This window comes from Emydura macquarii, unplaced genomic scaffold (genome assembly GCF_026122565.2).
Source record: "Emydura macquarii macquarii isolate MOO-44397 ecotype Brisbane River unplaced genomic scaffold, CSIRO-AGI_Emac_v2 contig_587, whole genome shotgun sequence".
Taxonomy (NCBI): Eukaryota; Metazoa; Chordata; order Testudines; family Chelidae; genus Emydura; species Emydura macquarii.
The window spans coordinates 4,839,956-4,984,134 of record NW_027130724.1 but is presented as its reverse complement, the minus strand read 5'-3'; the positions used below and the strand labels follow the sequence as shown (position 1 = coordinate 4,984,134).

The window sequence follows — 144,179 nt, the reverse complement described above, 5'->3', positions numbered from 1 at the left end:
GAAAAAGAACAAAAGAAAGTGAAATAGGAAGTCAGCCTTTATAACAGAGGTGAAAGGATTAATAACAAAACATAGCTACATTTGGACAAAATTAACTTTTTGGAGTTGGTGAAAGGATTATACAATATCAGTCACCACGGAATGAAAAAAGATTGATAAAGGAACTGTTGGATATGGGAGCTAACATATAAGCCACTGGTCACTGTGTCAGACTGCTTCACTGACTGTTCAAGCTTTTCATCTGTTCTAAAAAGATGCCCTTTGCAATGCAGCAGAGGAAAGACGATCTTTCAGTTAGAGCACTAATCTAAGACTCAGGAGAATTTGTGTGGCCTTGGTCAGGTTTGTCACTCTCTGTCTCAGCTGCCCATCTGTAAAATGGGAATAACACGTCCTTACCTCACAGGGGTGCTACATAGATAACATAGTAAAGATTGTGGTGCTCAGATATAATGAAGGGGTGGAGCATATAAATACCTAGATAGAGTCATGTCAGAAATACTTTATTTCATAAGGCATTAATTTCCTAGAGCTGCAACATGCAGGGGGACTCAGTTTTTAAGAGGAGCTCTCCGTTGAAGTTAATGAGGAACTCTACTTCCAAAATGACAGCCCAGTGTCAGACTGCAAATCCTTGTGGAGCAGGGGGACACACACCTCAATGGTCACAATGCCAGATGGGAGCTTCGCCACACAGGCCACCTGCGCACACTGGCCACAGCACCTGCCTTCTTCTCTGATGTAGCGGAAACCCTGGGGGCACAAATGCGTCACCATTTAGCCACAACACCTGTGGCTTGCCTATAAAGAGCATTCAGTCAAAATCCACATTGTCCTTAATGCAAAGGGGGAAAATATTTGATGGAGTCTAGTTATTCCGAACTTGATGCTTAAGTCCACGCAGTCATCATATCAACTTTTAATACTTTCCTAAGTAACAATCCTTTTGGCAGTGGCCTCATTTTGGAAAATCTGCTATTTCCTATCTTTATCTGAGCTGATATTCAAATCAGGTCTAAATAATTAGCTCACCACATGTTACTTGCTGGATCCAAAGATAGCACTATGTCTGGTACATTTCTTCACAGGTATGGTCACCATTTCAAATTTGTGGAGAAGACTAAAGGTCAGGTGTATTTACAACAGCTTTCACTTATTTATTCTGTGTGTACTCCAGTCCTCATCATCCAGTGAGGAGCTAGCAAGTTGAAGAATGTCTGGCCTTACATGAGCAGGGCTTGGGAAGCAGATCAAGCTTTTCTCTACTTGCATTCAAATGATATTGTAAAGATTTTAAATAGAGCTAGATTCAGCAATGCTCTTACAGAGAGATACAAGCTACCATTGCCAGTGGTACTTTGACCACTGAAGGAGTGAATCATCCCAGTGTTCTCACCATTACTGCCCTCCACAGAGGTTTTACCAGAGAGGTTTAAGATTTAGCAGCACACCGTAAGAACTCCACCAGCAGGTGCTGCCTCAGAAATCCATGGAATCAGCAAACTCAGCTGTTCTGGAATTAGCTCTTTGTCAACAACCAGCACCATCCACTTTTTGAGGAAAGTTGGCATCTTTTAAATACACCCTCTATGCTGTTAAAGTGGATTTGAAAACCCTTTTGAAAACCACCAAAACAAACTCTCCCACCATAGCTCACTAGGGCATCTAGCTCAAGGACTTTTAAAGGTCTTAACATACAATATGCCTAAAAACAACTAATCCATTTACTTTTAGAACATTTAGTTTCATCAGACCCTTTGTATTTGATCCAAATCAGATGATCTTTTCTAACATTTTTACCCTAGTGTGGATAGACACCACCAAGGCAGCCATTCAAACACCACCTTTCAATGACTTTATCTTCCTCATTGTGGGAGGAATTGTCATTTTATAGAAAACATTTTTCCTGTCCTATCTTTCTGGTGCAGTCCCCTTTAATTTCCCAGAGATAAACAGCGACAGCCCTAAAGAAGTCATTATGTAACTAGCAGCTTGCTGCAGCGTCCTCTCTTTAAGCAAGTTAAGTACCTGTTACATTTTGTCATTTTGATTGCTGATATGGCATATCACTCACCAGCCACTGCTCTTCACCTGGACACAAACCTAGTTGTAGTTTAGCAGAGAAAACTAGAGTAGAAGTTACTAACCAAAGTGACTTACCTGCTGACAATCAGTTGAGCATTTAATTGGAGTACACTGAATTTGGTTGGTATGTGTAACAGGGTCCTGCTTTTCAGTGCACAAGCAATCTTCACAAGATTTTTTAGGCACCACTGCGCCTTGCTGAAAACAAGGAAAGAAGACGAGAGAGTGAGAGTTCATTATCCTCTAAAACACATGCATTTCTTTGTAAAATAATAAAAAAAATTACTATACTTGGTTTTTATTTTTAGCATGAGTTTTTTACATGAACACCTTCAAATCTCTATTAGCATACCATCAATATCACAAAATTAACACTGTACTGAAATAACATTCCAACAGAATCAAATATGCTATATGTGGCTATTACTTCAACATCTCCCAGCTTCCCTATTCCATTTTCTTCTATAGTTCGGCCAATTAGCTATTCCTAAAACTTCCATTGATACTTAAAGTTTTGTATTCAGCTATTGCATTCAGCAACACTTCTGACATCTTAGTCCTGAAATATAGGTGAATATCGCTTTTATGTTAGAAACTATTGCCCTAGAGATAACTATTAGGTAATTTCTCCCATAACACATAATACCTAACTTTTATGTAGCACATTTCCATCAGTAGCTCTCAAAGCATTTACAAAGGAGACCCTTTTATTATCCCCATTATTATTATTTATTATTTGTATTACTGTAGCACCTTGGAACCCCAGTCATAGACTAGGACCCAGTTGTGCTACATGCTGTACAAACACTGGGAGGTGAAGTGACTTGCCCAAGGTCACCCAGCAGACCAGTAACAAAGCCAGGACTAGAACCGAGGCCTTTGGAATCCCAATCCGCTACTCACTAGGCCACAATAGGAAACAATGGGTCATTTTAGTCTAGGCATTTATGTTCACTGAAATGAAATCTTTAAGTGAATTTTGACAGTTACAGGTTAATAAAATCTTAAAGGCATGACATGCCAGCACACTGAAAGAAATGGCAAGTCCTACCTGATATTCAGCTCCTTCAGAAACACATACACCTTTTGATACTGTAAGAAAAGTGAAACAAAAAGGATGCTCTAAGAATGATGTAATCAACTTATGTATTAGTTTCACATTTTGTGCTTGTCTGTTATACAAGTTGTAGAAAACAACTATGCAAATCTAGTAGCCTAATGCCCACACAGGAAGTACAGAATGGCTGAGATATGTTGCTAATTTCCATCTTTATACCCATATTTAGTGCATGAGGGGTAAAATTTCTCCTACCAGTATTTTCCATCTGGCAAACACTGGTTTTCCCCCTGTGTTTCTAATGACTTTTGAAATTAGCAGAGTTTCACTTCTTTCCTTTATTGTTTGGGAGAGCAACATCAGCACTGACCAAAGACTAAGTCGGGGTTTGGGTCATGCACATGATATTGTAGTTGTGTATTACAGTTTGGTGACTAAAAACAAGCAGATGGAGTACATAGCACAATTTTTGTGCAGGTCCTACCTAACCAAAACACTACAGGTAATATTTATTTATATTACATTCTGATAAGGCAATAGTTTGATTTAAATATTGAGAATCCATAGAACTTATCCCACCCTCATTAGAATGTAAAAGTTTTAAGGTAGCATAGGTTATATTTTGGGACTAAACTCCTAGATGAAGTCCCCTTCAAAATAATGAAAGCCAGCATATAGTAAGGAAATGGGATACTTACTACAGGAAAATATAGGACAACAACCATCCTCAGAAATAGCTGCCACTGGCTGGAAGCCTAAATCACATTGCCTTGTGATTAGAGAACAAGATTTAACATCACATTCTGTAAATAGAAGATGTAGACAAATTGAGTCAAAGCCCTTTTTCCATCCTAATTATCTCCTAATAATTTCCTCGTTGAGGCTGATGTACATATACACTGAAGTTCCTCCTCCATTTGTCTACAGAGCAAGTAGAGAAAGGGCATTAGCAGTGGAAGCTTCTCCTTAGTGCCCTGCAAATGTATTGCATTTCTAACCCTGAGGGGAACCACCTATAGGGATGCCATTCAGTTTCCAGACCTATTCTGTACTCTGCCTCTTGTCTGAGACTTGTATCCAACAATCATATCTATTAGTGGCAATGTGGCAGTGGTTTGTGATGGGGAATCTGCACAGAGCAGTGAAATGGCTTGCCAAAAGTCACACAAGAGGTCAGTGGTGGAGCCAGGAGTAGAATTCAGCTCTGTCTAGTGGCATATCCTCTGAATCATGTGGCCTCCAATTAAGATGAACAAATACAGTTAGCAGCAGAAGCAACTGGGTCATATGAAATGAAAGTCTGTAGAAAATCTGAAAACATCTGGAAAAAAAAAAGATTTTTCTTCACTCCCTTCCACAATACTATCCTCTTTTTCTTCAATCACTATTAAAAACCAGCTGCCTTTTTCTCCTGTGATTTCCATATCCCAGAATCCTTTGTGCTATTTCAGTAAAAACAGAAAAGCTGTAATACATAATTCATCATATATGGTCAAAAGCAGACATTTGCATTCTGTATGTGTAAATGTGATGGTTTCTTATTTTAAATATATATATATATATATATATATATATATATATATATATACACACCAAAAGTATATATATTCTTACTGACATCGTAATGAATTCCATGATGGCTACTGGTCCATAATCTCAAAACCTATTTCTGAGGCTGTTTAAATTCAGAAGACTATCTTCACAACCAAAAGAGCTATTAGCATCCCTGGCTTTTTTTAAATAAGAGCATAGATTAACAGATACAAATGTCTGTGTCTAAAGTAAGACACACAAATCCATAGTTTACCACCTACATTTAACAATAGTGATAATGCTAAATTCTCATAGTTAAAATTCATGAATCGAGATAGGTTTTCTTGAAAGGATATGGCCTAAGTATGAATTTAGGTGTCTGACTTTAGGCACATACATTTGAAAATTTTCACCTTATTCTGTGAAAAATTTGTCAGACTCAGAGAACAGTTTCATTGGCCTCTTTGGCACTATCATTCCAAGAATGAGAATCCCTGCTGTAGACAAGTCAATGTCACTGATCACTTACCACACACGGTCTCTGAGCAGCATGGATCTTCTGGATGTGGTCGTATTTTAGGAACAAATCCTTCTTTAGTGCAGTTAACTGGTGAAGACTTTGCACAAGAGTGGGGTGAACAAGAGATATTCAAGGTTGCCTCATTGCAGGTGCAGTACTGACAATCATGTTCCCATGTGTCTCCAGGCTGTGCAAATAAAAAAGTGATAATTCAATGAATGGAACCTAAAAGTAATACATTAATAAGAAATTAGTGTCTGCTAAAAGCCAAAGGATCTTATCCTAAAGTCTGGTATTGGCTTGTTTATATAAAACTCTAAAGACTCTTAATTCCAAAGGGAATTGAAAAGATCTGCAAGATAAAACATACTGTAGCCTCTTCCCCTCCTCTGTAAGTGTGTGAGTTGGGAGGAAAACCTAAAGGGTCTACAAGAAAACAGTGATTTTCACAAACTGCCAATTTTGCATCAGTATCCCAGATTTATAAAGCATAGTCAAAAGTCAAAAGGCCTATTGTTTTCCCCCACTATCTCTACCACACATTTAGTATTGAGTTCTGCATTAAAGGAATAAAAAAATCTTGCAATCATATTTACAATAGGTGAAGGCATCTGGCTATTGTGGAAACAGTTATTCTAAGAGCACTTCTTCTTAGATCCTATTCCTTACCTGTTTCACTAATCCATCAGGTCCAATACAGCCTATAAAATAGAACAATTGTAGAATTATGAAGGTCATTTCAAGAATACAATAGAGCTGAAGAGTGACAGAAGCAAAGAGAGGGAGAGAGAGACACATACATCAAAAACAGGGCCTGGGGCTGTGATAAGGGGACCTGAAAAGAATGAGCCATGGCTGAAAAACACAGGTCATTCATTGAAGATTTTCTGTTTATTACTTCTTGACTCAAAGCTTTGTCCTTCTGCATAAGAAGAGGGGGGCACATAAAAAATTCCCTTCAGAATTTATCTCCCTTCAGAATAATTTCTGAGCTGGCCAGAAAAGGCCATCCAAAAGCTACATTAAATACTTTCTTTCCTTTTCCACAGGACTAAGCATACTGTGTTTACAGTACACTCAGTCTTTATAATCCCTAGGTGCAAAGTACCAGGCTGGTGAATTGTATTATGGAACCCTAAAGTGGTAGTTATAAACTGGTGTTTCATCTTTTCCCACCTTTTACATTTTCTTACCACAGACAGAAACACAAATGCCATCAAGATGATTCAGCAGGATCTTTCCATCGGGGCAGTGGCATCCTTCAACAAGCACTGGATCCTTATCTCTCAAGGGGACGGCATTGTTGGTGGTTTTCCTGCATGATTATATAATACGGAGGGAAGGATGAATGACACTGCACTATTTTCATCTACTTTTACAGGATGATGTAATACAGACCTTGGAGGAGAAATTTGGCCTAGGGGAATTAGACACCCAAATCCCATTGGAATTCTGACTCCCCTCAACTCTTTTGAAAATATCAGCCTTTGCCCTGGCTGCTTAGTATATATGACCCACCTGCTGAAGCAAGTTCTTTTTTCTGTTCCCCCGCAAGGCTTGTAGATCTGGTCCTGAGAACATTTGGCTTCTGTGGAACATTTACAATATGCAGATTAGAGTGCCAGCTCTATCTAATACTCTTGGATATAAATTATAATGTATTGAATAAAATATCCCACCCAGATGAAAACACAAAGGAGATCATTTCCACTTAGGGGTTCTGCTGCAGTTGCAATCATGTAGGCTATTTATTATTATCTAGAATAAATGGTTCTGATAAGAACAGGCAAAACAAGCAGAGAAAAACTAAATGTATTAAGCAGTATTGCCATCTAGTGATTAAACTGTAGTTAACATTTTAACAAGCTAAAACCATGAACACTGAACATGAACCATGAACACTGAAATATAGCCCAAGTTCTGATCTTTCTTTCCATGATAAATCCTTGATTAAAGGTATTATGACTGTGCCTAAACTAGAACGTGGCAAATGATGGGGCTGAATTATTAAGTCAAATTCTTCTCAGTTATACTCTGTAAATTCGGAGTAACTCCACTTAAAGCAGTGGGTTTACTTGTGATTTACACTAAGGTAACAAAGCAGAATCTGGCCTGCAGGCTTTTTTAATGTAGTGGATTGTTTGGCACTCCAGAGCTGCTCCTCTAACTGGAGAGAGAGTGGGAGGGAGGTTGAAGACCTGCCTGGGGTGAGTGCTGAATAGGGCGGGTCAACATTTTTCTGTTGAAACTTTGTCAGAATCTCTTTTTCTTTTACAAACAAACAAACAAAAAATCACAGAAGACATCTGATTTTTTTTTGTCAGAAATCCAACTATCTGAAAACTAAAAAATGTTTCTGTTTTTGGCAGTTTTCAGTTTTTTGAAAAAAAGTTAAATTTTCAGGGGAACAAACATTTTTCAACCAACCCTCGTGCTGAACCATTCAGAAGACTCCATGGGCCTGTGTCCTCCCCTTATTTACATTAGTCTCCAGCACATGTGAGAGAAGGCACAAGCCCCATTTATCTTCTAGAATGGGAATATACACATTTAAACAGAAAGAGGAATAGAAGAAAATAGCTTCCACGCCAACAGTCTTCCCCCACTCACCACATTGTCCATTAGTTTTGCTCCTCCAGTCAACACAGATCCCATGGAATCCACACAATGCCGCATAGGTCTGAAGGCTTTGGCATTCAGTCTTCTGATGCAGTGCTGAGCATCCATCCACAACACAAGCCTCATAGTAAAGTCGAGGGGGAATGGCATTGTGACAGCCTGTCAAATCCCTTATTAAAGAAAGACAAGGGACTCGTTTTTCACAGTGCATATTGGCAATTTTGTAATAAGAATTCTACTCAGAAACAAGCATCCGTCAAGAGAAACTGTCAAGCTGAAGACCCAACTTTAAATTGTTCTGATAGGAAATGTTCCCTGGATACTAAATACCCAGCATAACTATCAATGGAAACAAATCATACTTTCATCTCAATTCATGATGAACTCAGTCTCCCATTATTTACAGCACCTTGTATTGCCAAGGTATGTCTACACTGCAGCTGGTAGCGAGCCTTCCAGCCCACATAGACTGCCTTGTGCTAGCTCTGATTAAGGTGGTGTGCTAAAAATAGCAGCAGTGTAGATATTGCAGCTCGAGTGTGAGCTCAGGCTCTCAAGCCCACCCAACTCTGTGGGTCTGAGCTGGGGTGGCTAGTCCAAGTTGCCGCGAGAGCCACAGCATCCATTTTTAGCACACTAGCTTTAGCAAAGCTAGTGCAAGTCTCTCTACTTGGGCTAGGAGGCTCACTCTCAGCTGCAGTGTATAGATGCCCCCAGTGAGCTATCTGATAATAGATTGAAATGTGACATTAAAGATCCCTGCAGCTGTAGTGCTGTAATTCTAAGTGTAGCTATTTTTGCATGGGTGTGGTGTTTCATTTTGGTAATCTTATTTTTAGGAACAACATTATTTTAAAAAGTAAACTATTTGAACATACTTAATAGTGTCCATTTTAATTCACAGTACTCAGGCAAATAATCAAGATCCCCCATAATCTCAGCCTAAATTTTCCAAAAGGTGACTAGTTGTATTGGATGCCAAACATTAGACGCCCTAAATCCCTTTATCAGAAATCAGCTGTGGAGTATCCAGTCTCTGAAAATCACTAGCCACTGTTTAAAATGTAGGCCCTCGATGCCTGGCTAAATTTACCATTCTTTAATTTACTTTATATTTTATGGGCAGTTCACCCAGTGAGCTTGTGAAGCACAGAGCTGCCTTTTTGTAGAACTGAGTATGTACATAACACACATGGGAGTGTGTCTTACCAGATGAGTTTACAAAGAGGAGTGGGAGCACAAGCCTTCACTTTGGATAATGAGGTCTCTGTTTGAGCTGGTGCCAGGGTACTTAATTCACAATTTCTGTTGGTAGGATCAGGCACTTTCCAATCTAAAGCCATCTCCCTGAAGGAGTCTGCAATCTCACCATTCCTCTTCAGAGCATCATCAGACTTTTGATTGGTGCACGTACCTGACAGCAATATAAAGGCAAGTTGTGTAATGGCTAAAGAACACAGAGTGCGCCTATAAGAGAGAAAAGTGGTACCCACACAAAGGAACATGGAAAGTTTTAACCTGTGGAAAGATATGAGACAGAGGACCTTGCTTGAGTTCATAGGAAGAAAGTGCCTGGAGGAAGAGAAGGCAAAAATAAACACCAAGCTTAATAGTGTGACAAGTACAATTAAAGTGTTAATTAATTAATTCTTCCAGGTGGCTTAAGTGATTGAGATAGTCCTTTCTAACACAGGGCTCCCCAGCTCTCCTAAAATTAACTTCATGAACATTCTTGAGCCGATATGATCAGGAGATGGAGCAAAGAGTGAAGGAACACACACACACACACACACACACACATTTTCAAACTCCTCCACCCACCACCAAATGGGGAAGAGGTAAAAGGAAGTGACTTGAGACTCTTACCACCCTGATCCCACTGACTAGGGAGAAACACGTTAAACTGGAGGGCCCAATAATCTTATCTCAAGTAACAGAACTTTGATACAAATAAGGGAGGAACATTTGGTATATCCATTAATTAAAACTGAATGTAACACTTACCACATTGCCCTTGGGTATTGTTATAAAAGACGCTGAAAGGAAGTTTTATGTAAAACACAAGTCGTCCATAGAAGACATACAGCTCTAGTTCAGGTATTTCAACCACAACGTAGAGGCCAGAACTGGTTATCCTGATACCATTCTTGGAAACATTTGGTACAACCTTCTTATTGTTAAACAGAACCTGAAAGGGCAAGTCAAAATCCCTCCATGAACATCCTTATTAAGTTGCTTAATGTATAAATTTTATATTTCTTGAATGCATAGGGTAAATTCTGCTCTGAGAGAATTCTGCAGTTTCTCCAGGGCTAGACTGCTGGTTCTTTGTTGCCTTTCAAGCATTAATATTTGTGTTCCTGACTTCAGGGAAAATATTAGCAGCAAAAAAAGACATGGTGATGATTTGCAACAAGTGTGATCAATTTTCATCAGACTTTTACTCTGGATCACTCACTGTTTCATTTATGATCATTTCCTTGTGATCAGACATAGACTAGATAATAACAAAGGAAACTGAATTACAGCATGCAGCTTATATCATCAAGGGGCTATTGCTTTCAGACAAGAAAGTAAAGACTGATCCAAAGCTGAAGTCCCATTGGAAAGAATCCCACTGACTTCAGCATCTTTGGATCAGACTGTATAACTGCAAGGCCCAAATGGCATTATTTGTTATTGAAGGACATATACACACACCAGACACAAATATTCGGAGTAATACCAGGCTCTTGAAACAGGCTGTACAGTCAGCGCTTTAGACTGACATCCTTCAACAAGCCACTGAGCAATAAGGGCCTGTATTACAAAATTCCCTGTGTTGCTTTGCCAACACGCCTTAGCTCTAACCTCGAGGGACCACCTTTAGCTGTAAAAGAATAATGTAGCTTTCAGGCCCTTTCAAATTCTTGGCTTTTCTATTGAGACTTCCAATTTGCTACCAAAATGTCCCTGCTGTAAGAAACTGAGACAGATATTATAAAATACATTACCAGGTTGGTTTCTTTCCTATGTTTGACTGCTTGCGTCAGAATAACCATGGAATTCTTATAAAAAATGACAAGAGACTTTGAGCAAATTGCTCCATCAGTGGTACCACAGTAGTAGTTGTCCATGTGAATCCAGAAGCTCTGAGAGTCAGGCTGGATTGCCTTCACCAGGAGATAGGTGCAATTCCCCTGGAAATTATAATATGTCCCATCGAAAGTCACGTAATGTTCATTTCCCCACCCACTGCAAACACCTAGAAAGTAGAGACAGGCTTAAAGTTTGGTTTACTTTGGGCTTTCTGAAAGTCTGAATGGATGTTTTGTCAGTGACATTTGAACTCTCTGACATCTGATAGAGTTGCATCTTGTCACACAATGTTTTTTTGGCCAGTCTCATAGTATGACTTTTTCTTTGTGACATTTCATCTCCATTCGTATACTTATTTTAGTGGTCTAGTTTTGTAGTTCTACCAGGTTCCTCATGCTAGAACGAAGATGAAGTGTCCCCTAAGAAAGGGCCACAAGAAAAGTTGTATAATAAGATGTAACATGTTTCAGTCTCCTACACAAACACTTTGTATATCCTCTTCCTTTCATACGCACTGCCATACGGTCCTTATAATCTATATAGCCATAAAGCCCATTGCTATTCCCTTCCCTCACCATCCTCACTCCCATATCCCTTCCCCTTTAATCTCCATATCCAAACAAATTCAATGTATCTTGGCAAACCCTGCTCACCTACAGTCATTTCCCCACCTATACAGTCCTACCTCTCTTCCTCTCATCCCATTCTGGTACATCCCTGCTTCCTTCAACTTTCCCATCTCCACTACTTATTGTATTTACTCCCTTACAATTCCTTCCTAACATTCTCTTTATAATGCTACATAGTGCTAAAAATGACTGGTTTAAGAACTCAAACTAGTTTGCCTCTGTCTTAGTGATATGCCCTTAGTATATACATTTTATGTTTGGAGCAACCCTGCTCCATATGAGTATAATGCAGAGCACAGATTGAGCACATGGATGTACAACACTTGAAACTCAATTCAAACACCTGTTGAAATTCAGAATCTCATTGCAATCTTACTTACACTGACACTCAAATATTTCACAGCAGCCAGTTTCATCATAGTGTTTTGTGAGCGGGAAACCATTGACACAGAGGTTTAATTGTTGAGGAGGACAATTCACATTGAACAGTTGAATATCATTTCCATCTCCCAAGCAAGTGGCAATTTGACAGTTTCCGAAGTCCCATGATTCATTAAACTGGTGGCATTTTAAAAGAAAGAGGAGGGGAGGGATATGCATAAGAAATTAGTGCAATTTTCAGAGCTTTGGTACATGTAACCACTCAATTAAACAACTAGTATGTAGAATTTACTACTCATTCATTCTTTTACTCTGAGGTTCTTAAAACACATTATGTATAATAATCAATGAAGACTTCACACCTATTTCTATGCTATACAATGTTTTGAATAAGACCCAGTATTGATATCATGACCACTTCTGATCTTTAAAGATCAGTTTGAAGGAGTAGTTTCCTAGCCTAATTCCAACTCAGGTAATTCACATTCTACATATCTATATTCTCTTAGCAGTTTTAGCTGGATAGGGTATTCAACACTTCCTATCCTAAGTGTTGCCATATGGTATAAAATAGCTACTGCCTTCCAACTCAGAGACATCTGCATTTCACGGATGAGTGAAGGGAATGCTGTTTCTGCTACCTTCTTCAAAATGGTTTTCCTTGACTTCATTAATTCATTTTAAAGGGCTAGATCTTGGGGACTGGCAATACTGTGGCTAATACAGCTCTCGCAGAGTGGGCACAAATGTAATCCGTCTTTGCATTGCCCAGATTGCAGAGCAGCAGCCTGGTGCCAGGTGCAAGACAGAGCAGCCTCAGTGATCATGTTGCTGTGTCCCATCCATAGCTTGATAAGTTGGGTTTTTTTTTTCACTCACCTTTCTGGGAGGACTGAGATGTGTACAGTCTCTCACAGATTTTGCTTTGGGAGCAGATGTATTTGTTGTACTTGGAGGAGTGTTTTCACAATGTCCATTCTGTGAAGCTGAATCACAGTGGTCGCTGGGCTGCTCAGGAGTTGTGCCTGGTCTTGGGGTGATTACACAGTCTCCCTGGATTAATTCACTCTGGCATGATGCGTTACATATGGAGTAAAAACACTGACCCAAACCATCAGTTTTCTGAGATATGGTACTCCCTGTGAGACCAGAAGGTTAATTACTAGAATTGAATTGCCCATCAGTTTGAAGTACTTTTCCAGTAATGTTGTCATGAACTATCACTCCCCATGTGGCACAGTATCACTCTGAACAGGAAAAACCCTCTCTTCTCCCACATTGGCTATAAACTGAGCAGTACATTTTACTGATTTGGGCTGACAACCATAAACAGTTGTGATAGTCAGTCTGCAGTTCTCTGAATCCACTGACTGGACCATAGCTGGCCTATTCCCAATGGTAGGGACTGGGAGAGCCTCTCATTCATTTAACCTGCAACTCTCATGTTCATAGAAAAGTATGTTAGTGTGAGTTGCACATGCATATCAAAGAGAAGCATTTGGGCCTAAGATAATGTTTGCTAGTTCCATTGTGTGCAGTGTTCACAAAACAAAATCAAGTAGAGGATGGCTCAGGATGCTGGCAACAGAAATAGCAGAGCCTTTCCTCAACCATCTTTGGCAGAAAGTTTATATTCCATTGTGGATTTTGAGCCTTAAATTCCAGAGAGTTTGGATCCAGGATTTGTAATGCAGCCCACTGAAGACTGGATATGGAGGAAGGGATCAGATCCAGGTGCATTACAATGAAAAAATACAAGAATAGTATCAGGCTACAGTATTTTGAAAATTACAAGTGCAAGGATATTTTATCCCATTCAGAGATCTGACTGGCTGAAGAGCAATGACTGCTTTATAATGAGAGAACTGACAACTCCAGCATCAGGAAAGCATACTTGCTCAAAAGCAGGTATTGTACTGAACAGCCATACATTTATACCCTTACACAAAAGCAACAGAGACAAAAGCAAGATTAGACTGCTAACTCACCCTGAGATATCAGCTGTCCATTTACATTGCAATAGCATGGGGATGCCCTTGTTGATGCTGGTGCTGATGTTGTAGAAGGTGCTTCTGTAATGTTCCCTAATCCTACAATAATTAAAAGCAGGTGACATTCTAATCCCTGTATCATGCACCAAAAGGTGCTAAATTGGATCCCCCCAATCATTCTATACATTCTGCAACAAATGGAAAAAACTGAAAACTATAGAAAGAAGAAAAGTCAAATTCACTGGTCTTCCATTCCCTAGATTCCTCTTTTCTTTTTCTTAAACAAATCCTCTTTGCCCTTTCCAGTTCTCCAGGACCTCACCTGACCTCCGTGATTTTGGGAAAGTGATTTCCAATTCTTCATCTCCGCTTCCCTTGAGCACTCTAGACTTGGGCCCTGTTGATTTGGAGACATGCAGGTTATTCAGGTAATATTTAACCAGCCAATTTAATTTTGCTATGTGACTTCTCTCTTTTCTTAGCTATTATCCCATTACATGTCATCTTACTGCTATCTCTGTAATGAAGATGAAAGCAAAGGCCACTAAGCTCTTTGGGCTATCCCTTGTCATTTGTTCTCTTATCCAATTCAGTAGAAAAGCTATGATCTCTTTTTCCTTGTCCAAATTTATGTCTTTGCTCTTTGTGCAAGAAGCAGTACATTGGGTAATTTGGCTCTTTGATTTTCCTTCTTTTACTATATTCATGTATTGTAATTTCTCCTTCTTTCCATTTATTTATTTTTGGTAGATTCCCAGTTTCAATTTCAGGTCTTTAAAAAGCCCTTGTTGCAACCATATTGGTTTTTCATTCCCTCCCTGCCATGTTTCCTTGTAATGTAGTTTGTCTTAAATATGGGGTCTTCCAGAAACAACCAGATGGCTGGAGGTGCTTTTCTTTACAATAATGATCCATGAGGGTTGGCTGACTGTCAGCTGCAAGGCGGGTGTAGCAAGGACAGTGCTGTGAGGGATGGTATAGGGCCAGGAAAAAAGGTTTAGAATAAAAGGTTGCATTAGCACTACACAATATTGGTACTGTAGGCAGCTGGGTGCAAATTAGAGCAGACTTAATGCTGTTATAAAAGATGTACTGGGGATCTGCAAAAATGGCATAAAACCATATTTGCCCCCAGCTGTCTGGTCCCTCAGCTCAGCCAGACCAGAGAATGTGGCTCCATGTCCCGGAGATTTGTACAGTCTTGAATTATATGCAGCTCTTACATATACACTATATTATACATATGGGATTTTTCAAGGACTAGGAATCTTGGCACAATTGCAAACTTCAATATCAACTGAAATACACCAAAATGCATATAAACAAAATATAGTACCTGACTCGTCTATAGCAGGCACCATTGTGGGAGATGTTCCGCAAAGGATGAATGTTCTAATGATATTCCCATTAGGGCCACAGACAGCCTTCCAGCAGCTGATCCCATCTGTTTGATTGTATATATTTTCATTTAAGGTGTAAGTCTTTTCATGGTAGCAACAGAGGCAGTCTGAGGTGATGAGAGAATAAATGCAATGACAGGAGATAACATCACATCACAAACATACTCCTGGATGCAGCATTCATTCCATCTTTTGATGCAAAGATATGCTTTAGAATTTCAATTTCATTTTTTAGAAAGATAGATGATCCCACTTTTGCACCACTGGTTCCCAGAAAACTGACTTGACTGGCTCCCTAAGGAGTCCGCTGGTGTAAAGGGAAACATTGGATTGTGTAGAGTCATAAGTAGCATAGAACTGCTATTCTAAGCGAGCCTTGAGCATAACTATCATTCCCAGAAGAAAGGGGGATGGTTATGATGTTCTTATGCATTGGCAAATCCCTCTATGACACAGTGGCTTTCCCGAAAGCTATTGGATACCAACATCCATCAGCTAATGGGGCAGGTGACTACTATAAACAACTTTAAATACATGAAAGGCCTCTCAGATCGCCAGGGAATGTGTGCTGAAGGAACACAAGCAAAAGAAACACTTGCTAAAGTAGCATAAAGGTGATAAAGGGGAAGCTACATAGTCCAGTGAATAAAACATTAGACTGGGATTACAGAGAGCTGAGTTCCACTTCTAGCTCTACCGTCTACCTGCTGTGTGACTATGAGCAAGTCACTTTACCACTGTTTCCCCACCCACTCTTTGTTTGTCTTGTCTATCTAGATAGCAGGCTCTTCAGGGCATCACTGGTCTCTCACATTGTGTTATATACAATACCCAGCACAGTGGGCCCCATCTCTGTTGGGGCTTCTTTTTGCTACCAGAATACAAGTATTAATCATTCAGCTGACAGGAAGGTTACCCTTGGAGTCCTCTGTGCACAGTTTTTCTTTAGAGTTGCTGTGAACAAACAACAAATAAACATGATTAATGATTCATTGCCTCAAATCCTTACAGAGTGGCGAAATAAATTCACAACTATGTCCAATTAAAAAGAGGACCATTTTCTGTTAAGAAGCTGATGAGAGCCTGAACTGCAGGGATTCCCTACTAGTGGAGCCCATATAATGCCTGGCTAGCAGGTGAGCTCTTTCCAAAACCTCTTACCATCCCATTGACCTACCACGACATGCAGTCAAGCAGTGAGACGCACTCTCTTCGTTCCTCATCGTAATATGGCTTCTCAGTGCTGCATTCTGGGTAACAGCCTGGAAAGTGAACAAAGGGCATGGAGTCTTTTGTCTGAGTAGCAAAGACCCAGATGCAAACACACACACTGAAATAGCTGTAAAAGATGTCTGTTTGTCTTCGAGCTGGAGTTCTTCATGAACAGATCATCGGTCCTCACTTTTTCTCTTCCTATAATCAGCAACTATTAGTTGACTATAGATGACAAAAAATAACTCTCTTATAAACATAGCATTAGTGATGGTGTAACTTGGCAAAACTTTAAAGGCATCAGGCCAATTTTGCCCTGATTTACACCCCTTAAAGTCAATATAGTCACATGAGGAGGAAGAATTTGGCCAATGGTGCTCTGGGGCAGTTTGATTAGTCTTCCAAGGGAAGACAAAGTGACCCCATTGCTTAAAACATTCAAAACAAGACTGGACTAGTTTAGGCCCCTATAGTAAAGCACTTTAACACATGCGTAAATCCCATTGAAGGCAAACAAGAATTACCTTCTAAACTGTACAGCAGGTTACCACATTTTCCCTGTGGATTCCTACAGGTCTTTAGACAAGGGGCTCCACAATGCCTGTAGTACCATTCATGTTTGTCAGGTGAACTGTAATAATCGCAGAACACAGCTGGAAGAGAAAAAATGCCAAGTCTCAGATAATGGATAAGGTCTATTTTCTAATTCTTAAAAGTAAGAGAGCTCATTAGTCATGCACCTGAAGTTAGGATTTACCCTTCTTACCTCAAATATGCCTGGCAGTATGGACACTACTTCTTAATGTGCTTTTACATTGCAAGTACTTACGACAAATGCTAGGACTCCTCCAGTCAATACAGACACCAACTCTATTACAGCTCCTTGAATAAGCAGCTACTGAGGTACAGAAGCACTCACAGTCTCCCACGCTGTCACAGCCACAGAAGTCAGACACACAAGACTCATAATATGGTATTGGGTTGATCTAACAAAATAACAAAAACTCTTGTTATAACATATTCCTTTACAATATTGCCTTCAGAGGAGACAAGGGGCTCTGAAAAATCTGCCATTCAGTGTCAGTTTCTTTGGCAGAATTTGGATGAGTCTTTGAGGGAAGTTGATGTTTATATATTAAAGAGATCAGGCTATTTGATTAGCATTTTAAGCTGCCTTGTTTTCATTTTCTGGATTGTTTTGTACCGTATAAGTTTTGTTATTCAAATGTATACAATGATGAAACTTACACTGAAGGTACCTTTAGAAAATATATGCTCTGTAGGACAGGATTAGAGCTGTTTAGAACAACTAATAGGCAGGTGTCACTTCTATGCATTTAGGATGAAATTCTGGCTCCACTGAATTCAACAGGGCCAGGATTTCACTTGTGTCTTTGACAATCATGTGCTATATTAGCCCAAAGGTTTCCAACTAGTTCTTAAGTGTTCCCCTCTGCTAGCCAAGCATTATCTTTTAGGTCTTTGGTCACTTAAAACAAGTTTCACTTTATATTTCCTTGAGAAGGATACAATGGGATTTCGCTTGTGTAACAGTGAAAGTGTGCTCTGTGTAGCTCTTGTACTCTTGTGTATTTATGTAGCTCCCTTCAGTGGTAATAGGATTTGTGTATGCAAATCTGCTGCACAGAGATGACAGAAAATGCCTTTGAAGTGTCAAGAGTATTGGGATAATGAGAGAGATCACCTTACTGTGGCAGGCTCCAAAGACATCACTCTTGATAATACTGCAGTGTTTTTGCCCCAATACAGACTTGAAAGGCTGATCAGCGCATGGGTCAGTCATGTTTATGTTTGAACACCTGCTGGTGACTTTCCAACTGTTCCCAAACTCCTGCACACTCATCTCCACTGATTGCCCTCTGGTGGTAAAGTCATTCTTTGAACGGCCATCAAAATCACCACAAAGGCCACAGACTTTGCCCTGAAGAATTCATACAGATTATAATAAGTGTTTTTAAAACAAAATGAGGTCTGCTTTTGCACATAAAATGAACTAACAAACTGCTAGTAAAGGCCTAGTAAAAAATCTCTGAAAAATCCAAACAGTCCTGAGAACACACCAACCTACAGAACACTTCTTGGAAAGAACTGAGGTATAGGTAACAAGATGTAGCCATTAAAGGCCTATGTAGTCCTGTACTCTGTTCTGGCTTTATATCTAGCTTCAATAATTTGAATATTTCAAACTCATGTGATCATGTAATAATTTAACTATTGCAATAATTAGTGCCCTCTGATCCATTAGAATGAATTCTTTTTGATGCCATGATTTTTGAACAGGGGCTCCATTTTTGCAGGCATAATTTTGAGATGTGAAAAATAAACCCAAACCATGGCAATTCATTACTGAAAGAAAAATTGGGAGCGCCATTTATCATATAACTGGCCCTCTCAGAAATGGAGGCACAGTTTGAAAATCAGTTCTTCAGTTGCTGCACTTGTACCCACCTGGAAAGATGGTGCCAATTGAACAATTATTGTGGTCTTCTGATCCCACATGAAGGTCATTCCCTGGGAAGTTTCAATCACAATATAAACCCCCCTGAGATCCAACTTGTAATTCTTTTTAGCATGTGGCTCAGTGGTTATCTCCTGAATTTTTCCTTCCAGGAGTCTGATTTCAATGTTCTAGAATAAGGAATTAAATTACACTGAAGGAAACAAGATTGGAGTCACACCTGACTAGAAAACACAACATTACAGACAGACAAACTTTTATCCCATTTTGTGCAGGAGTCTCATTCAGATCACTACATCACACCCCATACTATTTCTTCTACCCTTGATCCTCTGAATCTTGGCCAAGGCCCCACTGGGACAACTTATACCATGCACCATCACCGAAGTCAACAGGGCAGAATTTGGTCTCATGACTTCGTAGTCACAGAATCTTTCAAGCTAGCTTCCTCAAAAAGCCTTTTCTCGGTCACAGAAATCCACTTCTGCTGGAAATTCATCTGCCATCTTGAGTTCTGCCCCAGCAGCTCCCTGGAGCACAGACACTCAGATGTGCTGGAATTCCCTTTATTATGCCAGCTTGTCTCTTCCTGTTCCCATCCCCTAAGTGGCCACTCTCCTTTCACACATTCATCTGTTGCTGTTTCCCCTGCTTCCCTCCCTCCCCTACTTAATGCCCAGTTTCCCCCTCTACTGATCTACCCTTCGTGCCCATCCCTTCCCACCCTCACCTACCACTGCTTTCTGGCCACATGGTTTCACTAGGGAAGTTTGTAGTATTAGCTGCATCACAGTCTTAGGGCATAGTAAATTTATTGCTCTCAACATTAAGACAGACATTCCATTTAATCAGCCACTCCCACACTTTCCAGAGTTAAGGCTGGACTCACCTCCAGAATCAATGTGATCTTCAAGGAACAGATGGACAGTGATTTCCCACACGCATTGTTTTGAATTACAATTCGGAAGGAGCCATCATTGGGGTTATTGGGGCAAAAGTCCTTATACAAATAAAGAAAAGTATATCAGATCTTTTTATCTGACTAGTGCATGTCTGAGAAATGCCCACAAGGGAACTGTAAATTAGCTACATTTCTAATATTTGACTCCACATTTCTTGTCTTCTTTTTGTTCAGAGAAAGTTACAGGTGGGATTTTCAGAAGTGCTCAGCGTTGTAACTTTGCTTATGTTAAAGTCAAGGGGAGTTTTAACAGGAAGAAGAGGCAGGATAGTGCTAAACACTTTATAAGACTACACCTTACATGTCCAAATATATACAGTAGAACTTTTCTGTAAAACATTTTGCACTCTGCACAGTCTCTTCACTATAAGCAAAACTGCAACTTTACATTGCAAAACACTGAAATAATAGGGACCTTGATGTCCACTTCCCTACAAAAAGAATTTCATTGCATCCAAGTTCACTACCTGCAGTTGACCTATACATGTTTCACTCACAAAAATGTGTTGTCACTTTAGGACTGTGCTGTAGAAATATTTGTTTTTTCAAGTGGACTCAGAATTAACATAATCTGCAAGGGATCGCTGTTACTGAAGTCAGTGGTGTTACACCAAGGATAAATATGACTCTCAATTATGTTAACCAATTAATAGCACACACTCAACAAACACACTAGAATCGGGCTGGTATTATTTGGATATGGGTTCGGAGGACTAAATTCAAAAGGGAATGTAAAGAAATCTAAACTTGTTAAATGTACAGATTATACTACTTTAAGGCCAGATCTTTTTATTGCTGAGTGGTCATATAGAAGCCATTGTTCTAACTCTGGGAGTAAGGCATTACCCAGAAAGGCAGAAATAAGAAAAGAGGTCATGTTTTAAAATGATAGCTAACACCAATACAGACAGGGTTTTACACCTTTAAACATGTTTGATGGTTGTAGTCAACCCTTAAGCTTTCTCTTATATTTTTCCAATCTAGATATGGTCCACGAGTATCAAAATCTGGCCTTTAGAATCTCCACCACTTTTCCAAGGATACATTGCAGTCAATTCACATCACCCCTGAACTGGGCCCTGGAGTCTAGCTGTGTTATAGAAGCCTAAGTTAATGTAAATTGGTGGAAGGAAGAAAGGTAGTTATCAGGAAAGTAATATGATGAGGTGGACTGGTGACACCAACTGTGCTACCTACATTCAATTCTGAACTTGGCCTCCACACCTTTCCCCTCAATATCGTGGGACAGAGAGTACCCCCAATTCCATTATTATCTCTTCTCAGATTTACTTTTTCAGTTAGCTGAGCAGAGAGGCCAGAGAGAGTGAGCCATGGTACTCAGCTGCCCGTCAGAACCTTCTCTTAGAGAGACTGATGCGTTATTTACCCAGTTCAAAATACTGTGCCCTGTTCCTAGCCCAACTATGCTGCAAACTCTCCCTGCCTCCTGCCCAGTTGTTCCTACTTCAACCCTGAGACTGAAGTAGAGTTTATAAATTTTAGTCCCAATTCTACGGGGGACAATGACTCGTGCATCTATACGGTATAGAGCAAAAACAACGAGAATCCTGTAGCACTTTAAAAACTAACAAATTTAATTTCTGCAGGCATAAGCTTTCGTGGGCTGTAACTCACTTTGTCAGATGCAAGAAAAACAAACAAACCCAACTCTCATTATTTTTGTTGTATACAGACTAACACGGCTACCCCTCTGGAACTTTTCTACATGGTATAGGATTCATCAGTCTTGCTCTACCCCTAAAATCTCTCTGTGTGATAACTTAGAGGGAGATACCAAGGCGATGGGTGCCCCATGTGTGGATTTTGACATCCTGATCACCCTGCCCCTTTGTGGTGGAACACCACCAGGTCTGATATAGTTTGGGATCTTCTACACCAATGGAGAGGTGGAGGGGCAGGATCTGTCCCTCAGTGCCTATTATTGTGTATGTGATAGCCATCTAGTTAGTCAAACAGCAACACATTTTGAGCCTGTGAAGAGCAACAGCTTTCAGACAGGTAATGATGCTTTGTTACCTGAGCTAGAATATAATCGCAGTCTCCCATGAAATCAAACTTTTCTTCATCGAAGCTCAGGTAATGTCCATTTCCATACACAGTGCATGTTCCCTGGCAAGGGTTGTCTGTACAGTTCCACTGTCTGTTCTTACATGTGCTAGGAGACGGAAGGCAAAAGGTTATGATCTTTACATCAAAGATGGTTTTACATAACTCTAGGTAGATACAGAATTATTGAAAATTTAAAATTAATCCCTTTTAGTGGTGCACAGAAAACTGTGGTCTCTTGTACTAGCTGCGTTGGACTGTAAGCAACTTTTAGATCTTGCTTTAATATTGGCTTAATAATCATAAAAAGAACATGAATGTTTAATTTTGGGCATCACAGATGGGAGCTTCATTGGTCCTAGCTAAACTGCTGCTAGGTGGAAATTGGACTGGGGCTGCTCTTATGAACCTTGTGGTCCTGGGTTCAAGGCCTGTGGGTCATGTCATTGAGACATATCTTTGACTGTTATATTGTGATTCTTTTGTTTGTTTAAATTGCATTAGAACAACTAATGAATTTTCCCAGTGTCACCCAGACACAAGTCTGAGATTTGAGAGTGGGGATTCTGGGGGGAGCTCACTTTGCAGAAAGCCATTTCAACACTAATGAAGCTTCATGGGACAAAGTCAGCTCTTAATTACATAGATGTGTATCCCATATAATTCCATTGCCTTCACTGGAATTACCTCAGATTCAGATCAGCATAACCAAGAGCAGAGTACTTAGCCTGTAAGCTTTTCAAGGCAGATACTGTAGTTTTTCCCTGTGTATATACAGAGCACTTAGCGCAATAGGGCATTTTTCCTATTGTGGCATCTAGGTGTGACTGTAACATAAATAATTAATAATAGTGGTTTGGCAGCACCCAGTAAAACATAATGATCAGACAAAACGGTGATCAACTGTCCATAGGCCAAACAGTCTTATGGCTTTTGGCTCTCCCTTAGTCTTTGTGCTCCCACTGAAATGCTTGTAAGTTGATGGATATGCCATTTTCTCCTAGATAGTGAAACATTTACTCTTCCTGTCAGATCTTCATGACCTTTATGGCAGAATCCTCCTTGTTGAGCAGGACCTTCAAAGATGTCAATCCAGCGTGCTCAGCCGTTAAATGCAGGCACTGCATAAACTATAGCAGCAACTGGAGAAATTCAACTATTTCCTAGAAGCTGCAAGTACAGGAAACAGTGATCTATAATGCAGAATTCTGGAAGATTTTCTCCAACTCCTCTCTGCTGGAATTTCACTCCTCATATAAGTGTCAACTGTGCCCAATAAGTATGGTCTTGAATTGAGGGCAGTGCTGAAAATCCTGGAGCCAAAAACCCTTACATTTTTTTGTGAACTTCCTTCCACAGCCAATCAGCTCTGCATAGCTATGGAGAGGCATGCAAAGTCCTGCTCCTCCCCACTCATTTTGGGATGCCTAGAACCCACATGGACTCTAGCAGAGAGTAGTTCATGCATACAGGTGAACACAAGGAAGCAATTACAGACCCATAGACTTTAAGGCCAGAAGGGACCATCTTGATCATCTAGTCTGACCTTCTGAACATTGCAGGCCACAAAACCTCATCCACTCACTCCTGTAATAGACCTATAACCTCTGGCTGAGTTACTGAAGTCCTCATATCATGATTTAAAGACTTCAATTTACAGAGAAATCCACCATTTACACTAGTTTGAACCTACCACTGACCCATGCTGCAGAGGAAGGTGAAAAACCCTCAGGGTCTCTGCCAATCTGACCCAGAGGAAAATTCCTTCCTGACCCCATATATGGCAATCAGTTAGACCCTGAGTATGTGGGCAAGACCCAGCAGCCAGACACCTGGGAAAGAATTCTCTGTAGTAACTCAGAAGCCTCCCCATCTAGTGTGCCATCAGCGGCTCTTGGATATAATTACAACTAGCAGTCACAGATCGGCTACATGCCATTCTAAGCAGTCTCATCATACCATCCCCTCCATAAACTTATCAAGCTCAATCTTCAAGCCAGTTAGGGTTTTTGCCCCTACTTGGGGCAGTTCTTGGAAAGCTGTTCCAGAACTCTACTCCTCTGATGGTTAGAAACCTTCATTTAATTTCAACTTAATTTGTTGATGGCCTAAACTTGTTGATGGCCAGTTTATATCCATTTGTTCTTGTGTTCACATTGGTGCTTAATTTAAATAGCTGCTCCACTCCCTGGTATTTATCCCTGTGATGTATTTATAGAGAGCGATCATATCTCCCCTCAGCCTTATTTTGGTTTAGCTAAACAAGCCAAGCTCTTTGAGTCTCCTCTCATAAGGTAGATATTCCATTCCTATGATCATCCTAGCAGCCCGTCTCTGCACCTGTTCCAGTTTGTATTAGTCTTTCTTAAACAAGACCAGATTGCACACAGCAATCTGAGGTCTCACCAGTGCCTTATATAATGGTACTAACACTTCCCTCTCTCTACTGGAAATACCTCACCTGATGCATCCTTAGGACTGCATTAGCTTTTTTCACAGCCACAGCACATTGGTGGCTCATACTCATCCTGTGATCAACCAATACACCAGGTCTTTCTCCTCCTCTGTTGCTACCAATTGATAAATCCCCAGTTTATAGCAAAAATTCTTTGCACTATTACATTTCATCCCATTTATATTACTCAGTTTTCAAGGTCCTCCAGATCTTGTATGATATTCTCGTCCTCCTCCGGATTGGCATACTGCCCAACTTTGTGTCATCCACAATTTTTATTAACACACTCCCACTTTTTGGGCCAAGGCCTTTAATAAGAAAATGTTAAATGATAGGTCCCAAGACCGATCCCTGAGAAACTTCATTAGTAACTTCCCTCCAGCCAGACAGTTCACCTTTCAGTATAACCTGTTGTAGTCTCCCCTTATCCACCTTTCAATTCTCATATTAATCCCCATCTTCTCCAATTTAACTAACAATTCCCCATGTGGGAATGCCTTACTGAAATCCAGGAAGATTAGATCTACTTCATTTCCTTTGTCTAAAAAATCAGTTATCTTCTCGAAGAAGGAGATCAGGTTGGTCTAGCACAAGTTACCTTTTGTAAAACCATGTTTTTTTAAAATCCTAATTACTGTTTACCTCTATGTCCTTAACTACTTTTTCATTCAAAATTTATCCCAAGACCTTGTATACAAATAAAGTCAAAGTAATAAGCCTGTAGTTTCCCAGATCACTTTTTTTCCCTTTCTGAAAAACATGCATTATCTTAGCAATTCTCCAGTCATAGGGTACAATCCCTGAGGTTACAGATTCATTAAAAATCCTCGTTATTGAGTTTGCAATTTCATGTACCAGTTCCTGTAATATTCTTGAATGGAGATTATCTAGGCCTCCCTCATTTGGTTCCATTGAGATATCTGAGTTTAACTTCCACCTCAGATGTGGTAATTTCTACTTCCATATCCTCATTTCCATTAACCATCTTGCCTCTACCCCTAAATTCCTCATTATCATGATTAAAAACTGAGGCAAAGTATTTGTTTTGGTGTTGAGCCATGCCTAGATTATCATTAATCTCCACGTCATCCTCAGATTTTAGTGGTCCCACTTCTTCTTGCCTTGTTTTCTTTTTATTGATATGGCTATAGAACCTTTTACTATTGGTTTTAATCTCCGTTGCAAGGTCCAGGTCTGCTTGGCTTTTGGCATTCGTCACTTTTCCCCTACACTTTCTGACCTCTAAGAGGTAGCTTTGCTTGCTGATCCATCCCATCTTCCATTCCTTGTAGGCTTTCAGCTTTCTCTGTTTGAGATGCTTGCACATCCAGTTTGGTCTGCAACCCTTCCCCACGAATATTTTCCCCTTGCTTGGGTTGCAGGCTTCAGATAGTTTCTGCAACTTTGCCTTAAAGTAGTTCCAAGCCTCTGCCACATTACGATTCTTGAGTTCTTCAGTCCAGTCCACTTCCCTAACTAACTCCTTTAATTTTTTTAAGTGGCTGGTCCCTGTGCAGAGGGATCGGTAAGGACAGAAGCACCTGGCACCCTCATTCCTTCATACCCATGTAATGTGCGGCCATAGTCTTGCTCTGAACCAGGCAGGGATTTTCATGTCTCATGCTTCAGATAGATCTGTGCATGACAATTTACAGAAGAGGGTCAAAAGTAATTTAAGGGGGAGATGGTACCTTTTGGCCCCATATATGCATATGAATTGGTGCAATGTGTTGCAGAGAGGAAAGAGTCATGGCTTTCTCCTTTTATTTCCAGTGGAAGTATGGGGTAATGAAATGAAACTTGCATAATGGATGGGAAGATCCTGCACAGCTCTCAAAATAAATCCTACTTCTGTGCATTAACTTTCCTTTTCTCCCCGGCCGGCATTTTAATAGTTACTGCCTTATGAAGAAACAAGTTATAAGATTTTGTGGAATATCATACCATGTGTTACAGCGGACTGTGATAGTTTCCCCAGGGTTATGGAAATTTCCTCCATGGACACATGGGCACTGGTCCTTAGTAATGCAGCCCTCTTTACCATCAGATACCAGCCCATTGGGGCACATGCAGCCAGAGACACATTCTGTGACATACTGTGAACATACAAATACAATGCAAAGTGATGTATTAATCATCCAGGAAGAAGAAAGAAAAAGTGAAGACAATAAGCTCTGGGTGCTAAATTGCAGCTGCCAAATCAAAAGCCAATCTGGGATCCTTCTAAGAATCAGGTCCATGCTATTCAGTTGGAACCCAGCTGTTTTACAGATCTATGGTTTTCTATGCATTCATTTATTCTATACCAGTGGGAAATAAGATTTTAAAAAAATCATCACATCAGATTGCTGCATAGCCATTCACATGAGCAACTACAGGCATGGTGGCAAAGTGGGTAGCTGTAGCTTCTCTACTGTTATCAGTGGAACAGATGGTTTGTGAGCAGTGCAATGCTAGCATTTGTTAAGCATGATCATACATGCAGAACAATAAGTAAGCCATGCATGTTCTCACTGAAATGAATTTAGTCCCTTACACACTGCATGTCCTGTGTCTTACAACTTTTCTGACACTCAGATCCAATTGCACCTGGACCGGCAGAGCTGCAGTCGAAGTAGTACATAGGAGCAGGACAATCTACAAGAGAGAAACACCATTACAGAAGGGTCAGTTGGTGAAATTGGAATGGATGACATCAAACAATTTGTGCCAACCTAGGCATTTCCCAAAATACATGATTGAGCATGTCAGCTAGGATTGGGAGAATTTCTTTCATAACATTTTGAGCTGTTGACTGAGATTCATAAGTGAAACTGACAGACATGTTTACAAAGAGCAAATACTTTTCTTTTTCTATAAAATGTAAGACTAAAACTCCACTGATTTTCCTTATGCTCCAGAGGCCTCAACGGCACCTTCTCAGATGTTTTTTTTTGTCAGAACAATTTTGCAACGAAATTTTTCACAGAAAAAAATTTAATTTGATTGACATTTTTAATTTTGAGGTAATATTAGAAACCAAAAATTGTTCAGAAAACTGTTTGGGTTTTGGTAACATTTTTCAGTTTTTGGTTTTTAAAACTGAACTTTTTATTAAAAATTGAAGTGAAAATGGTTTTGGAAAACCAAAAAAATTTTAAGTTTTCTGTTTAGTTATTTATTAAAAAACAAAAATCCAAATCAGATGAAGGGAGACAAACACAATGGAAATTCTCCTGCCCCTTCCCCCTCAAGGGAAAAAGCTTTCTAGTCTTATACTGGGATGTGTGTCGGATACAGCCTGGAAATCATGTGAAGCAACCATGCTGTAAGTTTCAATCCCACACTTGTAGTGTTGAGAGACCTCCATTTAGAATCATCCACCCTCTGTCATTGGTTATCCCCACATCTGTTCCCTCCCACTTTGGTACAGAAGGGGAGATGATGCTACCACAGCTGCCAGGCTTAGAGAGGAGCATGCTGCAGACAGCAGTCACTTCCCCCCACCTTCTGCACCAATGAAACTTGCTCCCATGTTATGTTTTGAATAGACTCAGGGGGACAGCGAAGCATGGATACTCCCATCCTTTCACACCTGCCAGTTTCCACTGGCTTTAGCTTCTCCGCCCAAACAGAACTGGAGGATGAAGTACCCAACCATTGATACATGAATCCTTTGAGTCAGGTGCTGGCTTAAACCAGAGAACCAGCTCTGTCAGGAGCAGAACCAGCATGAAGCAACTGATACCACTTGTACCTTGTATGACTGATTTTTTGTCAGCCTATTAGGGATCCAGGGAAGAAGCAAAAATATGTCTATCAGGGGACCAAATAGCTCAGCCTTTTGAAAGCAGAGCCAACACGTCACACTGATAGTCATCACTGGAAAAAAAAATCTATTGCCACACCTTTAGGATGCAAAAGACCAAGCTCCTAACTGAAAGGTCTTTTGAGAGATCAGTAACCAAGCAGTACTAAAAGGTCTTTATATTTTCAGCTATATCAGATCAAGGGCATAATATAGAATTGCTTGTGAGATAACTCATTTGTACATATTCATTTGTAGACATTTGTGCACAATCCTCTGTTTCTACTCTGTCAGAGAGTGGAATTATTTGTGATATTGGAATGACTGTCCCTTTTGGAAAAGAAGAAACAGAGGTGTTAGGCACATCACAAATTCTAGATTTGTGTACATTTGAGATGATGGTGTTCAAAAGGACAGAGAGTCCAAATGAACCATCTTTCCATCTTTGAAGGACTAATTATTAAGATGGCCTAAAGCATTTAGAAGTGAAAAGTACCCTTTTCTGATCCCATGAACTTTGCGAAAAAATACTTATTTTTTGAGAATTCAGCAAGTTTGATGATATTTTATTTAAAAAATTGTTATCAACAAGCCAATACTCATTTCTATAATTAACACATTTCTGGGAGAAGCAACACATGCATACAATACAGCTATCTGTTAAAGAATACGTTGTAAACCACCTTAAATTCTAAATTATGGCTCTGTGGTAGAATTTAGCAAAATCTCACCTTTTTTTATTATGGTTTCTCCGATGCAGTCTAATCTTCCTCGAATACATTTGCTAAAAATATTTCATAAAATGAGAAACACATCAGTTGTTCTCACATTTATACTAGAAAGCAAACATTATCCAAAAGCTCCTCCACTCAGATGAATATCAGTCACATCACAGTGAGTGGTTCGTATGATCACCCATAGTCCAAGATGGAATTATCACCTCAGAGAGAGAGGAGGACATGGGCACACAACTCTTTGGTTCTCTTCTCTGACTTGAAACGGACTTATAGTGTATCTTTAGGCAATTCATTATGTTCTCTGCATCTATTTCTCCATGTGACTTACCTACTTAAGTGGAGTGGTTGAGCTGCTAAATTAATTCATGTTTATAAAATACTTTGAGATCCTCCAGTGAAAGTTACTATATATGTGCACATTATTATAATTCAGTGGTTCTGTGTTATTTGGAGTAATATACTGAGCTGGTTGAAAAATGCCAGTTATTTTTCATGGAAAATGTAAATCCTTTTATTGTTTTAGTTTTTGTCAATTTCTCACAAATTTCTTGATTATTCAATGCTGAAAAAGTTCTGATTTCCTTTCTTGTTTTTAATTTAAAAAACAAGAAAATTTCAGTGAAATTTTCCCCCAAAAAAAGAATACAGACAAAAAGCCATTTTTATCAAACTTACATTTCTGAAAAAAGTAAAATTTCAATCATTCATAATACTGCATGAGCAGGACTCCTGAGGCCAGACCATTCCTGAAGCTGTGATAGTATCCCACATTTGTGTCTACCCCTACCATTCTCCTTTGTTTTTCTGCAGCTCATTATTCCTGCTCCCCTGCTAATGTCATTTCTACTTTGCTAACCCTTCTGCCCTCCCTTCTCCTGACTTCTAATCACTTCTCCATTTCCCTTACACTGCACTCACCCTTGCCCACTGCAGCTAATCTCTCTTCTTTCTCCTACCAATTATGTGTGGCTCCCACCTCCCATGTTATAGCAGCCTCTTGTTCACTGTTAGAGCAATTGAACTTTACCACTCTGGTATACATCCATTAAACCATGGTGGAACCCAACCCAATATTGTCAAATGGAAAATCTCATCATTCCTTGGAATGATATGAATTCATTTAGGGATTACTTCTTGCATGGACTACAGTGTGTTTAACCAGCAACCCATCTATCATACAAGCATCAGTTCATCTGAAACAACTTACCACATGAGTTTGCCCTCTTGGAATGATTTCCCAGCTTGAACTGACTTGCCTTTGAAGTAACATGGACAGTCTTCTGGAGGCACACATTCTTCATCAGCATTTAGGTAGGTCTCCTTGGGGCAACCACAGCCCTCAACAGGTGTGCTCTGGACATTACACAGCAGATCGGGCTCGCTCAGTGAGCGGCAGGTGTGGTTACAGAACTTCACATCATAGCTGAATACCATCGTTTCAGGACAGTCCTTTGAGACATCTTTGCAAGGCAAATACAACAGGGAATGAAATGGGCTTGTGACCTGCAGTGTTATATTGCTATATCTGCTCTTGATGTAGTTGATAACTACGTATACTTCCCCCACCTAACAATGAAGGCTCTTCTCCCTAGGAAAGTGTTGGAACCCTCCTTATCTAAGATATTTAGAATTAATTAATCAAAACTCTGAAATATAGAGTAGGGAAAATCCTGAACTGGGAGGGGATAAATTAGATGCTTGAATAGACTTGTCATCTCGAATATCTACAATGCTATCACATGTCAGGGCCCAAATAATGTGTACTTCTGACATGTCCTGTGGTTAAAAATAAATTCTGCATTGCTAAGGAGTGTCATATTTCATTGCAACTGCACCTGCATTTCCCCTCTGTGGTCCAGGAAGGGCATGCACGCTAGGCTCCTTAGCCATCACCTCTCTTGGGTAAAGACCCACATCTCTTTCTCTGCTGACTGGGGTTTTTCCAGGCTGCACAGTTCCCTGTGTTGTTCCCCAGGAGGGCAGACTGCCTAAGCAGGCCTGCTTTGTTTTCTCACTAGATGCTAGAAACAGCATAACTGCCCCCAATAAAGTTACCACACTGTTCTTTCTAAGCAAGAACATTTATTCTTAAGGTGAAAGAATTACAGAAAATGTATTAAAAACAATTAAAGAACCTACACACATGCTATTAAGCTTACCAGGGAGCACCCTCCCCTGCCTAACTCCAGCAAGAGCTCTCGTAAGAGTCAGTCCTTCTAACCCCACACAGTGGCTTCATTGTTTTACAAATTCATAACGCCTTTTGCTAAGAACAAGAACCCTCATTAATAGGTCAAGTCCTTCCAGTCTTTCCCAGGAAGGATTGGGGGCCTCCCTTGGATAGAAGGGCTTGTCTTTCGCAGGATCAGAAAGCAGGCCCCGAGTCACTTTAAACTCACACTATTTACCCAAAAGTCCTTTCTTTGTCTGACTGTTCATATCTAAAGAATCCAGTTTGAACCAATATATGCAAGCATGTCCAGGTGGTGGCATCTCTCTGGAGGTGTTACAACCTGAGAGAATTTGCCTAATCACAAACACATACACACACACACACACCCTGACACACACACACACACACACCCCTGACACACACACACACTGTTCTTTGCTCCCATGGTCACCCTCTCTCATGAAATTACATACAGTCCCAGGCCCTTGATGATACATTAAACCTAGCACAATAAAGATCTATCAAATCTAAAATCTACCAAAGATTTAATGAGACTCTCCAGTTAGGAGTAATTTGAAAAAATTAACATTTTTATTGTAAGTGTGAAGTTGAATGGGCAGCTGCCAGAGAACTTTCTGCTGCTGACATGCTGTTGCCAAAGAAACTGTGGGCAGGTTCTAGAAGCTCTCTGAAGGAGAACAGAAAGACTGAGTCATTCTTAGAGCATCGTTTGAGGAAAAACAGAAACAAAGTCTTTGGGCTTCTCTGAGTGGACTGAAAGGCTAAGTAGCAAGTCTAACAGGGCTCAATTATCCCTCTGAGCAAATGGAAGGCTGATCAAATAGCATGGGTTACTGAAGAGTGGCATGGCACCAAATATGTGGTAAAATAACCTTGGACTACAATGAGCAGTAAGTGGCTCCTGCCATTTCAGTTGGTGCTAGACTACAGGCAAGAACCAGGATGGTGGATGTAACAATAAGGACAGGCAGTGCAGTGGTCCCTGCAGCTATTGGTTAGTCCAAGGGCCTCTAACAGGCAGTGAGACTGAGTGGTGTTAGGCAGTGCTGGTCTAAATATGAAAGGCTAAGTAAATATGATGGATTGTTAGGCCAAAGCTTGGGGCCATCAGAGGGACAAACACAAGTCCATCATCCTGCCTTTGCTGCATAGTTAACTAGTTCAGGGATTAGAGCTCTTCTGATTGTGGCTATCTTTGGGGTTTTCTGAGAAGAGTTTCTTTCATTATACTGTTCCCTGTTAGAGATGTGTAATCTTGGAGATTTTAACTGCCTAGCACCTGGCTGCAGTCCTGTCCTTTTTTAATACCTCTGCAGTATCTAAAGGAGCCTTGGAAACCAAAGCAGTGTGAAACTCCAGTGAAAAGGAGAGCAATCTGACCTATTTTCTCATTCTCTCATGAATAATGCTACATAACAGATTTTATTCTTAGTATAGGTATGTTCCCAAAAGGGTACTTATTCTTCTTTAAAGAAGTCTGAAGGCTAAGAATTATTGTGATGGCTGAACAATCAGTGTTTTTCCCAGAGTTAGGGGGTAATTTGGGTATTGTTTGGAGCTGATATTACCGATTTCATAATGAGTGAATGCAGTTTTGTTTCTTAAACCAATGCTACAATGCTTCAACCCTCTCCTGCTTTTCATAATGTAGTTCCCTAACTTTTGGCACACACTAAAGTGCAACTTGTTCCACAATTCTTTACCTGTCAAGAAAGCTTTCAATAGACAGGCACTGTATATAATACAGACAACTGTATGTTTCTACTCTAATCAGCTGTAGAATACACTGTGTTCTTTTTGAACTACTGTACCAAAAGTTTGTTAAATTGCCCTTATTGTAATTTTAAATTCTTTCTACAAGTCACTATTCTAATCACATTGTTTATCTCATCTGGAAAATTCAAGCAATCTCAAAGACATATAGTTAACCAATAGATAGAAGAACTGTAGTAGATCGGAGGGGATTCTAAATTGCATAAATACCATTATCTTATTGCTTTATATTCAGATTGGTTTCCAGTCAAGAAATCATCCATAGGAAAGGTGAGAGATCTTCTAAAGCTGCTATCAGTTGTTAACTAGCAGCTATTCTCATACCAATCACTGGGTGATTGATGCAAACTAACCTCACTTATGATAGCAAGAGTTAACAAGATCAATCCATTTATCATCAGTGGAAGAATGGCAATACAGAAACAAAAATTAATGTAATGGAGACCTTAGTCCCAGGGTGTTGATCCTGATCCAATACCCAGTGGGGTCAGTGAAAAGTTTCCCATTAACTTCAAAGTCCTAAAGGAGTAACCCCATTTAGCAAAAAGAAGTCTGTGATGTAACATACACCCAATTATAAGCATTTATCCATATATATCCCAAAGTCAATCGGAACAGTCCATAGGAAACACAGATATCTAGTAGTAAGATCAGAACACTGAAAGCTAGGATTCTTATTTTATTCCTGACTAAGCTATCGACTTGCTATTTGGCCTTCTGAGAGTCACTTAATTGTTTAGTGGCACAGACTACCTATCTACACAGTGGAGATATTAGTACTTAAATTACAGGAGAGTTTGTGACCTGAATTAATTGATACTTATAAAGTATGTTATGATCCTCAGATGATGTGTGCATATACACTTTATGCAAGAAATTATTACTTTAATGTAACATGAAACAAATCAGTTTAATTAAAATGGTGCAAGTTTGTATATAGGCAAGAACTGGGGTGTAATGGCAGATGTGATTGACCAGAAAGTGAACAGAAAGGAATCTTATGGCAGTCAAGACTAAAATATAGTGGGAATCCATTGTATTCAGAGTTTGCCTAATTCCTGTCCGTGCTATGCCTTGATTTATCTACGGCAGTGGTTCTCAACCTTTCCAGATTACTGTACCCCTTTCAGGAATCTGATTTGTCTTGCATACCCATTTCACCTCACTTAAAAACTAGTTGTTTACAAAATCAGACATAAAAAGACACAAAAGTGCCACAGCGCACTATTACCGAAAGATTGCTTACTTTCTCATTTTGTCTGTAAGAATTTTTAGTTAGTACTGACTTCGCTGGTGCTTTTTATGTAGCCTGTTGTAAAACTAGGCAAATGTCTAGATGAGTTGATGTACCCCCTGGAAGACTTTTGCATACCTTCAGGGGTCCGAATACCCCTGGTTGAGAACCAGTGATCTACAGATATTAATCCTTCATTTTCATGAATGTTAAATTCTTCCATTATTTTAACAGAAAGAACACACAAGGTCAGATCCTCACCTGGTTTCAATCAGCATAGCTAGCTTGACTTCAATGGAGCTATATCAGTCTACACCAGCTGAGGATATGGCCCAGAATATATTTCTATCCTGTTTTTAAGATACTCATCACCTTGGCATGTGAGCACAGAACACAGCTATTTCAACAGCATAAAAGCTCCAAAAGTATTTTTCTGTGCACAAACATGTGTTCATATATTACACATACCACAGACTCCATGCCTCCAGCCTTTCAGGTGTACTCCTCTTGCAGCACAATCTCTGGCATATGTAGAGAGCACGCTACACAGGGCCTCTTCACTCTTCTCCGCATTACAAGTGTCATAAACACAGTTCTAGGCAATTCACAAGGAAATTGATATTATGATGAGAGCGTGAGCAGCGGGAACAATGAGTCATTTTAAATGTTTATATGATCAAACACTCATTGCCAGTGAGACTTAATATGCAATGTTTGAAAGCCAAAGAATTCCTTTTTTGGATTACAAAGGGAATAAATTCAGCTTTATTATGGGACAAAGTCTGTAGCTTTAAAGGTATACAGGTTATTGCCTCCTCACCGTAACAAACGTGTGGTTAGCTGAGACTGAAACCCTGATCCTCCCTCATGAAAAAGATGGGCCTCTAGTACCTGAGCCAAAGGAAGAGCTCTATTAGCTAGCGCCTACAGAAATCCCTTATGTTCCTTCTAAACTGCAGCCAGTAGAAAGCAACATGCTCATACAATTTGAGTTCTGTAGCACTTTAAAGACTAACAATTTTAATTTCAGTAGGCATAAGCTTTCATGAGCCTCAGCTCACTTCCTCAGATGCAGTTGGTAGAAATGATAAAGCAAAATAGGAAACATAGAAAATATGTAGAAGGCAACATTTATATATCCAAGAGCATAGATAACAATGGGGAAGCCGGGTACTTGAGGCTTGATGACAACCATTGAGTAGGAAGTGAGAATGGGTCATCAGAGCAAATTACTTCTTGTAATGAGATAGCTCACGAAAGCTTATGCATACTGAAATTAAAATTGTTAGTCTTTAAAGTGCTACAGAACTCAAGTTGTTTTTACTGTATACAGACTAACACGGCTACCCCTCTGGAACATGCTCATACAGTGTCCATGTCTGCCCCTGCTGACACTAATCGGAAAAGCTCCCATTGACATCATTGGAAGTATACAGGGCCAGTAACTCTCATTGAAATCAACAGAAGCAGAAAAAGTATCCACCACAAAATTCCTTGATGCTTTTGATTAATTGTAATCTATTTTAAATATAGGTGACGTGAATTTTCAATGAGATTTAATAATTTGGAACATTTGAAGGGTAATTTACAAACCATTTTTTAAATGGACTCAAAGGCACAATGGACGAGACAAAATTAAACAGGTGATTTCTAAGTGACTTGTATAAAAAAAAAGCACTGGATAATTTTTTTCAGAAACTTCTTTACCTTCAGAATAAACATAGCCATTTTCAGGCCATCCAGTTTTCCATATCATAATCACAGAGATGTAAAATTACAGTTTTCTAAGAACAGTTTGCTGCAATTTTAATAAGGAATGACTAATATCTCTCCATCACACAGAGCAGGATATAAAAGATGCTGATGTTGAATATATTCTTTTTTTAGATCTGAATTTTAAATAAAACTAAGTGTGAAGCCAAGACATTTCAGAAGCTGAACAGTGTTAAAACTGCTTTCCTGGAGAATTTCTTAAGTAACTTTTGTTTATATTTAGAAGATACTCTAAGTGAACTGAGAGCTAGAATCTTATCTCCATCTATTCAGTTTCTTTTATTCAGATCTAGAGGTCTTATTTCATAGTGAAAATGAGCTAGCACCATTTGTGGCAAGATATTACATTTGTTAATTTAAGTGCCTTGCTGGTTACTAAAGCCCAGTCTAGTAGAACACTTAGGCATATACTTATCTTTAAACATATGAGCAGCCCCATTGACAACATCAGGGCTCATCAACCTTTTTTTCACTGGAAACTTTTTGATGGAAAATGAGTCTTTGCTCAAAATAAAAATTATTGGAAAATTTTCATTTGGTTGAAATTTTTTGTTTTTATGAAGAAAAGAAAATAATGGAAACCAAAAAAATTTGACACAAATTTTCAATTTTCAGTAAAAGTATTTTAGGGTTTTTTTTTTTTTTTTTTTTTTTAAATGCTTTTCTGTACCAGGGCCTAACTGGCACCATTTAAAGAGTCACCTTTTAATGAGTTTAACTATAATTTTTATTTTTCATGGTTTAGCATTGAATCTTGAAAGCTTGACAATAACTTATCTTTCTCTACAAATTTTGTCCAGAGCAGCAAGGCTGACAATTAAGGTTGATATGTTTCTAATGTAATTCCGCTATGTTTCTCATGTAGCTTGGCAAAAACATGTTATTTCCATTTACTTCCTTGCTCATGCAACAGCATCTTCAATGATGCCAGCACAGAAACTCTGGGAAGAGGGTTTATTAATTAACATGTGCTATCCCAACTGGATTCACAGTAGAAAAGAATCACAACATTCTTAAACTCTTGTTTTGTTACTTCCTCATTGGCATCTGTGCATTTTATTTTAAAATATATAGTAGAATACAGCAAGTAATCCCCATCTGATCAGAATATATTTATGGTAGGTCAAGTTTCGGACTAAACTAAAACAATTCCTTACCTTGACATATGAGGAGGGATCTACAAAAGAATGACAGGCAGCAAATACACCACTTGTATTAGATAGAAGTTCACACCAATGCTGTGCAAATTTTTCTGAAAGAGAAAATAGGGATGTTAGAATGCATTTGTCTTATTTCAATCAATTTTTTCCAATCACTTCCAATGACACAAGCAAACAGTCACATTAACCATGTAACGAACTAGCCATGTGATTAGCAGCAAACTGTAGATTTCATAGTACATGGTGGCACTTACCAGACCAGATCTTGCACTGAAGTCAAACTGGGTGTTTTGGCTGTGCATGTGTACAGATTGTTCAGGAAGGACAGGCAGGGAAAAAAGGGAGAAAGTGTTGTCTTGTATATCAAAGATGTATACACTTGCACTGAGGTTGAGATAGCAATGAAAGGCAGCCCTGCTGAAAGTCTCCAGATAAGGAAAAAAGGAGTAAAAAACCAAGGGTGATGTCATAGTAGGGCCCTACTATAGATCAACCAGGAAGAAGATGAGGCTTTTTTGAAACAACTAATAAAATCATCCAAAGCACAGGAGTTGGTGGTGATGGGGAACTTCACACACTCACACATTTGTTGGGAAAATAATACGGCAGGGCACAGATTATCCAACAAGTTCTAGGAATCCATTGGAGACAACTTTTATTACAGAAGGTGGAGAAAGCAACTTGGAGAGATGCTGTTCTAGACTTGATTTTGACAAATGGGGAAGAACAGGTTGAGAATTTGAAGATGGAAAGGCAGATTGGGTGACAGTGATCATGAAATGATAGAGTTCATACTTCTAAGGAATAAAAGGAGGGAAAAGAGCAGAATAAAAGCAATGGACTGCAAGAAGGCAAACGTTAACTCAGAAAACTAACAGGTAAGATTCCATGCGGAGCAAGCCTAAGGGAAAAAGGAGTTCCAGAGAGCTGGCAGTTTTTTGAGGAGACATTACTAAGGGCACAAAAGCAAACTATCCCAATGAGTAGGAAAGATAGGAGTATGATAAGAAGCCACCCTGGCTTAACCAGGAGATCTTCAACAATCTGAAACTCAAAAAAGAGTCATACAAAAAGTGGTCAAATAATGAAGAATGAATATAAAAAATCCCACAAGCATGGAGGGATAAAATTAGAAAGGCCAAGGCACAAAATGAGATTAAACTGGCTAGGGACATAAACGGCAACAAAAAAACATTTTACAAGTACATTAAAAATAAGAGGAAGACCAAGGAAAGGGTAGGCCTATTACCCAATGACGAGAAGAGAAAGACAATAGAAAACAGAAAACGTAGCAATGGCCGAAGTGTTAAATGTCTCTTTTGTTTCACTTTTCACCAGAAAGGTTAGAAGTGATTGGATGACTAACATAGTAAACTTTGGTGTAAATGAGGTAGAATCTGAGGCCAAAATAGGGAAAGAACAAGTTAGGAATTACTTAAAGTTAGATGTCTTCAGGTTGGCAGGGCCTAACAAAATACATTCAAGAATACTTAAGGAACAGGCTGAACAGATCTCTGAGCCATTAGCAATCATCTTTGAGAACTTGTGGAGGACAGGAGAGATCCCAGAGGACTGGAAAATGGCAAATATAGTATCAATCTATAAAAAAGGGAATAAGGACAGCCCAGGGATTTATAAAGCAGTCAGCTTAACTTTGGTACCTGGAAAGATAATGGAGCAGATAATCAAGCAATCAGTTCATAAGCACCAAGAAGATAATAAGTTGATAAACAACAGTCAGCATGGATTTGTAAAGAACAAATCATGTCAACCAGCCTGACATCCCTCTTTGACAGGGTAACAAGCCTTTTGGATAGGGAGGAAGCAGTAGCTGTGATATATATCCTAACATTAGTAAAGCTTTTGATACTGTCTCACCTGACCATCTCATAAGAAAACTATGGAAATATAACCTAAATAAACCTAGTATATAAGTTGGATACATAACTGGTTGGAAAATCATAATCAGAGAGTAGTTACCAAAAGTTCCCAGTCAAGTTGGAATGTCATATTATATGGAGTGCTGCCTGGATCTTGACTGTGTCTGGTTCTATTCAGAGAGTACACTTATAAAGTTTGCAGATGATACCAAGCTGGGAGGGGTCTTCAGAGGACAGGATTAGAATTCAAAATGATCTTGGCAAAAGGTAGAAATGGTCTGAAATAAATAGGATGAAATTCAGTAAAAACAAATGAAGAGTTCTACACTTAGGAAGGAACAACCAATTGCAAAAATACAAAATGGGAAATGACTGCTTAGGAAGAAATACTGCAGAAAAGGATCTGGGGGTTACAGTGAATCACAAACTAAATATGAGTCAACAATATAATACTGTTGCAAACAAAGCAATCATTCTGGGATGTATTAGCAGGAGTGTGATAAGCAAGACATGAGAAGTAATTCTTACACTCTACTCAGCACTGATAAGGCCTCAACTGGATAATGTGTGCAGTCCTGGGCACCACACTTTGGGAAAGATGTGAACAAATTGGAGAAAGTCCAGAGGAAAGCAACAGAAATTATTAAAAGTCTAGAAAACATGACCTCTGAGGAAAGATTGAAAAAAATGGGTTTGTTTAGTCTGCAGAAGAGAAGACTGAGTGGGGACTGATAATAGCCTTTAAGTACTTAAAAGGTTGTTATAAAGAGGTGAATGATAAATTGTTTTCCTTACCCACTGAGGACAGGACAAGAAATAATGGGCTTAAATTGCAGCAAGGGAAATTTAGGTTAGACATTAGGGAAAACTTCCTAACTGTCAGGTAGTTAAGCACTGAAGCCAATTACCTAGGGAGTTTGTGTAATGTCCGTCACTAGAGGTTTTTAAGAACAAGTTAGATAAAAACCTGTCAGGGTTGGTCTAGATAATACTTAGAATTGCCACAGTGCAGCAGACTGGACTAGATGACTTATTGAGGTCCCTTTCAGTCCTACATTTCTATGTTTCTGTGATTTTATGGAACGCAGGATGAGGCTTATCAGGCTAGATCCTCAACTCGTGTAATATGGTGTAGTTTCACTGATTTCAGTGGAGCTATACCAATTTATGTCATCTGAAGATATGGACCATAATGTTAATAACAATATATTTTAGTTTTTAAAATCCTGTATTCTAATACATCTTCTTTGGGCTTTCAAATTAATCAGTGATCAAATCAAATGAAAAGTGCCACATCTTCCTGCCTTAGTATGTATCTCCTGTTTTAAAAACAAAACTATCACCTTTGAACATGGAAGCACAATTGTGTTAGGTTAAATCCATTTCCAGAAGAAACCATTTTGTTCTTTCTTCTAATAGCATTAGAAGACAGACAGCTTTTGCTACCATAAACTCCCTGGTTAAAGGATTTCTAAAGTATTATAGGCTACCTGAAATGCAAAAGGTATTTAGCTCTGGAACATAAGTGAGGATAAGTACCTTTGTCAACACTGTTTGCACAAGGATCCCCAAAGTTGTCTTCAACATCAGGACAGCTGGCCCTAGTCTTCCATGAGTTACCAAAGGCTGAAGCTGAATCCTCCACAACTCCGCTAATTGTTCGAAAGTCATCAGTCTGAATGTTGTTAAAATTACCACAAAGACCTGGGTGGGGGATAAATCATAATCAAAGGGTATAAATACGGTTTTGAGATCTAGAGGGATGAGCTTGGCTTTATGATGCCCTAGGGTTTTATCCAGGAAGTAGGAGACAAAAATAAACCTCTTATCTTGCAGGGTATATTTAATATCCACACACAGCAGACAGGGTCTTTTTTTAAGATATAATTTTTATTATCTATATTACAATAGTACCAAGGAGCCACAACACAGACTGGTGCTGTACACATACATAGTAAGAGACCATCCCTTCCTCAAAGATCTTATAATCTAAAGAAATGGCCAAAAAAAAAAAAAATTTGGAGACACAAATATTACCCCCATTTTACAGTCAGGAAACAAAGGCACAGAGGGATTAAGTGACTTGCCCAGGGTGTAAAGGAAAGTCTGTGGAAAAGCTTGGAATCTAATCCACATCCCCTGATCTTGGCCCAGTATCTTAACCAGCCTTCCTTTACAGTGTAATAATCCAAAAGATTCAAACATTCCACATAACGTGAAACTCAATTTATCTACCTCAGCCAAGTGGAAGGATTTAGTCAATCCTAGCTAGACTTTAAGTTTTTGTTCCATGGATGCAAAGTATTTCAATAAGGCTCTAAACTCACTAAGGTCAAAATGGAATCAAGTAATTAGGGCAGGAAGGGTGGTAGATGTACCATTTTAACATGGGTGGATAGCAAGAGCATAGTATACTGTACCCGACGTATGATTTTGGTAAGATTCATCCACTCTTATGAAGAGCTGCATAATGGGTTTTATTTGCACTTGAATCTGTACTCCGAATGAGGTCCAGATGTTGATGTAGAATGTAGATGGTCTGAAGATAGAGATGCCATCTAAAGAAAAAAAAATCTTTACCAGGAAAGTATGCACAAACCTGCATATATATGCAGAGATGACTACACCAAATGTGCCCCTCCATTTACTGGTTCACTGAATAGGAACATAGGAATTGCAGTATTGCATCAGATCCCCGGTCCATCTAGTTCAGTATCTTGTCTTAGACAGTGCCAGAAACAGATACTTCAGAGGAAGGTGTAAGAATCCTGCAGCAGGCAGGTGTGGGATAACCTGGCGCAGATTTGAACACTGAAGAAGAAACACTGACCTCTAGTAATTGGCAGCGTCGCAATGAAATTATTGATATAGACATTTCCACAGGAACAGAGTCTTATATTCTGCAAATGGAAAATGAAATATACCACAATGACAATCAAATATCAAAGAAGGGGATAAAATTGATGCCACATTCTGACATGCTTTAGCTTTGGAAACTTGTTTACAGAAGGGAGGGACTTTAATAAATCAATCCCATTTAGGACACCTCTGACCCCTAACACATTTTGATATCTTGTAAGTGGTGTTGTCCAGGGATCTGTGCAGCAACCCTGAAAAATGCTGAGAGTTGAACTGGAAAAGAAAACTCATGCCCTAATGACTCATGTCAATTAATTTAACGTTTTGAGGACAATACTTAGCATACAGCACTTAGAGGAAATGTACATCTTTTGAGCACTGCAAACATCAGGCCTGATTCTATTCCCACTGGAGTCAATTGAAATTTTGCCATAGGCTTCAGTGGAGCAGGATCAGGCCAGTGGGAGTAGAATCCGGCCTTCCATCTGTGCTGTTCTGGTCACTCTACTCCACAAAGGAGGTTAAAGAGGATACAGCAGGGGGTAACAAAGTACTATCAGGTCTCAAGAATCTTAATTATAAGAAAAGTGTAAGGGACTTGGGCTTCATTTTATTTCTTGGAAAAGAGGAGATTTTTTGAAGTAGAAATTCTCAGAATTATGAAAAGGATTGAGAAAGCTGATAAAGATACTTTTTGAACCTCTTACCACTGTGAAAAATGCAAGAGGCAGAATCACAAAAGTTAGGAAACTAGGAGAAAATAGAGGATTTATGTAGAATTAAGCTGGTAAACATATGGACCAGATCCTTAACTGGTGAAAAACGGTGTAGCATCATGAATTTCAATGGCGTTATGCTGATTTATATTACCAGAGGAGACCCATAAGACCAAATTCAAGCCCTTTCCCCTCAAAACAGGCAAGGAAGGATGCTGCAAAGGTGGTGGTACTTTACCTCCATTTTTGGTGGCTCCTCACCTCTTTCCCAACCCCATATATGTATATAAAAGGATGCCTGAATTATGTTGGAGGAAGTCTCCAGGAAATACAATGGAAGCAAAAAGTACAAATGAATTCAAGAATTCCCCAATGATGTGTTCCTGGAGTAAGAGAGTATGTAGATGATCAAAAAGCATGCAGGTTAGAGAAAGAATGGTCTTGTGATCAAGGCACCCAACAGGCACTCACAAGACCTATGTTTGGTTCTTGGCTCTGCCATAGACTGGCTGTGTGGCTTTGGGTAACTCAGTTTCCATGTTCCACAGTTATATCCATTGGGGATAATAATATTTCCCTTCTCCCACCCTTCATCAGTCTAGTCTGTTTAGATTGTAAGATCTTTGGGACAAAGACTGTCTCTTCTTATGTGTTAATCAGAGCCTAGCACAATGAAGCTCTGATCTCGTAGGGGAATATTACAAGCATTTAACCAAAAAAGTGCAGGCATGGTGGGCCAGATGATCTTTCCTGGGCCTTATATTTCTTTTTAATCTAAGTAGTTACCAGTGACTTACCAGAGCTCCAAATGTGACTAATACATTCTTCAAGCAAGTCATAGTATTTGAAATCCCACACTGAATGATCTCTCCAACAATGACAAAGCTCCTGCCAATGTCCTGAAAAGAAGCCAGGAAAAAAGGTAAGTAAACCATCTTCTAGCATATGAAAAAAAGCAAGCAGTGGGGAAAATAGATCTCTAAAACATTTACAGGGAAATAGGAAAGGATCCAGGCATGCTAACTACAATTGCAAAATGATACATTTCACTCTCACTAGCAAAATCATGCCCATTACCCTTTCCCTTATTGTCCATTCCATCAGCATCTGCTACTAGTCTATTTTTGAAGGGCTACTTGGAGGTTGGTCTTTGTAGAAGAAGGGGCCAGATCATCCACCTTCCTTTGCCAGGCAATATCCCACTGGGACAAAGTGAGGAGAGACCCTTAAATCTATGCTAATAGGCCCACTAAAAAGTAAATACATTTTTAAAACTGATTTTAAATATTGTGTTGATGCAGAAAGAACCCAATGATAAACACAGACCAGATGGGATCCATAGTTCTGAGCTAGCAAATATGACCACTTGTACTTAAAAATTAAGCACATGCTGAAGTGCTTTGCTAGAGGGGGGGCATCTGAGCAAATGAAGCAATAAAGCTCTAACATACCTCAACTTTTGGTTCTAAATAGATTGAGAAATTAAAGAAGCTATTTTTCATACCTTAGCTAAGACATAATGGCAATTGCCATGAAAAATGAATTCCTTGTTATCAAATGTAGTAATGTGGAATCCTCCCTCGACATTGCAATTTCCAGGAAGGGGTAGAGATACACAAACCCATTGGCCACCAGCACAGGTACTATAAAAACCAAAATGGAAGGGTTATAATAGGAATAGTCTTAGAGGAGCATGTGAGGATATATCATCTGTGTCCAAAATTTGAGGTGTTTGTTTAAATCAGTCACATCTTCTTCCTGTTATTAGTAAAGCTGGATGGATCTCAGAATTTCCATTTCATGGGAAATTTCAACATTTTGAAATTTGTTTTCATTCTGAACCAGAACAAAAACAAATATTTTATGCCAAACAGAAATTCCAAAGCATTTCAGTTTTGGAAAATTTTCATTTGGAATTCTGAAATTTTGTTTTGAATTTTATTTTATTTTCATTTTATAACATTCGTATTATTTTTATATTACTTCATAACATGCACTACTATGAAACTGACATGTCATAATGTGACATAATATAATAGTTGAAATATTCTATTACTTTTATTTGTATTTCATTTCATTTATGAAATTATCAAAGGTAGCTGCTACTTAGTATTGATTGATTATCTTCTTTTCTAGATCAAATTGTTTCCTGTTGATGTTGTAATGAAACACTCTGAATAAAATTTCAAAATTTCCTGAAGCAAAACTTTGCAATTTCCCAAACCAAAATTTCAGAAACAACATTTTTTAAAATTTAGAAATATTATTTTTCCACTGGAATGTCAGGGACTATTTTTTTTAAAAAAAGTCTCAGTTTCTACCCCAATGGCCCATTTAGTTGGAAAAACACTTCAATGCATAATTTCCAACCAGCTTTAGCTTTTATTTTATTACTCAGCTACCTAGTCAATGCAATGCTCCTCCCAAGGGCATGAGAGCTTTGCATTATTGGACCCTGAAAGTATAAAAGCTTACTGAAGTTAATTGAAAGAAATTCACGCTAGGGTATTTAAAGAACTAGCTGAAGCAACCTTGGAACCTTTAACTGTTATCCTCAAGAGCTCATTGGAGGATGAGTGAGATCCCAGAGGACTAGAGAAAAGCAAACATAGTACCTATCTTTTAAAAGGGGAACAAAGGTGACCTGAGAAATTATAGACTTGTCAACCTAACTTCGATACCTGGAAAGATATTGAAACAAATTATTAAATAATCAGTTTGTAAGCATCTGGAGGATAATAGGCTGATAAGTAATAGCTAACATGAATTTGTCAAAAACAAATCATGTCAGACCAACCTAATTTCCTCCTTTGACAGTGTTACTGGACTAATGCATAAAAAGGAAGCAGTAGATGTGATACATCTTGATTTTGACACAGTCTCTCATGACTGTTTTATAAGAAAACTAGGGAAATATAGCCTAGATGAACCTATTGTATAAGATGGGTGCACAACTGGTTGGAAAACGATACTAAGAGAGTAGTTATCAATGGTTCCCGGTCAAGGGAAAAGCATATTACATGGTGCCCTGCAGGAATCTGTCCTCTGGTTCTGTTCAATGTCTTCATAAATGATTTGGATAATAGCATAGAGAGTACACTTATAAAGTTTGCAGACAATACCAAGCTGGTAGGGGTAGCAACCGCTTTGGAGGACAGCATTAGAATTCAAAATGACCTTGACAAACTGGAGAATTGATCTGAAATCAACAAGACGAAACTCAATAACGACAAATGCAAAGTACTACATTTAGGATTAAAAATTTCAAATTCACAAATACAAAATGGAGAATAACTGGCTAGGCAGTAGTACTGCAGAAAAGGATCTGGGAGTTATAGTGGATCACAAATTGAATATGAGCCAACAATGTAATGCAGTTGTGGAAAAGGTTAATGTCATTCTGGAATGTATTAACAGTAGTGTTATATGTAAGACATGGGAGGTAATTGTTTTGCTCTACTAGGCACTGGTGAGGCCTCCTCTATGTCCAGTTCTGGGTACCACGATTTAAGAGAGATGTGGACACACTGGAGACAGTGGAGAGAAGAGCAACAAAAATGATAAAAGGTTTCAAAAACTTGACCTATGAGGAAAGGTTAAAAAAATGTGATACGTTTAGTTTTGAGAAAAGAAATCTGAGCAAGGACCTGATGACAGTCTTCAAATATGTTAAGCGCTGCTATAAAGAGGTCAGTGATCAATGATTCTCCATGTCAGCTGAAGTTAGGACAAGAAGTAGTCTGCTGCAAGGGAGATGTAAGTTAGATATTAGGAAAACCTTTGTAACTATAAAGATAGGTAAGTAATGGAATAGGTTACCAAGGGAGATTCTGGAATCCCTATCATTAGAGGTTTTTAAGAACAGGTTAGACAAACATCTGTCAGGGATACCTAGGTATACATGATCCTTCCTCTGTGTGCAGAGATGGACTAGATGACCTCTCGAGGTCCCTTCCAGCTCAACATTTCCATGATTCTTTTACTTTGGTGGGCTTTGACTCAGACCCTTGAAAGGGACATTGACTAGTTCAAAACCCAGGATGTTATAATTAGTTGAGAAATATCTTCCAGATTCTAAATTAATGTCTTTCTTTCCCTAGCATTTCAGAGAATGTAAATGAACCTCTGTATTCAGGGCCTGCACTATTTTGTGCTGCAGATGCAGCCGTTCAGCAGGTATGGACAACTCAAGCTAACAGGCAATTTTCATTTTTAAAGCTATGCATGTACAAGTAAAACAGCAGAACATGGCCATATTGCTTAGGCCTCACTAGTAACTAGTAATAAAGAGAAATTTTCAAACAGGAAAAGAGAAGACCATCAGGAAAAACAAGCATGTTTGGTGAGCTTCTCAATGGACACTAAAATGAAGAGTAAAAGAATAAAATGAAAACTGGCAAACAGCATACATGGCAGGTCTCGTCAGTGAAAACCTTCATAGGTGAACACTAGAGATGGGCTCATGCTGCAAAGTTTGGATCCAGATCCATACATTCTCAACTCTGAGGGGTTTTGTGATCCAGGCCTTTGAAACAGCCTATTATATCTATAGGAATGAGTTGTGAATGTAACCCACGTTAACAGAGTTATGTTTGTGCCCCCATAATGACTAGACAACATATAGAGATTCGAATCGGCTAATGCCGCCAAGCTAACAGACCTGATCCTTTATCTCAGACAGGGGAGATTCATGCTTTCAGCTTCTGAAGTGTCAGGTTCAGTATCTGCAAATGACGAGGGTCATAACTATATGAAGTTAAAATCTCACTCTGAACCTCCCTAAAGGTTGCTGGTGTTCAGACCCTAGGTTTTGTGTCAGTACTATCTTTAGTTACGACAAATATTAGGACCAGGGTGCAGAGATAATGAAATTTAACTCATCAATGCTTTCTAATAAATGCATCTGCTACATCAATATAATTAGGCTTGTAACAGTACCAGTTTTGAGAAGGAGTGGAGTAGGACCCTCCAGTTGCATAGACTTTGCCTTGAAACATGCATGGACAGCTGCCACTGGAGATGCATTTGTTGCCATTCATGTCATCAAGAATAGTCCCTGTTCAGAAATATTGGCTAATTAATATTTCTTAATGGAGGAAAGTTATTGAAGAAAATTCAGAAAAGAAGAAAATGGAGTACATCATATTTGGACATTTCTGCATGTCTGGCTAGGAGTGAATTATATGTTTTAAAGAAAAAATACATGTCTTTTTGCTCATTCCCTGCAGCATTCTGAAAGTTCATCTGTTAGCTGATAGGAGGCATTTCTCACCTTGGCTAAAGTCCAAATGGTTTTAATTTCAATTTGCATTTTCCATGCAGCTGTGTATTGTCATCTTGCTGAAAAGTGACATCATGTATGGCACTATTGTAAAGGGTCAAGTGCAAGATTATAAGCCAGTCTCCATCCATTTCTAATACTGGTTCAAAAACGGAACTTCAGTGCCTCAACCCAGCCTCCATTTATCTATGTGCAAATCTGCATCTGCACACACATTTTTTTGTATTTGACTTCAGGAAAAGCAGGATCAAGCTCCTTGTGATTTGGATACATGTCCTGATCTTAACTGAAACCATGGAGGTACCTAGCTACCTATCCAGGCTCACACAACTTTTCTCTACCTATACTCTCCCCATCCAAACAGCTTCTCTTTCCCTGCTCCTTTACCAACCAAATGTGCCTTTTTTTCTGTTCCTAGATCTGTGACTGTCTTGACTTCCTTTCCAGTGTCATGATCCTGACCCTTTAGAAATCTGGCTTCAGCCAGGAGAAATAGATGTAATTCAGTCCTTATATTAATCAATTCTTATGCTATAAGAAACTGTTAATTGAGCCCAAGTCTTGGGTCAATACTGGATATTACATGACAGCCCTGGACAATCTATACAAACTTGTAGGACACAAATTATTATCTGTCTGCTTGCCAGTTTTCCACACATCTAAGAATGCAAAATTCTGTACAGTTTTATTTAAGTATGTTCATATTTTAATGAACAAGAATGCCTTTCACTGAACAACGAGATGTATCTCCCTATTAGCCCTTTGATGAGTTTGGCCTGTTATAAGAAGAAGGATGCTACCTTACCAGCAGGGCAGAAGCAACCATCAGTACATGGGGCTTTACAAAGCTTGCTTCTCTCTGGGTTGGCACATGTGTTGGCACAGGGGTTTCCACATTCCGTATATTCCAGATTGTTTGGGCACTCCTGGACTGCAAACGCAAATGAAGTAGTTGTAGAAGGTAACGTACTAAATCAAAGCTCTAAATGCAGTTTATCATTTTCCAAAGGAAACGAACAATCTTGGTTATAAAATATTCTATCCAGAGCATTAGTGCAATTTTATCCACTTTAGGAATCAGTTCAGGTTACAGTTACTTTGGTTTTATGAGACCACAACTCTCGCAGTCAGAGAAAGAACTTTTTAAACTAGTGGGCATTATAGATTGTAACACCGTTTACATTAACGGTTCACTGTTTACTTATTCTCACACTGAAGTAGTCACTGTTATACCATGCTCTGTCAGGCAGATAGGATCATCACACACAGTCAGAAGCTCGGACTAAATACCTGAATTATTAACCTTTATTTAACTAGTTCAATTCCTGGAATAATCATTCTAAACAGAGAATTTTATGAAAGCATGTAATTTCAGGAGCTCTTATAAAACATATTTAAAAGAAACACTGCAGTTACCTTCTCTGATAAATGCTGCTAAGGATATATAATTTAGTCTTAGATGCCAACTGAATAGGTTACTGAATTGAAACTCTATAGTTACTTACAGCAAAGCTCTTTAGTTCTCCATTTCCCAGGGACTCCCCCGTTCAGGACACAGTCTCGGGAATACTGGCTAAGGGTACTGCATATGCAGCTGGAAACCAAAGCAGAATCCAAAGAGGAATTCTTTGCACAGATGCACATGTCTTCAGTGCAGGTGGCTACATAGTCATCAAAAGCAACCACTTTGGGACAGTTCCCAAAATGGGACAGGAGTTTCCTGCATTTTGATTTCTGTAATGAAAGAAAAAGGAATAATCCTTATCTTATTTTGGGGCCTGACCCTCAGCCAATGTACATTGGCTTAGTTACATGAGCTTACGGAGTCAGAGCATTTAAGGCCAAAAGGGACCATCAGCTTATTTAGCTTCAATGGAGTTATCCTTATTTACGTCAGCTGAGGATCTGTCCCATGATCTAAGAGCTCACAGGAAAGGCCTACCAGACATTTGACATGATCATTTTTCCACTATAAGAGCAGATTCTTACAACTACAAGTTCATTTTGGGCATGGTTGGATTCCTGAAGAATTCTAATTCTTTGAACACTGTTTACATAATGTTTGCCTCAACATAACCTCTAGAATTGTACGCCATTGTATTTCTGGGAGGTTTATACTTACTGTGCCACTGGACACACACACTTACATATTTATTACATTTATTTTTTTGTTGATGAGAGCAATCTTTATGGTTTTTGGCATCTTTGTCTTCAGCTACATCAGGGCACTTTTCTGTAGGCTCCTCTACTTTGTGAAGGTTTCCAAACTGCCTCGGGAGTAGTTTATAACCTGGAAAATTCCCAAGTTCATCCTGAATACCAATCAGATGCAGAGCAAATCTTCAGCTCATTTTCTGTATTCTGAAGACACACTTAATTGTGGTGCTCTAGGGCAATATGTTCTGCACCCAAATTATTTAATATAACCCAGACACTTGAAATATAGTGACAGACACATTCACATAATTCCTATTGAGTTAGAATCCTGAAATCTGGAACACTTTTATTAGGAACTGCTTAGTCTCTTAACAAAAATCTGAACTTTGACCTTTCACTTAGAGGTCATCAGTCTTAAGGAGCTTCAGCTGTTTAAGTGCCTATTTGAGCTAGCAGGTAAAGTTCTCAAAAGTATCTAAATGACATAGGAGTCTAAGTCCCATTGACTTTCAATGAGACTTGGGGTACATTTTTCATAATGGCTCTAAATGACCGAGGAGCTTAAGTCCCGTTGAAATTTAATGGGATTTAGGTTCCTAAATCACTTAGGCCATTTTGAAAATTTTATCTTTAGATTCCTAAGTCAATTTTGAAAATAGGATTTAGGTGCTGTTGAAAGTTTTCCCCAGAATCCTGAAGTTCCCTACACCAGCCTATTAGGCCTATATAGGAATGGTAAAGAATACAAATACTGTTCCTTTCATTTCTCCCCTTTGCAGGGGCTGAGTCCAGTTCAAATCCTCACATTTCTCACATGCCCAGGAGCTATCAGCATCACAAGTTGTAACTGATCCAGGCTCTGAGCATCTCCAATGTTGTCAACTTGCAGTGAGGGTCCAGAATGGATTTTTAAAGCAATGTAGTTTGGACATGACCTTTTAATTCCTAATTGAAAATGGTTTGGAGGACAGCGCTATGACAGTGGGTATTTTGCTCAACCACTCTGGCTTGTGTGTCTAGGTAATAGTCAGTTTGAGCTCAGAGTTTACTTTGAATTCCTCCAGTGAGAGGGAGGAGACGTTCCCTTCCCGCGGAAGAGAATTGGGGTGTTCTATGCCCAAAACATGCAGACCCCTCAAGATCCAATAGATGCACAGTGTTACCCTAGAGACACCCCTTGCCTCTTCAGAGCTGTTCAGTCCCATGAGTAGTTGCAGGCCTCAGATAGCATGGCTCCCAGTCACTGAGTGGCCCTGGAACTACCACAGGGCATGAAGTTTAATTGATGAAGATTTTTTGCAGTAACTTGTGCTGGCTTCCCCCACAGACATTGGCAGGAAAAGAATCCACCTGGGAACTCCACCCAAACCTGAGGAACCTCCATGAGAGGAGTATGACGCAGGAGGACACTCCCCCTGCCCTGCTGCTCCCCTTCAGCATGAATCCAGGAGTGCAGGCTCCCCTCCATTTTCAGAAGCAGAGGGAGCATGGAGGCCAGAGTTAAAGGGTTGCATTGGCCTCTTTCCAGAGCAGTGGAATATCTGAAGCTGCCAATAGATTGCACTATAGTTGTTGTAAACATTATCCTGAGCTCACTGAAGTTTCCAGAAAACATGGATCACTGCTGATGCTTTTTAACAATATACAAATGCAAAATCACGCTGGTTACCTACCTGTAAGAGGATGAAAAGGTGAAGACTTGTCCAGGAGGGAACATCCACTCCACCCCTACTATGAGAGTGCAACTACCTTAGAATTTATTAATTTCAAAGGGAAAGATGGCCGTGGTACAATATGAGAACTCTGCAATTAACTTCGGTGGACTGCGGTTTGTGTGAATCTTTTCAGAGTCACAAATAATCCCTGAAAATCATGAATCAGCCCAGGTGTCTCAAACTTCACTTCAAAATGTATGTAACAAGGTAAAAATGGTTTTCAGGTTTTGTGTCATGCTTCATAAAGTTCTAGGGAATATATAATATCCAATTCCTACCATTCAAATGCAAATCATTGTTCTCATTGCCATCATAGTTCCCACACAGACCACATGTTTTCCCCTTGTATGTATCTTCCAAGTCCAGCTAAGAAATAAAAACAACAGGAAGACCACAGTTTTAAGTGGTTCAGTATGGAAAAGCACTAAGGTGTAAAATTTCTTCTGTCATGTGAAAACAGATTTGAATGAAAGCAAACTCTCTAAACAAACAGTTGAGCCATTTCCTTTAGTATTTGTCTATTAATTTCTTTGGAACATTGTTATTTAATGTGCATCATTTGCTGCAATATCTTTAAAGTAAGAAGATTCAGTTAAATACAAAATGCGACTTTTTCATTAGATACATTTGGTCTTAACAAATCCTTTTTCTTTATGCATTCTGTGGCCCAAACTCTGAGGCCTTTACCATAAGGGGAACATTCTGCTCTCAGTCACATGATGTAAATCTGGACTATCTATAGTTACTATAGATTTATACCAATGTGGCTGAAAGCTTTATTTGGACTTCAGCTTTCTTCAGGTACATTCCCATTGATTTCAATAGAGAGTTACCAGAATATAAAGCTGTATAAAGACTGTGGAATTGATCAATATACTTACAGCTTAATTAGAAAAAGGGATGGACAAATCCTAAGAATTACTGACCATAAACAATGCTGATGAAACACCTATTGAATGAAGACCAAGGAGCCAAGAAACTACATGGGAGTACATTACCCAAGCTCCTGCAATTGCAAACAGTTTTGATAAACTTAGCTACATCAAACAAAGGAGAAGGGGGGGAAATCATATTAAATGTATATGTAAACTTGAAAATACAAGTGAATGGATTACAAGATGTAAATAAATTATATGTTTGGCAAATTTGCAACATTACTGTTTAGTAGTAAACCTGTAATAGAATAGCAGACAGGTCAAACTCAAAGGGAAAAAGAGTTAACAATTGTTATTCCTACCAGATAAACAGCTAATTGCAATATATCACACAGCTAGATCAATAATACAAGCATCCTATGGTAAGACAACTTCTTCCCTCCCCATATAAGGCATCACAGCCCCCTCTAGACAGGTAGCTAAGTGTTCACAAGACAGCAGAACCCTGGTGAAAATGAGCTTCTGGTCACTTGATAATGACTCCTACTGGTTTATCCTCTTCACCACTGGCTTGAAAGGAAAATTTCATAGCACTTCTATGTCTTGCTGGGTGGGGCAAATAACAGACTAAATCAGAATCTGAACTACCATTTGACTGCAGGACCTTTTCCCATATGAATACCAAGCTGGCCTTCTATCAACATGATCAACTTTTCAATCTTTTTCTATTCTCTCTATTTCCTTCTTTAACTCTCTGAATTGTGATGCAGGGAATAAAAATCTCTGCCGCACCCATTAAATGGATAATTAGAGAATCACAGTCTCTGGGGCTGTCCACCCAACACCTTTCAGCAACACTCAAATTCACTAAAAGAAAACCAACTAACTGGATCTTCATACTAAGAGAGTGTCAGCCCAGTTCCACTTGAGAGTCAGGCCAAGCGTGGATGTGACTTGGAAGTAAGTACAGGTGTCTTCAATCAAAATGCTCTTCAAGCTGAAGGGAAGAGGAATCCTAAAAAAACAAATAAAAAGAAAGAAAGAAAACAAAGGAAAAAAATCAAACCATAAAATAGAGCCCAAATCAAATTCTCTCATCAGAGGCACTGAAAAATGATCAGAAGTCAAACTGAGGCAATGAAAGGTATAAGTATGTTCCTGTAGAAGTTAGGGTTGGTCTCCATTTATGCACAGTGCATGCTGTTGTCTTGTCCAATATGCTTTTTTGCCATTCCTAATCCACAAGGCAGTGTATTTAGATCATTATCATGTTGATACTGGGGCAGATCCTCCGCTGGTGTAAAGTGATTGACTCCATTGACCTCAGTGGTGCTATGCTGATTTATATTGGCTCAGGATCAGATCTATTAAGATAATAAGAGGAGCCAAATCATAGTACTGGGGGATTGTTTGTCTGCTCTGGGTGCTCCCCTACTTGAAGTATCACAAGTTTCTATTCTCTCCCCAACATCTTTAAAGATCATGGGAGATAGAGAGGTGGTTTGGCCTGCAGTGCCATCTATATTGCTTTTTCAACTAAGTCAGATGATAGTCTCTCACTCTGCCTGTGCCTGGCTGAGAACGCAATTTGGATAGCTAGCTAATGCTCAGCCTAGGTAAGACAAAGCAGGGGTTCCTCAATCTTTTCCATAGTGTGACTCTCTCTGTCATACCAGGACCATGCTAGGGTCCCATTCCATTTAGCAATATGTGAAGGGTAGGTTGTTTGGTTGGAGAAATAACTGGAGGAAAGAGCAGCTTTTTGCTCCTTTGATTAAGGAGACGCATCTGCCTTTTGTCACTAAGATTTGTAATCTAATGACTCTTTTCTAGGTTCATCTACTTCTAGATGTCTGAACAGAAACAATGACCAATAGTGCTTTTTCCATCTTTGCTTGGCAAGAACAGTTTGAGTCTCCCATGCTCTTGACACCTCTGTGCTGGAATATGGCAATGCACTTTATATGGGGGTTGCCCTTGAAAATTCACACACACAAAAATTCAGCTAGTTCTGCATGTGGCTGTCAATGCATTTAGCAGTGGTTCATGCATGGAGCATACTTACCCCATGATCCACAGTGTGCTACCAGTTCATTTCAGGTTACAATTCAAGGTGAAATTCCATATGTATAGTTAAGTAGTATCTCAATGTTGCACTATATTTGTATAATTTGAAGTAGGAGAAGATAGTTTCTTGTATTGACCTTTTAGTTGTGGAAATTTTTTTCAATTCTTATTTTGATCATCACATAATTGTGGGTCTGATCCTATGATGCATGGATCACTAGGTGGAAATGTGTATGTGTTACATAGAAAATCAAAATAGATTACCATAATGGTCCCTTTTCTCCTTACCATCTATGCATTCTGTGGAACACCTGCCAGGTGCTGAATGCCTCATCTCTTATCAGTGTCAGTGGCTTCTGAGATGCCCTCAAAGAAGTTGTTCAGTATCTCAAAGGATCAGTCCTTGTAAACTTGCTAAGAACTTTTAATTTCCAAAGGGCTTTAATGTGCACTAACTAGGATAAAAGCTACATATAAATGCTGTCAATCCTCATCCTTTGTGGCACAATCTGATCAACCAGCTGGGTGCAGGTTGAAACCTCTCTCACTGTAGCAGTGCACAATTTCGGGCATTATGAATGTCTAACTCCTTCCTTTGACAAATCTGCCAAGTCTAGAAGGACCATTAATGCATTGCTAATGTATAAAAATGTACTTAAAAGGGAGAACAAACAACATAGTCCGGAGAGGACTATAAATGTTTACTTACTCATTTCCATTCACTGTGATGCCTGACTCTTTCACCTCCAGAAGCACTCCATCAATGACTGCAGTGAAGCAGATTGGGAATCCATTCTTGTCACTGCGCCTGATCTGGATGTTGAAGTCCTGGTAGCTGTCATTGCAGTGCAAGGCGAAAACATAGTGGCAGATTCCAGGGAAATTGAATTTAACATGGTCAAATGTCTGAAAGTGGAAACTGCCCCACGTGGAACATTCACTCCTGGTGACTGCAGTGCGCTGGACTGTAGAAAGAATTAGGGTAACTTTATCCATGTGTATTGCATGCTTTTATTTACACAGTGCCTAGCACCTGCCATTGAAATGGCACTTTAAAGATTTAAGGGAGAGATTTTCAGACACCCATGGCATTTTGGCATCCAACTCTCATTGGCTTTCAGTTGGAGTTAGGTACCTAAGTCTTCTTTGTGCCTCTGTAAACCCCCCTTTAACTGTATTATAGCAGTCTGGAAACTGGTTTGCAGTCTCTTCTATTGGGCCCTCCTCCAGCAAGTGTCACAAAAAACATCACTTTTCAGCAAGATGGCTGCCTCCAGCAGTAGACTCAGAAATGCCAGTCGTAATTACAAACTTTTCTAAGCTACTCTACATTTCACAATTTACTCAAATTCAGAAGTGAGTCTAATATGGACACAGCAAACATTTCCCTTTTTTGAGAAGAATGCCAGAAAATGAACTTTTTCTGTTGCCCAAATGGACCTCCAACTTCTAGTACAACTCGGTCCCAACTCAAAAATTTTGGGACAGAACACTGGCCCCTCCTCAGACAATTTGTGATGCTTGTAGACACCTTTGTTTCATCCCCCACTCAGGACTGAACCCCTTGAGTTTTCAATTGCATATACTAAAGTTACACGTCAAAACTTTCTTTGACTGTGTATGAAAATACCTCTCAGAAACAACCTCAGACTGCTAAACTGAACAAAACTGGCATTGTTCTCCTTCAACGGAAATTACACTTTGCTGCAATATGCTTTAAGTTTCTCATTATGCGTACCTGACAGAATGGCAGAAGAAAATGGGAAGGTTTCCCTGATTTGCTGATGTGGTGGCCTTCAGTAATATTAACCTAGCAATATACATCGCAGATCAAATCAAAATCAACCGTTAACATTCTCTCTGAACTCTGAAATGGTATGAAATATTCATAACTAGGAATCAGCAGGGGTGGGATGAAAATATATTTTATTTAAGTAAGATGCAGCTATAAAATAAACTAAGGTGCCAGTCTGTCTTTACAGACTGTACTTTGTAATAGATGTTTGTAAAACTAGAGTACAGGAAAATAAAATAGCACCTTTCTGCATGAGAGGCAAGGGAAAATAGTCAGGTTCCTCATTTATTGTTGTGGAGTTGCTAAAAATAATAACCCTGCAGCAGCCATCACATGAATTCAAAATCAACTGTTTGTGTAATAAATAAACTCAGAAATCTATGAGATATTCAGAACCAGGAATCAGAAGGTAACTGTGCACTAGGGAAAAAAATAGTACTTCTACTACAATGCGGGTACCAGTCAATTAGCTCTAGCAGACATCATGCTGACAAATTTGCCCTAGAGACTATATTTAAATCAAATAATTAAAAAGGACGTCACCATTTTCTATATTACAAACTGTCCAGAAAATCTGTTTTTTAAATAACTAACCTTGGAGCAGTAGAATGGTTGATAAATTGCTTTTTAATGCAAAGACAAACAATTTATTGCTTAAATGAAGTTCATTTCTAGTGTACATACACAGAGCTAAGCTATTTACAGCATTCACATATATCTCAGAAATGTCAAATTGAAATATACTCCATTAGACTATTTGTTACTGAATGGAGGTAAATATCAAAGCAAACAACTTCAAAATTAGATAATTCTTACCTATCTGCACTGGTGTTTTGCCCTCACAATAACTCCAAATTAGGCAGAAGATCCATAGTGGCCCTCCCTTGTTTTTCCCCATCACACCTATGAAGAGGTAACTTGAAACTCCTTCCAGGGAAATGCTTTTTTCTTGGCTTATCAGCACAGTTTTATAGTCCAGGAATTTGGCGTGAGAACAAAACATTGATGGCCGGGTCCCTGAAAGGTGGAGCTTTACTGATTATTCCCTCACTGATTCAAGCTTAAAAGACTGAGCACTCACATTTCCTTCTGAAAAGAAAACCACATGTTTTTGTGGTACTTAATTTTTTGGGGGGATGACAAGATTCTCTGCAGCTTTTTCCCTTTTAAATACTTCAGAATGGTGTTTCTTTCTTCCCTTTCAGTTTTGTCTTTTCCTTAGTAACAAACATTTTCCTTTTTATGGTGACTTATTGGACACAAGCAATCATGGCCCTGATTCAGTCCCTTGCTCCTTCATTCATTCTCCAGTGGAATTGCTCTCCCTGAGGATTAGGTTTTTTTGGTTTTTTTTTGGTTATTATTACATGCTCCCTCTGCTGGCTGGATGGCTTCTTCTGAATACTAGAGGAAAAAAATATTATGGGGTCAGGCCATAATGAATGGCTTATTTAAAGAAAAAAATACTGACAATGGTGGACTTTAAAAAGTGAAATCAAAATGGCTCAAGAAAGGGGCCAGGTTAACTGCACTGGACACTGAAGTCGACTTTCCACAGAACAGGTGCAATGTTAGTACAGAGAATGCAAACTTCTTACCTCTACTATATAAACGTGGCTCAGCCATGCTTTGCAGGGATGAGAGGATAATTAGTCTTCATTCTCACAGATCTGGGATTCACTGGTTCATTGGAGTTGGTTTAAATTCTGTGGAGCTGAGATTTCAAAAGCCCAATTCACACAGTTCCACCAAAATTGCCCTTAGGTCTCAATTATGAGCTGATCGATGCACTTGTGCTGGGGGTTACTTAGAGACACAAACTAGGCTCTGCATTGCCATTCACCTTAAATGAAGGCCCATTACCGAGGTTGAAGAGTAGCTTCCTGAAGTCACTGGGACCACTCGTGGAATACAGAGCTTCTCAATGTGAGTCAGAGCATCGGAATCTGGCCCAAAAACATTAAGCCAAAGGAAGAGCCATTCTTGAACCCTGTATTTTTGTGACTATCTATGGCCAATGATTCCTCTTGCAACAGTTTTCCCTGCTGTTCCAGCATTGCTATGGTCTGAGACACTTTATTCTCAACGAACTCAAGACTGAGGGAGACACTTGACTCTATGTACAACTGAAGTGCTCATGTGCTAAAGAATAGAGCTGGATGAATTTGTTTGACAGAAACTTTTTTCAACAAAAAATGCAGGTTTGATTACACTGAAATATTTAGTGACTGAGTGCTGATTTCTCCAAATTGTTTCAGTCAAAAATAACCTAACAAAATTGTGAAAAAAAAATGAAACATTTAATGTCAACACTTTTGAAGAAAACACTTTGATTTTATGTTTGAAATGACATTTCATTTTGAAATTTCCTTTAATTTTATTTTAAAAATTTAAAACATTTAAAGCTCAAAATTAAAATGAAATGTTAGGGGTGGAACAAAGTGTTTTGTTCTCCCTACAATTAAATTTTTCAACTTTCGATTTGCTGAAAATTTTGAAAAATTTTGTTTTGGTTTCCATTATTTATCCAGCTTTACTAAGGAGTCTAATAGACTTTAAGGCCAGCAGGGACCATCATTATCATCTAGTCTGACCTCCTTCACATCGTAGGCCACAGAACCTCACCCAACCTCTCCTGGAATAGTCCCTTAACCTCTGACTGAGTTACTGAAGTCCTCAAACCATGACTTAAAGACTTCAAGTTACAGAGACTCCATCTTTTACTCTAGTTTAACCCAGCAAGTGAGCTGTGCCCCATGTGGCAGAATCTGCAGCAAATACCTTGTGGGAGCTCAAAATCTGAGATGCTCATCCCAAACATAAAAAAGGGTACAGTGGTTTTAAATTGGATTTTTTTTCCCAACATTCATTCTATTATTCACCATGCATAACTGGATGAAAAATTCATCTTTTATACTTCAACAATCTTTCCACTTTCACCCTTCACTGATTTTCCATAAACAGACTGCAACTTTATTATCACACTTGTTCGTCAGGCAAGGTTATTTCCTGTGAATAACTTTTGGACTTAATTTCTTGATGTTAGGACTGCTTTAGCCTGCTCTGCTGGTACAAAACTGCACTAAAAGCTGGCTTACTTGGTTCCTGGAGAATATTCTCAAGCACCATAAAGGCAACTGTGCTAGCTACCCACTCAATCGCAGCTGCTGAAATGGGGCTGCATGGAATAGGATCCCTTACAGCTGGCTGCTAGAATATCCTTCTGGGACTAGATTTGAGCCAAAATGACCCTGGGATCAGGGGACCACAAAAGTGGTTTAAAGCTCATTTTAACCTCATCTCCCATTTAATGCCCTTAGCCATAGCTGAAGATAGGTGCTCATTGACAACACTGAATGCACCTTCCCTTGTTCAGTGTGCAATGAACAAGTCCTTGTATACTATGTTATGGATGGTTTGCTTGCTGCTTTACCAGACTTTCTGGCATGTACAACATTAAGCATTCCAGAGCTGGCTCTTTGATTTCTTACTGCTGATCCCCTGAGAGGTTTATGGGAATTCAGTGAGTAACTCACAGAGGTGCAGGTGCAAGTCCCTGCCAGATGAAGATTTGCTGCTGCTGTTGCTTTTAAGGAAGTCCTGCACCAGTAAGTGAGCACATTGTGCAGGACATGATACATGGGTTCACGTTACCCCTTTCCCACTGCCTGTGCCCCATTAATTCCATTGTCTGCCAGTCACAATTAAACCAGGCCCTTTGCGAGGTAAACGCTGTTCTTGAACCTTTGCCATTTTGGCTGCTAGACAAAGCTGACATTAGACTTTATGGCACCAAGGATGGAACTGCTGGGTTTCTGCCCCTTTTCCTTTCAATCACAGCTCTTCTTCTACTCCATGCCCCCATGAGCACGTAGGATGTCAAACCACAGAATTCCTGACAACTAACTCAGAGTAAGGGAATATGCAGTAATGGATATTCAGAGGATGCTAATTCCCCTCTATTTGGTAGGATACTATTGTAATAATGTTCAGGCTCAGGCTTTGATCAAACAGTGCTCCGAGTGAGCCAGAATTTGGTATCCCCGTATGGATGAGGCTGCTAATGATGATGATGGGAGGTAGGGGTGCTTAAACCAAGGAGAGACTGTTCAAGAAACAGTAGCTCTCAGAGACTGGCATTTCATGGGAGGAATTATATCAAAAGGGAGTGTTTGGCCAAGGGTAAGGATGGGATGCTGAAGGCTGCTGCATCATCTCCAGTAAGGCCCAGTGGCAAAGCAGGTATTGTAGGCAGGTATTGAATCCATGGCTGCTGATCCGTCACATTGCAGAGGTGAGAGAAGGAAGAGGACGGCTCAAGGGGCCAGATTCTCAGCCCTGCTCCTTTCCCTTTACACCACTCAGGCAATGCAAAGGCAGCAGCAACCGCCTGCTAACTCCATGTGAGGATACCCCTAATGTGGAGGAGTCCCCAGCAAATTTAGAGGTAGCAGAAGTGATTACTGCACCTTCCTCCCTGTAGCCTCTGTACATGGTGTGTTTTGGAGACATGTCAGAGTAGGCAGAAGGAATGGATAGTGTGACTTGCTCCAGCAATCCCCATCTGGCAAATGATCCCTTGGGGGAATATTGCCAGCTGGCACAAGTTAATGTAACCCTGATGCTGGTTCTAGGGAACAGGGCTGGATAGAGAATCAGGAAGCTGAAAGCACTGCCACCCGCCTTTGCTGCATTCCGGGGAAAAAAAAAATTGGCTTAAGTTAGCAGGCATCCTTTCCTGGAAAAAGAGCAGAAGCAATTTGGAAGGTTTTTACTGCCCTAAAAAAAGGAGACCTTTCCCTCTCTTCTTCTCCTTTTTCTCTAGCGTGTCCATTTTCTTACCTGTGCTTGGGTCTTCTCTGTCTATTTTCTGGGAGCAACATTTGCTGCCAGTAACTGATCAGAATGAGCCGTTTCTGGCTTCTCTCCAGAAAAGCGTACTCATACATCAGGCAGTGATTTCAGGAATGCTGATATGATAGGGGTATTTTTAACAGGAATAAGTGGTTGAAGTAGCTTTTCGTAAGTGGTTTCATACCAATAAGGAGCACTGAACCAATGCCACTGCAGGCTTCCAGCATCACTTTTGCCTCTGTAACAATATTAAAATTAATAACTTTTCCCTTTATTGGGCCTCCTGGCCTAAGAGGCAGTTGATCTAAGATTCAGGCTTTCCACAGATGTGCTTGTAAAGGTACAATTTTTACAGCATATTTTATGGCTCATTTGCCACTAAGGAGTAATTGTTTTTAGTTAATACAGTAGGTAAATATTAACTCAGTTTTGTATCATATACAGAGGAAAAGCTTTTATGGGCCAGATTCACCCATTCACTGGCATAAAACTGGAGTAATGAATCACATCCCATGACCTTTTCTAGAAACTTGTTAATGACATGTTTATTCTGATACTTATTTAATAATTGAGGGAATTAATACCATCCCTCTCCAGATGTTTTGAACCACAGTACTTAAGTTCAGCACCTGCATTCATATCATTGAGTTGTGCTGAAAGGTAGTGCTATATGTGTTATGTAAGTGCTGCAGCAACCGAGATTGAAGTGGAAAAACATCTTGTAACTTGTGCCATTATGGAAATAGTTTGAATGCTGGTAGGATTCTCACGGAAACCTTCTGACATACCATTTAATCTCAGACTGGAGAACGTGAGGCTTTTTTAATGTAAATTTCACCATAACACACTGGGTTTATCTAGGTGAATAATGATGTTTAGCTAATTATTACATAGGTGAATAATGATGTTTAGCTAATTAACTGTGTAAGATTAGCCAAGATAATGTCAGATTTGCTCTTGGTCTCATGCCTATGAGTGTAAATCATACACATAAATTTGGCCAAATTGAATTAGCAATGTGTTTAGGGTAAATGGTTGTCATGTTAACTTTTTAAAGCTAGATGTGTTCTAGTTTACCAATAGGTCACACATACAAAATGGGTAGAATTAATCCCTGATATAACTCCAAAATGAATTCAGCAAATTTACACCAAATTTGGCTCACTAAATTTGAATATGATCATAGTCACATCATACATTTTGCTTTAAGGTGATATGCAAAACGGAAAAAAAGTGGGCTTGTGTCCTTGTTTGCTTCTTTGTGATGTATGAAGAAGGAAAGATTTTTGTTTTTGTTTGTTTGTTTGTTTTTTAAAGTTAAAGAGAAAAAAGGTTGGGCTTCTTGGTTATTTTTGTCATAGAACATCTGAAATGTAAAACTCTATCCACCCAGATTTTGCCATAGGTTTTGCTGAATCATAAGGATTGAGAAGCTTCATTAGTCCTTAGCTGGAGGGCTCACGTCAATGGCATCAGTTCCTCACTTCTATAAGGAACAAATTCACCCATTATTTAATTTTTTTTTAACATGTCTGCATATAGTAACAATTACATTGCTGGCTGGTGCTGGCATTTGCACAAACACACTGGCAGATCTCACTAGGTTGTAGCTAGAGCTGGGTGAATAATGGATTTTCAGTTCCATGGCAGTTCCAAAAAAATCATTACAAAATTTTCCTTTCAGAATTGTTTCAGAATTGTTTCAGAATTTTTGGTGCATCAAAAAAAAAAATCATAATTTTGGGGTGAACAACACATTTTTTTTGACCCGAAACAAAAGCTTTTAATTTAGATTTTAAGTGTGATATTTTTAATAAAATTAAAGGAAAAGTTTAAGTGAAAAGTTGAAACATTCAATTTCAAAAGTGTTAAAATGAAATGTTTTGACTTTTTCAACTTTTTTTAGGGTTGGGTTTTTTTTTGTTTTTTTTAAGCAAAAATTGATATGCAGGCACAAAATTTTTTGGTTGACTCAAATCAGCATTTTATGATGAAAGACGTTTCAGTCGAAAACTTTTTCCCAGCTCTAATTGTAGAACTTTCCCAAATGAGGCAAACTCCTGGCCCAGGAATCTGTTCTATGAGGAGGCTGGTGCCTTTTAAGTGTTTTTTTTAGCTAGAAGGTGCTATTTAAACAGCCTTTGTAAGAAAGACAGTGTGCACCACAGGGCTGAATTAAGAGAGATGGGCCCTACAGGTCTGTGCAGGAGTCACAAGCTGAAATCAGACTCTGTTTTTATTTTACAAAAAAAAATTTCATCCTCATGAACACAAAGAAAAGCTTAGTAGCGTGGCCTGTCTGCAACTGACACCTGAGCTGGCATACCACCTGAAACAACAGCTCCAACAATAGCAACCTATTCATCTTGACTGAAACCTGCTTAACACACCTGGTTAACAGTGTAGGGGCAGGCTCTGATTGCCTGTATTTTATGGTGCAATGTTGTTGTTGTAGCCATGTTGGTCCCAGGATACGAGAGAGACAAGGTAAGTAAGATAATATCGTTTATTGGATTGACTTCTATTGGCATAACAGTCAAGTTTTCGAGCTCCACAGAGCTTTTCTTCTTATATTTATGATGCCATGTGCCATACTGAGCTCTGAAGCTGAGCACAATGAGCTACCTCGTGTAGTTCTAACATAGGCAACATTGTCATTGGTTTAAGTGGGAGCTTTGTCAGGGAAATACTGTAGGACTTGGCCTAGGGAATCCATCAGTACAAGGCACTGAACTTGGGAACAGTGCACACTAGGCCAAAACAACCTTATAAGCCAGATGTATAAACATTGCACATAGATTCATAAACAACCACAACTGAGCAATTCACTTTCTTTGTAACGATCCCTCTCTTTTCTAGGTACTTCACTGTTAATTTATTTCTTACAGCTTTGCTTCAGCTGTTTTCAGTAACATACGGGGCTGAGCACTGGATCTTGGGAAAGTGCTAAGTAAAACAGAACAAACTGTTCACAGCTTGGACTTATTTTTACCAGTTTGTGAATTTCCCAAACAAAACACAGTATCCTCATTTGTGTTTATAATATGGAATAATTATTTGTGAATTTCTTCAGCAGATGTTTCTTACCCTATACATTATTCATGAGCAGAGTTCATCACAAATAACCACAATTCCATAATTCCATGCTGTGTTGGTTAGTTATGAAGATCACAAGGTATTGTTTTTTTCCTCTAATTGGACAATTTAAGCTATGTTACAAACCATGGGCTTGATCCAAAGGTCATTAAATTGGAGCCTTTCTATTGACGTTAGTGAGCATGAGATCAGTCCCAACACACCATGAATGGTGAATTTTGCCACTGAATAAATATACTCCATAATTCAAAATTTCAGTGCATATGCAAGCATTCTGTCAAAAGGTGTAGAAGTGCTTGAATACTTGCAGACAGCAAACAAAAAACGGGAGAACATGGCTGTATGTAAATTTTCTTTTGAATTCAAATGCATATTCACAGAAATAGCATTCCACTTTGTGTTCATGATAAAGATGTGTTCCTGAGAGCTCCAGTTCCCAGGCATTTAAAACAGGGAGGCAGGTTTACTGGGATTAACCTCAGATCCTAATTCAGGTCCCTGTTCCTCCCCGGATGGGTGCTACATTGGGGAGCAAAACCACAGTAAAAATTGCATGGAGCCCTCTGAAGTGAACACAGGAAGCGGCCATCCACATGCCTGCCTTCCCGCATGATTTCCCACACATGGCCAGCCTCTGCAGCCTTTTCCCAGGCCCCTGATAACAGCATGTAATGGGAGTGTGCATTGCCCAATGGCTGCACCTCAGTACAATCATGAGGCTTATGATTTCTCTCTTTCCATGTTTTTAAGCAACAGGGGAACATACGGTTCTGGCTAAGTAGCAATTGGTGATTAACAACCAGGAAGACTGTGAAACATTTTTATTTAGACAATGCCTCACCGTCAAATATCAGGATGGCAGACACTGCTTTAAACTGTTTCCCATTATGAGAAATGTGTGGCCCTGCATTTTAATCATTTCATTTCAATTGTGTTTCACTAGGCTTTCACTGAAATGAAAGATTTCCTCCACCTGCTGCATAAGTGGTTAAAAAAATAGTTCCTGGTACATTGCATGTAGTGTTTGCCCCTGTGTTTCTGAAGGCAAAGGGGGAGTTGACTCTGGCTCTGAAAGCTTTTTGTTTTGCAGACACAATCATTGTGTACCTAGATGTTGAATACTTAGAATAAATTGTAGATTCTGTCTGAAAGAAATGGAGTAAGAGGGCAAGGAGTGTGTGATAACTAATTTCTGCTGTACAGTACAGTAAGCTACAGAGCAGACAGCATTGGACCATTGAATCCAAGCCCCCAAGGAATCAAAGATATTTGGTACTAAAGTTCCAGTTTTATTCCATCTCTGGTTTAGGACTAATTTCTGCTCACCAGTAAATCAATCAATCTCTGGCTTTTCTCTACATTCCTGATTGTACTGGAGAGTTCCCTGTTTGGATACATTGACTGCAATAAGACTTCCTCTTCAGGGCATTCCTGGCTGTAACAGTAACCACCATCATCAGTGATTACTGAGCCCTATCGTGACGGGGTATTTGCTTTCAGAACCCTGTCTGGAGCTAGGAAATAGAAAACTGGTTCCTGCCAGCAGACCTGTGTGTCAGACCCTTATTAAAAATATGCCCAGGCGGTGGGTCTCAAACTTATTTTTTGATTGTCCCCCCCGTCTTTGTGTCTGCAGTTGTTTACATGCCGCCCTCCTGCTCCTGCCACATAAGTACATATAACACCACCCATCTCTGAAGGTAAAGTGGAGAGAGGAGGGCTGCTGGCAGGGCGTCCAGCTCTGACAGCAGTGTTGCCTTCAGAGCTGGGTGTCCCTCCAGTAGCTGCCACTCTCCGGCCGCCCAGCTCTGAAGGCAGAATGGCTTCTCAGGCCCGCCTCTCCCCCAAATACATTCCGTGTCTGCCGAAGGGGGCGCACTGTCTCATTTGAGATTCACTGCACCCAGGTGATAGAATTTCTGGTTGTACTTTAGAAGTGGGAGTTACTGGATGTAACTGGGCTTATCTTTTGAGGATGGAAATGGGTTCTGGTGTGTAATCAGGGGTCTTTTTTTGCAGAGTGTGAGACAGGCATTTTCTCTTTGGGGACTCTAGACTATTTGAAGTGCTTTTGCCTGTAATGGGGTTTGCTCTGTAGAGGACATGACTACGAAGGGGGTCCATTCTCAGAGAGAGGTTCCTGGCTGTAATAGGTTCCTCTTTTGGGGGGAGGGTCAGTCTGTAACTGGAATTTTTCTTTGGAGTTACGCTTGGCAGTAATGGGAATTTGGGGTTTCCTCCCAGAAATAAGGGTTCTTCTCTGGGGTAAGTGGAAATGACTAATGAGATTCCCTATATTTGGAATAAGAGGGACTCTTGGTTAATGATAGGGATTCCTGTTTGGGGGAGGACATTCCATTTAGAGAGAAGGGGAAGCTGGATTGTATCACAGCTTCTTCTTTGGAGGGAAAAGCTTGTCTAGTAGGAGTTTCTGTTCTTTGTGGGAAAGGTGGCTCTTAGCTATAATAAGGTTCTCTTGTTTGAGGTTCTCCTGTTTGAAATGAAGATTTCTCCCTGAGATCTAAAACTCAATATATTATGTTATTTAATGTCAATGAAAATGTAAGTTTAATTCACACTGCCAAGGTCACTGAGTGGGAAGCAGGTGGAGGAGGTTTGACTTGACCTGAAAGCAAGCTTCCAAAAACCCGTAACTCAAGAATTCTCTGTCAGAATATGCCTGACATCCCAACTCACAGGCAACAGTGACCTAGAAGCAGAAGAATCTGATAATCGAGAATGGCGGACTGCAAAGACCAACAAACTGGAGATCTGCATCTCCTATTTCCACGTGTTGCAGAACCTATTGTGGGGGGTTCATGGATATACAGATGAACATCAGGACTCATAGTGTCAAAAAATTAAACTCCATACTGAGTAAGGGATAAACTGCTTTCTGTACGATTGTCTATGTGGGCAGCTTGCTTTCTGTCCCTTAAATACCATTGCATTGTTGGCCGCAGAATTCCCTGTAATGATGAAGCCAATACCTGGCTTGCTATCGAAAGCATTTTTATAGACTGTCATTAAAGTGTGTCATGCAACTTTGCTATTTAGAAGTATTTTTGTGTGGGAAGTATATATATATATATATATATATATATATATATATATATATTTTGAGGCAAGAGGAAGAATCAGTGCAAATACAAGAGAGGATGGCAATGAGAAAAGATATTTAGGTCTCAAATATAAACAGTCAACGAAATTAATGAGTTATTGACTTGTGCAATGGCCACATTCTTTATAACAAATCCTGGGGTCATTATTCTTGTATTTACTCATATTTTTAGGACTAAGAGAATTTGCCAGAATAAGTTGCTGATGAAGGATTTCAGGATTCAGCATCTGACTTGAAAATTCTCTCTTATAATTTGTTGGTAATATTGAAGGTAATAGTTTCAACAGTGGGAATCTCTTGGACGTACGTAGCATTAAGCCAGAACAGGTTGTGTATTGTATTAATTCATGATGAGTAGGCTAGGCAGATGTTACACAAACATAGCTAGGAAATGATAGCCACTTCTGATGTTGCACAAGTAGGCGTTACTGCCTTTTTCTAAGTCCTTGCCCACAATTCAGTGCCAATTAAAGCAATGCAAAGATGCCTGCCAACTTTAGTGGGAGTTGGATTGATCCTTACAGGAGACTTTTTGTATGCAGTGTTGTTGTAGCTGTGTTGGCCCCAGAACGTTAGAGATTCAAGGTGTGTGAGGTAATAACATTTATCGGACCAACTTCTGTTGGTGTTGGTGAGACAAGCTTTCAAGCTACACTGAGCTTTTTTTCAGGTCTGGGAAAGGTACTCAGAGTGTCACAGTGGAACAGATTGTTTAGCATAAGTAGTTAATACATATTTCAAGGGACCATTCAAGGTGAAGTGGCCAATTTACATGTTGGCATATTGGCATTTCTATCATATCAGGGTTAATCACATGACTCCTGATACCCACTGAAGTGATCTTTTGTAAGCTATCAATGTTTCATTTGAACTTCTGGTCCTAAATGAATAATAAAGTAAAGCAGAGGCCTTTTTGCTTCATATATGGGTGCCTAAGTAGAAATGAAGTGGATAATGATATTTGGCCATCTGAAATCATATCAGGAATGGGATGAAGGTTACTATTGTCAGTCTAGATGCCAAACCTTTAATTGCATAAATTATTCAAATCATTTTACGTCTAAAACAGTGGAAAGAGATCACCAGCACTGTGTCTTGACATAACTTGAGGTGCCTCTTTTTATAATAGCTATGGCATAAAATGTCTGGTCTGGTGTAGACTGGTAAGAGAAAGCAATGTGGGTACGAATGGTGGATTTGCATTCTTACTCCATATAATACTTTGGATGTTGTGGCATGAGACCTAAGAAAGGGTTAATCTAACTCTCTATTGTTGACAGGTGCCAAGGGCCTGCTATAGAGTAGACTCTGTCAATGAAACTGTTCCGATGATATAAAGCTTCTGTCTTGTGTTTCACTTATTATACTGTATATTCTTGGTGATGAATGCCTGCTTAGATGACATTCATTTAACAGGCCAAGATGGGTGGAATGGATGATATACAATAGGGTAAAGATTATGGAAGCTACCTTTTTGCATAAAACATGCCATAACTAGAAAGTCTGACTTCTATGTCATTAACTCTTTTGCCTAATTTGATAGGGATGCATGTATTTAAACTATACCTGTGGCTGGTATGCGCATACAGATTTACTCAGTTGCTGGTTGGTAGACTACAATTTCCTCTTTCCAATGAGAGTACAAATATTGGTGCAGGTTTCTGCTAGATGCACTTTTCACACACACTGTAATTACATGGCCCTCAATTTTCAAATTCTGTGAATAAGTGCAGGTATTTTATTTGATGATGAGTGGTCTACTAGATCATCATTCACTGGAAGCAGCTCTTCAAGCATTTCTAGTGCATAGTGCAAAGTTAAAAACAGTGGGGCCCTGATGATGGGCTACAGTGAATATGTCTTAAAGTAACCCCAAATCTTCTCAAAATGGCTGCTTTCTAGTAAATTAAACATGATATTTCCCATGTTTTGTTTTAGCAGACAGCATCATAATGCTGGTGCAGAAGAATCTTGCCAGTTGGGACACAGAATATCTAGACTTCTATAGATTCTGCCATTCAGAGAGCCAAAAATATTTATTTAATGGACTTAGAAAATCTGGCACTTTCTGTTTAGGCTTGGGACAGATCTCCCTTCCCCTTAAACTCTGAAGGCTCAAGCACGCAGATAAATAAACACAAAGAGCTCTCACTTCTGAAATGTGTCTTTAACCATTGAAAGCAAAAGAAACTAATTTAAAACTAAACTAAAGAGGTATTGTGCCTTGAAAAAAATGTTTCTTTCTCTTTTTTGCACAAATAAATAGAGTACAGTTAAAATAATCAGAGAGAGCAAGCATTGAATTATTCTTGCAAGATGAGATTAGTGCATAGTGTTTTCTTGTACTTTTTTCTGTGCGCTGTTACTTTTCTCCCCTTCATCTCACTACTTTTCGAATGGCCCGCTTGACACGTTTGATGGAACTCTGTTCAGAACTTTCCTTTGACTCTTCTTTGCTCTGGGAATCTGATGAGGAGCTGGGTGCAGTGCACTCAGTGTTGAGACATTCACAACGATCCACGTGCAGGTACTTGTACATCACAGATTCCCCGCTGGGACATTGCAGTAGAACTTCCTTCTCGGTAGTTGCTGCCTCCCTGCAGCAGGAGCACTTGTGCTCCATGGAGTTGGCCTCAGCAGAATATCTGTTTGTTCATGTGGAAAAAGATACCATTACATTTTGCCATAAGTTGACATGCAACAGAGAGAGAAAGAGAGAAATGAGATATGATGAGAAATTCTGGTGAATAAGCTGCTGTAAGAATTTGGGAATAAGTAGTAAAAGGGCCTCTGTGATGGCGTAAGTTAGGGCAGCTGCTCCTTTAGCTCAGCTGGCAGAATGCTGGCACCCACATTCAAGTATAATGTAGTCTGCTGTCTTAAAAAGCAAGTAATCAAGGCCAGGATTTTGAAAGGGGCCTAAGGGAATTAGGCATCCAACTCCTATTGGAAGTCAGTGGGAGTTGGGTGCCCAATATCCTTAGGCCCCTTTGAAATGCCTGTCCCAAACCATTCAAGTTAGATACTTTCTATTCACAGCAGACCAGATGTGGTGTAGCCAGCTGCAATATAAACCTCCCTGCACCATTCTTCCAATGAACCCAGCCCTAACCATCCTGTAAGGATTAGCCTAATTTATACTGTACATTATTTTTTGTGCCAGGGCCCATCTTTTTGTTATGTTTATATTTAGTGGCTACCCCAATGGGATCCTGATTGGGGCCTGTAGGTCCTGCAGCAATACAAATAAATAATCCCCATGAGCAATTTATGATTCATTTTCCACATTGGCTAAAAATGGGTTTTCCTCCAGCTAAGGGCTGCCAATTGTACTTTGTGATAGGCTGCAAATGATCATTTCATTTGGAAATTAGGGTTATAGACTTAATTTGTCAAATGGTGTCCAGCAGCTGCATTCCAGGTTTCCTGCTAGGTTCTAGCAGCTGTATGTCTGATTTCTTCAAGGTTCTCTCATTCCAGAGCAATGATACTGACTCCATTATCTCAGAGTCACGGACTGCTCTTAAGCACACATTTTTTCAGTTCTTTACTACACAACAAGTGTCTCCTTCTGAAACCTTCTTAAGAGTATATTTAAATGAAGTCTCTCTTTCCCCTCCTCTCCTTATATGTTCATTGTTGGAAAGTAGCTTCTCTGCTCATGAATATCAGACATGGCTACCGTTAGGGTATGTCCTGTAATGGGAATGAACTCAATGCCACATATCCAAGCTGTTCTAACACAAATGACAAGTGAGCTGGCTCTCACTTTGTAAGCAATAAGAAATCTAGACAACTTTTTGGAAGCAAAGATGCAGCCCATGTGTCCCTTTGCTTCGGACTTCATTACTAAGGTGAATCAATTCTTCAGCCAGTTTCACCGAACCAGTTACAAATTCCAGTGCTCATGAGACTGGGAGTCAAGCCAGTTCTAGCACTTCTGCGATTCTTCAGCCTGGCTATGTATTGTCCCTTTTATAGAAACAGTCTATATGCCAATTAAATTCAGTGTTTCTTTGTCTGATTCAGTTTACTTACATTGAGAAGGTTTCACAAGATCCTTCACATTGAGTCAGGTAGACCTTATCCACAGAATGGCAGCCCTGGTGCCTGATATGGTCTACGATTTGGGTGACAGAACATGGTGATGGGCTTTCTCGAGGTATGCCTGTGGGAGAAAAGAGTGGTAAAGACCTTCAAATCAAATGGCTCCAAAAGTACCATGCTGCTTCATCACAGGCTGTGAGTCACTGATGCTTTGAAATAACTGTTTAAAACACAAAACTAGCCAGAAAAGTCAAAAAACCTTAGCGTTCAGCTATACCCCTTAAGCTTTAGCTCTCTATTGATTGCCTGGAGAACATACTATCTACTGAACATGCCCCATATTGGAACCACTGAATGGCCAAGAAATGATGAAACAATTCAGGAAGAGAGAGAATGACTCATTTATAGTATGTTATTTAGGATTATAGACATCAAATTGTAAGACTGTGTTTGGGAGTCTGTGGCGGGAAAAGTGAAGCTTATTAAATAAAAAAAAAATGATTTCAGAATGACTATTGTTTGTTGCTATCAATGTTACTAGTCTCCATACCCAGGCTAACATGCAAGTTTTGCCAAGCGATCTACAGTAGCCAGTTTTTAGAGCTGTTTCAAATAAACTGCTGGAAGGAATGGTAACATGCCAACATACAGGGCAGATTTTCAAACCCAAGGTCAAAAAGAAAACTCTTCTTATTTTTATCTAGGTAATTCTATTGCCTACTTCACTGTATTGGATACTCAGTTCAACAATTCAGAAGGGAAAATACAGAAAAAAACCCCAACCATATAAATAGATGAGCTATATTAGAAATGTTTTCCCACGCCAATGAAGTAGGTCCTTTCCTTCCTCTGCCTTTCCTGTCTCAAAAGGCACTTTTGCTGCAAAGCCCTCTCTACTGTGCCAATTTATTAATAACAACTAAATCTGCTATGTGGCCATATACTCGGCGAAGGTTTGGGTTTTTTTTAATTAATAATTTACTTTTCTCGGCGTAGACTGAAAGCTCCTCAGGGCAGAATCAGTGTCTGACTCTGTTCTGAATACACTGTATGTGCTTCACAAAACAACTATTATGAATGTACTTGCATTTATTTAATTAATAAATTAATAATTATTAGCAATAGCTTTTTGATAGGAAAAATCAGTCCTTTTGAAAACAATTGCATTTTGTTTTGTAGTGGATATATGAACGCTGGGTAGTTATACTCACATGTTTTACAGCAACCATTAGGCAGAAGCGTAACAGTGCCCTGAAAACAAATCAGAACAAAATGTATTATCTAGATTTTGAAATTTTCTGCATGCCCAGTGGAGAAGAATAATTTGTTCCATAGCAGGAATTACTGGTTGGAATTGTGTGGCCTATGTAATGTAGGTGGTCAGAGTAGATGATCATGATGATCCTTTCTGGCCTTGAGAGCTATGAATTTACCATAGAATCTGTTGCAATATGTAATTCTTTGAAGGAGAGGCTTCTGACATATAATGGTCACCATTTAAAAATTGCCATTTACCATCAATTCCATACTGTTTTATCTGAGATACTGCAGTATTTCCTGATATTTCCAATAGGAAATAAGTGTGGTATAACGATTATTTATTGCAACCACTGTGTCTACAGGACACTCATGAAAATATTCTGTCTCATGCAAAGAGGAACGTGCAGACTACAGTGTGTTAGGACATTATAGTCCACTACTGGTCAATTTTTAAGCCAGGGAATACTAATTGCCTACTATAAATCTCAGAACCCATCAGTAAATATGTAGTTTATGCACCATATGCCTCTTTTGTCGATGGAAGCGTACATCAAGTAAATGAGTACAAATAAAAAATTATAAATAATAAATAAAAATTGATGTTCCTCTATTCTGTAGCCTCTTTTGTTAGTAAGTGGCTGGATCAAATGAAAATGAGTTGTCAAAAGGGATGAGGGTAGTGTCCCAAATTTACTTACAGGTTTACAGTTTTCCTCATTGAACGATGGGCAGGTAATCTGTGAGGTGGAGGAGATGAGCTGACCTTTGATTTTCACACAGCTGTAAATGGTGCAGTTGTCTTTTGGATCATTTTGCATTTCATCAGGCTGTATACAAAAAGAAAATTCCGCATACACAGAGGAATTCAGAATGGACTCAGACAGATATCTTCCTATCCTCTGAAAAAGACTCTCCTCATTTCTCAGCATAAAAATACTAGACAAATAGCTGCTTTGGTTAGCAGGGTTGTGACTTCATTGTGGGTTCCCATAGTTGGAGGGGATCTCTGGAGCTCTATAAGGAATTACACTGGGAAAGAAAAATCGCTGTGTGGGACCAAGGGTATTCTGGAGTCAAGGAAAAATAACTGAGTGAGATTTTGATTAGGGATGGGCAAACTGATAGATATTCAGTAAGAGTAGCCCTTTACTCAAAAGGGGCAACACAATTGAATTATATTCAAGTTTTTCTGACACATTTCCACTTCTTGGCCAGTAAATTGCAAGAAAGTCTCTTCTCATGGGATTTCTGATTTGTCAAATACCAAAAAGAACATTCTGAGAAAACTTGATCTCCATAAAAATTTCCAACCTATATTCCAGACTAGAGAAATTCAGATAACTTTCTTTCAGATAATCAGCTGAACTTTCAAATGCAGATCTGAACTTAACCACTGAACCTTTCCTTTCCCCCACCACTAATTGCCATGACTTTCCACCTACTGAACACTTTGAGGAATACAATAGGAAGTGCTACAAGTTTGGCAGACTCCTAACAACAGCAGCGCACTTACACTTAAGATGAGGACAGTGTTGTCACCCTTATTTACAATACACCTGGTCTGCACGCATTTTTGACAGCATTCACCTTTCACATCTTTAAGTTCATAACCCTAGGAATTCAAAAAGCACTATGTTAAAAGTGTCCTTGAGAAACAAATGAAAATGTAATAAACTGAGCACCAGATTAAGGCTCTCTAAAAACTGAGCCAGACAGCAGCACTGATCATGGATAATTTTAAGGATAATCTAGATCTGGCACTTTTTGTGATGGACAGAGATCACTAGGTGAAGAGAAAAGGGATAATGAAAGCAGACAATAAATGGAGGCAACAAAAGCATTATAATAACTGCACAGTGCTCATATATTACTTTATCTTCAAAGCATTTTTTTTTAAATCATTAGTTCATCCCCACAACATGTCTATGATGCTCATAAGCATTATCACCATCTTTAAGATCATAGAATTGTAGGACTGGAAGGGACCTCAAGAGGTCATCTAGTCCAGTCCCCTGCACTCGTGGCAGGACTAAATATTATCTAGACCATTCTTGACAGTTGTTTGTCTCACCTGCTCTTACAAATCTCCAATGACGGAGATTCCACAACCTCCCTAGGTAATTTATTCCAGTGCTAAACTACCCTGACAGGAAGTTTTTCCTATTGTCCAACCCAAACCGCTTTTGCTGAAATTTAAACCCATTGTTTCTTGTCTTATCCTGAGAGGCTAATGAGAACTATTTATTTCCCTCCTCCTTGTAACGACTTTTTATGTACTTGAAAACTATTATGCCCCTTCTCACTCTTCTCTTCTCCAGACTAAACAAACCCAGTTTTTTCAATCTTCCTTCAGAGGTCGTGTTTTCTAGACTTTTAATCATTTTTGTTGCTATTTTCTGGACTTTCTCCAATTTGTCCACATGTTTCCTGAAATGTGGCACCCAGATATGACACAATACTCCAGCTGAGGCATAATAAGTGCGGAGTAGAGCGGAAGAATTATTTCTTGTGTCTTGCTTACAATACGCCTGCTAATACATCCCAGCATGATGTTTGCTTTGTTTGCACCAGTGTTACACTGTTGATTCATATATAGCTTGTGATCCACTATGACACCCAGAAAACTATTGCCCACGGTAAGCTAATGTCAGAGCTGGAATTAGGACCTAGGAGTTCCTGGCTCCCACTCCTTTGTTTAGAACACACCTATCTCAATGCATGGCTAGTTTTCAAGAAAATGTTCTTTTTTTTAAAAAAAAAAGTTTGTTACTTACTGGCTGGCACCTCGTATTGCATGGAATGTGCTGACATGAGATGATATTCATACCAGTACTGTTTGATTTCTCAGTGCAGACACAATCCTGGCACTTATCAGAAAAGACTGGGGAACCAGGCTAGATTTTTTTAAAAACAAGAGTTCTGGTATTAGCAAGGTGCAATGTGTATGACAGACTTATCTCTAATATCCGATACTTCCCCCCCTACAAACAAACATCCACTCAGGAAACACACACTAGACACATAGGGGACAAATGTTCACCTCATGAAGTACACATGGAGTGGGTAACTTAATATCTGTCTGTATCGAATAAATAAAATAACTACTGGAGCCAACAGAATTATAGGAGCTGTAGTTTGCAAAAAATGTGGTCCTGACCCATACCTTTTTATTTGTGACAGTGGGGCCTTAACTAGTGCAGTAAAGTGCTGGTGTTAAATGTGTACTGACTTTTTAGGGATATGTACACTGTATATTAAAAACAAATCTTTACATCCCTGATGCTGTTGCTTAGAAACAGCAGTTCATGCAGCAACTTTCTCTGACAAGTGTTAGGCTCTGTGTAACAGTCACCAGATAAATCCCTGACTGCAGTTAAGGGTCTCTAAAAATGGATCATGCCAAATGCAAACTGCCTCAAAGCACGTCAATTAAAGGATGCTCTTGGGACTCAAATGTTTTCATCCAAGAGTCCTTCCCATGAAGAAATGGGAACTTACCAAGTACTCAGCATTCTGAAGCACGCAAACCCCCTTGGGAACTGTGAAAAAAGGGAGAAATTGTGTGCCAAATGCTAGGAAAGTGCCAAATTTTATTATCTCAGTCATGCGAATTTCCTCCACAAATAATCACAACACAAATGTTCAAAAGTGTCACCCAGACTCCCTTTTTGCAAAGCAAATTGTGCAATACATGGACACAAATGTTGCAAGGTACAATTTGCACCCAGAAAAGAGGAAGGCTGTCTGGTTTGAAAATCTGGCTCAGTATCTATATTCCAGATTTTACACCCCAGGATGTCCACTAGACAATAGCAAAATGTTTCCTGCTATGGCTAGTTGGAATGATCCAGGACTGGTTCATCTGCCTTTCCTATTGCTAAAGTTCATAGGGACACTTTCTTGTGGGATCACAAGTGAGGACTAAAGTCCCAGTCAACAATCCCACTATTTTTACATAGGCATATAACCAGAAATATTTGACTTGAACAGGAGGAGCTATACCTCATCCACCTCCACCATTGTTTTCTCAGCTACTGCTTGGGTTTGGCCATGGTAGCAAACTAGCATTTAAGACTGTTTTTGTTGCCTTCTTAAAAAAGAAGCATCCAGCATTGGCTACCAACCTTAATGCTCAAGCACGCAAAGTGCAACATTGACTGTTCTCACATAGTTAAAAGGGACTTACCACACTCATATACAGGACAGCACTTGCCAGGGGCAATTTTGGAAACAAGTTTGTAACCCAGTCCACATTTAGGAGGCTTGGTTGTGCAGAAGCTAACATTGCATCCTGCAAAGGGAAAAAGCCAAGAGAAATGTAAAATAATTGCTACAGAGAGAAATATGCTGCTAAGCAGAGCTCAGTCCAAGCATTTAGCAGGCCTGGGCTTCACAGACTAATCTCAATTAATTTAGCACAAATGAATAATGCAACTGTTATTGCAAAAGAACATTTGAGGCACAGTAGAGTGCTGTAAATGAAGCAAAAGGGTGAACTTACGGCAGGAAGTTATGTTGCAGCAGATGTTGTCAGGGCTGACTTCAGTGACCTCGTAAAAACCTTCATCCTTGCAGCTTGGTTTATCCACTTGCTCTGCACATTTGTGGGGCTGACAGATAATGCCACTTCCACCCTCCAGGCAAATGCAGTCCTTACAATCAAACTCAAACTGTTCCCCAAACTATCATTAAAGAAAGAGAAGAAAGCAACTGAATGAATAGTTAGTGAATAGGAAATACATAAATCTGTTCTTTTCAATGGGTTTGTGTTGTGTGTTTAAGTGTAAGCACAGGTATGCGTATGTGCTGCAGAGTAGAATTATAAATTAATTATTTTGCAGTCTGGAAACTGATTATCAGGAGCAGTTTAAAGGCAATATCTCCCACTAATGGATAACTTAGGCTGAGAAAAATGTAAATCAAGGGTTTTCAAAATTCCACTCACCTACCAAATAAGTATATTGATGGAAACCTGGGAGTCTATACAAAACAGGGCAGATTTAGGTGGGAGAAAAAATACTTGCAATAGACAAGTAAACGTGTAACATACCTTTCTTGGTTTATTATCTGGTCCAACACACCCTGTAAAAAGAGCAAAATAAATCTCCATTACCACTGATATGATGCCAGGTAGGCAGACTCAGAACTATATTGTGTACATAACGGGGCAACAACAAAGAGGAAATGCACATGCATTTAAATATGGTAACACAACCTACCACAGATTTCTACACAGACATCCACACCTTCACCATAAAGTATTGTTCCATCAGGGCAGAAGCAGCCTTCCACTTGACTGGTTTGGTTTTGCATATCTTGACTAGACAAGACAAAAAATACAAAGATCACTATTATCATCAATGACAGACAGTGGAAGGATGGCCAAATATATTTTACCCAGAAAGGTATGTGCAAAAGAAACTGCATCTGTGAAATTCACTGATTGTAAATCATCCTGATTCTAATCTTACTTTATTCCATTTTACAGTGTTTGATTCAGCTGCATGAGAGGTGCAGCAACAGGATACCAGGGCAGATATAATGATAACCAGTTAAAGGCTGTCTCAGAGATTTCTATTTTAAATCAAGATTGTTAAATCTGATATTCTTCATTTCTCTGTGAATTATCTATCACCGGATAGTTGCATGAGACCTAACTGGCAGGAAAGTAACTATTTACCTTGACTTGCAGGTCACCTCTTCAATAGGACCGCATGCTTTGTATACTTTGTGTGATGGGCACTCCATAGCTTAAATGGAAGAGAAACAGAGAAAGAAATATTTCAGCAAGACCATCATAAGCAGACCCAGCAAGTGTATACCTTTGGCAATCTTTTAAAAATATGTTGGACTCATTCAATAACATTGAAGGTCTGACTGAGAACTATAAAAGCCAAGAAAATCAGACTTAATAGGGAAAAATCCAACCATGGCCCCACCGCCAAATACACAGGTATTGCAGGGTCTCTGGGTGATAGGTGATTTTACATAAAGTAACATCTGCAAAGCAACATCCCCTCCTGTTGTGACAGGGTAAGGACAGGATTTGACATTTTGAATACAAATACCTTTGGTTGCTAGCGTTTCTTAGGGCCACATTTTCAAAGATGGGAATGCCCCCACACTGCACTAGTAAAAAAAAAAGTTGGTCTCCCATTACATTTGTAGGTGCACCCATTGTGCCTGCAAAAGCCGCATACTGTGCGCATAGGCATTTGCTCAAACAGATATAGGGAATATAAGGCACAATGAGCACACGTGCATTGTTACAGGCTCATCTATTTCCCCCCGTCTTTGAAATCTGGCCTGTAAAATTATTTCAACAAAGCTTTTGGAAGTTTACTATAGGCATTAGAGACTTGGAGAGCTAAGTAATCCATTAAAAGAAGAGGAATTGAAATAGATCCTACAAGCTAATAGTTCAAGTTAAATGGCAGAAATTTTTTTCCACTTACAGCAGGTGCCATGGGTATGGCTTCTCCAATCAACACAGACACCCTGGTCAGCGCAGGTGGCAGCGTAGATTTGCAAACTCACACATTCCATTTTGGAGTTGGGAACAAAGCAGCTGTCGAAAAGGCAGGCTTCATAGTAGGACTTATAGCTGACAAAGGGATGGCACTTCTCGAACAGGCTAGAAGCAGAACCATGTATCATTATTAGTTCCTGAATGATCCGTGTTCAGTTTAATGTGCTGTATGCCATATTTTAGCGTGATGTTGTACAGGGAGATTTTGAACAGGACTCATCAATGATAGATAAACATTTCACTGAAGTGCAGCCTTCCAACACACTTAGACCTTAATCTTAAAACTATCCACCCTCTTCTCTCTCTCCAAAATACTGCTTTCCGTCTAGTAGCTGGAGGAATATTAATGAGTATATCCATGAATTAGAGTTGTGGATAAGACTAGGTTTGAAATTTCCCTGTTTTGAAGCCACGTCCTGAAACTCAAGCACGAGATTCCTTCGGGATCTTCAGAGGACCTGTGTCTGCTGCTGAGAGAGCATAGTAGAGGAGCAAAGTAGAAAGGGTTGGGGAAGGCCAAGGGAGCCCAGAAGAGTATGAGAGGGCCGAAGAATCATTAAAGAAGGCTAAAAGGCAGGGAGGAAGTTGCAGAGATTAAAGCAATACAGGAGGAAAGCTAGAGAGAATGGAAGAGAGAGAAGGAGCAGCTGCAAGAGATGAGAGAGCAACAGGGAATATTTGCATTTCAGATTGCCATTGAATTCCAAAATTAAAAGTCTGTACACGCTGCTGGTGTATTTACCTTCCTTTAATGAGCTCACAGAGATCAGATGGTTTACAGGGTGGTGCGGGTGAAAATGTGCTCGTAGGAGGTGTCACGACAGGAGGTAGAGATGGAGAGCAGTGTGGCTTGGTGGGATCATTAATCATCCAGTGATCTGCCATAGTTTCACAGTTAGCTATGATCTCTCCAGTGGGTAACATGCAGTCATCTGCTGTGTTGTTGGTGCAAGTGCCTAAAATTGACAAGAATAAAAAGAATTCACGCACAAATCTTCACTGTCAAACAATCATTGTATTTCCATCCATCACAGGCAATCAGCAACGTCTCTCTCTCACTGCTAGAGCTTTCATTTACATTTTTGTATTTCATGCTAAAAGTACAAAAATAGATCCTCACCGCACTGTCCTTGGGTATTGTTGCCAAAACGCTTGTAGGGCAATCTAATTGAGAATGACAAGCCATTGTAGGTTATGTTTGCAATGTCTTCAATTTCCACTCTGTAATTTATGCCTGACTGTTCGACTTTCATGCGATATTTTTTATAAGGCATAGCCACTTCCTGATCGTTTACGAACACCTGATGTGTAAAGGAAAAGGGAGAAGAGACATACATTTTGTATAAGGTTCATAAACATAATTTACTGATCATTTAGTTGCATTGGAGACACAACGTAAAGGAAAGTAATGTTGTGTTTATGTTTAAAAGCTTCCTTGCTTTCTATTTCTAATGAGCTGTATGCTTCTGTGTGTGTGACTGAAATGATGAACTCTCTCTGTAAGACCCAATGAAGGGGTACATCAACCTAGGGGTACATTTGCAGAATTTAGAGAAATTAGGATGGAATTTAGAGTGCAGCCCCTATTAAACGTAATAGGAGATGCATGCTAAATTTTCAGTGCACCTGAGCTGAAATTTTCCTTCTCTCCCCAAAATGTTCCAAAGAAAAGGAAGCCTTTGATCTACATTTGTACAGAAATGGAACTGAACAAAATATGGGGAGAAAAAAATTAATTTAATTTACTAGTTCAGAATGAGGTGGCGGGCCTAGTGTAGTGGTTCTCAAACTACGGGGCAGGCCTCCAAGGGAGGTGTGAAATGTGTCAAGGGAGGTACAAGCTGTGTGGTGGTTTTTTGTCTGTTTGTTTTTTAAGAGCTCTGGCTGTCAGCCCCCGGTGGCGGGAGCTTGTGCAGAAGGGCCATGAACACCTGGGAAACAAGTATAAAGGGGACAGCCAGAGCCCCACCACCCAGGCTTGGGCTCTGCCCCCCCATCAATCCCTTATTGGTAGGCAGCCCATGCTCAGGCTTTCCTTCCCCCCAGTCCCTCATATGGGGTGGTGGGGCTCCAGCTGTCAGCCCTCAGGTGACAATAGCAACGCAGAAGTAAGGGTGACAATGAGGTGCTAACTTTACTGTGAAAAGCGATGACAAATATCACTTTTCACATTGCCTCCATTTCTTCTGCCCTGCTGCACGCTTACTTCTAAGTCTGCTGTGAAAAGCGCTATTGACGAATATCACTTTTCACACTGCCACGCTCACTTCTGGGCTGCTGCTGGCACAGAGCTGCCTTCAGAGCTGGGTGCCTGGCTAAAAGTCGCTGTCCTCTGCCCAACCTTCAGAACTGGGTGGCAATATACGCACTTGGGGGGGAGACGTAAATGACTACAGACACAGAGATGAGATAGTGTTTGTATAAAACCTCTTCCAAGCAACTCATGGAGCAATTATTCCATTTTCCTAACATTGCCATGAAAGTTATCGGGTTTGAGTGCCATTAGCATATAAAGATGTGAATCTGATTAAGTGAGGGCATATGTAGCTGTTATCAGTATCAATCTGTGCATGTACTCTTGGTTTATTAGTCTCTTTCCATTACCTGTACTTGGATAGGAATTATTTTGACAGTCCTTATTCTCACTTCCTGGGTCTCATGTTTCACAATGAGTGTGCGGGGACAGGACACTCTGTCACGTGCATCACAGTGATAGTTGTCAAGGTAGATCCCAAAGTTGTCAATCTTTTTGTTAATCTCTTCCATCAAGACATATGTACAATTCCCTTGGTAGCTATAGTACAGTCCATCAAATGTTTGATAATGTGGGTCTCCCCAACCGGTGCAATAGCCTACCAAGAGATTCAGAGTTAGTTTAGCTTTGTATGGTAACATATAGAAGCAGAGTTAGATTATGAATAAGGTCTTTAGTAAATGGAAGACCAATTTACCCTGCTAGCATTGTAGTCAAATGGGAATGAGAGAACCTGGATGAAGTGAACTATAGATAAGTAAAGAGAACTTAAAACCTCATTTGGACCCAAACTGGAACTTTTTTCATATTTAAAGAAGCTGAACTGTTCTTTTTTGTTTATTTGTTTGTTTGTTATTATGTTTATAGTCTCCATTTCCTGTATCTCCAGATTTCAGACAGGACATCAAACAGACATGCCAAAAATTCTCTGAAAAAGGCTGTTCTTGTTCTATTTCCTACCAAGCTGAAACCAGTAAGCGCCATTAATCTCAGAAATAGGCCTGTGCTTGTGAGAGCTCCAGCCCAGTTTCTGGATCAAATAGTTCAAGATAATTTCAAGCAGCTGTTCGGGATCCAAATTTAGCAACTTGGGCCCATCTTTAATATAATCATAACAGGTCACATTCCACCACCCTCCTCCTGTCAAGTAGTATCTTACTATAAATGATTTCAATGGGACTACTTGCGTAGTGAACTACCAGTTGACATGAGTAACTAAGTGGTAGAATCAGGTCTGTATAGATTATATCAGACAGAAAAAAATTGCCAGAATCGAACAAAATGGGAATGCATTTTTTTCACTGTTAACCTTAATTTATGCTAAGGATTCACACATATTAATTTGTAATTGAATAATACAAATAATTTAATAGACTAAAAGGTCAAATGAAAGATTAAAGAATATAGCATTTCACAAAACATTGTTAAAAGCAAGTGCTGTGACAGAGCTAGATGGAGAAGGGAACCATGACTAAACTAGCAAGTGGTACTACACTTAAGACTGAATTGCATTGCTAGGGATAAGAAGGGCTAAATTTGCATAGCACCTGCCCTCATTACAAATATTGGTGTTCTTGTAACTATTATTGGTCCCTCATAGATAAAAATATCCCTCAAACTATATACTTACAGTCACACTCCCAGTGCCAACAGCATAGATCCTCATCCAGCACAGGGACAGGAGCAAGCCCATTGGTACAATTGGGCTTAGGAGGAGGCTTGCATATTATCGGTACCAGCTCCCATGTGTCGTTTTCAATGCATTTTAACTTGGTACAGTTACACAGATTAATGACTTCACCTGGCTGCATTTAAGATAGGGGAGGGAAAAGATGAGATCTACAATAAAGCAATCAGACTAATAAAAAAAAAGTTGACTTTTGGAGATTTTACACCGATTTATATTGTCAACATCTTGATTCCAAACAAATATTTGAAGGTGAGAATAAAGCATCACATTCTGCAATGTCACCAAGGTCTGTAAAATGAGACTGCTGCATTGATAATTATCAACTATAAATGATTTATTATGAGTACAATGCCAGTCACCAAGGTTTTATTCTGATTTCCCTTCACTGGGTCACAGTGTAAAACGGCAGCTGCATCAGAGGTACTGACTACTAATAGGCTTTTTTGAAACAGTGCCATCAGTCAGCCAATGGATGGATCCAAATTTATTTTGTATGTCACATTTCACAAGCAAAAATTAAAGAAGCATGTGAGTATGAAGTGCCTAGAAAAACTTTGTACACTGTGCTCCTAGGGGCAAATTCACCCCTTCAGAGGCCCTACCAAAATTTGTTTGATTTGAGCTCCTCCTTCTATTCCTGGCTGCAGAGGCTGCTGATCAGAGGAGTGGTCCCCATGCAATCTGATACATGCAAGGCAGAGCCCAGTGGCAAAAAGAAAATGGACTGGCAGTGCCAAGATCTTTCTTTGGCCCTATAAAAATTGCCTCAAGTTTCTTTCCACCTGTAAGTAACATTCCCCTTCCCAAGAAAAAAAAAGAGCCAAAATGGAGGGAAGATCTGATCATGTAAAATGGAATCACAGTGAGAAATAAAATAATTATGATGCAATGTCCTGAGATGGTCACATCCCATGCATCATGACAATATATGATGATGTTACATTGTCAGTATGCCATAGCATGGTTATTTTTGTCTCTCTGCAACTGCATTAAGTGATGAAGAGAATCTCCATCTCTATAAGACTGAGCATCACTATTTTAGAGTATGACTTTTTCAACTGTTTAGGAGAGAGCAGCCATATACCACAGATTGAGAAATTACTGGGCCAAATCCAGAGAAAGGCTGAGCTACTGACTTCAGTGGGAGTTCCAGGTTTTCAACACATTCTCTATGCTATTCAGGATATGGCCCATTAAATCTAATTAGGGACAAAGTTCATGACTGATTTGGGTTTCTAAATGACTTAATACCTTGGCATAATCGTTCTGACAAACCCTAGAAAGATAAAGAGGAAGGGATGGAAGGTTAAATTTGCTGCTAGTAAGGGACTTTTTGGTAACCCTTTCACCAAAACCTCTTTCACAGTATGACAAAGTGATATAATACCTTGAATAAATGCCACTTGACAGTTCAGATCAAAGAATGCTACCAGTGTCTAATCTACCATAATGAAAGAGTCATTGAGTGCCATGACAATAGCCAAGAACTTCATATGACATAGAATAATAAAGGATCATAGAATAATAAAGGATCACTATGTTAAGGAAAGAATTTAAATATCACGAGGTAGCATCCTATAATTTCCACAAACAGTAATATAATATGGGTCTCCTTTCATAGACATATAATAAAAATGTGAAATTTACTTACTGCAGTAATATTAGGATAAGTACATGGGAGTTTGGACGGAGGGGTAGTCATTGCTGTGGTGGTAGTGGTGGTAGGGGTAGTCGTTGGTGAGGTGGTGGTCTCTGGGGTAGTCGTTGGTGAGGTGGTGGTGGTGGTGGTTGTCTCTGGGGTAGTCGTTGGTGAGGTGGTGGTGGTAGGAGTCGCTGATGTAGTTGTTCCTGTAGTGGTAGTTGTCGTCTCTGGGGTAGTCGTTGTTGAGGGGGTTGTGGGGGTGGTTGGAAAAGGAATCAGTCAGATATGGTTATCAAATCTTTATAAAAACTACTACAAACCTTTCCATTAAAGTTCCATTATAAAGACTGTGCTTTCTCACAATTCCTTCTTTAATTTAATACTTTTCTCATGGTAAGAGCAGTTGGAACCGTGCCTTTTGCCATCCATTTATTTTTCAATTATGAATGCAGACATCTGGAGAACTGTACTTAACTATGGTTACTCAGCAAATGAGAATAACATTATTTACAAAGCTTGAAATCAAACCTGGATTACTCATCCTGTTTCAACAGCACTGTTGTGGGAAGAAGTGGGAATAGTGCCCAGTGGCTACAGTGTTTTGAGAGTCACTCACTAAACAGGAAATACAGTATTTCCCCATGTAAAAGACGCTCCCATGTATAAGACGCACAATTTTGGGGCAGTATTACGATACATCACCAGCAAAGCTTCGCAGGGGTGGTAAGAAGGGCCCATTCAGCGGCGGTTAAAAGTCAGATAAGGCACTTTTTAATATTTTTAAAAAAGGTTTTATACATGGGGAGTTCCAGTTATAGACAGCGATTTAAAGTCTTACCGTTAAAAGTCAGATATGGCACTAATATTATTTAAAAGAGTTTCAGAGTTCCTTTAAGGCATTTATTCAGTACTAAATAATTTCTGGCAGCTGGAATGGTGAATTGTTCAAGCTGCAGCACTAAAAGAAATCTAGGGTATCTTCCAGCAGCCGCAGGAAAACATGCATAACTCCTGTAAACATATTCATAGTTATCTCAAGAAAATTGTATGCTTATTTTTATGCTTTGGTTCTACTAAGGGAGACTTGAGTTCATTACACCTGAACGTGTACCTACCAAGTGTTGTATCCTCTGGCGGTTCAGTAGTACAAGGTGTTGTAGATGGTGGTTCAGTCGTGGTCGTAATAGTAGTAGACGTAGATGCTGCAAGACAAAAAAGAAAATCCCTGCTTAGTAATCACAAAGGTTTTGATGACACCGTTGGAAAATAAGCTTTAGCTTTTGTTTCCTAAAGATTGAAATGAAAAGAAAAAATATGAAATCAAGGGGTCACCATCCCTAATCTCTCAATGCCAAGTGGGCTTTATCTCAATTAATAAAGTTTTAACCCGAGATTGGATAATTGATCGTGTCCTGTCAAAGCAGCACCCTCCCCCGCCCAGGATAACAAATTGCAGGACCAGGGCTTTGGTTAGTAATTGGCTTACAGTGATATTTGCCTATTTTGGTTTCAAGCTTCATCTCCAGAGAATTTAGTTTGTGTAAAGAACACTAATGTCAGTACTATTTTTTCACAACTTCCTGTATATTTGTATTCAGCACTGCTATTATTCCTGTTCACAAAACTCTGAAGAAATTTGTGAATGAACAAAATGAGGTCCCCTCTAGAGTTCTTCGTGCCATTACCCACTGCTGAAGTAAAAAATATTCTACTTTTGCAAATTACTTGCTTGTAATTACTCGCTTCCCCATCATGACTTAAGTACATCAGAAGAGAGGAAGGAAAGCCCCCCCAAAAAGGGAAGGAAAACTGTTTCAAAGGGAGAGCGATAGAGGTCTGATGAACAATGAGTCAGCTGCCCTAAGGAAGTATTGCCTCAGCAAGAAGGAAGAGAAGAATGTTGCATAAACAGGTACATGTAAGAGTAGAATGTAACAGGGAGCAAGAACAAGCAGGACGTCCCTACATAATCTCACAACCTCCTCTGAGTTGTTTTTCCAGCCACTTGCATCTAAATTCTCTTATAGCTACAACGGATTAATTAGCATAAAGACCCCGAACAAAGTAGCCATAAAGCAAAAAGTAGATCTGCAGTGGCTCATAAGGCAAAAGGACACTCTCCTGAGGTAGTAAGTATGTCAACAGGACAGAGCAGTACTCTGGAGGCATAATGAGATATTGCCACCCCAAGCCCCAGTCTGCAACTGCTGTGCTAGGCGTACACTGAAAATAGAACAACGAGAGTCCTGTAGCACCTTAAAGACTAACAAATTTCAGCAGGCATAAGCTTTCGTGGGCTGCGACCAGGACTCTCGTTGTTTTTGCTGTATACAGACTAACACGGCTACCCCTCTGGAACTGAAAATAGAGTCAGTGAGTCCTGCCGCAGAGAGTCAAAAAATACACGTTCATGCTTTTGTGGAATCAATACTTCTTAGAGTGGAACTTGTAGTTGCGACTGATGGAAATTATACAAGGCAGAAAAAAGGAAAGCAGATGTAAATACCCAAATTATTTATAAAACAGATTTAAGAGTAGTAAATACATACATCACCTCCCACATACATAGCTTCCTATGATAATAAATTGTCTGAGAGAATCCAAAATTTGCAAAGTTGTATAAATAGAGATTACACAGAACATCCTTCATTACAGCACAAAGAATTCTATCCTGCTCACTAAAGCCAGAGCCATTGCAGCAGCGGAGTGGGTGTCAACCCAGCTGGACTCTGCAGATGCATTCTGGCTGACTCAACTGGAAAGCCTCTGGAGGAGAACATGGCAGACTGGAGGACACAAAGTCCTTCAAAAGGGTGCAGCATCGCCTACCTATGTTCAGCCTTGCTCCACTGAACCATGGGAGAGATGTGGGGCAGCAGAGCCATGTAATCCCCCATATTGGGATAGGTCCAGTGTCACTGTCAGCACTGTACATCCCTGGTCCATGTGATATGACTCTCTTTTGTCCAGGTGAACAAGGGCTGATGGATCCCAGTGCCACTATCCCTCTTCCCACCTTTGTGCCCTTTTGAAGGACTAATCAGAATCTAAGGAGGAAGGAAGCCCTTTGATCCCCCACCCCCACAACAGTAAACCAGAAAATGCAGCACCATCCAGTGTAAATGAGAGCACAAGGAGTTTTACCACACCTTGCCCCTTCTAACCTCCTCCAAAATTCCGGCATTGCTGAAGCAGAATAACAATTGTCACGCTCCTCTGAATGAGCAATATCAACTCATCCTAACTCTCCATGTACTACATTGTGGAATTCACACCATATGACTGAAAATCCCCTCTGGGATTGATGGAATAGAGGACTGCATTTATTGAAAGAATACATGCAAATGTGATAAATATTACACATATCCAGGAAGGCAGCAATCACTCCTCCCAGCCAAGCCTTCCTTGGAGATATGCAGGACAATAGATAGATGGCAAGTCTCGGGCAGGAACACAGAATATATACGTATATTAACTCCTTAGTCCATAAGCAGCTCAGTGTCACCTCTCCAAAGAGTAGTCCCAGAGAAACTCTGTGCACCTTTTAATACCATTTTCAGTCTTCTTAAATTTGGTGGGATGTATGTGGAAAGAGCTTACACAGGAATAAAGGACGTAACATATGCCTTACTCCCTGTAAACTAGGGCCAGGATTTGTTCCAACTGATAATATATGTATCCATTATTTTACTCCTAAATCTCAAAATATACCTCACTAAAAATCAATTGGCAATACATATTTTTTAAAATGTCAATTACAGTTCCATTAACAGGTGGAGGAGTATTTAAGCTTAAATGTATAATGAAAAAAAATGGGTAGGTGTTTTTCTAATTGATGCTATCTGTCATATGATTTTTTTGTTAGAAATTCTAGAAGAGTAAATAGAGATGAACACATTAAATAAATCTCTGCTGTTAGGACAGTCCTGTCTATCGCTTCCATGTCCACCTTGTAATATCTGATTTTACATGTTTCGGTACATTTGGTTAATGAGAATCACGTCAACACTTACAGAATGTTATCGCTATCATTAAGTATAGGCAGTTATTATTCAATTCTTACTTGTTGAAATACTAGTTGTGGTGCCTGTTGTCGTGGTTGTTGGTGTGGTGGTGGTGGTTGTCTCTGGGGTAGTTGTTGCTGTGATGGTAGTTGTCGTCTCTGGGGTAGTCGTTGCTGTGGTGGTGGTTGTCTCTGGGGTAGTCGTTGCTGTGGTGGTGGTGGTGGTGGTGGTAGGAGTCTCTGATGTAGTTGTTCCTGTAGTGGTAGTTGTCGTCTCTGGGGTAGTTGTTACTGTGGTGGTAGGAGTCTCTGATGTAGTTGTTCCTGTAGTGGTAGTTGTCGTGGTGGTGGTGGTAGTCTCTGGGGTAGTTGTTGTTGTGATGGTGGTTGTCTCTGGGGTAGTTGTTGCTGTGGTGGTGGTGGTAGGAGTCTCTGATGTAGTTGTTCCTGTAGTGGTAGTTGTCGTCTCTGGGGTAGTTGTTACTGTGGTGGTAGGAGTCTCTGATGTAGTTGTTCCTGTAGTGGTAGTTGTTGTTGTGATGGTGGTTGTCTCTGGGGTAGTTGTTGCTGTGGTGGTGGTGGTGGTAGGAGTCTCTGATGTAGTTGTTCCTGTAGTGGTAGTTGTTGTCTCTGGGGTAGTTGTTGCTGTGGTGGTGGTTGTCTCTGGGGTAGTTGTTACTGTGGTGGTAGGAGTCTCTGATGTAGTTGTTCCTGTAGTGGTAGTTGTCGTGGTGGTGGTGGTGGTGGTCTCTGGGGTAGTCGTTGCTGTGGTGGTGGTTGTCTCTGGAGTAGTCGTTGCTGTGGTGGTGGTGGTGGTGGTGGTAGGAGTCTCTGATGTAGTTGTTCCTGTAGTGGGTGGTTGTCTCTGTCTCTGGGGTAGTCGTTGTTGAGGGGGTTGTGGGGGTGGTTGGAAAAGGAATCAGTCAGATATGGTTATCAAATCTTTATAAAATCTACTACAAACCTTTCTATTAAAGTTCCATTATAAAGACTGTGCTTTCTCACAATTCCTTCTTTAATTTAATACTTTTCTCATGGTAAGAGCAGTTGGAACCGTGCCTTTTGCCATCCATTTATTTTTCAATTATGAATGCAGACATCTGGAGAACTGTACTTAACTATGGTTACTCAGCAAATGAGAATAACATTATTTACAAAGCTTGAAATCAAACCTGGATTACTCATCCTGTTTCAACAGCACTGCTGTGGGAAGAGGTGGGAATAGTGCCCAGTGGCTACAGTGTTTTGAGAGTCACTCACTAAACAGGAAATAGTTAATTGCAGTAAGCAATATAGACAGCGATTTGCAAAGTCTTACCGTTAAAAGTCAGATATGGCACTAATATTATTTAAAAGAGTTTCAGAGTTCCTTTAAGGCATTTATTCAGTACTAAATAATTTCTGGCAGCTGGAATGGTGAATTGTTCAAGCTGCAGCACTAAAAGAAATCTAGGGTATCTTCCAGCAGCCGCAGGAAAACATGCATAACTCCTGTAAACATATTCATAGTTATCTCAAGAAAATTGTATGCTTATTTTTATGCTTTGGTTCTACTAAGGGAGACTTGAGTTCATTACACCTGAACGTGTACCTACCAAGTGTTGTATCCTCTGGCGGTTCAGTAGTACAAGGTGTTGTAGATGGTGGTTCAGTCGTGGTCGTAATAGTAGTAGACGTAGATGCTGCAAGACAAAAAAGAAAATCCCTGCTTAGTAATCACAAAGGTTTTGATGACACCGTTGGAAAATAAGCTTTAGCTTTTGTTTCCTAAAGATTGAAATGAAAAGAAAAAATATGAAATCAAGGGGTCACCATCCCTAATCTCTCAATGCCAAGTGGGCTTCATCTCAATTAATAAAGTTTTAACCCGAGATTGGATAATTGATCGTGTCCTGTCAAAGCAGCACCCTCCCCCGCCCAGGATAACAAATTGCAGGACCAGGGCTTTGGTTAGTAATTGGCTTACAGTGATATTTGCCTATTTTGGTTTCAAGCTTCATCTCCAGAGAATTTAGTTTGTGTAAAGAACACTAATGTCAGTACTATTTTTTCACAACTTCCTGTATATTTGTATTCAGCACTGCTATTATTCCTGTTCACAAAACTCTGAAGAAATTTGTGAATGAACAAAATGAGGTCCCCTCTAGAGTTCTTCGTGCCATTACCCACTGCTGAAGTAGAAATATTCTACTTTTGCAAGTTACTTGCTTGTAATTACTCGCTTCCCCATCATGACTTAAGTACATCAGAAGAGAGGAAGGAAAGCCCCCCCTTAAAAGGGAAGGAAAACTGTTTCAAAGAGAGAGCGATAGAGGTCTGATGAACAATGAGTCAGCTGCCCTAAGGAAGTATTGCCTCAGCAAGAAGGAAGAGAAGAATGTTGCATAAACAGGTACATGTAAGAGTAGAATGTAACAGGGAGCAAGAACAAGCAGGACGTCCCTACATAATCTCACAACCTCCTCTGAGTTGTTTTTCCAGCCACTTGCATCTAAATTCTCTCATAGCTACAACGGATTAATTAGCATAAAGACCCCGAACAAAGTAGCCATAAAGCAAAAAGTAGATCTGCAGTGGCTCATAAGGCAAAAGGACACTCTCCTGAGGTAGTAAGTATGTCAACAGGACAGAGCAGTACTCTGGAGGCATAATGAGATATTGCCACCCCAAGCCCCAGTCTGCAACTGCTGTGCTAGGCGTACACTGAAAATAGAACAACGAGAGTCCTGTAGCACCTTAAAGACTAACAAATTTCAGCAGGCATAAGCTTTCGTGGGCTGCGACCAGGACTCTCGTTGTTTTTGCTGTATACAGACTAACACGGCTACCCCTCTGGAACTGAAAATAGAGTCAGTGAGTCCTGCCGCAGAGAGTCAAAAAATACACGTTCATGCTTTTGTGGAATCAATACTTCTTAGAGTGGAACTTGTAGTTGCGACTGATGGAAATTATACAAGGCAGAAAAAAGGAAAGCAGATGTAAATACCCAAATTATTTATAAAACAGATTTAAGAGTAGTAAATACATACATCACCTCCCACATACATAGCTTCCTATGATAATAAATTGTCTGAGAGAATCCAAAATTTGCAAAGTTGTATAAATAGAGATTACACAGAACATCCTTCATTACAGCACAAAGAATTCTATCCTGCTCACTAAAGCCAGAGCCATTGCAGCAGCGGAGTGGGTGTCAACCCAGCTGGACTCTGCAGATGCATTCTGGCTGACTCAACTGGAAAGCCTCTGGAGGAGAACATGGCAGACTGGAGGACACAAAGTCCTTCAAAAGGGTGCAGCATCGCCTACCTATGTTCAGCCTTGCTCCACTGAACCATGGGAGAGATGTGGGGCAGCAGAGCCATGTAATCCCCCATATTGGGATAGGTCCAGTGTCACTGTCAGCACTGTACATCCCTGGTCCATGTGATATGACTCTCTTTTGTCCAGGTGAACAAGGGCTGATGGATCCCAGTGCCACTATCCCTCTTCCCACCTTTGTGCCCTTTTGAAGGACTAATCAGAATCTAAGGAGGAAGGAAGCCCTTTGATCCCTCCACCCCCACAACAGTAAACCAGAAAATGCAGCACCATCCAGTGTAAATGAGAGCACAAGGAGTTTTACCACACCTTGCCCCTTCTAACCTCCTCCAAAATTCCGGCATTGCTGAAGCAGAATAACAATTGTCACGCTCCTCTGAATGAGCAATATCAACTCATCCTAACTCTCCATGTACTACATTGTGGAATTCACACCATATGACTGAAAATCCCCTCTGGGATTGATGGAATAGAGGACTGCATTTATTGAAAGAATACATGCAAATGTGATAAATATTACACATATCCAGGAAGGCAGCAATCACTCCTCCCACCCAAGCCTTCCTTGGAGATATGCAGGACAATAGATAGATGGCAAGTCTCGGGCAGGAACACTGAATATATCCTTATATGAACTTCTTAGTCCATAAGCAGCTCAGTGTCACCTCTCCAAAGAGTTGTCCCAGAGAAGCTCTGTGCACCTTTTAATACCAGATTTAGCCTTCTGAAATTTGGTGGGATGTATGTGGAAAGAGCTTACACAGGAATAAAGGACGTAACATATGCCTTACTCCCTGTAAACTAGGGCCAGGATTTGTTCCAACTGATAATATATGTATCCATTATTTTACTCCTAAATCTCAAAATATACCTCACTAAAAATCAATTGGCAATACATATTTTTTAAAATGTCATTTACAGTTCCATTAACAGGTGGAGGAGTATTTAAGCTTAAATGTATAATGAAAAAAAATGGGTAGGTGTTTTTCTAATTGATGCTATCTGTCATATGATTTTTTGGTTAGAAATTCTAGAAGAGTAAATAGAGATGAACCCATTAAATAAATCTCTGCTGTTAGGACAGTCCTGTCTATTGCTTCCATGTCCACCTTGCAATATCTGATTTTATACGGTTTGGTACCTTTGGTTAATGAGAATCACGTCAACACTTACAGAATGTTATCGCTATCATTAAGTATAGGCAATAATTATTCAATTCTTACTTGTTGAAATACTGGTTGTGGTTCCAGTTGTCGTGGTTGTTAGTGTGGTGGTGGTGGTTGTCTCTGGGGTAGTCGTTGCTGTGGTGGTGGTCGTCTCTGGGGTAGTCTTGCTGTGGTGGTGGTTGTCTCTGGTGGTAGTCTTGCTGTGGTGGTGGTGGTGGTGGTGGTTGTCTCTGGGGTAGTTGTTGCTGTGATGGTGGTTGTCGTCTCTGGGGTCTGTGATAGTGGTTGGGGTAGTTGTTACTGTGGTGGGAGTAGGGGTGGTTGTCTCTGGAGTAGTTGTTGCTGTGGTGGTAGGAATCTCTGATGTAGTGGTTCCTGTAGTGGTAGTTGTCGTGGTGGTGGTGGTAGTTGTTTCCAGAGTAGTCGTTGCTGTGGTGGTGGTGGTGGTAGGAGTCTCTGATGTAGTCGTTCCTGTAGTGGTAGTTGTCGGGGTGGTGGTGGTGGTTGTCTCTGGGGTAGTTGTTACTGTGGTGGTGGTGGAGGTAGGAGTCTCTGATGTAGTTGTTCCTGTAGTGGTAGTTGTCGTGGTGTCAATGTGTATCTCTGGGGTAGTCGTTGCTGTGGTGGTGGTTGTCTCTGGGGTTGTTGTTACTGTGGTGGTGGTGGTGGTGGTGGTTGTCTCTGGGGTAGTCGTTGCTGTGGTGGTGGTAGGAGTCTCTGATGTAGTTGTTCCTGTAGTGGTAGTTGTCGTGGTGGTGGTGGTGGTTGTCTCTGGGGTAGTTGTTGCTGTGATGGTGGTTGTCGTCTCTGGGGTAGTTGTTACTGTGGTGGGAGTAGGGGTGGTTGTCTCTGGAGTAGTTGTTGCTGTGGTTGTAGTTGTTGTTGGGGGGGGTGAGAAGCATGGACAGCAAACCTTGATCTCATAATTTAGGCAAACAGGCATCGGAATTATGTCCCCTGGGACTTGGTCTCTATTATTGCAAATAAGCCCAGTGGAAACATCACACTGCACCTTTTGTCCTAAATCTTTAATGGGAACGTCAGGGAAATTCACAGCTCTGCACGAAATATTTACTGGAGTATCACATATTGCTGTTTTGTTCCATTCTTTGATTTTGTCATATGTTTCATATTCACCATTCTCTAGGCCATACTTTGGGTAACTCACATTGATCCATGAAGACCACAAACAATAGTCACATGTTGCTGCAAGACAACAATGGAGCACAGAATTTAGAAACAACAGAAACATGGATGACATAGTAGCGATGTAAGCAGTGTTGAGAGTGACGCTCTGGATGTACTTTGGTCCAAAACAGGTAATTAGTGCAATCTCTAAAGATCCTGCATAAGAACTGGTTTATGATCTCAACTACACTCGTCTAAGTAACAGCTACTTCATTTCAAGTGAATGGAGCTACACTACCATGAAAGTGGTGCTATATCAGAAACAGCTGTGAGTGTGCTAAGTTAGTGTTTCTTATGTATGCAAAGAGAGTAGCATGAATAATTACATGTAAGAGTGGAATGAAAAAGGGAGCAAGATTAAGTAGGACCTTTCCTCTTTATCTCCCACCTTGGAGTTAGTTGCTTTTCCAGCCATTTGCACCTACGTTCTGTTATTGCTGCAATGAATTAACTAGTACAGCATAAAAACCGAAACAAAGTAGCCATAAAGCAGCGTTTCATTCCCAACAGTAGACCTGCAGTGTCTCATCAGGCAAAAGGACACTCTCCTGAGGTAGTATGGCAACAGAACAGAGAAGTGCACTGGAGGCATAATGAGATATTGCAATCCCGAGCCTCCGTCTGCAATCACTGGGCCAGGCATATATGGAAATAGAGTTCATATATCAGTTCATCCTCACTGAAATATCAGTTCATCCTCACTATCCATGTACTACATTGTGGATTCTTAAAATTCCACCTTTGCTGCCTTTTTTTTATAGGAATATCAGTACTATTCAGTGGAATTCACACCATAGGACAGAAAATTCCCTACAGGACTGGTAGAATCGAGGACTGCATGTATCAAGGAACACATTGAAATGTGATAAATATTAATCATATGCAGGGATGCAGTAATCACTCCTCCTGCTAAATCCTTTTATGTGGGTCAGATGTAGGAACAATAAATAGGTGGCCAGTCTTGGCCAGGAATACTGAGTGTATATTAACATTCAATCCTTAGTACATAAGTAGCTCAGTGTCACCTGCCTATAGAGGAGTCCCAGAGAAGATCTGCCCACTTTTTAATACCAGTTTCAGCCTCCTGAGGTTTGGTGGGAGTCGTGGAACCAGTTTACACAGGAATTAGGGATTTAACATGTCCCTTACTCTCACATAAGCCAGGGACAGAATTTGTTTCAAGTGATAATGTATTATATGTCTTTTTTATTTTATTCTTAAATCTCAAAAAAATGCCTTGTTCCAAATCAATTGGCAATATATATTTTTAAATTAAGAGGTGGAAGGGTATCTTGGCAAAATGTTGGGTGCTCAGTGGTAATTGTAGTGGTGGGTGTGAGGGTTGGGGGCATTTGGCGGTAATCATGTGGGTTGGTGTAGGGGTTGGAAACTTCCTGTTAGTTGTGAGGGAAGGATGGGGAGGTTGGTGGTAGTTGTGCTGGTGGTGGCTGGGCGTTCAGTGGTCATTGGAGTGGTATTTCTAATTGTTGTGCATTCTGGCCAGTAGCAGTAAACACTGATCTCATAACTGAGGCAGACAGATATTGGAATCAGGCCCCTGGGACTTGGTCTTTATTATTACAGATAAGCCTAATGGAAACATCACATTTGCACTTTTTGTTCTAAATCTTCATTGGCGATGACAGGGAATTTCTGAGCTCTACATGAAATATTCAGTGGATTCTCTTATATCTCTGAGGAGTTCAACGCTCTGATTTTTTTCATAGGTTTCTAATCACCATTCTCTGAGCCATATCAAAACAGATATAAGAGTAATACATACATACATCACCTCCCACATACATAGCTTCCTATGATAATAAACTGTCTGAGAGAATCCAAAATTTGCTAAACTGTATAAAAATAGATTACACAGAACAGCCTTCATTACAGCACGAAGAATTCTATCCTGGTCACTAAAGCCAGAGCCATTGCAGCAGTGTTCAACCCAGCTGGACTCTGCGGATGCATTTTGGCTGACTCAACTGGAAAGCCTCTGGAGGAGAACATGGCAGACTGGAGGACACAAAGTCCTTCATAAGGGTGCAGCATCGCCTACCTATGTTCAGCCTTGCTCCATTGAACCATGGGAGAGATGTGGGCAGCAGAGCCATGTAATCCCCCATATTGGAATAGGTCCAGTGTCACTGTCAGCACTGTACATCCCTGGTCCATGTGATATGACTCTCTTTTGTCCAGGTGAACAGGGCGTGATAGATCCCAGTACTGCTATCCCTCTTCCTACCTTTGTGCCCTTTTGAAGGACTAATCAGAATCTAAGGAGGAAGGAAGCCCTTTGATCCCTCTGCCCTCACAACAGGAAACCAGAAACTGCATCACCATCCAGTGTAAATGAGAGCACAAGGAGTTTTACCACACCTTGCCCCCTCTAACCACCTCCAAAATTCCGGCATTGCTGAAGCAGAACAACAATTGTCATGCTCCTCTCAATGAGCAATATCAACTCATCCTCACTCTCCATGTACTACCTTGTGGAATTCACACCATATGACTGAAAATCCCCTCAAGGACTGATGGAATAGAGGACTGCATTTATTGAAAGAATACATGCAAATGTGATAAATATTACACATATCCAGGAAGGCAGCAATCACGCCTCCCACCCAAGCCTTCTTTGGAGATTCAGGACAATAGATAGATGGCAAGTCAGGGGCAGGAACACTGAATATATCCCTATATTAACTTCTTAGTCCATAAGCAGCTCAGTGTCACCTCTCCAAAGAGTAGTGCCAGAGAAGCTCTGTGCACCTTTTAATACCAGTTTCAGCCTTCTGAAATTTGGTGGGATGTATGTGGAAACAGCTTACACAGGAATAAAGGACTTAACACATGCCATACTCCCTGTAAACTAGGGCCAGGATTTGTTCCAAGTGATAAGATATGTATCCATTATTTTACTCCTAAATCTCAAAATATACCTCATTAAAAATCAATTGGCAATACATATTTTTAAAAATGTCAATTATAGGTAGTATAGGAGTATTTAAGCTTAAATGTATAATGAAAAAAAATGGGTAGGTGTTTTTCTAATTGACGCTATCTGTCATATGATTTTTTTGTTAGAAATTCTAGAAGAGTAAATAGAGATGAACACATTAAATAAATCTCTACTGTTAGGACAGTCCTGTCTATAGCTTCCATCTCCACCTTGCAATATCTGATTTTATACGGTTCGGTACCTATGGTTAATGAAAATCACGTCAACACCTACCAAATGTTATCGCTATCATTAAGTATAGGCAGTTATTATTCAATTCTTACTTGTTGAAATACTGGTTGTGGTTCCAGTTGTCATGGTTGTTGGTGTGGTGGTGGTGGTTGTTGTCTCTGGGGTAGTCGTTGGAGAGGTGGTGGTGGTGGTTGTCTCTGGGGTAGTCGTTGATGTAGTGGTAGTTGTCGTCTCTGGGGTAGTCATTGTTGAGAGGGTTGTGGGGGTGGTTGTAAAAGGTAACTTACATTCCTCTGGGGGTACACATATATTTCTGTCTTCATCAAAAATGGGTTTCTCTGGCGGGCATCTAGGGTAGCAACCTGGTGACCACAAATGGTGCATTTTGTAATGTTAATAAACAGAAACTATTAACTTAGTGATAACATTCTCATCAGGGACCTGATCTATAACCCACTGAATAGGAAAAGGCTCCTATTGACTCTAGATTAGGCCCTGGATTATGAGCATTTCCAAAAGCAGTGAGTTATTCATTGTAAATCCTGAATATTTCCCATTGATCCATGAAGAAGCCAATATTTACCAGCACAGTGTCTGAGATACCCGCTATTTCTTTTTGCATGGAAACAGAAATACTGCAGTATCTCAGTTATAGCAATGCATATCTGAACATATAAAAAATAAATAAAAATTTAAAAAGAAATAATTAAGCAATAACATTCTAGTTTTCTTTACTAGTATGAATCTTTTCTCTCCCTTGAGGCACTCTTTAAACGATGGAGCATCAATCTTATAATACAATTCAGGAAAGTACTCAGGCATGTGCTTAACTTTGTGCATGTGAGTATCTTCCCACTGACATCAATAAACAGTAAATTATGCCATCCCAGATAATTGTGCATGTTTATAGATTTAGGAATGGCCAGGCAATCAATAGGTCTCATTAGCTAATAGATCCAACTCCATCAAGTAACATTTTAGCTAAATCTTCATGATATACAATACAAAAACAATTGGGAGTTTCTTACCTTCCAGATATGGCAGTGAGAAGTTGGTTTCGACATTGTTAATGACCCTGCAGGTACTGATGTTACGACCACAAGGCTCATAATGCCATTTACATTCATTACGTTGGTTGTAGTAATCACAAAATATTGCTGATAGAAAAACGAAGTTGATCAAAAAAACAGCTGACAGAACAGAATCCTTTTCTCATCTCTAATGATGCCAGCCAAATGCATCTACACAATCTGCTGGCAGCAATATTTCCCTTGAAACGGGACCTAGAATTTTTTTCCTACACCATCTGACTACAGAACACATGAAACTCTGGATTTCAGCACCTTTGCATTTAGCAGCATTATTGAATAAAACAGATATTTGATTGAAATTACACAACTACTCAAAATCAACATGAACTCAAGCTGTCTGTTGAAGTGCTGTGATTTTTTCCTTCCCTTCTCTGGACATCTGCAAACTCTTTAGGGCTAATGTACACATAAGCTGAAATAAGTTTCACCCAGATATATCACATGGAGCAAATTGCATGGTGTTCCTTCAGTAAATCCACATGGACAGACACAAACTCTTCAGATCGAAACTTTGTTTATGGGTGCACAACAAGATGTGAACGGGGGAAAACTTAACACATTCAAAACCAAATTTCTTCAAACCGTATGGTCTATGAACCAGTGTGAATTGGTTGTGACAGAAAAATTGGCAAACCCATTGCAAACTGAACTTGGAAGAGGTCACTATTGGTCTATTTAACACATGGCTACAGAATAAAATCTGCAATATTTCTGAGACAGGAAGTGATGTACTGTGTGTAAGAACAAGTTCCCACCGTGAACAGCTTAGTACTGCTACTACTGGTTGGATCAGTGAAAGTGTTTCCTGTAACTCATTTAGTACACCCATTGTGATGATCACCATCCCAACTTGATTTTTGGTGTCAATAGCTATATGCATTAGGCACATACAACAGCCTAAAAGGAAGTCAATGTGGTTTTATGAGTGTAACTTAAATATAATTTGGTTTACTGGGACTAATCTGTGCTACTGTGCTATACACAAATGTAAAAAAGTACTAGTAACAAATCTGGGTGGGAGATTTTGCTGACTAGATAAATATTCTGGGAATGTCAGTCCACTAGCTGGCACATACAATGGGAAGGATCATTTGAAATGTCATGTAAGCATCAACCCACAGTAACAATTTAAATACACTGAACTCATTAATACAATAACGGGGATCTGCTTATACTGAGATCAGGAACCATGATATGGTGAACCCTTTCCAGTGTGTGCCACAGAATACAACCCTGTGTCAACACACTGCTGCAGTGATTAAAGACTTTCTGATATTATTCTGATAGGTCCAGTCATGCGGATGGGGAATATTTAAAGTTTACTCACGGCATATTTTAGGAGTTCTCCAGAAGACACAAGCCTGATTCTTAATGCACTCTTGGGCATAAGCAGCAACTGCAGAACAGAAGCACTCACAATCTCCACCACTATCACAGGAGCAGGCATCACGAACACAATTTTCATAGAATGGAGTTGGGTCAACCTGTTGGGGGAATACATGGGGCAGCTATTTACACCAGAGCTCTGTTCCCAATTTGGAATCTCACATGGAAATATTTTAAGTCAGAAGTTGCTTACTGTTTGTCAGACAAAAGACCTGAGCAAGGCTAATTTTCATTATTTTATCTTCATTTCTTCAAATTTGGTTATGGGGAAAAAAAAGGTAACTTAAAGTAGTGTCTTGTGCATTGACCTATCTTCTGATGTGCATCATTTTAGTTTATTGACAACAAAATTTTATTACTCCCAGTATTTATTACTCCCACTGTACCAATGTCAAAGCAAAGTTTTATTCTACTGTGCCTCCTACATCATCAACACAATTATCATCTGAGAGTTCTGAATCCAGAATTTGTATCCATAAAGATGGCACACAAAGTAGAAAGAAATACCTAATTGAACTTACAAAGCTGGTGATTAGAAAAAATGTGGTTTGACTGGCAAGCTGAAGTATTTGCATATGGAATTTGCTGATGGAGAATAAAAATGAGACAATTAGATGTCATTTTTACAATGGCTTTTCTAACCATAACCTCATTCGGAAAACAATTTTGTTATGCTTCCCCTTCTAAAACTATTTGCTGTTAGGATACTATATTTTAGCTTTAAAAAAAATCCCTGTACTTAAATTATCCTGCTTTCAATATAGTCTTGGACACTCTTCAGGATGCCATAAGACTCACTCATGTTCTCTTCCTCTTGTTTAAAGTGAATTAAACTGCTAACTCTATCACCTTCTCCCACCTACTGTACTTTATTGCTGCTAATACTACTGCTGATATAAAAGAAAATTTGATGGAAATCAATGAAATTTTCTCTTCCAGTTAGTTAACCAGCCACGTGGTGAACAACTACCAGATCTACCATCTGGTAGCAAAGAAGAAGCAGAGACAGTTCTATACCTGCAAATGTTGGTGCATCCTGTCATACATTAGCAAATCCTTTTTTTCACTTTGGATGATCAAATGGAGACCCCAGACTAGGTTTTATGCCCCACTGAAATGGGCATAAAAGCATATGTTAGAAGAGCTGGAATTACAACTCCTTATAATTCTTCCAATATTTATAATGCATTTAGAAGCTTTAGTAAGTGCAAACTGTTGTTATTATTATTGTTATTATTATTATTACACTTCTACTGAAGGACAAGGCTTAGATAAATTACCTAACACTATGCATACCTTGAGCCTAGAATACTGTGTTTTGTTATTATGATTTGAATGCATTGTAATATGAGATAGTATGATTCCAGCATGCTTACTATGAGCTGACTGATACCAACAAGGAGAATGCAATGCAACAGATGGAAACATCTAAAGTGTGTCCACAGTCAGAATCACCATCCAAGGTTTGAGAGGGGGGCATCTCCTAAAACCCAGTGACATACCAGATTGGGATCCCAGTCTGCACACTAGAAAGCACCTCCATTCTATATGTAAACAGAGTGTTCCTTCTGAGAGGCTCACGAACAGTACTGTGGTAGGGGATTTCTCCCAAACTAGAACAAATAGATGCTTCAGTCCAATCTATGAAAACGTACCAAATCCCTGGTTTGACTATTCCAAGGAATAGCAGGTGTCTGAACATCTAACTTTCAAGTGTAGTACCTGTTCTTATCATGGGGATGGACCTGATGACCTTAAAGGTCTTTTTCACTTTCTAATTTTTGAGGCTACTATTCCCTCACTCAACTCCATAGATTCAACATTCGTCTGTCTTCTTGCACAAACAGAGGTTCACTTGTAACTAGTAACCACAGCCTCTCTACAAACCTTGGAGTGACAAACTTTAAAGTCTTTGCTCCGGATGATGCTGCACTGCTTTTCTGACCAGGACCTGCGGTGAGGTCTCAGATTGCAGGGCAAGGTTTCGTTCAGCACATCAGGGCAGGACCTGGCCTGTTTCCAGGAATTCCCAAACTCCAGAGGACTGGTCACCAGCCCCCCACTTCTTGTTGTGAAGTCATTATTGGACTTGCCATCAAAGTTGCCACACAAACCACAGATTTTGCCCTGAAAAAGTAAAAGATGTTTTATTTCAGAATATGTTATCAGATTTTCAGTTTACCCAGTAAGTGAATACAAGCAGAGCTGGAACCAAAACAGAGGCACAGAGTGAGGGAACTATTTTTCCCTGTAACCTACTTATTTTAATCTTTACTTCAAAATCATGTGTGTAAATTAAACCTATTTCTCTGTATTTATCTGCCTGGTTAGCAAGCTACCCGGTAGCCCATGCAAGAAACCTGTGTCTCCCCTTCTTGCTACATAAAGTACCTACTATATCTGTATTTCTTTGCCCCTCCTATTCAACTTATAGTGATCCAAACAGTGGCTACACTTCTCTCACCTGACAACAAGCCATTTCTTTATAGTGCTTTGCGGTATGCAGCAACTTACCTGCATGAATCCCATTAACATAAACAGGAATCACAGGACTAAATTTTCCAGTACACAATGTATTGACATTTTAGCCCTAAGTGTATATTTCTGCTAAACGTTGACTTTGAAGAGTTGGCTGATCATCCTTAAGGCGGAGTTGCATCATTTGCAAAGCATAAGATGGAATAAGGAAGAACAAAAGATTCCTTGAATAAAACTTAAAAGCCAGCACAGTGGCTTCAGTGGAATTCTGTTGGCTGGCACCCTTCTAGTCAGGGATGTGGCTGCAATAAAAACCAGGAATCTTTTGCTTCACTTTTGCTCCTGCCTCCATTTTTTTACCCTCCACAAACTACTTTAGGTTTCCAGCAAAGTTTCATGAAAACATTTAACCTCCAAGGAAAACAGACTAAGCAGTGTCATAACGGGCACATGTGCAGGGTCATAAAATGCCCCTAACACTACAAAAGGCTGCCAGAGTCTTTTGCTAAACAAACCATATATTTTATAAGGAAAGATGTCAGGGTTGGAGATGTTTCGTTCATAAAGAACTTTTAGTTTCTTTGCAGACACATCCTATACACAGAGGCTCTGAGATGTTGCCACATTTTGCATTACTTGGAACCACAACTGCATTTCCACAAGGTAAAACATGTAAATTATGCAGCATTATTATGTTAGAGCTGTGGTTAGCTTGTTGCAATCTTGTGAACTTTTGCTCTATCTTCTATTAAGAAATTACAGGGTTTTAGCCATTTCTGTGGGTCATGCATATACAAAATACACACTCACACCATACTCTTATATATAATGAATAAATTGTGCTTTAATAGTTAAGTGTCGCCAAATACAAGATGTCCCCTACCACAGCTTGAGAGATCAAACCCAGCAATATAGCTAAAGATATGTTTGTAGACTGACTGGAAAATAGGGTTGCTGTTCTGATTTTTCCTTTCTTTATCAACATAGAGCAAGTTTTTGTTTTATAGTGATAAGAAAACGATGCCTGGGGCTATAAGAGTTTATTCTTTTAGGGCCTGATCCAAAAACCCATCAAATTCAACAAGAATATTTTAACGAACTTCAGTGGGGTTTGGATTAGAGCATTAATGTTTACAAGTACTGGAAAACAAGAGGGAACTGTGCATCCATATTGCAGTAGTGCACAGTACATCCATTGATGTCGTTGCACAGCATCATACTATAAGAAGCAACATAAAATGGCACCCACCATCATGGGTAACGCAAGATATATATGAATTATCAATGTAAATATGATTTAGGTACACTGTTAAGAGGAACAACAAAGCATAATCCATATTTGCTTGTATTCAACTATTCATAATCACATCAGTACACTCCATAATATTTTAGAAAAAAGGCCCGGAGCTGCTCACCTTATAATCAGGGAGCAACTTTATGAAAATAGTAGTCTTCTTATCCCAGATGAGCATCACACCATTACTGGCTTCAATAACAAGATAAAGCCCCACTGTACGAGTCCAATACTGTATTTGGCGACTAACATCTCCTTGAATTTCTACATATTTCTCATCCTCCAACTTCAGTTCAGTACTCTGAAGAACAGAAAGAGAAGGGATATAATAGCACTGGCTTTAGAGTGAGGCAAGATTTTATGTTTATGGACTTCATTAGGAAACTAAGACTGCCCAACCACTGTCTAAATCCTTAGCAAGTGGAAATCACCATAGCTCCGTTGACTTTAATGGACCTATGCCAACTTTCATTTTCTGAGAATCTAGCCTATTACTTTTATTTGACTGGGGGCTGAAATCTTCTCTACATGTACCTGGTCTTAAGGAACATGGCTACAAGTAAAGGGCAGTTTTGATCAGCTGCATTCTAGGGCTGAACCCATCCAGGCCCACCACTCACCCCTAGAAATACTTTAATAGCCTTTGAGCAGGTGACTCCGGTGGTTCCACATGGAACATTCACTGTGACGATACTAAACGAACCACTGGAATCCTCACTGCCACAATAATCCTATTGAAAGTGGAATAAAAAAACATAAATCAATGAAAGGAGGTATATTATTTATTTTGATTTCAATTTAAAATAAATTACATTTATTCTTTGAATTCCATTACAAATACACACACCATTTAACCCTGTGTCTGCCAAATACTGTGAAAGAAGTGGGACAGTTCAATTAAACAATAGGTTATGTCCAAAAATAAATTTATATCTGTTTTCCAATTTCAGAATCAGCCATTTGTTTTGGAGTAATGTTGATGAGCTGACACCTTTCATTGTTGAGCTATCCCAGTTGAGTACAATCTGCAACTACATCAGCAGAAGAAAAGTTCACTCAAGTGCCATTAATTTCCTTGCAAATATGGAATTTAACTTGGCAGAAGTTGCAGTCGCCACAGGATCAGTAATCCTAAAGAAACAGGGTCTAAGAGAGGCGGTCCAAGAACCAAACTGATAGCTATGATGTTTCAGAATTTTTAGTTAGTTTTAAAAGATCTGTCTATTCACTGCTCCCATTGGACATTACCTGGGCAGCCACATATTCACATTGCCCATCGAAGGCATAGTATTTTCCATCAAAGGTGATATAATGGCCACTTCCATATATACTACAAGTTCCATGGCACATATAATTGGTGCAGGTCCATCTTCCTCTCTGGCAGGTACTAGGGAAAAATAAAAGATTTAGATGAAATCTGAAAAGTCAAGTCCTAATGCTGATGTGTGCTGCTTTGAAAGCTGCAGGATAAACCACATAGCTGTCTGACACAACATGGAATCTATAACATGCATAACATGCAGCTCTGTTACAAGGTATTATAAATCAGCATCTCGTCAACAGTCCCCACATGGAATTGGCCCACTGACAAGTTTATAGCATGCTTGTTAGCTCTGCACAGCTTATTTTTTGGTTCTCTCATCAATGCTACCCAAAAATTACACTACTACTCAATCAGAGATATCCCCAGTAGAGAGACAGATTCTGAGCTCAATTACAGCGATCACCCTAAAATCCTGTCAGTTTTGCCTGAGATAAACAGCGATGATTACCTTAAAATTTGTAGTATTACCTACATTTACACAAAGGGAGTTATCAGAGGTGACAAAGAAGCCAGAGTGGACCTGAGAATCAAGGCTTGTATACCTATATCCTGCTCATCACAGTGGTATTTAAACCGTTTCATTACCATTAACTCATCACAAGAAAGATACATCATAAAGAAAGAGGAGAACTTTATAGCATCTTACCATGTGTTGCAGTCCACTGTTATGGTCTTTCCAGGAGAATGTACATGCTTGTTATGAATACATGGACAGTCATTCTCCTTGACACAGTTCCCGTTACCATCATCAAGCAGTCCATGAGGACACACACACCCTGAGACACACTCTGCTTGGAACTAAGGAAAATAAGACAAAAATGATGATATTATAAGAAAACACTACTTCTCTGTTATCCCACTTCTTCTACAAACATTCATCTCATGTGCTGCATTCCCTGGTTTATAACCTAGCCATTTTTACTTATTTAATTCTATAGGTCTCATCTCTCTAGTATCTGCGTGTCTGAGAATTTCCTTCATATTTTACAAAGATGTTAAGTTCAGACTATCTTACTTTTGTTCTACAGAGAAAACTACAGTACTGTATATTGTAAACAAAATGTCTATCCATCTAACTCATGAATTTCCTTCATTTGCATTGCTTCATTTAGGGACTAAGGGAAAGAAGGACCTATGCCACAGTCAAACATAAAATGAAGATGTACATGGTCAGCATCCAGAGTGTGGCAGCTCAGCTGAAGAGGGGTTTGTGAAGACCAGGACTTCATGCTGCTGCAATCAAAGTGAATCTTCTGTGGTGGACACTCTGTAAGATAAAGATACCATGTTAGTTGGGTGAACTTTGAAGATCAAGAGAACAGAAAAGAAATGGGGAGGCAGTAGATATTGAGACAGAAACAGAATAATTTTAATTATTTATTAAAAATAATAAATGAAAATATCCTTTCTAGTACGAGGTAAAATCCACTGCGAAAGCAAAGTGAAAAGGGGTGACTGTTTCACAGAAGGGAAAAAGAAACAATTGGAGAATTCAAATGAGAAACTGAGATGTTTCTCTCTAAAGCATTTTACTTACTATCATCCAGTATCTTCACTTGAGTGCAATGGAGAATTGCGTTTCGGCAAACACTACAAAGGGTGAGAAGATAGAAATTCATAGGATATAAGCCTGAGGTTTTCAACTGATAAACATCCAAAACCAATTTGCAAAGGCATAAATGAAAAAAACGAGACTACAATTTCTGACAAACAATTATTCTTTTGGACTGCCAAAAATTTCCTATCACAACAGTTTGTTCTTAAGTGAAAATGTAATAATAAACATAGTTGATCTATTAGTGGAATAATGTTCAGTAGTGACCTTTGTGAAATTTGCCCCTTGGGGAGGAAGTCTTACATGATTTCAACAAAAATTTCACAGTGAGCTTGAGGAAAAGTTTTACAGAAATTTTGGATCTTACATTATAAACAGATGGTAAGTTCATGATTTTCAAGAAATGGCCACAAATTATTCTGCAAATCCTCAAAATGGTATTTTTCAGCAATCAAGAGTAAACATGGTCAGACCCATTCAGAACATGTCTTTAACCTCCAATAAATACATATTAATACATATCACCTTTTTATGCCAATTCCAGTCAAATGCAGTAAACTCATTGGCTTGTACTCTTATCTCCTAGTTCACTCCTCATTGAAGGGCAAGGAAATATTTTACCATTCACAGCATGAGTCATTGGAGTTTATGCAAAAGAATATTGGTACTAGGAGCCTGCATGTTGCTTTTGGAACCCTGCCATCTTTATTAAATGGTTATCAGTTAGTAACTGTTACAATACAAAATGAAGTAGAATAATCTGTTTTCAGTGAGAAAACCGCTAATTGCTCATGTAGCTTCTTTTCCCTATTGCCTAGCAAAACTCCCATTGACTTTAGTGGTGCAAAATCAGGTCCATAGTTACCACAAGAGACCACCATACTGCTCAGAAAACAGAGATATGCCATACATATTAATAAATTAACTTACAGCAGAAAGACATTTTGTTCTGCTATGGTGGTGGTGGGTAATACATATCTTTTATCTATATTATATCAGCATTGATATCAATGCAAGGTATATTTAATAAGCAAAGAGAAGCTTTCATTTGCACAATCCACAAATGATAACCCATAAAATAACCTACCATCGTCCTTCTTGTTTCATGATGACATCCCCAGGTTCCAGATATGATCCTTTGTAGTAACATGGACATTGGGAGATGGGCACACAACTACCCTTCTCATTCATATAGGTGTTATCAGGGCAGCCACAGCCATCCACTGGAATGAAGCCCTCCAAGCAGTGCTTTTCACCATCAGCAAAGAAGCGACATGTTTGTTGGCATATAGTCAGATTGTAATGGAAGACCTGGGATGCTGGGCAAGAGGACACTTCTTCTTCTGGATAGGGGGGAAAAGAGACCAATGGTTGCTATATAGGCAAATAAAAAAACCTGACTGGGCATTATAAAGTTTAAATATTTCTTTCTGATCACTTTGCCCAGGCAGCATGTAATAGTAAAAATGAAGGGACTCCCTTTCATTGTATTATTGAATAAACTATGATGATTAATAAACAGTGTTGGCTTAACTTTGTCCTACCTTTTAAACTACCATCTGGGAGATAACCCTAATCTCATTCTAAAGGGTATATTCTTCCTTTAATGAACATGCACAGTTTCTATTATCATAGATGGGAGTTGAGTATATAGAGGAAGGAATGAAAAGATCCATTAAATATATATATATGTAGGGTTGTATCTTATTATTGTCCCTTTAGTTAACTGATCTTTTGCTATTAGAATTTGCTTTCTAACAATAGCCATTGTTATTACTACAATATCTCTTTCTTTGTTGCTTCATAATTCTATAGCCCTCCAGTAGAAGCACCATTTAACAAAACCTTTGTCCCAGTGTAATTTTGCTGTTGTTAAGGATAGCATTGATAATGCTGGTACACAACCAAGAAACTAAATAAAACTGAAGAGCCATGATAGCTTATATTCCAATGGACAAAAAGAAGACATATCAGTGTTTGTGAAGTAATAGAGGAGATGATGAAAGGGGAAAAAATTACTTCCCAGGTTGTAAAGTGGTCTTATAAACAAAGAACATTTAAAGAATGCAGCATTTACTATTCAAAATTCTTGATACTGTCCCCTTCAATTGTATTTGGCATCTCCAAGACCCTTCTAAACCCTTTACACTGGGGTTAATGTAACTGTACTCAGGTGCACTCTGTCCATTCCCTATGACTGATTTCAAGGAGATTACAGCATCATAACTTACTGCAGACAGTTTGTCTCCAGCCCCACAGCATGATTCCTTTGAAGGCACAGGCTCTCGCATAAGAGGAGAGGGCTGCACATAAGCATTGTTCATTGTTCGTACAACTGCAGGTGTCATATTTACATCTCTGAGACAAATAAGAAGCAAATTGTTAATAAGCCTGCAGAAGGATGATTATGACTATGAAAGGAAGACTGTGAAAACTGGGGCTCCAGTACAATAACTGTAAAAGCCCCAGTAGCTTCTTTCCCAAATGGCTTTCATTCACTCCCATAATCGAGAGCACAGTAGATGAACTGAGAGCTACATGTTAGTCATGGACAAACCCAAAGAGGCTCTGGGTGTTTGATTAAGCATGAAAAAGTTCAGACAGTTTGCCAAACCCTATCATTTTGATACTTTTAATTCCTGATCAGTCACAACTTTGAAATGTGGAAGTCCACAGAAATTAAAAATAATAAAAGCAAAAAATTAGCTGAATGGCTTAAGATCTTCACAAAGGTTCAGTTCAGTCTGAATTACAGAAATGAGCAAAGGTTAGAGGGTTCTTTCTTTTCTCCCCAGATTGGTTTGTTTATCCCTTGTCAACATAACTGAAAAAAGTGGGAAACAGACCGGGAATAATATGACACATCAATGGGTTGTCGTTTATCTCCAGATCAAGTAAACTCAATTTATTGTTTATTAAGCCCCAAAATAGATTACATTAATGTTTAAGGGCTGGCTAAACATGTGACCGTCATGGCTCTGTATTCCTGCCTCTCTTGAATTCTCATATGAAAATGAGAATCTATAGTGCCCTTTACCACATACAACCCCCCACCCTCCAAAATACCACAATGATTTCCATCTTCTAAATTAGCATTCTGTGAGAAAGCCTATGGTAGGAGATCAGAAATGCACATGATGCCACTGGACAGGTAATTATTACAAAATTTGAAGCAATTTTTATGGCCAAATTGCAATATTACAAATTACAATTGAAAATATGTTTATGATAAAACAAGCATTAAACCAGTGCCTGAAGTCAGTATAGTATAAAATCCATACCTTATAATATTCCACAGGATCAATGACTGAGTGACATCTGGCAAAAGGAGAGTCTGAGTTTTTCAGTAGAGAACACCAAAACTCAGCAAAGGATTCTGTAACAAGAGAAGAAGAGAGAAGGAATTATTTTCTTGCATCATACCTTGTTGCATCATATTGTCACATTACAGTATGCAAAATAATATGACCGAAGCAACAAAATGTGATGAAATGACAAAAATGAGAACCCTAAGCTTTTTGGGGAGTGGAGAGATCACACTGAATCACTATACATTTGGCACACAGTCTCTGATTCAGATACCTATTGGTAAACACACAGTGAAATCTTATCCTATTAATCCTACGCAAAATTGTTTTCCCCTAGCCTCTGATTGTTTGAGAACTCATGATCAGAAGATCACAAATCCAAGTGGAGCATAAGAAGAAGCAATAATGCTAAGGAAGCTGCACCACTACTCCAGACATATATTGTAATATATTAATGTCCTTTCTTCTGTGTCTTTCAACACAAGGTTGCTCCTGCAATTTTCCTCTGAACTTTCCATCTCTTTCATAGAGTTATAGTTTCAAAGGCCCAAAGAGGCTATTGTGATCACCTAGTCTGATCTCCTGTATAACACAGGCTATAAAACTTCTCCAAAATAATTCCTAGAGTGTATTTTTTTTAAAAAAAAGCATCCAATATTGATTTTAAAATTGTCAGTCAGAGAGAATCTACCATGAGTCTTGGTAAATTGGCCCAATTTTTAATTACTCTCACTGCTAAAAAAAAATTATTCTTATTTCAATATGAAGTTGTCTAGCTTCAACTTCCAGCCTTTGATCAAAGCCTACTGCCTAAAAAGGAAGTTAAATGTTGGACCCTCAGATTAAGAGTCTGCTGCATTAGCAGGTGAGTTCTCCAGCCTCTCAGAAATGACTAAAGGCATTTTTAAATAACCCCCTTATTTTGTATTTATGACCATCTGAACAAACAGATTTGAATGGACTTGAATCTGGGTCTTCCACAGACCAGCTGTGTGCCTTAACCACTGGACTATCAACTACTCCTATGGCAAGGGGAAGCGCCTGTTGGCTGGTGTGTGTAAGCGTGCAGTACTGCAGGCAAGTCTATACATTATTGTCAGTCTTCTAAATAAAGATTATTGTCATTTTGAGACTGCTATTCAACTTACTGTGTGTGAAATATAGAATTTGGAAGAATGAGGCCCTGTGAAAATTTAGTATTCTTACCACTTTCTGTGTTGAAAGCACAAGGGTCTTCCAGCCTATCCACTTTGTCCTTACAGGTGGCTTGTGCCTTCCAAGTGTTAGCAAAGGCAGCTCCTGTAGCTTCTACCAGTCCACCAGCTGATTTAAAATCATCACCTTCCATGCCATTGAAATTCCCACAAAGACCTGTTGAGAAAAAAATGAATTTTAAAAAAATAATTATTATTCATTCTTCTTCTAAAAGAGCATCAAAAGAGGAAAGGGACAATGTACCACAGGACTAGCAGTGAGAACTTCAACCGGAGGACTCCTCTAACTCAGTATTAAAACTGCAATCACAGAAGCAGATATTTGGGGGAAGGGGGGTGTTTCACTTTAAAAATCCAAGCTGTGGGAAAGGTGGTCTTCAACTGGAATTCAGCGTTTCTGGGGATTCCCCCTGTCATTTTATTTATGATTTTTGATAGAATATCCTCACAAGGCTTGCCACTTAAGTAATTTAAAATGATACTGAACAAAGCAGTGGGGAATATATGCCAGGGATCAATTCTTCATTGACGTGAGGGTGACAGGCTTATTTAATCTGTAAATATCAAGAAGTCATCTGTAAAATGTGAGAGTTGTGGGGCCATTCTCTTATTACATTTTTGATTCTGCTCTTATTCTTCCTATATTCAACTAGATAAGCATTTCTATCTCTAGAGCTGGTGCCTTTTAAAAAAAGATGTATTACTATATAAGAAAAAGTGTTCCTTATTAGTATCTTACAGGCACACATTTCCCTTTGTATCTTAATTAGTATGGAAGAATTCATTAGCTAGTTTGCTATATCAGTCACAGACACATCTCACCACCAATTTTAAGAACACACAGAACTTCAGTTGTAAATATTTTTGACTGCATCATTTCTCCTCTATCACTAGATATAAGTGGGCACTTACCTTGCAGTTTTCCTTGGGCAGATTGGTCCACAGTCATATACAGCTGCATGATTGGAACCAACTGTATTTGTAGCTTGAGACCAAAATTTGTGTGCACAATGAGGTGGTAGGAAGATGGCTGGAAAATTGAGAAGCTTGCTGGAAAACAAAAGAAAAGAAAAGTCATGTTTCCCTGATTTTTTATTTGTTTTTATCACCCCTTTTTCTGTTATCATCCAGAAATACCACAGATAGGAAATCACTAGGCTGCTGAAAGCAGCACTTTATGTGAGCAGTCCAAGTCAACATCTGCCTTGAAAACTGCAACAGGTAGAGGATCAAGGATCAGAGTCTGACAGATCCAATGTTATGAAAATATGGGTGAGCTAACGGATGCTTCCCGCAGGAACCAAAGACACTGAAGGGTAATTAATGCAAATCTCCAATACTGAAACAATGCAGTTAACCAGTCTTGTAAAGTTTTGCCCTCTCTGGGGAATAGCATCCACTGGTTTGACCTTAGTTCAAAAAGTCTTAACAGGCAGAGGACTTGAAACTGTACAAAGTGACAGCCCTGACCTAGAAAATATTCTTTTCCACTTAATCCAAAAACTCGCATTAGTCTGTGATGAGAGACATGTTTTGTGAGAGGACCCAAAGTTCTTTAAAACCTACCAGAGATTCCATGTGGAAGGTGGATGACTGCTTGGTGAGCTAGACATACATAAACCATTCAAAGTCTTAAAGATATGTTTTCTCTGAAATGCTTTGGTTCTGAATAAATAGTACTTGGCTTTAGGGTTGCTGGCTGATCACTGTTTACCCTGTCATCATTGCCACTAAGAGAACAGCAGGTGCTGAACTGAAGTCAAATCTGCTGAGGTGATCATAGTGCATTGCAGGAATCTGCAACCTAAGCCCCAGTGTGAAGGGACTGGGTCGTAGGATCCTGCCCCAGGAAAAATTATGGTTAGACACCTCAGACATCAGTGGGTGCCCTCTGAGAGAGAGAGCAAGAGGGTGTGAAAGGTATAGTTAACTCAGGACCCATGACATAGACCTCTCTCATTTTGCTCTGAAAAACACTGATCACTTAGCTATAGTGCCAACCCCTGCTATATTAACAACACGGCAACTTATGATGACTGTGTGGAATCAGGAATCAAACAGTTCTTCTCAGCTGTGCTGCATGACAGCTCACAGTGCTGAGTTATATGCTGCTGTATTAAAAGATGCTTAAAGAGGTAGAGATTTTTGAAAAATCATTACATCTGCCTATATAGTACAACAATAAGTAAGAGTCTCCCCTCTCTCTGCACCCTGCTTAACAACTATTTGTGTCTGTTTTTATTTGAAGATCTCCTCGTTCTTCCCCCTTCCTCCATGGGCTGGTCTATTTACTTAAGGGTTTCATGCCTCCTGTGTCACAGTGAATGCTGGGTACAATGAAAGGGACAGCAGTGATAGTGACTCAAAGGGGCAACTGCCACTATTCTAGTGAAAGGAGACCCCCACAGTGATAATGACTCAAGTTCCTTCTGGACCTCACCCAGTGATCAATGTATTCCCTTAAGTATGGAGACTGAGATTGCTTTCCCTCTTTTGTACTACATCCATAAATCATTGTAAGAATGGATGGTATGCCAGATTATATCAAATGGAAGCATTGCCCATCTTTAAATCTTAAAAAGAAGTAACTCTTGAACAAAAGAAGCCTCCCAAATTGAACCCCTTATTAAACATTCCTTGCTTTTAACATAGAACTGCTGAACTTAATCGATGCTTGAGTTGAAGTCACATCCAAAGAACAAAATGAAGAGTTGTTGTTTTTATTTTTAGCATAGGGTTTCCCAGTCACCTGTGTTCCCCAGAACAGAGATTCTCACCCTGAGTCAGAAACAGGTGTTAGGGGTTGTGACTACCCTGGCTTTCTCATATTGGTAGGTCCCACTACAGAAAGGAGTGTCACAATATGGAAAAGTTTGAGAATCATAGCTGTTACTGATTATAGCTGCGGTTATTTATTCCCAACAACTGAAATGAGTGAATCCTAAACCAGCTCTCGGTATGTACCAGCTGTTCATAAAACTCTCAAAAACAGCTGGGCTCTGACGCATTTGGGGATATTATATATAGGCAATATAGCATAATCAAGACAGAGTGGAAAAATCAACAGAGCAGCCCTACAAAATAAATAAACTGGAGGAGCCAAGCTTACTGGTGCCTCTGTGATGTTGGCCAGGAGGCGTCAGATGCTAAAGTGAGGCTATTTAATATGTGGCCTGTAAATTATATTGCTCATTCTGTAGAGTACATTAATCTGGATCCTTTCTACCAGGCAATTACAAACTTCTCCTTCCACGTGTGTCTGTCCTCTCTTCTCTCTTTCTATGCAACTGAATAGTTATTGGTAGAGGTGGCAACGACTGAAAAGAAGTGCAGATTATGGAGCTGGTGACTGTGCAGCTTGAACATCCATAATAAGCAGTGCTAAAAGGATTTACAAATCTTTGGGGAGGTTACTCCAGGAACCTCTGTTGTTATCTGTTTACTGATCTCCCACAACAACCCTCAGTGATTCTGCCTCTCTGCAAACTTCTTTCTAGCAGAAGACTGCTAGATGTGACCCCCTGTAGGCACCATCAGCATCTGTGCATCATCTGCAGGAAATTGTTTGGCACAAATATAAGGTAATTGCCCCATTAAAGCTCCATACCCCAAATATAAGTTGATGCCTAGACTGAGCTTTCTACCCATGTCAGCTCAGGAACAGAGAGACCTAAGGTCAGTCCTCAAGATCACCAGCCTTGAAAGGAATACTTAAAGGAAAAAAAAGAAACAAGAAGAAAAAGATCCTCTGGTTGGAATTTAAGTGACAGATATACATCGGAAAATGTTTTCTCCCTCCTAGCCTACTGAAAACACCAGAGTGTATGGCTAAAACTCACCCTTGAGTTAAACATGACATTCTTGGTCCCAGACGGAATATATGCTGGCAGTGAAGTTTACATCTATCTGTTTATATGAGGCACACCCAGATTAAGCTATTTGCTCAACATCACACAGGAAGCCTGTGCACAGCTGGGCCTCCTGGGGCTCAGGCCAGTGACTTAACCACAAAACCATCCTGCTATCTTTCCTGATTAGCCTCTGTACACAGAGCCACTGTTAGGTGCTTAGGACACAAATTCCTCCAGTTATTTTCTCAAATCCTCTTCCTCTTTACATTGCATCCCAATTCATTCTAGCACAAACTTTCACAAAATGCCTCTCTGCCTTTCTTTCATCAAAGACTCTAATATATAAAGAGCTTCTTTTTTCCCTTAACATCTGATGTGCATTGGAGAGGTGGCCACATTTCTTACCTGTCACATGGGGCAAGTGCACTTCCATGTCATTCAGTAGCACAGTGCCATCTGATCTGAAAACCACGATCTGTGTGCAAACAAAGAAAACTTATTTAAATTACTGTGACTTCATGCATGCAGAGAGAAAACACACCACAAAAATGAACCTTAAAACTGGGGAGACAAGAAGGGGTCTCGCTACTTTGTGCAGATGAACTCTATATTCTAGTCACAATTTTAAAAAAGAGCAATCTAATTGGCTAATGAAGATTCTGTCCATACTAGTATCCAGTATATGTACAAAGGTTTGCACTTATTAGACAATTTTTTCAATGTACACTAAAACAGTTTCTAATGGAGAAAAATGGTTCAATAAGGTCACTTATTCTGGATACCCAACCTTGCCAAATGGCTGAAAGCATTTGGCGTTTGACACCAGTGGTATGTCGGTATTTGCTTAAGCACACACCTTGCCATGTGTGATTTCTTACATAATTGTACAGACTGATAGAATTATAAGGAAGTGCTTCAGTAAATTCTTAACACAAATTTTAGTATGTACTTTTGGAAACATAACTAGTTTCACAAATGTTACTGTCAAGAGCCAGGAAGACCAGAAATATATGGTGGGAAAGGAGGAGAAAAAACTCACAGAGGTCTAGATATTATGATGATGGGAGAATTAAAGATAAATGAGAAAGACAGAACAGAAAAATAGACTAGACAAGAGGGCAAATTCAATGAGAGTGAGAACTTCCAATTTTCCCCCTTTCTATTAATCATTAGTGAAATTCAAAGAGTTGAGAAGCCTGGCTTGATCAGTATTCAAGAGTTTGAATCCTAACCAAAACATCTTAGGTCTGCAAAATTGGACTTAAATCTCAATACAAAAAAATCAAGCACTTCTTGTTTTCAGTCAGATTGGAAATTCCATGAGAACAGCCTTACAATGCTTCCAGCAATGGGCAGAACCAGAAAGAGCAAAAAGAAAGAAAGAAGGAAGAAAAAGTCAAGCAAAATCTTTGAACTCTGAACTTGTTCAGACTGTGTAGTGCAGGTTTGATTTGGGATTTGTACAAATGTTTGGGCTGGTTTTTATTTTTTCTGAATTCAATCAGCCTTACTCAGCATCCCCAGAAAAAGCTTATCAAAAGAAAGTAGACAGTTGAATCTGGGAATACAGTGAATGATTCCACCTATCCAGCAGATCCCCACAAAGCACTTACATTTTTCTTGTTGTCTATTAACAGCACAACAGTCTTCAAACAGGTCTGTCTGTCTCTGATGTCACAGGGGGAGAGCTCTGCCAGAAGGGCATGAGTGTCATTTACATTTTCCTGTAATCAAAGTGGAAAAAACATCAATTATTACAATATGATGGGTTGTATAAACCCCACCCTGTCTGAGAATGGGTTAACTGGAGTCTGAGAGCTCTATTAGTCCCACCTTATTACACCTCAGGGATGAGTTAAAAGGAAGGAGTTCAATGTAGTTGGAAGGAGGAGAGAGATGGTCTGGCTGTCTATCTCTGTGGGAAGGGCCTGATCGGATCCAGGCAGAGGTAGAACCAGGCAAAGGTTACAAGAGTGCAATTAACTCCTATGGTGGGTCTTGAAAAAGGAGCAAGACTCCAGAGAGACAGCCATGTAGAAAACAGTTATGTAGAGAACAGAGAACGGAACCAAGATAGACTAAAGACTCAAGTCTGAGATGGGCAAAAGTTGCTTAGTTTATATTTTGTATGTTTTTAGGGTTTTACTGAGGGATTCCAGGGAGAAGCCCTGAGACATTCTGCTCTGGAAATCGAGTGAGACTGAAGAAGAACCCAGGAGGGATGGAAGGTATTATATTGGCTACCATTATTTTGTTAGACATTGTTTGGGACATCAATACCTCAGAAGGGATGGAACTATAGTCTAACCTGTCTGGAGGGCCAAGTCACCACCAGACCAGACCAGACCACTGACATCCCAGGGAAGAGAGCTAGGTGGAGTTGCTGAAATGCTGTTTCTTGCCACTCAGGAGCACTGAGTAGTAAGTTTATGACATGCAGTCAACTCTTTTGTATCCTGAGCTGATTTCTATCACAGAGGGCTGAAATTGTCTGTTAAATTAACAAATTACTGAAGAGCTTTGCTTTTGAGAATATTCTTTCTAGCACTACCACCAGAACTAGAACTTCCTTTCAAAGCTCCAGTGGCCAGCTTTCAAGTTTTGGTAAGCCAGATCCTCGTTCTCTACAGCAATAGGGAACAGATATGTCAGGTACAAAGGGATGACATAACTCTCTGTGCCCTTTTCCCCCAGACTTATTCAATATCACAAACACAAGCATTAGTGTATTACAGATTAGGCAGAAGACTTCCAATCCTCTTTTCAGATCTATTTGGCAGAGCTGAGTCCCTCAAATTGCAAGTCCAGCCATCTGTTCACTACCATCAGTGTACTCCTCTGGACTCTTATAAGTGAGATTGGGTTGCTTACCATAAAACTATTCCATAATCATGAACCTGGAAACCACTAAGACAGTCAGAGTATAGCAGGTGAGCATAAACCCCCACTACCACATCAGTGGACACTGGGGATCACGACTCACTTTGAATTCTCTAGTGTAGACTCCACAGTGTCTTCCTTTCTAACCTCAAAAAGTGTAATGAAACAGTAATCAACAGCCACTGTGTCAGAATGCAGATACATCTATATTTGCTATCTGAGAGAAAAGACCTTTAATACATATACCTTGGACAGCACATAGTAACAGTCTCCATGGAAGGTGTATTTCTTCCCATCAAAGGTGGTGATGTGAGCACCTCCTTCCAATAAGCATGAGCCTGGACAGGGTAAATTCTTGCACAGCCACCGGCCTGAGTCACAGATGCTATAAACACAGATAAATAAGGAATAAAAAATGTGGTTAGGTGTCACAGAGACTAAAAGCACTGAAAACATCTGGATACAGAGCACTATTGGGACAGGATGAAATACACCTAGTTGCTTTCAAAATGTGTCATTGAGTGCTTCTTTAAAACTCTCCTCTTTCACATATTACAGACTCAAGATGCCATAAAATTGGCTCACTATAGCATCATGACATTGTGAACATGTAATGACACCATGACTTTTTCAGCAGGACATATACAAATAGATAGCAACTTTACAGACAGATCCATGCATAGTCATCCTGAGAGAAGTTCAGACTGAATTGTAATTCTCACCATTCTTCACATTCATTGATGACACTTTGCCCAGGTGAATACTGGGTTCCATGTAGTTTGCAGTGACATTGGTTAACAGACACACAGCCTTTCCCATTGATGTCATCATAGACAGTTCCTACAAAACACAACCATAGGCTCTCATAGTTCATGTCAAAATACCAGCACCAACCAACACAGGAGAAACTCTTGAAGCAGGCACACTCTCAGCCAGTCCCAAAATTATTGAATATCAAAAGGGGATTAGAGGCCACACAGCTTCCATTATTTTTAATAATGTTTAATATAATATTTTTAAAGGAAGATGTGTGGCTAAATCCTCTCTATTGCTTTGAAAATCTCAACTTAAATCTGCATATTCTAAATGGCTCGATTTAAAAAACCCCTCCTAAAATATTGTTGTTCTATCACTGTAAAGGTATTTTTCAAGGTTGGCAAGAGGGTCTTGAATTTTACATCTGAGCACATTGTCACATATTACTAATACTATCTCCAGGTAAATAATATATATGTAATGAAGCTCCTTGTCAATTGAGAAACTCTACCTCTGAAAACATGAGTGTCTACTGCTTAAACCAAAGGACCATCCATCAGTTCAGAGGCACTAATGGTCTCATAAACCGTGTTGCCTAGCCACAGATGGAAATAAAGAGCCCAACTGGGTTAGGTTGGGTTAAATAAAATCATGCTGATGCATGACTTTTGTATACATGCTAGAATTTTATTAATTTACAAGGACAAATTAACCATTGATAAAATGTATTCATTTCTAAAATGTAACTTTCTCTGTATTGAATATTTCAACCCTGAACCATTTGCTGGGTTTTTTAGTGACAGCAAAGCATAGATAATACAGCCTTTTTTCAGATACATTCTGGAGTATATGAAGAGACTTGAGCCCAGACCTATTGTCTCATACAGGACTGAGAGAGACGCCTACCTTCAGGACAGAAGCAGCCATCCATGTAGTGTTCCTCACAAAGGTTGCTGATCTCCAAATGTGAACAAGTGTTCATGCACGGTGAGCTGCTTTCCTGGTAGATCATGTTTCCAGGGCATGTCTTAGCTAAAATAATGAAAGAGAAATGATCAGTGATTTGAATACAAACTCTGTATTCCACAGAAACCAAAGAGCATATATTGGCTCCAATAAAATCAATGGAATTGTCACAACTTGGCCGCAATTTGACCAAATGTATTTAATGTGTTTAATTTCTGAAATGTTTTTTTTCTTCTCTACATTCTTTTCTTGCTTCTTGAACAGGAGACACTGATCCTAATCATGCTTCCACTGTAATTAATGGCAAAAATCCCATTACTTTTGCAGGAAGCAGGATCAGACCCTATGGTTTTCAGTTGGAACATAATTTCTACTTTCAGGAAATGTCCTTAACAAAGGCAAGGGAAGGGAAAACAAGAAATATACAAGATGAACAGTTTTAAATAGTTCACCCATGATAAACTGATTGCTCTGCAAAGTTTGTGAAGATGCTTACGGCAAAACTGTTCTGTCCTCCAGTTTTCAGGCCGGCCACCAGCATGGGAACACTGGCGTGAGTACTCAGAGATGGTGCTGCATAGGCAGAAGGAATCCTCAGCTTCCTGGCAGGCACACTTATCCTGCATGCAGGTTTTAACATACATCTCCAGATTCAGACGGAACCCACAGTCAGCGAATGCTGGAGAAGTCAGCAGACTCACACATGCATCACGCTAAGGAGGAGAGGGGGAAAATAGAAGTTTAAAAGGCACCCCTGTAACCTAGAGAGGATCCTTTTTGCTTAAATGGTGTTTGTCTCCTGGCCATCACTAATGGTTGCAAAAAGATGGATGGGTCCAAGTCTTGGGTTGTCTCTGGATAATTCTGTGTCAGAAACAGCACACAGGCAAATAAGATCTTTCCTCAATTCTACACCTCCTTTTACAAGGCACAGCAACGTTAATGCCTTTGGAGTTAGTGAGGGACATGGTATTTGCCTTGGAAAGTTCCAGGCTCCACACTCAGTGGTTTCCCCATAATGCAAAAATGTCTCCACATGCCAGCTAAGTAAAGTTGACCACTATGATTACTCACATGCTGATTACAGGTTGGGATAACTTGTGTTTCGTCAGGGTCCTCACATACTGTGTTGGGTTTGTAAATCTTTTGTAAATTTCCAAAGGTGATCGGATTGAACATCATGCCTGTGAGAAAGATTTAAAGAGGTCTTCATAAACACAGCAAACTTAACAGTAATCATCTGGTTCCTGGCAATCAAGAAAACTGTTTAATACACAGCAGGCACTGCACTAAATATTATAATACTATTAAGAAAATCTATTTCAAGTGGACATGAAAAGCTCACAGGTATTCTCATAAGTGAGAAATCCCGCACCACCAGAGAACTCCACAGAGTCAGCTGATCTTGGAATATTGTACACTATTCATAATTTATCACTGTTGCAATCACTGGAAAAATCTCAGGTCAAATTTAAGTTCCTGTACTGTAAATTCTACCTTTGCGCTCTTTGATGCTTCCGCATACAATATCATAAGCCTGCCTTCTGTGGTATCAATATAATACTGTCAGACCTCTTACCTTCATAGATAAATTCATTGTAGATCTGCTGTCCGTTGTAATCCCCACAAAGACCACATGTATTGTTGTTAAACTTGGTTTCCAGCTCCAGCTAAATAAAGAAAACAAAAACAGAAATAAAATCAGCTGTAGCACTAAAAAAAATATTCCCAACAAGAATACATTCACTAGGAGGGGAAGTTAATAGAGGAGAGACAGGGAATGCCTCTCCATTGTAAAGTAGGTTTTAGTGTGTCGAACATAAGAGCAACACAGTCCAATACAATTACCATGGGAAAATAACAAAAACATACCATGGAGGAATGTGAGAAGTTACTATGCTGTGATGGTGCCTCTTGTCAATATTATGTCAAATGTTAGGAAGAAAGTGTGCTTTAAATAAAAAACTTTTTCCCTAAAGGGGTTGACTTTATGCCTTGCTGGGAAGCTGAATAACAGAGCACAGCAGCCCTCCAAGGGGCAAACAACAAATGGATAGCAGATCAGAATTTGTTAGGATTTTTTAACCAAAATATTAGCTGTTCCTCATTCCCTTCTCGTCTTCTGAGAGAGAAAAAAAGTTCATCTCTATGCCCACCTTCCTTCACATAATGGACAAAGGAACCTTCTCACCTGAGAGTAAGTTATCCCCATTCCCATTTGGAAGAGGCTGCTTAACACAATGACTTTGTTCAGCCTATGTTAATTTGTTAAGAACAAATTGTACCAAAAGTAAAGTTCAGTGTCATACATACCATGAGTGCATCCTCACGGTTCCACATTAGAACCAGGCCCGCTCTTGCATAGAGTTTAGTGTAGACTTCATTGCTCTCAATCAGCAAACCAGACCTATAGTATGGTGGTGTTACACTGAGAAGAAGAAAATCAGAGATTTTGCATTAGACCTAATTCAGAAACAGGAAGAACTAAACGGAATGTCTTAGGTGCTGCAAAAGGAACATCAGAATGTATGGAGGAACCAGGCTCTGCAGATTGCCACTTTTCTGGCCTCCATTTCTGAGTCCCACATAGCTGTTCTTTACAACACAGGACAGACTCTATTTAGTAGGGAATTAAATCCTCTTCCTCTCAGATACTTGCTTAGGTAAGTCACATTTTCTGTTTCACCTGGTTTAAATGGCTCTAATCAGCATTCATTCCAGTTGGTCACAGAAGCCCAGTTCAGATTCTTCCTACTTGAAAGCAGTATAGATGACTCCTCTGTGCCTGACACTTGCACAGACTTCATTAGATAACACTTATCCCCTGGAGCCATCACATGCAAAATTTCAGACTGGACATTTCGTTGCCATCTGGAATTTATCTAGACAAGTCACGGCAATCTCAGAGCCGCAGGCTCCTTGAAGGGATAGATTCTCTATCTCAGGAAAGAAGACAAAATGCCAGCTGCACTACAAAGAAATGTGAATCAGTCAGTCAAAGGAAAAAACAAAAAACAAAGGACCTGGAACTGGGAGAGAGAATATTCTCTGCTCCCTCCTGATTCAGGATCACTCAACAAATGGGCACAAGAAACTGAATAGTGTCTTTTATTTTCCAGTAGTCATAGCTCCATTTCAGGAGACTGGATATCTCCTTTAAATAACCTTTATTTTTTTGAGAGATTGGTCTAATGATCTACGATGGGGACAACATAGACATGGGGTCTGATGGTTAATACAAGTGGAAGAAAAGTGTGGGGAGAAAAGCATCCAAACTCAATAATCTAATAATAAGAGAAGGATCATTAATAGATTTGGCAAAGGGCATTATTTTGACCTAAGTATCTCAAACAGGACTGAGCAAAGATGCTGTTGACTGAAAAGAAGCTGATCCACTACGTATTCACCCCATTGTGGCACGTCTTCCTTATGTTCCACTGTTTACACAAGCTACAATGTAGAACTTGGTTCAATGATAAAGGCATTATGCTGAACAACTTCTTACAATAAAACCTAAATAGCTCAATACTTGATCAAACAGAAATAGTTACACTGGAATCCAGCCAAACCAGTGAATAGCATTTCCTTCTCTATACAGATCTCAGAACAAATATTATTGCCCAGTTTAATGGTGTGTGCCATGCAAATATCCCTTCTCACAATTTCTTTTCTAGCCTTTCACAGGTGTATTTAAGTCCTAATTTCTTGGTGCCAGGATTTTTCTAACTATTCATCTTGCACATTTCTAATGCATGCAATCACCTTAGCTAGGGTCTGGACAACAACTAGAAACTCACACACTGACATTCTGACCACTAGCTACAGGTCACACCATGAACATTGGAGCCTGAACAAAATACATTTTAAAAAGAGAATTGTAAAACACTAGGCAGCTATTTGAGAGCATGGAGTCTTCTGGGATGGAGCTTTTCTAATGCTGACTCTTTGCTAGCGAATTAGAACTGAGGAATTTATAGTATTTATGAAACGAACACTGCAGCACCAAACCTCAGAGGACCTTGACATAAATAACTGTTCTTTCTACTATTTGATTTCCACCTTTGTAAATTTTATTTCTTTCATTCTTTAATTTTATAATTGTTTCATTTCTTATCTTATACAAGGTACCTGTAAAGTAGTATGTGTGTATGTGTGTATAAGGTATGCCATTGAGATGAATAGAAGTGGCATTTTACAAATCTTTATATGCTCTACTGAGCCCAAAATTTTATGGTAAAGCGTAGAAGAACTAAAAACTCTTAGAAAATCACTCTTTCCTGAACTTGCTGATTGATATCTCAGAACCCTTCCAAGCTGCAGAAATGCTACAGCAGTGAAGAAGTAAACCAAGGGCTGAACTCAGACCCAGCCCATCTCCCCTAAGCAGTGCATTGTCACCAAATCATTTAATATGATGATATAACTTGAAAAAATATGTCACCAAATCACCATTGGAAGAGCCATCTCATTACCCCACTATCAAGTATGAATTTTGTGTTAGTAGTCAATGGATTGGGTACCACAAGGCACTTTTTAAAATTCACCTGCACTACAGGTTTCATTCCATTGCCATGTCGTGATATTTTACATTGCAAAGGGTCATATGCCAAAGGCATAGTTTAAAGAGTATGAAATTCTATGGAACACTAAATCCTACACACAGTGAAAACCTGTTCTTACAAGTCTTTAAGAGGGTTTTATTGTTTTATAAACAATATATAGAAGAAGAATACGTTCAGGGCATGGTAAAGCATTCTTTAAATGAGTTCCAGAGGGGTACCATGTTAGTCTGCTTTTAGCAAAACAGCAAGAGTCCTGTGGCACCTTAAAGACAAACACATTTATTTGGGCATAAGCTTTCATGGGCAGAAACTCACTTCATTGGATGCATTCATTTATGCATTCATTCTTTAAATAACACTTAAAAAACTGCTTGTGAATTTCTTTTTAACCCTTTGGTGTACAACTAAGTGATCTCTCATTTTTGTCAGTAATATATGTCAAAAGACTTCATGATATTTCTGCATATATCCTGGCTTCGTGCCTGGAAAATTATTTTCTATTCTTTTAGGAGGTATTCACTGGAGTGAGTTTGACAGTTTTTAATAAAACCTGTTTTCTAGTTAGAGGCAATAATGAAAACAAAAAGGTTCATATTTATTTGATCATATTAAAATCTGTTAAATGTGATCCAGGTTTTGGCACCCTTATTCCAGTGACAATATCTTACCTAGTGAGCTGTCTCATTCATTTCAGTGGGTCTACTTGCAGAGTAAGGCATTGCTCAGCATAAATAATGATGATAACTAGATCCCTGTGTGATCACATTATAGGAATAGGAAAATAATAGAGTTTACTGTGAAAAGGGATATATCACCATAAACTAATATCTCATGTTTCACCTCTGTTATATTTTGATAATCTATTGAGCAATTTTCTCCAAACTGTAAATAACTAATTAGAGAAGAAAAGAAAAAATAATCCAACTCTCTTTTGCCAAGAAATGGACAGGGGGGAAGGGTGGCAACAAAACACCACTTGGCTTTATGTGGACCTTTAGAGCCACATCCTCAGCTGATGTAAATAGGCATAGCTTCAGTGAAACCAATGGAGCTATGTCAATTTACACCAGTTAAAGATCTGACCCATAATATTTTGAGTTCTGTTGCTGCACAGGCAGAGAAAACAATTCAAAGATCAAACCCTCTCCCAGAGCTGTGTTGAAATCAGCACTGCTGCCAGTGCATAAACAAGGGCCAATATTGTGTTCCTTCCCCAGAATTTCTTTTGTACCTTAATGCTACATGTACAGTTCTGTTTGTCTATGGAAGCAGTCAGCTTTCATCCTACTGGACATTTCTCTGAAGAATTATAAGACTAGAGGAACTAACCTTTCCCCATCCACCACAACTGTATTGCGGAGGAGGTAAATTGTAACATCCTTTATGGTGATCAGGACGTATTGAATTTCAGGGTGTCTATTGCTATTCAGAGCACGCTGAATGTGGATTGAGAACTCCTTGAAAGACTCTCGGCAGTCAGAAGCAAAGTTGTAATCACAGAGGCCAGGAAACTGGTAGATGTCTCCATCAAAGGTTTTGAAATTATTGTTCCCCCAGGTACTGCAGACATAGTGGCCATGGTTTTGGGTTCTGCCTGTTAAGTGATGGAAAAAGGATGAAGAAAGTGAAATAAAGTAGCTAGCACCCATTGATAATAAGCAACGTTACACAGCAAGACAGCTGAGGAATGATACTAAAACGATTCAGCTATGGCATACAACTCGGTTTACAAGAGAAGATTGTCTGCTATGTGTACAGAACAAGCCATTTATAAATATATGAGTAACAATTTGCCAAAACTCCAACCAACTCCAAATCCCCAGTATTTGCATAATAAACAGAAGATATGTTCATCTCTCTGGCTGAGAGACATACATTTTTACATGCAGCTGGGACCTGGATACCTGTTGGAGTTCTGATTGCATGTTCTATGGATGAGAGCACTTGCCTGTTGAAACTGAGAAGTAGAACTGGGCACAATTGTTTACACAAATAGCTTATTCATTGAAAAAAGCAGTTTCAGTAAACCCAAAAGTATTGGTGATTTTGCAAAGTTGGCAAATAGTTTCATCTCAAATAATTTTGGGGGGCTCTATTTAAAAATGGACTGAAGCTCCATCCACAGAAGAAGAAATAGTGGCAGCTCCTATACATCTTAGAACCTCTAGTGGTTAGGGCACTGCCCTGAGATGTAGGAAACCTGGATTGAATTCCCCCCTCTGCCTGACATAGTGCAGGGACTTGAACTTGCGTATCCCACATTGCCAGAGTCTGCCATAACCACCAGGTTATAAAGTTATTGGCATACACTCTCTCTCTCTCTATGGACCAATGACGAGTCAAATATTTTATACCAAGTGGAACAGCTTCAACAGGAGAAACCGAGAAACACCCCTTCCAGAACATCCTGTAGCCCAGTGGTTAAGGTACAGCCCTGGTGAGTGCCCTAACTACTGGGCTAAAGGAGGCTGCTCCTTTGGCCATTTTGTGAATCTACCCCCTTAAGTTCCTTTGTTTTTTTATTGTTAAAATGTCCAGAAATGAAACATAATGCTTTGTTCAACTCAAATACATTTTTTGTCGATTTTTTTGAATCACCGAATTTTTTCAGAATTTCCAGTTTGGTTGGACCCAAACTTATTTAATTTTCAGAACGGCCACTGAACAAAAAAAATCAGTTATTTTCCCAGCTCTACTGAGAAGCTTTAACACCCCTGTCATATGGTACTTCCATTCCATTAATGTAGCCTCTAGGCCAGGATGGCAAGTATATTAATTTATTCTAAATAATATTTTTACTTTTTCAATTTTTTTGCAAGAAATTTTCTTTATAGGAATTAATCCCTTGCCTAATCCAAGTTCCACCAAAAAGGAAACACATTTATTGAATAACCAAGCACAGATCCCTATCATTCCATAGGGATATAGGTTAAATATTGATCTGTTACAAGACAAAGTGTACAGAACTTGAATTTTTAATGTGTGAATTCATTATTTCCATTAGAAATAGTGATTTTGGAGTACCAAAGTTATTCACACAAACTCAGTATAAGACAATATAAGACAACTTGTCAGGAGGGCAAGAAGAAAGCAATAGCAACCAAGTGTTTGGTGGTCTCAAATTCATTCTGCTACCATATGTCCACAACAGTAACTGACACAAATGTAGTACAACCTACAAGTTATTCTCAGAACTGGTATTGCAGGGATTGTTGTAGATTAGGTTTCAGATTTATTGTTAAAGCTATATGTAGTTAGGGAAGCCAGCCAAGCAAGCAAAAATAGCCCTCACACTCATAAACACTAGATTAACTTGCAATTTTTAATTTGAGTGAACAAAACCACAGGTCCCATTGAACACTTCATATTTAAAGGCATCAGGACATGCTGTATGTAATGTACACAGCAGAGCATCATATTTACAGTTCATGGGTCTACTTTGATGCTCACTTCCTCCAGAGATCTATAGATATTGTTTGTTTTGGGGAGAATTTCTGGGATCCTTTAAGATCTCCTAATTTCTCTACTTTCTACTCCATCCAAACAAAGCCTTGTGTTGCAGCATCCTCCTTCTTCATTTAAGGAAGAGTGCACATCAATCCCTCCAAAGCCCATCAATGCTGATTCTTGCATCCACTGGAGAGTGGGAATGGAAAGCTATGCAATGTGTTATCTTCTTCCCAGTTGTTAACATCAGGTGCTCTCATAGTGATATATTCAAGAAGGGACCAACCCCAGGATCCAAAACACTGATCACCTGCACAGGAATGCATCACTCACCTGTACCAAAATATTTGCTATTTTTCAATAATACATATCCATCCTAACATCTCAAGCCAATTAAATTGGAAACACATTATTTTAGAAAGATAGGTTAGGAGATTATGGACTAGGATTGCTGAACAGGTTAAAAATAATCTATTCCAAGTGTTAACAATATATACCTCTTTTGGACAAGAAAGCATATACTGTTATTTCAGAATAGCCAAATGCACAATTTTCCTTATGAAACTCATCCCCTTTCTCCATTGCTATTGCTCAGTACCTGCCAAACTCCTGCAAACGTTCATGCTAGACAATTGTTCCTTCCTCACATACATCAAACTAGAGATCAGCGTAAAGGATTCAGCTAGCCACTGAGTTCAGAAAGAAAACTATAAAATCCTCCTCCAAAAGGAGCTGCATCTATCTATTACAGCTCATCCATGTGGTCTCAGCATTTGAATGTTAAAAATAAAGGGAGGCTATTTGATGTCATAATATTCCCTTTAATTATTTCATCACATGTTTAACTTTTTCTTCACTACACTAGTTAAATCTTTCCACCCTTTTCCAGTGGGAAATTCCTCACCATCCCATTTCTAGCTCTTACCTTTTTTAATTTCACTTGCATAGGCAAGAGCCAGCCACAGTGCAAAAAGGCTGGCAAGTCTTAGCCCCATCGTGGCTAAGCGGGACTGAGAACTCCTTCAGAAAACTTCTCTTTATATAAGGCCATTTGGTACAATTAATGCCATCACAGAGGAGGACATGCAAAGTGAGAAGAAGTAGGAAGAATACAAAATGGGTGCAATGTTTACTCAGATAAGAAAGTAAACAGACATAAGTTTTCTCATAGCAAAATTCGGAATCTGGCATACAGGATACAGTATTGATTCAGTTTTATTGTCTTTTTTATATTTTAGGTCAGCTAAGCTTAACCTACAATAACTCTTGGCAACAAAGAGTGAACATTTTGGGGGCAGTTGAACAACAAGGGAATCCCTTAAATGAAGCTTAATCTGGGATAGCCTCAATTGTCTGCTTTGAAACCAAGAGCTTTTAATTTTACATTATTAACCAGAAGTATTTATGTACAGATTAAATAATGTTTGTAAAGCACCTTGAAGATGAAATTGGCACTTAGGGGTAAAGTGTTGTTATTATATGTTATCTATTGCAAAATTACAATGCAGCAACCTGTTGGGATTTCAGTTCTGGGACTTATACAGGGCTAGGTTTTGAGATGGTATAAATCACTGAAATATACCTACTGAAGATCTAACCCATAAGGTATATTGTATTGAAAAGTATTTAAAATCTGTGGGGATGATCTCACACAACTTCAGGTACTCATACCACAGGGCAGAGTCCACAAAACATCTCTGCAGTGCTACAGAAAAAGTTCACCAAAAGTTTATGGAGGGTCTCACAAAGCAAACACCACCATTTCAGGCTTTAAGTAAAGAAGAAAAAGGTTGTAGTCCACACCCATCAGCATTAGACCTAGGCAGTGCATATTTTCACATAGAATACTGCTTTTTTGTCATAAATAAATTGCTTACATGCGCCTTTGCTGATAATCTGTCATTCCCTCTTATTCCCCTAGTCCCCAGGCCATCTGTTTCAAAAGACTGCAGCCTGAAAAAGGCTATAATGCTGGTTCTGCTCAATACAGACACAGGAGAGAAAAAAAGAGGGGGAATCTTTTTTGAGTTTCAAAACTGAAATTACTTCATAGCATTGCTAAAGAAATAACTGCCTTTTACATGCATTTTCTTCTCTCTCTCAACTGTTCCTAATCACAGAAAGCTTCCCTATAACCTTCCTTAGCAGGGAAAAGACACCTTCTCATTTCAGCATGTCTTTAACACAACTGCTTCTCAGCACTATTACAGGGTTTCCATCTTTCAGGCTCCTAGAACTTATAAACCTTCAAAACAGCCAGGAAAACCAGACTGTCTTTTTAAAAGTGTCTTAACATATGAAAAGAGAAGGAATAAATTTTCGAAAAATCTCCAAAATGGCTACTGTGTCCTGTGTTCAAGAAACTTTCACTCAAGTGCACAGACAAAATTAAATATGAATCTCTAAGAAACTGAACACTTGGGGCTCATGGAGGAATTTTATAGCCTGAACAGAGACATGTTGTTTGGTTCCTCAGCAACCTAAGCATGACATCTTTTACAGCCATTAGCCCTGCTGACACTAACTGGGTTCTCCTCTTCCATCAAAATTATGAATTGGCTGATATATACATACAATAAACAGACTCTTTTCTTTGTCTTCACAACTCTTCTGACTCTAGTGATGTCATGGCTGAGTTTTTCTTAATTCCAAGTGAGACATTTCCACATATCAATTCTACACCTTCACACTCACATCCATGCCTTCACTGACTTAATCCTCTTCCATAAACATGAAAACGTTGTCCCTGTTACAAAGCCCAAATAAAAGGCTTTGCAAGAGGAGCAGTGTGAGTGCTGGAGGGATGAAATGTTATTCCATAACCCAGATTCTGAGAAACTTGGCTGTGGCCACTTCTATAGCCCATTTGGCTACCTGATGCAGAGTTGTGGTCCAGTAGATTCATGTAAGTCATTGTCCCATTGGTCACATTCTTACAGCTCCACTGGACCGTTTGCAATCCCTACCTTGCTCTGTGAGTCTGTTCAGAAAGGAAAGGACCGCAGAATGTACCTGCACACCTCCTCTGTAACCTAGACACCATTGCCTCCGCTGGTTTGAGCCTTCACACTTCCACAGGTGTGGTGGACCTTGATCTACTCAGTGAGAAGAATGCTTACTCTATTATTACTGAAGCTGGGATGCTCGGGTTAGAGAAGCATAAGAGACTTGCAATCATTGGAAAAGCCAAGGTGAGTGACAATGGTGGGTAGTTCATGAGCTAGGCTGGCTAGCAGCAGTGTCATTTGTTATGGAGGAGGGGACAGTTGTCTCCCTGCAGTCCTTGGTTTGCCCCCCACTGATTTTTCACAAATCCTTGCCAACTGGTACTGCAGTTCCTCCCTAAGGCCTTCAGGGACTGCCGTGGAGCAGGCTAGGTCTCTTAATCCCTGCACTGTTAGCGCCATTCCCTTCTCCCCATTGACCAAACATCGGCAACATGGAAATGTTGTAGGCCTAAGGAGAGAAAAGATGAGGAGCTACATTTGATTGATACTAGCTGAGAATCTGACCCCAAAGGATTAGAGATAGCTTTGCTAACATTTAATATCCAGGGATTGGCTACTTTAATTTATAACCTTTATTTTTAATGTACATATTTCACTACACAAAAATAAACTAAAACCAACACATTCTACTCTTCCCCAATTTTTCTTTTTTCCTAGTCCTTATTATTAAATGTCAGTTTTTGCAGATTAATTTATTTACATTATTAGAGGCCAAAAATGGCATCAAGGCCCAGTTGCATTCAGTACTGTACAGGCACATAGTAAAAATATTGCAAGCTCTACAGGGAAAGGACTGTCTACATTCACAATAAAAAAGAGTAGGAAAACAGAATTATTATAAACCAAAAATGCAGATAGGGAACTATGGCAGAGAGAAAATAAGTGCCTATGTAAAGCACTTATGTAGCTCCATTATTGTAAGATCTGAGCACCTCAAAACCTTTAATGTATGTATCTTTACAACACCTCGGTGAGGTATGGAAGTATTATTATCCCCATTTTTACAGATCGGGAGTTCCAGAAGGCAAAAGCAGGCATTCACTATAGAAGAAAAGGAGCCATCAAGAGACCAAGCAAGAGAAAGAGGTGGAGAAAGGGCCCTTAATTAACAGACATCCTGACATTGACTTTCATCATGAACATATTACTGCAGTGATATAGACAGGATGGATTTTACTGGGCAGTGCTGCTCCACATGGCTGATGAAGAGTTCATGCTCTGAATAGGCATGCTACAAAGCCCATTGAAGTCAATGGAAAGACTCAATGAGCTTTGAATAAGGTCTTGTGTACTTGGTTGCATTTACCTAGCCTGCATGTACACTTTTATGACTGCTGCTTTTGCTACTAACTACTTGTCACTTTTTACTGCTATTATTTGCTTAGACTTTTTTATATTCTGGGTGGGTTGTATTTTACTTTTCTCCATTTTTGGCTCTTCACTTCCAGCCACTCTGAAGATATAACACCTATTTCCCAGGAACCGCACATGATACACCTTCTATATTAATCTTTTGTCAACATTAATTTAATACCAGGATACTCTGGTAAATAGTTTCTTGTAATTTACTTTGTGCATTGTTTGTCACGTAAGTAAACAGTGTTGCACAAATGAACGTATATGTTGCGTGTCACCTAAGTATACACGACACCTTATCCAAAGCCCATTGAAATTAGTGCAAAAGACCCCATTCACTTCAATGGGTGTTGGATCAGATCCTAACTTGCTGGCAAATATAAAGGGGAAAAATTGTAGTAAATTGTTTCACTTTTAGTAATCTTAGACATTATTTTAACTATTCTATGTAGACATTTTTTCAGCCAAGTATCATTTTCAAGATTACAATGACCCATGGATTTCCTGGTCCCTTACACGCAAGCCACTTAAAATCATTGGAAAAAAATCTATATAGAATAAAGCAAATATAAATAAGAGATAAAGAACCAGTTTTTAACCTTATCAAAAGGTGATCTGCCTACGTACAAGGAAGGGATTTATATAACAGCAGCATGCCCTCTCACTTATTATGGATACCCTGAAATAACTTTGAGAAGGCCAATATCAACTTATTTGTGCAATACTGTTTACCTAGGTGACACACACACTGTATACTTTCATTTGTGCAATTCTTTATACTTAGGTGACACCCAATGCACAAAGTAAATTTACAAATAATTATAAAACAGAGTATCCTGGAATTACTTTAATATTGACAAAAGATTAGTCTCTTGTATTGGTTTGCTTCACATGCTCAAGGGTCTTATCTAACTTACTAAAAAGGGGTATCCTGTATATATCTTTCATGGTAAACAGCTGTTATCTCTTCAGGGCAGCTCAAACATGGATAGGTTATTTGCCGACAAGCACTTCTTTCCCTCAGATTCAACCAAGACACGAGGACAAAATTGGAGAAGGGTAAAATGCAAAGTAATGAAAACAAAGACAGAAGACCTAGCTTCAAAATTGTCTATACAGTTCAAAATTAATAAAATGTTTGACAAAGTGGACTCTATTAGAGCAATGACCAACATTTCAGGGATGCAATTGAAAAAATATTTTCCTCAACTGCAGAAATAGCACACCTGCTGGAAGTTCTTATAAAGCCATTCATCAATATTGCCTACCAACTCCTTTCCCTCAGAATCCATCGGTTCACCAAGTTCATCTCATGAAATGGAATAAACATCTGAAAGCACACAGAATATTAACAAGACTAAGTAAATAATATCCATGAAATGTAATGATTATTTAGCAGCAAAAGCAGCAGCCACAAAAGTGTATGTGCAGATTTGCTAAATGCAACCATGTACACAAGACCTTATTCAAAGCTCATTGAAGTGAGTGTTTCCTTTGACTTCACTGAGCTTTCTATCATGCCCATTCAAAGCATGAGCTCTTCATCAAATAAGTGAAGCAGCACTTCCCAATAAAATGCAGCCTATCTATGTCACAGGAATGACATGTTCATGGTGACAGTCAGTTTCAGGTTGACTTAACTGTGGGCCCTTCTACTTTTTTATCTTGCTTAGTCTTTTGTTCACTCCTCTGGTGAGTTTACCTTGTGCAACTCAGCCTTAACTGGAAAAGGATGCTTTCTTCTTTGGCCTTGAACTGAAACAGGAGTAGAGTGCTCCGTCTTTCAGAGCTCTTCCCTTACACTCCTGGTTTTAGGTTATTTGTATGTTTTTTCTTCAGAGGACAGAACTGTGCAATGTCAGTTTCTGCTGACAAAATGGATATTCTAATCCATACCGAAAATTACAATCATAAATGATATTATGCAAAACAGAAAGGAATTCATTTAACACAGATTTATTTCCCAGTCTGTCACACTGTTCTCTCATGCCACCCCAGAAACAATCTATTAACATTAGTACAATGACCTTTGTTGGCTGCAGATGTATTTCTTTATGAGACATTCCATTCGCCCTACCTCAGTCCAGTTTTATCAGTAGTTAGTTTGTACATCTACTCTTAAAATACTAGCTACAGTGACATTTGGGCTAACTAATCACAGATGATTAGTTCTGGTAATGAGTATTAAGATATTTATTCAAGCCATGATGGCCCCATTTTGTGAGAGATGTTGAATGTGTCTAGAAAAGTTTTGTCTCCTTAAGAAAACTTAAGCCTGCTATCCAACATGAGTTGTTAGGATACATAAGTACATTTAGAGGCAGAGGCATTTTATCCCATGTCACACATTTAAAATACGATTAATAATTGGTAACATTGGCACAATGACCAAATTCTGCCATTAACATATTGAACATAGAGAAGTCAGCTGTGCTCAGCTTTGAGAAATTCTGTTCTGAACTTGACTTGTTTCACTATGCAATATGACCTTGAGTGCCAATGATGGCACCTGTGACAAACTTAAAATACAGTTCTGCTCTGAAAGGTGATTCTAGTAATGATCTTACTCAACAGGTCTGTTCTTGGGCTAGCTTTAGTAAACAAAATAAGGTATTATTTCTTTTTACTTCTGTTAGCCTGTAGAATCAACACAGCTAACTCAGAATGACTGCAGATTGAATTCTGTCATTTGAATCATCAACAGAATTGTCCTGTAAATACTGCTCAGTTATACTTGTGCAACCCTACTAAAGAAAATAGGGTTGCACAGGAGTCGGTAAAAGTCTAAATCAGTCTGCAAAACTTTTATTACTCATGATGGTGAATAAACTGGGGAAAAAGAAGCATGATTCTCAGAGTCCAAACTCAATTTGCATGGCTGAGTTAGAAACACGTTTACTTGTAAACTGAGCACATCTGATACAGAGACAGAGAGTCAATAATAACACTTCTGTGGTAGATGAACATAGCCAAGATATTTGCCTTTGGTAATCCAGTTAAAACAGAAACATGAGCTTCTTTCTCACTACTCCATTTTTATGGTTTGTTTTCTCTTATTTGTTTTGGTACCAAATTCCCTTGTAAAAGAAGATGTCTTTAAAAAAAGAGAAAAAGACTTTAAACAAACATAAATAATTGCATCATCTTACAGAGATTCATTTCTCCCAATTTCTAATTAGATTTTAGATTAAGTTACAGAAATACAGTCAAAGGTAATTCCTTCCACGGTACATAAAGCAACCTGTCCTCCTGCCTCAAAAGCCAACTTCCTCCTCTTTTGTCTCCTGCCAAAGAGCTACTTTAATATGAGTCTCATCTCATTTAAGAAAATCTTTCTTCCCATTTGTCACAATCCTGGTGGAGCTCCCCTAATGGTTGGTCACCAGACTGTGATAATCAGATCCAACTCTGGATTCCATGTGTATCCAAGCCAGCTGTACCTAGGCAGAATCCAGACCCTGTTTCTAGCTCTGACCTCCAAGACACTGTGCAAGGGCAGTCTTCCTGTCTCAGTTGCTTCCTCGAATTGTGGGACTCAACAGTCTAACTGCCACATTTCCTGCAACCAATGCTGCGTCTCCAAGTATCTCCAGTTGCTTGTGCATGCTCCCCACAGATCCACCTCCATGAGCACAGTTGGTTTATAGTTTAACTCTTCAGGGACACATCAATATCAAAATAGTAAAAAAGTAACTTTGGGTACACAGACTTTGCAAAGAAACTTCTTAAATACACACACTTTATTTCTAGACACCACAGGAGAGGTACAGATCTAAGCAAAACAATACATGCCTGAACACAATCCCCCCATGAAAGACACCACTCTTGAGAGAGTCTTTGGGTTTGGTCAGTGTCATTGAAGGAAGGCAAAGCCCCTCCTCCTCCTTCTCCTTCAGCTGTGTCCTCTGTTCCTGACAATAGCTTGCCTTCTCTTGTTTAGAGAGCATGTCACTTTTAAAAGCAGTTTCTGACACATTTTCTGTTTCTTTTCTCCTGATGGTGATTTTCTGTGCTCCAAACCCTGCCATTAAAAAGTGATGGCTCTGCCAATACCAACCCCATTGTCCTACCAGGTGTTGGTCTGACCACAACTAACACTTTATGTGTACGCATAAAGTGTTAGGTATTGTTAGAAAAACAATATAGAAGAGATTCCCTGGTAGAGTAAAAGTGGGAAGACACTAAGGGAAGACCCCAAGGACAACTCCACAAGAAATCCCAGCAGGAACCATTCCCCTATTGATGATTGCCTGTTGAAAGATGATCAAACGAACTAATTGGCTACACACAATAGTGAATGTTGATTGCCCCTTGATAGCCTCTTTTCAGTTTCCCAGACATAGTCAGTTTCTGCTAACAAAATGGATGATCTAATCCATACCGAAAATTACAATCATAAATGATATTATGCAAAACTGAAAGGAATTCATTTAACACAGATTTATTTCCTAGTCTGTCACACTGTTCTCTTGTGCCACCCCAGAAACAATCTATTAACATTAGTACAATGACCTTTGTTGGCTGCAGATGTATTTCTTTACGAGACATTCCATTCGCCCTACCTCAGTCCAGTTTTATCAGTAGTTAGTTTGTACATCTACTCTTAAAATACTAGCTACAGTGACATTTGGGCTAACTAATCACAGATGATTAGTTCTGGTAATGAGTATTAAGATATTTATTCACGCCATGATGGCCCCATTCTGTGAGAGGTGTTGAATGTGTCTGGAAACGTTTTGTCTCCTTAAGAAAACTTAAGCCTGCTATCCAACATGAGTTGTTAGGATACATAAGTACATTTAGAGGCAGAGGCATTTTATCCCACGTCACACATCTAAAATACGATCAATAATTGGTAACATTGGCACAACGACCAAATTCTGCCATTAACATATTGAACATAGAGAAGTCAGCTGTGCTCAGCTTTGAGAAATTCTGTTCTGAACTTGACTTGTTCCACTATGCAACATGACCTTAAGTGCCAATGATGGCACCTGTGTCAAACTTAAAATACAGTTCTGCTCTGAAAGGTGATTCTAGTAATGATCTTACTCAACAGGTCTGTTCTTGGGCTAGCTTTAGTAAACAAAATAAGGTATTATTTCTTTTTACTTCTGTTAGCCTGTAGAATCAACACAGCTAACTCAGAATGACTGCAGATTGAATTCTGTCATTTGAATCATCAACAGAATTGTCCTGTAAATACTGCTCAGTTATACTTGTGCAACCCTACTAAAGAAAATAGGGTAGCACAGGAGTCGGTAAAAGTCTGAATCAGTCTGCAAAACTTTTATTACTCATGATGGTGAATAAACTGGGGAAAAAGAAGCATGATTCTCAGAGTCCAAACTCAATTTGCACGGCTGAGTTAGAAACCACATCCACTTATAAACTGAGCACATCTAATACAGAGACAGAGAGTCAATAATAACACTTCTGTGGTAGATGAACATAGCCAAGATATTTGCCATTAGTAATCCAGTTAAAACAGAAACATGAGCTTCTTTCTCACTACTCTGTTTTTGTGGTTTGTCTTCTCATTTGTTTTGGTACTTTTCCCTTTTTTATGCTCTGTCCATGGTGCTGCAGAAAAAACCTTTTCTGATCAGGCAGACATTTTCTGGTAAGCTGATTTGTCTGAGTACCAAATATGCAGCTCAATTACCTGCTCAGCCTAGGGTAATGTGGGGCCAAACCTTCAACTGGTGTAACCTTCACTGCAATTAATGGAGCTACACCAATTTACAACAGCCAAGATTCTAGCCCTTTAAAATCATTTATTAAGTAATTGATTTTTTTTGTCTCTGGTCAGGATTTTCCAAGAAGGAAGTTCTAATAAGGATGCATGGTCTTTTGCATAGTGCAGAATTTCCTGTTATGGGAATATGAATTCTTCAAGAAACGCATGGAGACTTGTACCAAATATTTCTCCCAGTGTGTCCACAGTGTTGCTTGGAGACTTCTAAACAGTACAATATGATATTCAATGTTTGATAGGTCAACAGTATATCAAAGATTATTCAGGAACTCCCTTTACTCGAACACTGTCCTAAACAAGTCAGAATGTACAACGGTCACATTGGCAGTGTGAATGTCAGATACATGGCCAGGGGCTTATATTTTCAAAGAAAAAAAACAGGACAATTTTCATGGATAAGAGGTTGAAAGCATGGAGTGTGGACATCAGGTAAGCATGCATGGGAGGAACGTAATTAACAGGATGACCACTCTTCTCTCTTCACAGCAAAGCAGCCCTTCCCAATGTACTTCCTCCCCATGGCACTGTGTATTTGTGAGAGGGGTTTGGCTTGAGGACTTGTGCAGCAGATGTAAACTCAGTGGCATGTAGGGTTGGCCAAATATTTTCCTCTCCGAATTTTTTTTTTTTTTAAAGGAAAACTGCATTTTTGATTAACCAAAAATTTTCACAAAAAGTGTCTGCTTTCCATAGGAATTTTCATTTTTTCAGCAAAAGGTTTAGAAAAACATCAACATTTTCTGTGGGATTTTTTTTTTTTTTGATCAGCTCTATTGGAAGGCCTGGAGAACAGGAGCAGGATGCAACCTGTGATAGGTCATGGAGCAGGTCCTCAAGGAATCCATTTTAAGGCACTTGGAAAAGAGGAAGGTGATCAGAAACAGTCAACATGCATTCACCAAGGGCAAGTCATGCCTGACCAATATGATTGCCTTCTATGAAGAGGTGACTGGCTCTGTGGATGTGGGGAAAGTGGTGAACATGATATACTTTGACTTTAGCAAAGCTTTTGATACAGTCTCCCACAGTATTCTTATCAGCAGGTTAAAGACGTATGGGTTGGATGAATGGACTATAAAATGGATAGAGAACTGGCTAGAGCATCGGGCTCAAAGGGTAGTGATCAATGGCTCCATGTCTAGCTGGCAGCTGGTCAGAAGAGGAGTGCCCTAGGGGTCGGTCCTGGGGCCAGTTTTGTTCAACATCTTCACTGATGATCTGGAGGATGGGGGTTTTGACCCTCAGCAAGTTTGCAGATGACACTAAGCTAGGGGGAGTGGTAGATACCCTGCAAGGTAGGGATAGGATTCACAGTGACCTAGACAAATTGGAGGATTGGGCGAAAATAAATCTGATGAGGTTCAACAAGGACAAGTGCAGAGTCCTTCACATAGGACAGAAGAATCCCATGCACAGCTACAGATCAGGGACCGACAGGCTAGGAAGCAGTTCTGCAGTTTTACAGAAAAAGACCTGCAGAAAATGGATAAGAAGCTGGATGTGAGTGAGCAGTGTGCCCTGGTTGCCAAGAAAGCTAACAGCATATTGGGCTGCATTAGTAGGAGCATTGCCAGCAGATCGAGGGAAGTGAGTATTCCCCTCTATTTGGCATTCGTAAGGCCGCATTTGGAGTACTGTGTCCAGTGTTGGGCCCCCCACTACAAAAAGGATGTGGACAAGTTGGAAAGAGTCCAGCGGAGGGCAACAAAAATGATTAGGGGGCTGAGCACAAGACTTATGAGGAGAGACTGAGGGAACTAAGCTCTTTTAGTCTGCAGAAGAGAAGAATGAGGGGGGATTTGATAACAGCCTTTAACTACCTGAAAAGAGGATGGAGCTAGGCTGTTCTCAATGGTAGTAGATGACTGAACAAGGAGCAATGGTCTCAAGTTGCAGTGGGGGAGGTCTAGTCTGGATATAAGGAAAAAGTTTTTCACTAGGAGGGTGGTGAAGCACTGGAATGGGTTACCTAGGGAGGTGGTGGAATCTCCATCTTCAGAGGTTGTTAAGCTGCGGCTTGACAAAGCCCTGGCTGGGATGAATTAAGTGACGTTAGTCCTGCTTTGAGTAGGGGGTTATGTAGGCCCCTGCACTGTGATGTAGGCCTGAACCAGAGCAGGCCCAGATCATGGATACGTATTTGAAGCTTAAGGGTTAATCCTCACACTGGAAGAGAATAAAACTAGGCATTATAGATAAGGATGCGCCGGACACATTGATTGTTTGTTCATGCCACCCCAGGCTCCACTATGATAACTGACTGCGTGAACATATGAGGGGGAACATCCTGTCTAAACATTCTGTGAGCTAACATTTATGACAAATTGGGGCCCTGTTTGTGAACATCTACGAATGAATGTTTGGGAACATCCTGAAATCTAATTGTGATAATTTACAAGTGAAGGAAAGTGCTCAATGCATATCAGGAATATGGTTGATGTGTAAATCATGGGGCAATGAGAGGACAAATAAGATTTCTTGTGTTTCTTGTTAGTAAAATGGTGTTAGTAAAATTGGTGTAGGTATAAGGATTTTATTAAGTTAGTGAACATAATAAAGATCATTGGTACCAAGGTAATGGAATAAGAATGTAATGATTTTTAGTAAGTATGAATGAGGAGTGAATGCAGTTTGAATGCTGAGATAAGATGGCAAGAAAATAAGTGCTGAGGTAATGTTCTCAGCCTTCAAGGGCAGGAGGGAGAGAAGATGCTTTTGTTTAAAGAACTTTTACAACACAGATGACCAAAGATCAAGATAACCCTGGAAGACAGGGGAGTTAACACCCGAGGATGAAAACAAGACAAAGTGTGAAACAGAAATGAAGGAATGATGAGAAAGCTGTCACACTTGCAATTCCAAACGTAATTGACAATTACATCAAACAAGGAGACTATCTGACATGACAAAATCCATAGACCTGAATGGGGATGGAAAAGCATGAAAATGGAGAGAAAAACCCTGGACTTTGGGCTTGTTCTGCAAACCCCAAGGAGCATCGTGTCGTGACCGACGGAGCCCAGCTTCACACTCTTGTCTGAATTCCCTGGCCAGTGATTCAGCTCAGGCAAAAAGGGACTGGTAATTATATCCCTCCTGAAGAACTGTGTGTGTGTGTGTGTGTGTGTGTGTGTGTGTGTGTGTGTGTGTGTGTGTGTGTGTGAGAGAGAGAGAGAGAGAGAGAGAAAGAGAAAGAGAGAGAGTTTTAGGCAATTGCTTTTTAAAATGTTTTTCTTTTTTGTATTCATAATAAACGTGTCACACTGCCTTATCCCCTGAATAAGATCCTGCTGTTTATTTCATGAGTATAACAGTTGGACTAGATGACCTCCTGAAGTCCCTTCCAACTCTAATATTTTATGATTCTATGTGGTGGTCCTTCAAGCACCCACACTCCTAACCTGATGTTAATTTCAGCAGCTCACCTGGTGGACGGAACATTTTCAAATGACGAGTCTGCAGGGGTTTAAATAAAAATGGAGACAAAACACAGACTTTGAGGACAATCTGGGTGTTCAGGGACACTTTGTCACAGTATTCCTTGTTGAATTTCTCCCTCCCTCCTATTTCTTCCCACCTCTACACCATATTGTCTGTCACACGCCTTTCCATGTTGGTGCTCTCTTGTCTCACCTCTTGCCTCCCCCACAATTTTGTCACCCCTTCCAATCCCCCATTTCCCAACTCAGGACATGACATCATCCTGAAAAAAAGGGGATCCAGCTCTGTGCCTAGATTTAATACAATGATGTTCGCTGCTCAGCCAAAAGTATTGACTGCAGGCAAAATCACCAGTCCCACTTCTAACAATTATTTGAGAAGTGCCATTATGGTAGAAGGGAAAGGCACATCATTTTTAGCACTGACACTTGAGACTGGCTCCAAGGAAGATTAGATCCCCACTGGCCCTGTAGTTAATCCAGCCTTGTATAAAACCACTATCTAAGTAAATTAATTTGAAAGCTTAACAGCTGTGGCACTTTCTCTTCATATCAGTTTCATAGTGAGCGTGCTTTACGTCATCAGTGGGGACTCAGCTGATTTCCTTTATACGATGAATTTCCTGATGAGAAAGATATACCTTTTCACCTCCATTTCCTTGATATTTTAAACATAACCTTCCTATGAACTCAGCTACCTACGTACACTGTATCTTTATAGACACTATCAATATGTTGTTCTTATGTTGTAAAAGTTATATCAGCCCATAGGTAAAAATAATAAATGTCACCACTGGAACGTGTCAAGAAAAAATATGCTACTAGTTATGCACCTGCTCTCTGGGGGATCCAAATACTGATTGTGGTAAATATAAACAACAAATGTGATTCAAAGAAATAATTTGCATTCAAACAAATCAGAGTTAGAAGACATCACTTATGTCACTTGTCTATTCCCCAGCAATTGCAGGATTTCTCCCTACCGTGTATTTTCTACTTTATCCAATATAGTTGTCAAAGACTCAAGTGATGGACCTTCCAGTAGATGACTCTTCCACAGAATATTCACATATACAGCAAGAATTTTCCTTCCTGCAATTTCATCTCATTACTCTTAGAAATAATTTGATTGTCAAATCCACTTTAGTTGTTATTTATCTAAGCTATATAAATGTACCTCTTAAATTTTTAATGACTGTCTCTAGCACCTGAATTATTTTGCTCTTTTCTTAATTTCTTCCATTTAATGGACATCTTTCTTATTTTGAGGTGCCCAACAATGTAGGTGACAGTCATAGGGTGGACTCTATTGTGAAGAGGGTTTAATAACACATTCAGTAAGTATACCGAGGTTGCCACTAAGAAAAACAATAGGTATAATTACTTAATGTGTTGTGTTGTCCAGGACAACATAGCACTGTCCAGTAATTGTAGAACTGTAGTGAATGAGACACCATAGTGTGGTAATTATTGGTACATTTTCATTTTTAAAATTGAAAATCACTGTATCTGGTTTTTTTCTGTATGTATGAACTATAGATTGCATTCAGTTCAAATTTCTTACACTCTGGATTGTACAACCTAGAGTTTATTGTACTCTACAAAGCATAAAAAAATTGAACACAACAGCTAGGGAGGAAATAGAGGGTGCATTTCAGAAAAAAAGGATGTCACGGCAGTTAAGCTTCTTGCTGCAATGTCATCTAAAACACAGGGGGAAAGAGTATTAACCCACATACACTTAGCATAGAAAGAAGCTCAGCAAGTCTGGCAGCCTTTCTAATGATTGCACATAAAATAAGGCATGACAGGAGGGAAGGTTAAAAGGAGATATGGCTGAGAAGACTGCACATAAGGACTATATGGAGCAAATGGCTTACAATGCATTTATACTGGAAGCATTAGATTTCTAAAGGATTATTAATGTGATCTGGAGACTTTTTATATCTAGTCACCAGTTCAGATCAAACTCAGATCATGGTTGTGACCAAAAGTCATTACTGTATGTTGATGATTCAGTGGTCTATGAGACATCTACATGGTGTTTACAGGAGTCTTATTAAAAAGATTTTATGATCCAAGGTAAACAGGTGGGGTAAGAAATTCCATCATGTTTCAAACTCCACCTAGTTCTTAAACGAAAAAACAATGTGCCAGTCTGAATTGAAGGAATTGATGACAGCTGCTTGCCACAAACTAATAAAAGTTAGCTACATTTATGAGATGGCAAAGTGTGTTCTGCACCTAATTTCCCTGTAGTTTTTTTTAATTTATGGTGAATTCCTGTTGTAAAGGAACTAAGCTCCGGTTTGCAAGCCTTTTCCTTATTGTAGCTCTATGAATGTAGAGGAGCATCATACAAGGTAACTCATTGTTAACTTCACTCTGAAATAGACAGTTTTCATGCATAGTTACATGCAAATCCATGTCCTGCATACATCCATCAGGACCAGTCAGAGAGGTCTGACAGTGTGGCTTTTGTTCTGAGCTACTCCACATCCCACTGCACAATATGTTTTATTGTGAACAGAGTGCTAAAATGAAATGACAGTTAAAATGGCCCAGGGAGATAATAATACATCATAGAAGCATAGAAGTTAGAAATGGAAAAAGCAAATTGGGTCCTTTAGTCTATAGTCCGATCAATGCAGGCTTGATCCCTACAATATTTTTC

At 39.4% G+C, this 144,179-nt stretch overlaps 2 protein-coding genes across 2 annotated transcripts in view; both read right to left on the bottom strand.

Moving 5' to 3' along the window:
* The window catches only part of LOC137148069 (mucin-5B-like), a 60,308-nt gene extending 2,835 nt beyond the window's left edge, over nt 1–57,473 (bottom strand). The window contains exons 1-44 of the mRNA XM_067540564.1: nt 57,287–57,473; nt 55,385–55,640; nt 53,509–53,623; nt 52,012–52,099; nt 50,009–50,151; nt 49,367–49,595; nt 48,667–48,792; nt 47,519–47,636; nt 44,085–44,223; nt 43,378–43,479; nt 41,836–41,905; nt 41,426–41,563; nt 40,545–40,709; nt 37,123–37,217; nt 34,661–34,787; nt 30,199–30,451; nt 28,986–29,038; nt 27,004–27,104; nt 26,412–26,563; nt 21,983–22,121; nt 19,874–19,984; nt 18,975–19,154; nt 18,211–18,447; nt 17,335–17,491; nt 17,030–17,158; nt 16,471–16,555; nt 16,210–16,247; nt 15,230–15,400; nt 14,216–14,290; nt 13,891–13,992; nt 12,782–13,041; nt 11,902–12,079; nt 10,808–11,058; nt 9,819–10,002; nt 9,024–9,228; nt 7,806–7,984; nt 6,714–6,783; nt 6,389–6,510; nt 5,865–5,896; nt 5,205–5,382; nt 3,841–3,945; nt 3,137–3,177; nt 2,161–2,283; nt 658–753 (exon numbers count right to left, since the gene is read on the bottom strand). Of these exons, the coding sequence (XP_067396665.1) occupies nt 658–753; nt 2,161–2,283; nt 3,137–3,177; nt 3,841–3,945; nt 5,205–5,382; nt 5,865–5,896; nt 6,389–6,510; nt 6,714–6,783; nt 7,806–7,984; nt 9,024–9,228; nt 9,819–10,002; nt 10,808–11,058; nt 11,902–12,079; nt 12,782–13,041; nt 13,891–13,992; nt 14,216–14,290; nt 15,230–15,400; nt 16,210–16,247; nt 16,471–16,555; nt 17,030–17,158; nt 17,335–17,491; nt 18,211–18,447; nt 18,975–19,154; nt 19,874–19,984; nt 21,983–22,121; nt 26,412–26,563; nt 27,004–27,104; nt 28,986–29,038; nt 30,199–30,451; nt 34,661–34,787; nt 37,123–37,217; nt 40,545–40,709; nt 41,426–41,563; nt 41,836–41,905; nt 43,378–43,479; nt 44,085–44,223; nt 47,519–47,636; nt 48,667–48,792; nt 49,367–49,595; nt 50,009–50,151; nt 52,012–52,099; nt 53,509–53,623; nt 55,385–55,640; nt 57,287–57,473 (6,105 nt within the window). The remainder of the gene's footprint in view (nt 1–657; nt 754–2,160; nt 2,284–3,136; nt 3,178–3,840; nt 3,946–5,204; nt 5,383–5,864; nt 5,897–6,388; nt 6,511–6,713; nt 6,784–7,805; nt 7,985–9,023; nt 9,229–9,818; nt 10,003–10,807; nt 11,059–11,901; nt 12,080–12,781; nt 13,042–13,890; nt 13,993–14,215; nt 14,291–15,229; nt 15,401–16,209; nt 16,248–16,470; nt 16,556–17,029; nt 17,159–17,334; nt 17,492–18,210; nt 18,448–18,974; nt 19,155–19,873; nt 19,985–21,982; nt 22,122–26,411; nt 26,564–27,003; nt 27,105–28,985; nt 29,039–30,198; nt 30,452–34,660; nt 34,788–37,122; nt 37,218–40,544; nt 40,710–41,425; nt 41,564–41,835; nt 41,906–43,377; nt 43,480–44,084; nt 44,224–47,518; nt 47,637–48,666; nt 48,793–49,366; nt 49,596–50,008; nt 50,152–52,011; nt 52,100–53,508; nt 53,624–55,384; nt 55,641–57,286) is intronic.
* A 12,194-nt stretch (nt 57,474–69,667) lies between these two features.
* On the bottom strand, nt 69,668–128,938 carry MUC2 (mucin 2, oligomeric mucus/gel-forming). The gene is given in 51 exon segments (XM_067540418.1): nt 69,668–70,186; nt 71,580–71,709; nt 72,800–72,839; nt 73,547–73,675; nt 74,362–74,460; nt 75,623–75,742; nt 76,347–76,387; nt 77,035–77,139; nt 77,350–77,530; nt 77,899–77,930; nt 78,068–78,168; nt 78,529–78,594; nt 79,297–79,482; nt 80,120–80,333; nt 80,498–80,678; nt 81,982–82,229; nt 83,262–83,436; nt 84,973–85,211; nt 86,079–86,165; nt 89,027–89,837; nt 90,562–90,648; nt 93,622–93,727; nt 93,729–94,756; nt 96,207–96,248; nt 96,250–96,326; nt 97,924–98,193; nt 98,860–98,988; nt 100,250–100,406; nt 102,196–102,435; nt 104,202–104,381; nt 104,701–104,811; nt 105,329–105,467; nt 106,051–106,202; nt 106,571–106,705; nt 106,961–106,994; nt 108,047–108,302; nt 109,191–109,317; nt 110,241–110,335; nt 111,474–111,638; nt 112,394–112,531; nt 115,738–115,807; nt 116,946–117,056; nt 118,459–118,597; nt 118,935–119,052; nt 119,875–120,000; nt 120,431–120,647; nt 121,009–121,118; nt 121,514–121,604; nt 122,248–122,362; nt 125,826–126,090; nt 128,869–128,938. Coding segments are annotated over 51 exon segments (8,553 nt in total). The 3' UTR covers nt 69,668–69,918.
* Nucleotides 128,939–144,179: the final 15,241 nt, after the last annotated feature.